This window comes from Rhinolophus hipposideros (genome assembly GCF_964194185.1).
Source record: "Rhinolophus hipposideros genome assembly, chromosome: 17".
NCBI lineage: Eukaryota > Metazoa > Chordata > Mammalia > Chiroptera > Rhinolophidae > Rhinolophus > Rhinolophus hipposideros.
Genome location: NC_138063.1, coordinates 30868007 through 31012185, shown reverse-complemented (window position 1 = coordinate 31012185; position 144179 = coordinate 30868007). Strand labels below are relative to the sequence as shown.

Genomic DNA, 144179 nt, shown 5'->3' with positions numbered 1-144179 from the left:
AGGAAATTGGAATAGTTATATTAATATCAGGCAAAATAGAATTTAGAACAAAATAGAGTTTTAGAGCAAAATAGAGTTTAGGAATAAAGAGAGGTATTACATAATGATAAGGAGGTAAATTCTCCAAGAAGATTTAACAATCCTAAATGGGTACCTAACCACAGAAGTCCATGAGACAAAAACTGACAGCGCTGAAAGGAGAAATAGTCCAATTCACAGTTGTAGTGGAGACCTCAACACTCCTATCTCAGTAATTGATAGAACAAGTCGACACAAGATGGTGAAGATAAAAAAGACCTGAACAACACAATCTACAAAATCATTTCCCCTCAGCTTCCAGTGGTAAAATCCAGTTTCATTTCTTTATTCTTTCTGTGTGACATTCCCCTGTCTGGAAGCATGTAGGATCTTCTCTCTACCTCTCATGTTCTGAGATGTCTTGATGTAATGTTCCTTGGTGTGGGTCTTTTTCATTTGTTGGTCTGGGTGTTTACATGTTATTACATATAATCTAGAAATTCTGTATTCTTTGATAATTTTTTTTTTCCATTTCCCTGTTCTGTTTTTCTGGGGTTTATATTAGAAGATGTGAGATTCTTATATTAAGCCTCCAATTTCCTCATAATATTTCTCCTACTTTTCTGATTTCCATATCTTTTCCTTTTTAATTTACCTTCTTGGAGATTTTTTCAACTTCATCTGCTATGCAGTCTATTAAAATTTTATATTACATTTATACCATATTTTAAATTTCCAAGTGCTCTTCATTGTTCCCTGATTATCCCCCTTTTTCATAGACTCCTGTTTTTATTTCAGAGTGGAATGATCTCTTGTAATTTTTTGAGGATGTCATTCTTGTTTAAGCTCCTTACTGCTTCCTTTATTGTCTTTGTTTTCTCCAGGTTCCTTTTATCTCCCTTCTATTTGTTTTGCAATCTGACTTTCTTGTTGAGGACTTCTTTAAATGTCTGATGATCTTGACTGGAAGGGATAATTTACATTTACGAGCTAACTAAAACTTCAGAGTACACGGAAAATTGGCTTTATTATTGAGTGATGGGGGTTTTTCTGTGGGTTACATTTAAAGAGTTCTAGAAATTTCTAGAAGTCGTTTCTTTGGGCCATTTAGTCTGTCCAGAAGAGGCTCCATCAATAAACATGAAGGAGGAGTTGTAGTGACAAACCCAATCGAAAACATATGTGAAAAGAATGGGGGAAATGAGACAAGAAAAAGAAATAAAAGACATCCAAATTAGAAAGGAAGAAGTAAAATTGTCATTATTTGCAGATGACATGATACAATATATAGAGAACCTGAAATATTCCACCAAAAAATATTAGATCTGATAAATAAATTCAGTAAAATAGCAGAACACAAAATTAATATTCAGAAATTGGGTGCATTTTTATACACCAATAATGAACTGTCAGAAAGAGAAATTAAAAAAACAATCCCATTTACAATTGCATCCAAAAAATAATAAAATACCTAGGAATAAATTTAACCATGGAGGTAAAAGACCTGTATTCAGAAAACGATAAGACACTGAAGAAAGAAATTAAAGAAGATACAAATAAATGGAAGCATACACTATGATCATGGATAGAAAGAATTAACAGCGTCAAAATGTCCCTACAGCCCAAAGCAATCTATAGATTCGATGCAATCCCTATCAAAATACCAATGGAATTTTTCACAAAACTAGAACAAATAATCTTAAAATTTATATGAAACCATAAACATCCCTGAATAGCCAAGCAATCTTGAGAAACAACAAAGTTGGAGGTGTCATGCTACCTGATATCGACAATACTACAAGACCATAGTAATCAAAACAGCATGGTATTAGCATAAAAACAGACACATAGATCAATGGAACAGAATAGAGAACCCAGAAATAAATCCACACCTATTTGGTCATTTAATTATGACAAAGGACGCAAGAATATACAGTGGGGTAAAGATAGTCTATTCAATAAATGGTTCTGGGAAAACTGGATAGATAAATTTTAAAAAATGAAACTGGACCACCTTCTTCTTACACCATATACTAGAATAAACTCAAAATGTATTAAAGACTTAAATATAAGACCCCAAACCATAAAACTCCTAGAAGAAAACAAGGCAGTAAACTCTCCAACATTGCCCTTAGTAATATTTTTTCTGATATATCTCCTCAGGCAAGGGAAACCAACAATAAACACATGGGACTACATCAAACTAAAAAGTTTTTGCACAGCAAAGGAAACCATAAACAAAACAAAACAAAAAAGGTATCCTACTGAGTGGGAGAAGATATTTGTCAATGACACATCCAATAAAGGCTTAATATCCAGAATTTGTAAAGAACTCGTATCACTAAACACACACACACTCACGCACACACACACACACACACACACTCCAGTTAAAAAATGGGCAGGAGGAGGTCGGTTTGCTAGTTGGTTAGAACACAGTGCTCATAACACTAAGGTCGCTGGTTCGATTCCCACGACCGTGAGCTGCGCCTTCCACAACTATATTGAAGGAAAAAAAGCACAGTAACTTGACTTGGAGCTGAGCTGCACCTTCCACAACTAGATTGAAAACAACTAGATTGACTTGGAGCTGATGGGTCCTGGAAAAACACACTGTTCTCCATTAAAACAAAACAAAACAAAACACACAAACAAATGGGCAGAAGTCTTGAATAGACATTTCTCCAAAGAGGATATACAGATGGTCAGTAGACATGAAAAGATGCTCAACGTCAACAGTCATCAGAGAATTGCAAATAAAAACCACAATGAGACATTACCTCATACCTGTCAGAATGGCTATCATCAATAAATCAAACAACAAGTGTTGGTGAGGATGTGGAGAAAAGGGAAGCCTTGTGCACTGTTGGTGGGACTGCAAGTTGGTGTAGCCACTATGGAAAACATTATAGAGGTTGATCAAAAAATTAAGAGTAAAACTACCTTATGACCGAGCAATTCCACTTCTGGGTATTTATCTGAAAAAATCCAGAACACTAATTTGAAAAGGTACATGCACCCCTATGTTCACTGCAGCACTATTCACAATAGCCAAGATAGGGAAGCAACCCAAGTGCCCATCAATGGACGATTGGATAAACAAGTGGTACATATATACAACAGAATATTACTCAGCCATAAAAAAGAATGAGATCTTACCATTTGTGACAACATGGATGGACCTGAAGGTATTACGCTAAGTGAAATAAGTCAGGCAGAGAAAGACAAACGCCATATGATATCACTTATGTGGAATCTAAAGAATGAAATAAATGAAAAACAAAATAGAAACAAACTCACAGATACGGAGAACAAACTGATGATTGCCAGAGGGGAGAGGGGTTAGGGAGCTGGGTGAGAAAGGTGAAGGGATTAAGAAGTACAAATTGGTAGTTACAAAATAGTCATGGGGATGTAAAGCACAGCATACAGAATATGGTCAATAATGTTGCAACAACTATGTATAGTGGCATGTGGGTACTAAACTAATCGGGGGAATCACTGCATAAATTATATAAATGTCTAACGATTATGCTGTACATCTGAAACTCAGATAAAATAATATTGAATTTCAAAAGAAAAGAAAGGAAGGAAGGAAAGTAGGAAGGAAGGAAGGAAGGAAAGAAGGAAGGAAGGAAGGAAGGAAGGAAGGAAGGAAGGAAGGAAGGAAGGAAGGAAGGAAGAAAAGAAAGGGGAGAAATGGGCATAAAGAGATTATTGGAATCAAAGAACGTAGTGAAGTAAATGGTGGAGGGTTGGGAATTCCTTCAACCCAAATAAGGTAATGAAAGTTGGGAAAAGTTAGTATAAAAATTGGGGTATGGGAGGTATGCAATGTGTGGTTACTTGTGCTGTAGAGACAGGGCAGGGGAAAGGGTGAAAGATCTACAGATGAGCCTTTGACATTCACTTAATTTTCTCTGTTGCCAGGCCTGCACTTCACCTCCAGCCACCACTGCACCCCACATTCCTACCAACTGCATAATTTGTGGGCCCTAGTGCAAAATGAAAATGCAGAAACCCTTGTTCAAAAATTATTAAGAATTTCATGGGGAAAATGAGGAGGTGTTGGTCAAAGGGTGCAAACTTTCTGTTACAAGATAAATATTTTGTGGGGATGTAACGTATAGCATGGTGACTACAGTTAACAGTACTGTCTTGTATCCTTGAAAGTTGCTATTAAAGTAGAGCTTTAATGTTCTCACCATAACAACAACAGTGAAATAGTTAATTATGTGAGGTAAAGGATGTGTTAACTAAAGTTATTGCGGTAAGCATTTCACAATATATTTGTGTATCAAATCATCATATTATACACCTTAAACTTATATCATGTTATATGTCAATTATATCTCAAGAAACCTGGGGGAAAAGTTCAAACCTTTTTGTCCTTTATCTTTAATCATGTGTATCCAAATTCCTACTGGCAAGAAACACAGCTACCAAAAGGACAGGCTTTAAAAATTATTTAAAATGTCTAGGCAAGGGAGAAAGACTATGTATGAACTTAACAGAGTGAGTGAACATTTTATTAAATCCTAATGAGTGAGGGGATTTACTTAACATGCAGAGGAAGAAAAAATAGAATTTCAACATGGTGACAGCACAGCATTAGCCCCATAAGTTGTGGGAATATGAAGCAGGCCCTTCTAGTATAATTTCTCAAAAGAATAATCTTCCTGTGCCCCATATTTGATGGAGGTGGTGAAGGATGGAGATATTAATATTTAAGGAAAGAATCGACCTAGGGATCCTTCTGTCCCGGAGGCAGCCCCATAACTCCCTCGCTCATTGGTTTTGAGGCCACCAGAGGCCTAGTGGAGTTCTGGGTAAGTCCTTTTTCTTCTCACCAGAGGGTCACTCTGTAGCCTCTTTCTGAGCTTTCCTGAATCAATTCTCTCTCTTTCTTCTTTCTGCTCATCTTTCTTAAAAATGTGTTCAAATTTCTTTTCCACCGCTGCCTTTAACATTCTTAGTCCCCATGTATAAACGTATTCCGTGTTTCTTTATTATAGCTTAGTGGAATTTTAGGGGGAGCGGAGTTAAGTGTGTGAAATTGGTCTGCCATTTATGACCTTGAAGTATCCAGAGGTAAGGGTTTGGAGAGAGCCTAGGAAAACAGGAAGCTTGCAACAGACTTTTGGTGAGGTGTTGAGTTTAAATCTCTCTGCTGGGCCAGCTCTGGAGCCAGAATTCAGGGGTTTCTATTCTAGTTCTACCATTTAGCAGATGCATGACCTGGGCATATTACTGCTTCTCTTTGTGCCTTAGTTTTTTAATCTATACAACAGGGGTCTAATAATAGTGCCCACTTCATAGTTATACAAAAAATGAGTTATTACCTGAGAACCCCCCATCATTGCGATGGAGAGGGGAAGGTGAGTCTCTGATGGCTGAAGCACACAGCACTTCTGTGCAGTGCTTCTCCTCAAAACAGGAACAGTGAATGGGCTTTGAATAGATGGGTAGGGGTCTGCTTAAAGCTTGAGAACTATTTCAATTTTGATTTTGGTAGCTGCTGATCATGTGGTTTACCAGGTTGACCTTGGCCCACAGTCTGGAGGAACAAGCCACTACTTTTACGTCTGAACTGTTTATTGAGCTGCCCTCTTTTCTCTCCTCCCTTCTGTTTGGGCTTGCAAGCCTAGGCTTGCAGGTCGGCAGGGTCCAAATCTGACACAGAAGTCTAGTTACTAACAAGGGCTGTCAGTGACTGGGATCCCATTGGTGTGAAAGGCACACATACTGCTCAAGGCGTTTTTGAATACTCATGACAGAAACCCAGATAATGTAAGGTTAAGCAAGAAAGTCTTGACTAAAGTAAATCATCCATGACAAGGTAGGCCGAGAGGACTCAGAGACTATAATAATGCATTCTTTCCGTTTATATCTTGGTTTCTGCCTGTATGTCGCTCTCATTATCTCGCACTAGTACACATGCCTGGGGCCATGGCCACTAGAACTTCAGGATTCAGGCCAGACAGCTACTCCATTGTCTCCTATCTAGTAGGTTATGGCTTTGTGAATTTATCTAAGATATTGTTCACACACCTAGAGGTAGATACATGCCTAAGGGTTGGTGTTTCACTTTAAAAGATAAAGGCCATCTCTGTAACACTTCTGAGAGTTCTTAACTCCTTGGACCTTGAGTGCCAATAAGCAAAAAGTGAATGACATCAGGAAGGAAAACCAGAGTGCAGCAGAATGCCATCTGCACAGACCTTTGATCTCCGTCTACCTGGGTGAGCTTGGAAATGAGCTGTGTAACTCAAAAGCATTGCCCATTTTCTGGCGCACAGGCACGGGACTGGACCGCACCTGAATAAACAAAGAATCGTGGGAGCGCTTCCTCATTTCCCCTTCATCAGAAGCCGATTCCCTTCTTAAAAGGGATGCTCACGTTTCTGAATTCATATTTTCCCTGCCAAAAGAGTGATTTAATATTATTCTGATGCCACTTGAGAAAAGAGGTAAAATTCCTAGATCCATTGGAAGAAATAATATACATTCCAGAAAGGAAAGAAACCAGGAAATGTAAGAGTCTGAGGAGGTAATTCAAAAGTCTACCATGGAGAATAAATCTTAATATTAAACAACAAATAGATAAAGGAACCTAGACACTTGTGAGAAAAATTTAAATAGTACCTGAGAGATTTTTATACAAAATCGGATGAAGAGGGAGGGAAAAAAACCAAACGTAGTATGGAAAGAAGAATAAGAGGGCAGGAGGTTCCCAATGATTCTCAGGAGGAAAGTAGTAGAGAAACAAAATGCATACAGCCTCAGTTTCCCCAATGTGTAGAGAAAGGCCAATAAGGCAAATTTAGTTTTAATTAACTGGTATGATAAAATTCAAGAGTAGAATACGATGGAAGAACTTACTTTATTCAAAAGAATCATATATTAGGTAGCATATCAAGAAAATGTGCTGCAACCTTCATGAAGTGAATATATTTATCAAGCACATGTAAATATATGATCAGCCAGGAGCTGATCTAGATGTTGGAATCTAACAAGTACTCTCAAGGAGTTTATTATCTACAATCTCAAATTGCTTTTCAAATGCAACCAGGTTTGGTTGATGGGGCGTGCTTTTTTCTGACTAAACATTATTTAACTTCAGCATACATACCCCAAAGCACAGTAATCACAATCGTATTGTTCAATTCATTTTCACAAACTGAACACACCTGTGTAACCAGCACCCAGATTAAAAAAAAACACAAAAAACAATAACAAAAAACAGAACACAGCCAGCATCTCCAAAAATCTCCTCAGGGCTATTTCTAATCCTTGCACATCCCAAACCCCACCCTTGGTCAAGGCTAATCACTTTCTTGACTTCTAACACTACATTTTAGTTTTGCCAAAAGCAGTTCACTTTCTTAAAACGACTTTGCTAAAGTATAAACCAGCACATAGTTAAGATGTAAAATTAAGCATGATCAAGTCAAGATACTGAACATTTATTTCCATCACCCCTAAAAATGTCCTATGTCCCTTTGTAATCCATCCTTCCTTCTACCCTTTCCTCTGATATATTTCTGTCACTATAATATTAGCTTGCATTTTCCAGAATTTTATACAAATAAGATCATTCAATAAATGAGGTGATATATATATTTTTTTGGTCTGGCTTCTTGTATTCAACGTAATGATTTTAAGATACATCCATGTTGTTTTGTAAATCAATGGGTTGTCCCTTTGTATTATGAAGAACATCCTATTGTATGGATGTACAATTTGTTTACCCATTCACCAGTTGACAGACAATGTGGGTTGTTTACAGGTTTATGGGTATGATAAATAAAGTTGTTATGAACATTCATGATCAAGTCTTTGTAGAAATATAAGCTTTCATTTTCCTTGGTCAAATACCTAGGAGTGGAATGGTTGGGTCATACTGTAAGTGTGTGTTTAAGATACCGCCAAACTATCTTCCAAACTGGTGTACCATTTTATGTTCTCAACAGCAGTCTGTGACGGTGCCAGTTGTGCCACATTCTCACCAATACTTGTGATTATCAGTCTTTTAAAAGTTTATTCTAATGGGTGTATACTGTGATTTCATTGTGGGTTTAATTTGTATTTTCATGTGCTTCATGGCCATTTTTATGTATTCTTTTCTGAATTGTGCAAGTGACTTTTTTTTTAATGCCAAGATCAGCGAAAGGACTTATTTCAGCAATATTACAGGCAAGGGAAGGGAGAGTAGGCAACAGATACAGTGTTGACAGATACTAAGAGCAATACAGACAGACTCTTGAACCCCTGTTTTGCTTGAGTCCTCCATTTCAAGGAAGAAAGGCAGTCCCACGTATAGGAAAAAATAGTAGTTCCATAAGACAAATTGGACAGTGAGGAAGAGACCTAATGGCCCACCAGTAACCATTTCTCTGTTTTTTTGTTTTTAAGTTTTTTCTCCAAGTTTAGCTAGATATAGGATAACCCAACCTCTCTGTTTGCCCAGAACTGGAGGGGGCGTGGTTCCCAGGATGCAGAACTTACAGTGCTAGGACTAGAAAACACCTGCGTAAACCAGGACGCGTTGGTCTCCGTAAGTAGGTCCTTTGCTATCCAAAATGAAAATGATTATTTCCCAGCCTCCCTTTCAGCTAGATGTGGCCATGTGATTAAGTTATGACCAATGAGATAAAAGCAAAAGCGATCATGGAACTTTCTGGGTTGTTCAAATTTTTAAAAAGAGCATGATCTCCCCTTCCTTTCTTTCTGCCATCCCACTGGCTCAAATGAAGAAGTGAGAGAAGGAGCAGGCATAACCATCTTAAACTGTGATATAGAAGCTGCCTGTTAAGAATGCCAGAGCAACAGGAGAAAAGTACTCGGAATCCCTGATATTATGAAGCTGTTATAACAACCAGAGGTGCTTGCCAAGCTTTTATTTGAGAGAGTAATGGACTTCATTTTGCTTATGGCCCTGTACTTTAGGTTTCCTTTTATAGCTGCCTACTTAATATAGTATGTAAGAACTTAACCAGCTATGCTAGATGCTTTTAATAGATTTAAATGTTTTATCTTCAAAAGAGAAAAGAAGGCATGGTCCATAAACCCCAAACTGGTGATTCTTGAGTCATTTTCTGGAATAGGTTAACAGAAGGATGTTGGTAAGTCTCTTAAAAAAGCAGCAGAGATTTCTAGACTATAAAACGATTGCACCAAGGGGCAGTTGCATGGCTCAGTTGGTTAGAGTGCGAGCTCTGAGCAACAGGGTTGCCAGTTTGATTCCCACATGGGCTAGTGAGCTGCACCCCCCCCCCCCCAATCCCGTGCCAAGGAACAGTCGGATGGCTCAGTTGATTAGAGCGAGTGCTCTTAACAATAAGGTTGTGGTTTGACTCCCGCTTGGGTTGGTGGGCTGCACCCCCCTGCAACTAAATTGAAAATGGCGACTGGACTTGGAGCTGAGCTGCACCCTCCACAACTAAAATTGAAGGAGAACAACTTGACATGGAGCTGATGGGTCATCGGTAAAACACACTGTTCCCCAATAAAGTCCTGGAAATACACATTTCCCCTTCCCCAATACAAAATTAAAACAGAAAAATGGTTGCACCAAGAACAAGTCTTGTTGAACTTGTCTTGGTTTCACTCTTTTGAGACAGTTGCTGTACTGATAAGTCAACAAAACATTTACTTATAATAAGACTACTGACAAGAACATACATGACATCCATGCAGACATTTTCTGGGTGTAAGTACAACAGGTGGATTAATAACAGGTTGAACAATCATACCCAAAAGGTCTTGACTAATGTATCAACATCAGCTTGGAAGGAAATCTCAAGAGGTAAACCTTGATCTAGCTTAATATTTTATCGGTGATTTGGCTGAATGGATAGTGAAGTAGTCATCAAGTTGAGAGAGGACAAGAAAATCAGTAAATACTAATGAAGACAAAATTGGGACTAAAACCTCTTGCTAGCTGAATGGCAGGATGAAATCAACAAAGTAAAATGATAAATATGTGTTCATACACTTAAATATTTTTAAGAGATTTTATTGGGGAAGGGGAACAGGACTTTATTGGGGAACAGTGTGTACTTCCAGGCCTTTTTTCCAAGTCAAGTTGTTGTCTTTTCGATCTTAGTTGTGGAGGGCGCAGCCCAGCCCCAGGTCCAGTTGCCATTGCTAGTTGCAGGGGGCAATGCTCACCATCCCCTGCGGGACTCAAGGACTTGAACCGGTAACCTTGTGATTGAGAGCGCACTGGCTCATGTAGGAATCGAATGGGCAGCCTCCGGAGTTAGCAGCACAGAGCTCCAACCACCTGAGCCAACCACCTGAGGTAATATGGGTGGTATGATTTATTACATACCTTAATAACTCTCCCAAAGAAACAACTAAAACTGCTTAATAAAAATTTTAAATATATGTATTTATAAATGTATCACTGAGTTTGCAGTTAAAAAGCCTCACAAACCAAAAATAAAATAAAAGTTGAAATCAAGATTGCAAAGGTCAGTTTTTTCCTTGAGGCCATCTGCCCAATCCTGGTGACCTTGAGTTTTCATTCGATAGCCCATCAGGACAGAAAGAACAGAAGCTGAAATCCAAGGCCTGCCCAAAGTGCAGAATCTAAAAGGATATCCAACATGAAGTTGGGAGCCACAAGGGGTATGACATCAATGTTATTATAAACTACAGATAAATTTACCCTGATGAAAAAGACAATAAGAAAATTTGCTATCTTGACTTTGGCATTGGGTGAAAGGGGGAAAAAACCTGCCCTGATAATGTGTAAACCACAACAGACCTCACATGAGTCTTGGCCTGAATTCAAACTACCTACAAGGTTTTTAAAAACCTCAGAAAAAAAAACAAACAAAAAAACCTCACCTCAGTCTAAAAAGTTGAAGTAACCTCAGGCACCAGAGAAGCAAGCCAAATCTTTTATGAAAGAATATACTGTAAAGTCAGGCCTTCAAGAATTTCCACAGATAAAGTTTAAAAGAACAGGAGCTCGTTCCCCAATAAAGTCCTGCTCCCCTTCCCCAGTAAAGTATTTTAAAAAAATAGATGATTGAAACAACATTATAAACTAATTAGAACTAATAGACACATATAGAATATTACAGCCAATAACACCAGAATATACATTCCTTTTAAGTGCACATGGAACATTCTCCAGGGTAGAACACATGCTAGGGCATAAAGCAAGCCTGAGTAAATTTATAAATCAATATTGAAATCATACAAAATATATTATCTGACCACAATGGAATAAAATTTAAAATTAATAATAGCAGAAATTTAGGATATTCACAAATTTACAGAAATTAAGCAATATACTCCTAGATAACCAAATGGTCAAAGAAGAAATCACAAAGGGAATAAGAAATTACTTTGAGATGAATCAAAATGAAACACAACATACCAAAACTTGTGGAATGCAGTGAAAGCAGCACTTAGCGAAAAATTTATACCTGCAAATGTCTATATTTAAAAATAGAAGAAGAATCCCAAATCAAGAGCCTTATCTTCTACCTTCAGAAACTAGAAAAGAAAGAACAAACTAAACCCAAAACAAGCAGAAGGAATAAAACCATAAAGACTAGAGAGGAAATAAATAAAATAGAGAGAAGAAAAAGAATAGAGAAAATCAACAAAACCAAAAATTTTATGATTTGAAAAGATTGACAAAACTTTAGATAGGCTAACAGAGAAAAAGAAAGAAGATCCAAATTGCTAAAATCAAGAATGAAAAAGGGGAATATCACTTGCATCCTTTCAGAGATAAACAGGATTATAAGGGAGTAGTATGAACAATTATATTCCAACAAATTAGATAAACTAAATGAAATGAACAAATTACTAGAAAGACACAAACTACCAAAATTGATTCAAAAAGAAAGAAAATCTGAATAGAGCTATAAGAAGTAAAAAGTTCCTACGAGAAAAACCCAGGTTCACATGGCTTCACTAGTGAATTCAACCAAACTTTTAAGGAAGATTTAACACCAATCCTTTCACAAACTTTTCCAAAAATTAGGATGGATGGTACACTTTTCAACTCATTCTATGAGGCCAGTATTACCCTTATACCAAAATTAGACAAGGACCTCACAAGAAAACTATAAACCAATATACCTTATGAATACAGATTTAAATATTCTCATCAAAATACCAGCAAACTGAATTCAGCAGCATGTAACAACAATTATACACCATGTCCAAATGGGATTTAATCACAGGAATATAAGGTTGACTTAACATATGAAAACCAACCAATGTAATATACTATGTTAATAGAATAAGGCACAAAAATTACATGATCATTTCAATAGATGTAGAAAAGAATTTGACAAAATCCAACACCACTGTTTGAAAAAAACACTCAACGAACTAGAAATAGAAGAGAAATCCCTAAATCTCATATAGACCATCTATGAAAAACACATAGCTAACAACACACTTCATGGTGAAAGACTGGATATTTTCCCTCTAAGATTAGGAGCAAGACAAAGATATCTGCTCTCTCTACTTCTATTCAACATTGGGTCTAGCCAGGGCAATTAGGCAAGAAAAAGAAATAAAAGGCATCTGGATTGGAAAGTAAAACTATCTCTATTCACAGATGACATATTCTTATATACAGAAAATCAGAAGACAGTCTCTCTCTCTCTTTCTCCCTCTCTCTCTCTTTCACACACACACACACACACATACACAAACTAATGGACACATTCATCAAGGTTGTAGATACATTAACAATATATTAAAAATCAATTATATTTCTATACATAAACAATTAATAATTTTAAATGAAATTATGAAAAATATATTTACAATAGCATCAATAACAAAACACTTAGAAATAAATTTAACAAAAGAAATTTAAGACTTGCACATTAAAAACTACAAAACACTATTGAAAGAAATTAAACAAGAACTAAATAAATGGAAAGACACGCCTTGTTCATGGATTGGAATACTTAATATTGTTAAAGTGGCAATAATCTCCAAATTGACATACAGATTCAACACAATCTCTATCAAAATATCAGCTGCTTTTCTGGGAGGAATTGACACACTGACCCGAAATTCATACAGAAATGCAAGGGACCCAGAATAGGCAAAAAATATCTTGAAAAAGAAGGACAAACTTGGAGCACATTTTCCAATTTTAAATCTTTCTACAAAGCTACAGTTATCAATGTGGGATAAGTATAGACATATATGAGTAGATCAATGGAATAGAACTGAGAGTCCAGAAATTATCCCTTACATTTATTGATTTTTGACGAAGGTCCAATCTTAGTCTGGGCTCCTATAACAAAAATATCATACATTGGGTGGCTCAAACAAACACTAATTTCTCACAGTTCTGCAGCCTGGAAGTCCAAGATCAAGGTGTGGCAGATTCAGAGTATGGTGAGGGCTCACTTCCTGGTTCACAGACATGTGTCTTCCTGTGTCCTCATACAGCACAAGGGGTGAGAGAGCTCTCTGGAGTATCTTTTACAAGGGCACTAATCCCATTTATGAAGGCTCTACTTCATGACTTAATCACCTTCCAAAGGCCCCACTTCCAACACATTGGAGATTAGGATTTCAATATATAAACTGGGGGAATGCAGGAAGGGACAAATCATTCAGTATATAACAAGTACCAAGACAATTCAATGCATGAAAGAATAATCTTTTCAGAAAATGCTTCTGGGACACCTGGATGTCCACATGTAAAAGAATGAAATTGGACTCTTATTTCATACCATATGCATAAATTAACTCACAATGGATCTAAGACCTAAATGCAAGTATAAAACTCTTAGAAGAAAACATAGGAGCTAGTCTTTGTGACCTTGGGTTAAGCAATGGTTTCCTAGATATGGCATGAAAAGCACAAGTGGAAACAGAAAAAGTAGCTAAATTGGACTTCACCAAAACTAAAAAATTTGTTCTTCAACAGGCACAATCAAGAAAGCAAAAAGAGAACCCACAGAAGGGGGAGGAAAGTCTCTGACAACTCAACAATAAAAAGACAAATAACCCAATTTATTAAATGGGCAAGGGATTTGACCAGAAATTTCTCCAAAGAAGACATGTCAATGAGTACATAAAAAGATACTCAGCATCTTTAGTCATTAGGAAATTGTTAATTAAAACCACAATGAGATACTGCCACTCCACACCCGCTAGGATGACCATATGAAAAAGATGGAAATAATAAGTGTTGGCAAGGATGTAGGAAAATTGGAACTCTCATACTTTGCTGGTGGGAATGTAAAATTATGCAGCCACTTTGGAAAACAGTCCAGTAGTTCCTAGGATGATTAAACATAGAGTTACCACATAACCCAGTAATTCTATTCCTAGGTATATAACCAAGAGAATTGAAAACATATGTCCACACAAAAACTTGTACATGAATTTTTATAGCAACATTATTCACAACAGCTAAAACGTGGAAACAGCTCAAAGGTCTGTCAACTGATGAATGGTTAACAAAAGGTGGTATGGAATATAGTACATACAATAGAATAGTATTTTGTAATAAAATGGAATGAAGTACTGAAACAACATGGATGAACCTTGAAAAAATTATGCTAAGTGAAAAAAAACCAGGCGCAAAAGGCCACATGTTGAAGGATTCCATTCATATGAAGTTTCCTAACAGGCAAATCCATAGAGACAGAAAGTAGATTAGTAGTTTCCAGGGATTGGGAGGAGAGGGGAAAGCCGAGTGACTGCTGATGGGTATGGAGTTTCTTTCTGGGGTGATGACAATGTTCTGGACATTGACAATACCGGTAGATGCACAACTCTGTAACTAGACTGAAAAATATGAAATTTGTTTATTTTTAAAAACTGAACCTTTTGTTTTGTGAAAAATAAAGTTGCTATAATAATAATACTTGATATTAAAAATTCAATAGATGGGCTAAACTACTGGGAAAAATAACTGAACTGGAATGAAAATCTGAAAATACAACCCAGAATACAACATAAAGATACAGAGAGATAGAAAATGTGCAAAGAAGTTAAGAACCATGGAGATCAAGTGAGAACATTCAACATATGTCTAGTTAGAGTTCCAGAAGGAAAGAAAAGAGGGTAATAGGAGACAGGTCATATCAGAGGAGATAATGGCTAAGCATTTTCCAGAATTGATTAATGACATCAATCTTCAGATTCAGGAAGTAGAACAAATTCCAAGAAAATTTTAAAAGAAAAAAGAAAAGAAATCAACACCAAGACACATCATAGTTAATCTGCAGAACATTAAAGACAAATCAAAGCTTTTAAAAGCAACCAGGTGAAATACTTCTTAGTAATATAAAGGAACAAACTATTAAAACACCCAACAACTTGGATGAATTTCAAGACTTATGCTGTGTGGGGGGAAAAAAAAGAAAAGAAAACATCTACAAAGGTCACCTATAGTACATTAGTCCTTAGGACTGCCATAAGAAAATATCATAGACTGGGTGGCTTAAACAACAGAAGTGTATTTCCCAACAGTTTCGTGAGCCCTCTCGGCTTGCTGTTGGCCACCTACTCAGTGAGTCCTCACATGGGAGAAAGAGAGAGAGACTGTGAGCAAGAGACAGCTCCCTGGTGTCTCTTCTTATAAAGACATTAATTCTATTAGATTAGGGCGCATCCTGATGACCTCATTTAACCTAAATGACCTCTTTAGGGCCCTATCTCTAAATACAGTCACATTGCAGGTTAGGGCTTCAACAAACGAGGGGATACAGTTTAGTCCATAGCATATAATATGATTGCATTTACATAACATTTTCAAAAATAAAAAATTATAAAGAGGGAGAACAGTTTAATGACTGCCAGATGTTATAGATGTAGGGGGTTTGGGTATAACTATAAGGGGGACATGAGGGAGATCTTAGTCATGATAGAACAGTTCTGTATCTTGAAACGGGTAGTGCTTACAAGAATCTACACATAAGATAAAATGGCATTGAACTATGCATTCACATTGAACCAATATCAGTTTCCTCATTTTAATGCTGTGCGATAGTTATGTAAGCTGCAACCATAGGGAAAAACAAGGGGAGAGTACAAAGGGCCTCTCTGAACTATTTTTGCGTGTTCCTATGTATCCATCATTCTTTCAAAAATAAAAAGTTTTTTTAAAGCAGCCAGGAACAAAAGACAGTTTACTTATTAATAAAAACAAATTTGACTTAAAGCTAATTTCTCCAATGGAAGCCAGGGAACAGTGGCATAGTGTCTTCAAAATGCTCAAACAACTATTAATCTAGGATTGTGTTTCTATTGAAACTCTGTAAAGAATCATGATGAAATAAAGATATGTTCTGACAAACAGAAAGAGTTTATACCAACGGATCCTTTTTAATGCTAATACTTAAAGTTGAATTTCAGACAGTAGTAAAAGATCTCAGAGAGAAGGGCTAAGATATAAGGAGAGTTAGCAAAGAAATCAATAAAATTATCAGTAAATCTAAATATTGTGAAACTTTCTAGAAGAAATAGAAATAGTGTATATAATCTACAAACTAGGAGAGAGTAAGAGAGTAAAAATAAAGTGAAGGGGAAGCAGAATACATTTTTTAAAAGATAAGAAAGGATAAAAGAAAAAAAACAAATGTAAGACCAATAGAAAGCATAAAATACACAGTACAAAAAAATATAATTCTAAATAGAATAAATTCAGTTTCTAAGACAAACTTTGCTGCACAGATTTTAAAAATCTAGTTATATGCTATTTTCAAGAGACATACCTGAAACATAAGGCACAGAGTTGAAAATGATAGGGGAAAAAATGATAGAAAAAAACAGAAAAATTGGTGTTGTGATCTTATTAATGTCTGACAAAAATAGATGTTAAGGTTAAACTGAAGGACACTAATTTCCTGTCAAAGTAAGGAAGACATTTCTCAGGGAGCTATAACAAAAGTGGAGTGAGTGACCTCTGTATACCTCACTGTATTCTCCATCCCTCGAGAAATTCAAATATGAGGTGATAACCAATTGGTCGGTATGTCAGGGAGGACATTAAAGCACCACAGAAAGGATAAGACTTAATGACCACACAGTTTCTCCCTGTCCTAAAGTCCTAGTATTTTATCTCATGGTCCCATTGCCTTATTGCCTTTCAGATTATTCATCCTTTCATGGCTAGACATTTTTCTGATTAGTCAGGTATCAGAAGGAAAGCTTTGACAGTCCCATCGCATTATGACCTCTCAGCCCTAAAGTAAAAAGTTCAGTGCACTTGTGTATGTATATGTAAGAGTGTATGCATGGTTTAGAGTGTATACGTATACGTACACATCCATTGTTAGGACTTCACTTTCCTTTGCTATAAGCTTTGTCGTCCAACCATTTGAGAAGGTACGTTGAGAAAATGCCCAAAGGAAAATTGTAACGTCCTATCTCATCTAACTTAGGCAACTACAGTTAGTTGTCTTCATTACTAACAGATATTCAAAGAAAGATGAACACTACAAGACCTTAAGAATATGGCAACACCTTTTTGGGGGTGGGGTGGGTGTCTACTCTTTGGTAATAGCATCCAGCTCTTCTTTTGCAATACAGATTCTCAGATTTTAAACTGAAAAATCAAGATCTGTCAAAAAATTTCCTGGAAGTTCTCTGGCACTGGGAGTGGATAGGGCCAGCTCTACCTGCTCCAAGAAACTCCAAGGGTGGGGCCCAGAGAGTCGTATTTTTAACAAACATCTCCAGAGGATTCAGAATCATACTAAAGATTCAAGAACATGAAGTTAGGGTATCTCAAGACTTTAGTATAAAAGAAGTGAGCTCAATTTCCCTGCTTTAAAATATCAATTTCTTCTAGAATATTCCTTATTTTATTTTATTGGAGATACAGAGATTATAAAGACATTTGGAGGTAGTATTCTCACTTTATTCATTTTTGAGGGGAACCATCCTGAGTCTTTATTTCCATTCATCTCTCATTTATTCTCATCTATCATACTTTGAAAGATCATGTCATTACTCACTGTGATAGCAGGAATCTGGCCTTAGTGATCCAGGTGATCAAGGAGTGTACGTACAAGAAAAAAGACAAAAATGGTCACAGTTTTATTTTCTTTGCAGATATAGATCCCTAGGTTAGGGGATGAGAGTTCTGTGATCCTAAAGGAAAGTAGAGCAATGGTCTGAAGAGGACAAACCAAGTCAACAAGTTTCATTGTAGATGTGATCAAGTTGCAGGACAAGCTAAAAAGAGGAAATGAAAATAATTTCAACTTTTACAGTCATTTACTAATTAAATGGCCTATTATAATTTGAAATGTTTATTTAAAAATTGTTTTTAAATGACAGTAATGGAGAAGGGTTGGTAGAAAAGATAACTTTAAAGAGGCAACAGAGCAAAGGAATGGCTGACTTTGTTCCCTCCTCACAGTCACAAAACTTTTAATATTTTTATAAGTAAGTGCAAAAATAAATAGCCTCTACTATATATCATCTCATCAGACACAAAACAAATGACTGAATTCAATCTGGCTTATTAAGAATTCATTATGTAAGAACCATTTAAGAATTTAGTTTTCTGCTAGACTTCAAATGTCTAACAGATTAAAGCTCTCTGAGAAATAATTGTGTTTCTTTTGTATGCACCCAATATGTCTTCAACACCACTGACCATGTAATAGGATACCAAAAATGCCTCTTGGTTAAGTAATTGACTGCTTTTTAAAAAGCATTCATTGTGAACTCACACATCCTTATGAAATTTCAGTATACTAAGTTAAAGTGAATTCTTAAAAGCTTTCTGAGAGCAAAAACAACTCATTTGCAGAGGGATGAGAATTCTCAGATTTTCCATCTTTAGGCTAGCATACAATGGAACAATGCCTTCAAGATGCTAACAGAAAGTGGCTTGGAACATAGAATTCTATACCTAGACAATCTATCAATCTGTAAGTCAGACTTAAAGAACTCAACTTTTGCCTTTTTTTCTGGAAAAAAAAAATCACTTGAGCATATGTTTCAGAAAATGAAAATAGAAATAAAAAAAAGATGAAGATATGGAATCCAAGAAATAATGGCCACTACTCAGAATAGCAATAAAAAGAATCCCTAGGATGCTGGCTGGGCAGCAGGTATAAAGGCAATTGGTTCAGAACACATGGTCAGAAGACCTGCAGATGAATGTATTTGATAAGAAAATGGATTCACTTCAACAAATAAGTATGATTTAAGGAGTTGTATGAACTTAGTGATAAAGTGAAAGAAATTGTTTCTTCTGCCAACCAGAAAAAAGTAAGGCAAACAGAAACTTCCTGAAAACTAAAAAGCTCTGCAGCCAATATAATCATGGCTGATATAAAACAAATTACATGTAGCATGATTCTGAATAGCATATGGAGTGTAATGAAGGATAAAACATTCAATCTTGGTTTTTGAAATATTCATTTTGGAGCTATACATATTTAGGAGAAGGGTTTCATTTCCTTCTCTACAAGGCCAACTACATTTCTTGATTCTGCAGAAAATAATATGGATGCAATTATGATATTTTAAGTGTCCATTATTGGATTTAGTTTTTTGAGTCAACTGATATGCAAAGCATAGAAGACTTAATTTTGGTTCCAAAACAGAAGGGAAATATTATAAACCCTCATAATGCATGAGTTATGAGATGGAAAGAGAAGAGAGGATATGAAAGTATGAGGATGTATGTATCCTCATTCTTTTGTTATGAAGTCTTGAGATATATTATTTGAAGTTGAATGATCAAGGAAGTACTTTCTCTGTACAATTTAAAGTTGTAAAGTATGCAGAAGAACTACTTATAATACAACTAACAAAACTTTGAAAAGAGGCGGAAATAGAAGTAGTGTTAATAGGCTCAATTCCTGATCTTAGATAAGTGGGAACCAATAGAAACTTATGTGTGGTAGAGTGTATCATTGTTCCCAACTATTTACTCCCTCTCTGTAATAGATTATGCATCTTTGTCATATGATTTTTTTGCCATGCCTCCTGGTAGGGCATATATAGTGTCATCCCTATCCCAGTGACACTAGGCTTGGCCAGGTGAATTATTTTGAACAATGGAATGTGGGTGGAAGTGACAGTGGCTAGTTCTGAACAGAGGCTTTCAGAAGTATCATGTGTTTCCGTTGCTTCTCTTCAGCTATGGCCCTCTGCCATAGGAAGAACACCCCGAATAATAGACACTACATTAGCCCAAGTCCCTAAATTAGATGACACATAGAGCCACATCTAGCCAAATCTAGCATAGTGACAGCCAATGACTTGTGAGCTTGCAATAAATGTTTGTTTTGCAAGCCACAATTTGGGGATTGTTTTATGGCAGCAAAAGTTGACAAATACACTGTCTAAAGTTGATAAATCAAGAACTGGAACTATATGTATGTTATTTAGAGTTAGGGGATATATCCTTCCGGAGAGGTAGGGGTGGCAACCTCCAAACAGAATTAGTTGAAGATATTTACCTTTGGTGATGCTCTTGGGAGAGAGAAATTAAGTTTTTGTTTTATATCTTCCTGTCCTATTGAATTTTTATCATATACATGTATTACTTTTATATTTAAAATATACAGAGTACAATGCATACCATCCAGAAGGCAATATAAGCCTTAAACACATAAAATATTATAGCAACAATATAATGAGGAAGCTAATTTGTGTTGTACAATAAAATACTACAGATAACAAAAATTTTAGGAATTCAGGAAATAAGGTCAACCTAACTGAAGAGGTGGTAGAAGGTAGAGAAAATTGCACTAGAACAGAAACCACAGGTGGAGGAAAGTAAGCAAAGAAGAAACAAATAGCATAACAAATGTAGAGAGTGGGGAACAGTGAAGTGGTGGTGTGGCTGCAGCAGATAATTCTTTTGGGTAAGCTGTAGGCAAGAGGTGGGAAGGGCACCAGATTGGGGAGGGTCTGGAATGCTTGACTAATATGTGTAGACAGAGTGGATTCATGAACTAGGTGTTTTAGGAAGACCAATGTAACAGGGCTATGTAGGATGTATTACACTGGGTAAAAACAGAGTCCTCAGAGCTCAAATAGAAACTGTCTCAAGGGTCATTTGGGTATGTCTTTTGGCATATGTCAAGGTATTGCTGTTAGTCAGGTAACTTCTCTTACCACATGCCTTGGGCCTAAATTTGTAAAAAAAAAAAAAAAAAGAAGCTGTGCCTCACTCCTTAGCCAGAAATATGTAGATAATTATTCAGAAAGATTGGTGCCATTGTAAGAATGGAAAAATATGACTTGGGGGAAGAAGAGGCCAAGAAAACATATTTTATAAATCTCTAAAAGCCACTCTTAGCTAGAAAAGGCATGCAGTCTTCTACCCCATGCTGTGGGATAGAAGATGATTTTTTTTCCCCATTGGGATGATTTTTGTTTTTTTCATTGAGTTTTCCTAAATGCCTTCTAATAAGAGCATTAATTCATGTGCACTCCTAGTTAAAACTTTGGTCGTCCTACTCCACAGGATCTCTTTTGAACCAAGAACCTATCGTCTGTCCATATCTCTTTATTTCAGGTTCATGCCATTTGATTTCCGTTTTTTCATTTAGAGATTGTTTTTATTTTTCTATTACAGTTGACATATGATATTATATTAGTTTCAGGTGTACACAGTGATTAGACATTTATATAATTTATGAAGTGATCACCCTGATAAATCCAGTACCCGTTTGACACCATACATAGTTATTACAATACTACTGACTACATTCCCCATGCTATATTGTATATTCCTATGACTATTTTGTAGCTACCAATTTATACCTCTGAATTGCCCCCTGCTTCATCCATCCCCCCAACCACCTCTCCCATCCAGTAACTATCAAAATGTTCTCTGTATTTATAAGCTTGTTTCTGTTTTGATTGTTCATTTCTCCTGTTCTCTAGATTCCACACATAAGTGAAAGCATGTGGCATTTGTCTTTCTCTGTCTAACTCCACTCAGCATAATACATTCTAGGTCCATCCAGGTTGTTGCAGGTAGTAAGATTTCATTCCTTTGTATGGCTGAATAACATTCCATTGTATATATGTGCCTCTTCTTCTTTATTCATTCAACCAAAGATGGACACCCAAGTTGCCTCCATATCATATGGATGAACATGTCCCTTTGAAGTAGCGTTTTGGGTTTCTTCAGCTAAATACCCAGAAGTGGGATTACTGAGTCCTTCTTTGCCTCTTGTTATAGCCTTTGTTTTAAAGTCTATTTTGTCTGGTGTAAGTATTGCTACCCCAGCTTTTTTTTTTCATTTCCATTTTCATGAAATATCTTTTTTCATCCCTTTACTTTCAGTCTGTGTGTGTCTTTTGATCTGAAGTATGTCTTTTGTAGGCAGCATATATAAAGGTCTTGTTTTCTTATCCATTCAGCTACCCTATCTTTTGATTGGAACATTTAATCTATTTACATTTAAACTAATTGTCAATAGATATGTAGTTATTGCCGTTTTATTATTCAGTTTTTTGTTTGTTTGTTTGTTTTGTTTTTTTGTCGTAAAGAAGTCCCTCTAACATTTCTTATAATACTGGTTTGATATTGATGAGTCCTTTAGTTTTTTTCTTGTCTGGGAAGCTCTTTATCTGTTCTTCAATTCAAAATGATAGCCTTGCTGGGTAGAGTGATCTTGGTTGTCTGTCCATATCTACTGCCAACTAAGACTTGCTTCCATGATCCTTGATGATTTTTGTACCTGACAGGATTTCCTTCTATTCTGACTCCTGCTTTCCTTAAATTCAAAAAAAAAAAAAAAAAAAAAAATTTACATTGATGACTTGTCTAACTCTGTTATTTTCAGTTTTTTAGGTTCATTTCTGCCTATTACCTTCTTCATTCGTTGGCCATGTGTCCAAACAGTATACCTGGAGCCTTCCAGTGGAAGGCCTAGTCCACCTGCACTGCCTCAGGCTTTGCCTTCTCACTGACTGTCTCAATTTTTTCACTTGTCCTTACTTGCTGATTCAGATTCCACTGAGTCTCTGATCTAGCAGTTTCCAGCATTTTCTCCATTTTTTTCATATGATAAGCGTAGCTTATATAAATATTCAGTGTATATGTGAAATTTCCAATAAACCAGCAATAAATCTTCCCTTTCCTCTCTGACTCAAGAAAGCCTATTGGAATACAAGAAACTGGGAGTGACATTTTTAAAGGAATAATCTGTGCTCTGCTCTGATTTGTGTTTTAAAACTTTATTCTCAGCTTCTGATTCCATACTAAGATGGAATAGTGGATGGAGTACACTTCAACTTTAAGAACAGCTAAAAGCTCTGGACCTTGTACATAAAACAAACATAAGAAGACTCTGAAAGGTGGAGAGAAGAAGGCAATTGACTAAGGACCTTGGGATTGAGGAATGACAGGGCAACAAGTTTCCCAAACTTTCTTTTTGCCTCGTTTATCGGGAACTGAGTGCTGGAGAAGCTGGCAAACTGGAAACACCACAGGAACAGGTTTCTAAGAAATCCCCAAGAAAGCCCTGCTTTCTGGAGCTAAAGGATCAGGAAAGGGGCATTCTAGAAAATGTTCAGATAGTAACTGCCCTATTTCCAGCCAAACACTGTAGGAAAAAAAAAAGTGCCCTGTCCCAGTCAGAAAAGGCTGAATAGAAAGCCTGGACTCCCACTTTTACCCTTGTTGTTACCAGGCACCTCTGGTGACTTCCCTAAGCCCTGCTGGGGTAGTGTCAGAGAACAATCAAGTGGGAACAGAGTGATTAGCACAAACAACACAAAACAAAATGACCCAACTATATGCAAGGGTATTGTGCTGAGTAAGAAAGAGCCAGTCTTAAAAGGTCACATACTATATTATTCCATTAAATAATTCCATTAACATACTATATTATTCCAGTGTGGGATGGGGGTGATTCTGAAGGGGTTAACATGAGGGAGATATGGTGATGGAATAGTTCTGTATCTTGATTCTGGTGATTGTTACTGGATCTGCACATGTGATAAAACGATACAGAACTGTACACACACATTGTACCAAGGTCAATTCCTGAGTTTGACAGTATACTATAGTTATAAGTTTATAGCTTTTAAAAATAAGTTATAAGATGTAACTGTGGGGGTACAAAAACTAATTTTCTTCCCATCTTTCTAAATTTTTCTGGCTGGGCTAATAATCAGATTAGCATGAGACAGATAAACAGAAGAAAATGTCCAAATTTATTACACATATACATATAGGGGTTCCAAAGAAGATGAGCCCAAGAACAGTTTGGACAAGCACATGCTACTCTAAAGAGAAGGGGGCAGGGATCTAGAATTTCAAAGCTAACACAGGCAATTCATAGGTAAATGAGAAAGAGCAAACATGTAGCAAACAAATTTTTGCTGGGCCACCCAGAAACAATGGGACATAGAGGGGAGTCCAATAAACAGGCGTTGTTAAATTTCTTCCTCTCTGTCACATTTAATTCATGTAGTCTAAGGTCAATAGCTAAAGTGAATAGCTCCCTTCCTTTAAGCAGGTTTTATGTTAATTCCTTTAGGGAAATAAGAGGGAAGGTCAAAGGTGCTTTCTGAGTCTTTTGTTTCTTAATAACCAGCTTTAAATCAATACCCCCAAAAGCACATTTTGGGGTAGCAAATTCTGGTCCCCTTCCTAACCATGGGGGGAAAGGAGTGAAGGATACAAAGGAGCTCTCAGTACAATTTTAACAACTTCCTATAATTATTTCAAAATGAAGAGTTATTGTCTGATTTTTATACTTCTGATAGTCCTTAATATTTTGAAGCTTTCTGCTTTCTGGGGACAATGCTGGGATTGATTGCATTTCCTGGCTTCTTTTGAAGTTAGATGCGGCACATGGTTTGATTTGACCATTGAAATGCATACATAAAAGAGACACATGGGGAGGCAGAGTTAAGAGACCATGTGCAATCTTCCTACTGTCTCTGCTAAGGGGGAACAATGTGCTACTCTGATTCTTCTTTGGCCTGGGCTGAAGCCCTCACTCACCCTCCAAGGACAGAGAGTGTGGGCCAGACAGGAACTTGTGTAGTTTTAAGCCACCAGGATTTGGGACTTTTGGATACAGCGATTCAGGATAGCACTACAAGTATTAGTGACCATTACCTGCCACCCCTCATAAATGCTCGTGAGGTACTGCTCTTATCACCAGATTCAAGGGAAGACACCCTCCCGACTGTTTATGATCCTCCTTCATCCCTCACCCCAAGCACTGCCCTCACCATGCCAACAGAACTTCACTGCCTGCCCTTACCCATGATCACCACCCAAAGGATGAGTGCCTCCAAGGTGACTGCCTCCATCCTATTTGCCCCTCTTGTTCCTGGGTGTTAGAGCTGTGCAGTTGTCATGATAGTGACATTGTGTTAGGAGCTGGAGAGCTAGGAGAGGAGGAAGGGCACCCCTATTTCTGAGGCTTCTGTCATAATGCAGGGCTGCCAGGTCTTTGGTTGGTAAAAGCAAAAATAGGAGTAAAAAAATCATAGCACAATAGCATTTATGTGTTCTGCATGATTACCAGCTGCTTCGTGTTTGAACTCCTAGGTGGGCTTGTGTTTGCTTGTCCCTCTTGCAATGTCACCCTCTTCTGGTCTTCCCTCCACATACAATTCTGTGTAACAGATCCCTTCTTTCCTCCTCCCACCCACCACATGGGTCAATTATTCTTGGGCAGTTTCCCCTACTTTAGGCAATCTTCCACATTTCCCTATTACAATGAATCCATCCAAGGAGCTATAGTTTGCTCTCTAGCTAATTGGGGACAAACAACCAGTCCTTATTCACAAGTTAAAAGAATATTAGTATTATTCAGGTAAAAATTATTTTAAAGAGGGCCTGATACTAGAAACAATGAAGGAAGTTAATCATTCACTCAAAAGAACAGCTCCCTTTGTGGTCTTCTCAGGAGCCGTGGTGAGGAAATGTCAGGGCAGGCAGACTACTTCCTGTGGGATGGTCCACTTTCAATGTGTCTCCACTAATTAATCCAGGCACTAGGTTCTTCCATGGTAAAAATCTCAGAAAGCATAAAAAAACTATAAAATCATGAAAACACACACACACCTAAATCACACCATTATTCAGCCCGAAGGTAGTGAGTGCTCTTGCTGAAGCACACATCTGCACAACTAGAGAAAGCCAGTGAGTCCAGGGCGCAGGGCCAATGGGAAACAGGAATAACATTGGGAAGGATTATGTCATTGTCTTCATTTTGGATTTCCAAACTGAGCTCTTACACCCCTTTTTGTAAGGCATCCATCCAGTTCTTTTCTGCTGTCAAACGTGCTTACAATTTCTACCCCATTTCCAATTTTTTTAGTAAACTGAAGATAGATTTTTGAATAAATAAGAGTCAGTAAATTGGGGATGTGGAAGGGTAATTGTGCTTGTTTATACAACCAGTGGCAAAAAGTGCATTTTACTATCTTGTAATATGCAAACAGCACACAATTTTCCATTTGTTTTTACATTTTTTTTCTTTTTTGCAAAGAACTTGTTGCAACTAGATAAGGTACTGTTATCCTGGGCTACTTAATGGTACACAAATTTTTTTCAAACATTTTATTGAGGTAAAATTTACATACCGTAACATTCACTCTAGTTTCAAGCGCACAATTCAATGATTTTTAGTAACTCTATAGAGTTGTATAACCATTACAATTGAATTGTAGAACATTCCCATCACTCTCGAAAGATCTCTTGTGTACCTTTGCAGTTACTCTCCATTCCCACCTTCACCCCTAGGCAATCACTAATCAACTGTCTATATAGACTTGTTTTTTCTGGATATTTCATATAAATGGAATCATACCATGTGTGCTTTTATTGCATCTGGTTTTTTTACTTAGCTTAATGGTTTGATGCTCCTCTATGTTGTATCTTCTATGAATATTTGTTTTATTGCTGAACAGCATTCCATTGTATAGATATACCACATTTTGTTTATCCACTCACCAGTTGCTGGACATTTGGATTGTTTCCACTTTTGGAATATTATGAAAAATGCTGCTATGAATATATACGTAAAGCTTGTTATATGGACATGTTTTCAATTTTCTTGGGTATATACCTAGGAGTGGAATTGTTGGATCATATGGTACTTTTATGTACAACTGTTAAAGAACCTAACAATTTTCCAAAGTGGTTGCACCATTTCACATTTCCATCAGCAATGTATCAGCGTTCTAATTTCTCTATCTCCTCACCTGCACTTGTCATTTTTGGTCTTTTATTACAGCCATTGTACCGGGTGGGAAGAGCTTTCTCATTGTGGTTCTAATTTGCATTTTTTTAGTGACTAATATGTTGAGCATCTTTTCATGCTAAGCTGACAATTTAAATATTTACTTTAGTAAAATGTCTAGCCAAATCTTTTGCCCATTTTAAATTGAATTATTAGTCTTTTGAGTTGTAAGAGTTCTTTATGTATTTTGAATGCAAGTCCTTTATCAGATATACGTTTTGCAAATCTTTCTTTCCTGGAGATCCAGTATTTTTTTGAGAGGTATTTTTAAAAGAGATGCAAACCTCAAAGTGACGTTTCCTTGTGGTACATTAAGAGGCCAATCATTCACTTTGTTTCAAAATATTATATAAGCACTTAAAAAGAGCAACTTTTAACTTTTGTTTTAAAATATCTGCAAAACACAGTAAGGACAAAACAGGATAGTAAAATTACAGAGATAATCTTCGGTAACATCTTTTTGCTTGGTCAGGCTTTTGGTCCTTTTGGTGAACATAGCATTTATTTAAAAATAAAAAATGGTATAATTTAAATGTCATTGTAAACACTACTCTCTTATCATTCCAGCTCCTGGGTGGCAAGCAAGACACATAAACCTCTGAATGATTTAAGCAGAAAATTAATTTGTTAACAGAACAGTCGGTGATGCCTGGTGAGAACGATAGAGGATCACGGTTGTGCCTTCTCTTCAAGGTAAGGCACGGCTCCAGTATTGATGGAAATTAGCGCCAAGGAGTGTTTCCCAAGGGGACACGACGGAAGGGCCCCTCTCAGAGCAGGAGGCAGTCCCCTCTCTGCAGGGCACCGGGCGTTTTAGTGCCCCGAGGACTGGCTGCTTCTTCGGGCGGGGGCTCGGCGGCCTCCGCTCTCACCGCCCACCCCGGCTCCCGGACCTCCCGCGTGCCGGCGGCCTGGCGCAGGGCTCGGCAAGGCCGGACGCAGGCGCCACCGACAGCCGTCCAGCTTCCAGTCCGCCTCGGCGGCGGCGGGCGACCCTCCCCGGGTCGGGAGCGGCCCTTCTGCTCGGCCCCGAGGTCGGCCGAGGACCTCCTCGGCGTGGTGAGGGCACCGCCATTTCCTCGCACCCCGTGATCTGGTCGACGTGAAACGGCCCGAGTTTGCTTTTTCTTGCCGAGGCAGCCTCTTTGTCCGTAGCCGGGTTCAGGTGACGACCACCCGGCCCGGACGGCCCGGCGGAAGCCGTCGCGCACCGAGCCTCCCGCCCGGGGGCCCTCACCCCGGCGCCCCCGGCGCACGGCTGCCCACGGGGCAGGGAGGAACGGCGGGAGGCGCAGAGACCCCCCCGGCACGGAGGGAAGCGCCGCGGCCCCGAGGGGGGCTCGCCGCAGGCGCGGGGGCGGCGCATCCGGGAGCGCGCGCTGCGCCCCCACCTCCCCCGCGCAGCCGCACGGGCCGCCGCCGCCGCCGCGGAGCACGCCGCGCGCTGTGAGCCCCGCGCCCGAGCGGCCTGCGGTCCCGGCCCGCCGCCCTGAGGCGGCCCCGAGCGAGCGGCAGAGACAGCGGCGACGGCGGCATGCGGGGCGGCCCGGAGTAGCGCGCGGAGCCCGCGAGGCCCGGCGCGGAGGCGGGGGCGGGCGCGGCGGAGGCGGGGCCCGCGCCGGGCCCGCCCGCCAGCTGGGGGAACCGGCGGCAGTGGCCGAGGAGGCGGCGCGGCGGACGGCGGCCCGAGAGTAGCGCCCGCGCTGCGGCCCGCGGAACCGCGCCGCGACCGCCCGGGCCGGCCCCGAGGAGCGCCCGCCGCCGCCGCCGCCGCCGCGCGGACCGAGGTGAGTGTATCCCCGCCTCCGGGCCGTCCCGGAGCTGCGGCCGCTTGCGCGGGGCTGGAGCGGGAGGCGGAGAGGCCCGTCGGCGTCCGCGTCTCCCGTCCCTTTGTGGCCCGCGCTGCCTCGGCCGGGGCGCGGGCGAGCTCCGCACAGGGTCTGGGGCAGGGACGCCGGGGCCGCTGGACACGCGGCGTCTCTGGTTGGCACCTGCGGCGAGCAGGGAGTTTCCGTCCTAGTTTGACATTGAGTTAGAACCGTTTTTCTTTAGAAGACGGAAGTTTGTTTTATTCACTAAAAACACAGCTAAATATGGCTCCTGGATTCGGCCCGGCCGTGCGGTGCTTGGAAGCCCGGTGCCGGGCTGACCCTTGCCGGGCCGGCGTGGCGGGGGGCGGGGGAGGACCCGCGGGCGGCCGGGGGCGGGGGCTTCCCGGCCCACTGCGCGCCCAGAGGACCCGGCCCTGCTTTAGGAAATGTGTCTGCGTGGGGAGCCGTGCGCTTTAGGTACTGTGGCGGTCCTTCCTGGGAGAATGAATGAATGAAATGGCATTTGCTTACCCGTAATCAATACGCTGTCCAGTTCAAAATTTGCCAGGGATTGGAATGATTTGCATGGTCATTGCCACTCTTACCTGGTCAGCCTTGCCAAGCGAGGGTTCCCCCTCCTCCAAACTTATGACCTTGGCCTGATTCTCAAAGCCACTGAGCTCGCCAGACCTTCAGCCTAACGCGCTTCGCATTTTCTGGCAAGAGTGGGCAAGGGCAAAGCAGTCTTTGTGACTGAACTGTTTCTGGAGGGCAGAGAACGTTACCTTAATCATACCCCATACTTAATACATTGATTTATACGTCCTTGTCAAGAATCCTGAGAGAGGTGTGTGTGGGAGGTCCTGTCCTCGTTTCACAGATGAAGAAGTTGGGGCTCTGAGAAGTAACTTTACAGGTCACAAGCGAAGCAGCAGAGCTGGGACTCAAACCTAGGCCTTATTAATCCAGCGGTCTTTATATCACATCTGCGTCTAGACCAGGATTGCCCACTGTGCTAGGCACGAACTACATGTGGCTATTTAGATTAATTAAAATTAAAATTTAAAAATTTCAGCTCCTGGCTTGAACAGGACACATTCCAATTGTTCAGTATCCAAATGTGGACCGATGGCTCCTATTGAACAGCACTTGTCTAGACCATACATCCGTTTATTCAGTAAAGAAATATTTATTGAGTGCCATCTGTCCATGAGGCACAGTCCTAGGTATACTCTGGTGGATAAGAGATAACATGTCCTTGCCTTTATGGGGCTTGCATTTTACGAGATAGCTTGAGGGATGTTTCCATGGTACTTCAGAGGTTTCCTAATTCACAGTGTGGATTGTGAACTAGCAGCAGCATCCCTGTCCTCTGGGAGTTTGCAAGAAATGTATAATCTTAGGTCCCAAACCACATGAACTGAATTAGTAATTGTCTGTTAAAGTGATATAACAGCTCACAAGTGATAAGCACAGATCTATCTCAGTGGGTTTGTGTTCACATTGAAAGCCTTATTCAGAACACCATTGATAGCTGGTTTAACAAATGTTCTGATGGATTGTTTCGTAGGGATTTTAGAAGCAGGCTGTAAAATTCTTGGGAGCAAACACTTGTTAAGTGCCTGGCTTCTCCCATAGAGTGCAAGCTTTATGAGAGGAGAGATTGTGTCTTCGGTTTAGAGCCATGTATCCCCAGAGACTTCAAAGTGCCTGTTAAGCAGTGGGCACTCAATAAATGCTTGGGTACAGCCACATGCCCCATAATGACGTTTTAGGCAACAGCGGACCGCACAGATGATGGTTGTCCTATAAGATTATAATGGAGCTGAAAAATCCCTATCCCCTAGTGATGTCATAGCCTTCATAAGTTGCAGCACAAAGCATTCCTCACGTGTACGCAGTGATGCTGGTGTAAGGAAACCTGTGCTGCCAGTTGTGTAAAAGTACAGCACATACAATTATGTACAGTACATAATGCTCGATAATGGTAATAAACATTTGTTACTGGCTTATGTATTCACTATACTGTACTTTCAATTGTTATTTTAAAGTGTACTCTTTCTACTTATAAAAAAAAGTTTGCTGTAGAACAGTATGCATATTACACCCGCAGCAGCCTGGTCGTACCTCTCGTCTTTACAGCATCTCTTGATTTTCCCATTTTCTCTTGTGCTTAATTTAATCTCTTTTTGTTTTGTGTAGTGCTATGGGGGCTTGTTGCCTAAGAGCAATAGGCTGTCCCTTTTAGCCCAGGTGTGTAGTATGCCTCAGCATCTAGGTTTGTGGCAGTGCACTCTGACTTTCACACAACAACAAAATTGCCTAAAGACCCACTTCTCAGAACGAAACCCTGTTCGTCATCAGTGCATGACTGTGTGTAAATGAGCATGCTTGAAAGTCAAAATGGTTGTTACTCTCAAGCAGTTGTAGGCAGGATAATTCTCGTGGCATTAGGTAAGAAAGCATGGGACCAGAGTCAAAATGAAGATAAAGTATATGTGGCTTTTTAGCTTCAATCCCCAGCTACTCTGGCCCGAGTTTCACCCCCAGCTCACTTGCATGCTTCATCTCTTTCTCTTTTTAAGAATATAAAATAATATTAATAAATTTGAATCTTAATCATGTTGGTGCCATATAAATATGTGTGTGTGTATTTTTTTTTAAACTAAATTTCACTTTATTTGGATTTTTCCATTAATGCCGTCTTTCTGTTCCAGTACCCAATCCAGCATACTACATTGCATTTAGTCAGTGTGTCTCCTTAGTCTTTGGTCTGTGACAGTTTCTCTATCTTTCCTTGTTTTTCATAACTCTGGTACCCTTCAGGAGTGATGTCCTGGCTGTCCTTGATGGACAGCTTTCCATAGACGAGATAGATCATCCAGTTATGGGAAAAAGTTCTCATATTCAGGAAAGTAAGGCAACAGGAATAACTCTTATTTCTATTCGTTCATCTATACATCTATTATGCTTATATAACAACATACAACTTTAGTACTTGTTTTCATTAACAGATTTCTTGGGGTACAATTCCTCATTGGTTGAGATTCAGAAGTGTTACAACAATGTAAATATGAACCACTGTTTTAAAATATGCTGAGTTTTTATTTTTATGATGGGTTAAGAGCTGGGGTGGAGGAGCAAGGCAAAAGGAGAGATTACCTAAAAGAGGCAGAGATCAGAGAGACCAAGGTGAATGGAATGCCCGGTGATGGAGGAAGAGGAGTGGGGCAGCTGCATGGAAGACACTAGGAGTGAATATCACTTGTTCATTTATTCAATTAATATTTATTGAGTGCTTATGGTGTGCCAGACCCAGTGCTAAATACTGAAGATAACGGGGTGGGACAGCACTAAACAAATGAATATGCAGATAAGTACATAATACTTACAACTTGACTTGTGATGAGCTCTATAAAGAAAAAGGAAAGGGTGTGGAGAGATTGTGGGTGGGAGGAGCTGCTGCTTTTGGTTGGCTGGGTTGGTGAGGAAGACTTTTCTGAGTGACATTTGAATTCCTCTCTCTGGCTTTTGGGAACCCTTCATAATTACTCCCACACTGCTTCTCTCATCTTTCTGTTGTTTCACAGCACACACATGCCTCTTTCCCCATAGGCACTGTGCTTACTGCTAGCTCTGTGTCTTTATATATGATTTCTTCCTCCCCAAATGTCCTCCTCTCCACCTCCAGTTGCTACCTCTTGTTCAAAGATTTGCTCAAATCCCATGTCCTTTATGATGTCTTTCACTGTTGATTTATGCCTGTGTTTGTCAATCTACTTGAGCGTATGGTGTTTGAGGATAGGGATAATATTTTTTATTTATATTTATGTAACCTCACTTAGTCTAGCACAAAGCCAGGATTAATGAAGGGCTGTTAAGAAGGATAGGTCCATTCTGAAGTGTTAACATTTGGGTGATGAACCTTAGAGCAATAAGTAAGGTCCAGTGTTTTTTTTTAAATTAAATTTTTGTGACATAATTGTAGATCCACATTGCAGTTATAAGAAATAATTCAGAAAAATGCCCTGTACCCTTCACCCAGTTGCTGCCAACACACGGAAATGGTACGATTTTCCTTCTTTAGTTTATTGATATGATGGGTTATACTAAATTTTGAATTGAGCCAGCCTTGCATGTCTGAAATAAACTCCACTTGGTCATGGTGTGTAATTCTTTTTATATATTGCTGAATTCTATTTACTAATACCGTGTTAGGGATTTTTTGCATTTATATTCATGGGGGCATTTAGCACTATAAATTTCCCTCCCAGCACTGTTTGAGCTCTGTCTCACAAATTTTATATGCTATATTTTTATTTTCATTCACTCCAGTGTATATTTTTATTTCCCTTGAGACTTCTTTGATCCATGTGTTATTTACAAGTATGTTGTTTAGTTCCCAAGTTTCTATTATCTTTCTGTTTTTGATTTTTATTTCGATTCCATTATTATTGAAGGACACACTGTTTGATTTCAGTTCTTTTAAATTTGTTGAGCCTTGTTTTATGGCTCAATATATACTCTATCTTGGTATATGTTCTGTGGATACTTGAATAAAATGTGTTTTCTGCTGTTTTTGAGTGGAGTGTTCTATAAACGTCAATTAGATCTTGTTGGTTGATGGTGTTGAGCTCTTCTATACCTTTGCTTATTTTCTATCAACTGTTGAAGAAGGATGTGGAAGTTTCCAACTACTTTTGTGCATTTGTCTATTTCTCCTTTTAAGCTGTATCCATTTTTAGCTTTACATATTTTACAGCTCTCTGGTGCATACACAATTACTTGGTGGATTGACCCTTTCTGTCATTGTATAATGTCTCTGTTTCTAGTAGTTTTCTTTGCTCTGAATTCTACTTTATCTGATACTAACATAGCTACTCCTTTTTCTTTTGATTGCTTTCTTTAATTGTTTGGATGATATATCATTTTCCATCCTTCTACTTTCAACCTGCCTCTGTTGTTATATTTGAAGTAGGTTTCTCGTAGACAACATATAGTTGGGTCATGTTTTTTAATCCATTCAATGAATTAAATGAAAAAAATGAAAAAAAGACACAGTCTGTGTCTTTTCATTGATGCATTTAGGCCATTTACATTTAATGTAATTATTGATCTATCAGGGCTTAAGTCTGCTATTTTATTTTTTGGTTTTTTTGTTCCCTCTCTTCTTTGTTTTTCTGGCCCTGATTTGCTATGGGTTACTTAAACATTTTTTTAGAATGCCATTTTGATATATCTATACTGTTTTTGAGTGTATTTCTTTGTGTAGTTTTTTTTTAATTAAAATTATTTTTTACTGGTTGCTCCAGATATTATTTGCTGCGTGTGTGTGTATCTTATTGTCTACTGGTGTCATCACTTTACCTGTTCATTAGAAACCTTTTTTCCCTTTACCCTTCCCCATTTTAATATACTTGTAAATATCTTCTCAATTTACATTCAGAAGCACATTAGACAGTGTTATAGTTTTTGCCTCCATGGTCAAACAAATGAGAAAACTCAAGGGGAGAAGGAAAATCTATTTACCTGTGTTTTTGCTCACTATGTTTTCTCTTGATTTCTCAAGATTCCTTCCTTTATCATTTCATTTTTGTTTTAAGAGCTTCATTATAGCCATTATTTAGGGTAGGTCTACTGGTGGCATATTCTTTTAGTTTTCCATCATTTGAGAATATTGTGATTTCCTCTTCATTCCTGAAAGATATTTTCTCTGTGTTGATCTTTTCTCAGCACTTGAAAAGTGTTGTACCACTTTCTTCTAGCCTCCATGGTTTCTGATGAGAAATCCACTGTCATTCAGAAAGATTTTCCTCTCTAGTTGAGGTTTCATTTTTTTCTCACGGGTCTCAGGATTTTCTCTTCGTCTTTAATTTTCACAATTTTAATTATAATACATCTTCATGTGGATTTCTTTGGGCTTATCCTGTTTGGAGTTTAATAAGCTTCCTGAATCTGTAGGCTTACATCTCTTGCCAAATTTGGGAAGTTTTCACCATTATTTCTTTGAGTATTTTTGCAGCCCATTTTCTCCTCTCTTTTCAAGACCTATGACTTGAATGTTAGATCTTCTGTGTGGTCCCACAGGTTCCTAAAGCTGTTGATTTTTCTTTAGTTTATTTCTCTCTGTTCTTTAGGTTGGGTAATTTCTATTGCTCTATCTTCCAGTTCCTTTTCTCTGACCTTTTCATTCTGCTGTTGAGTCCATCCACTTAGTTTTTTATCTCTGTAATTTTCAGCTCTCAAATTTCCATTTTTTGTTTATATCTTTTATTTCTTTGCTGAGGTTATTTATGATTGAAATTATTCATTGAAGCATTTCTGTCACATCGGCTTTATAATCATTGTCAGATAATGTAACATCTCTGTCATTTGGTATTGGTGTCTACTGATGTCTTTTTCATTCACTTTGAATTCATCCTGGACCTTGGTATGAGTGTTTTTTAAAATTAAAACCTGGACATTTTCATATTATGGTACAAAATTCCACATCTTATTTAAAGCCTTTGTGTTAGCTGGCTTTTTTTGTTGACACCACTCTGGAAGGGGAAGGAGTGGCATGCAGCACTGCCTTGTTATTGCCAGGAGAAATTGGAGGAACAGACTCCCCACTGGGCATCCCTTGTTACTGCCAGGTCAGGATCCCCGGGGAGACGGTGTGGGTGCCTTAGATGAATGCTGGGCTCCCTACATGGCCTTCTCAGCATCACTAGTGTGGAGGGGTGCTTTGTTACAGCCTAGTAAGTATACAGAAGTCTAGGTTACCCATACCCACATGACTTTTGTTGGCATAGGTGGGACCACCGTTTTTTCTGTGGTGTTTGTCTGGAGTAGAATGGTTTTTTCCCCAAGAGTTTGTCTTGCTAGGATGCCCCTTTTCTGGTCCTTTGGCTAGAGGCCTTTTTTTTCGGTCTGTGCCTATTGACATTTCAAGGTTGCCATTTTCTTCAGCTACAAGTCTGGGATATATGAGGTAAACGTAAAACCCAGGAACTCACCGTTGTGTTTGTTGTTCTTGGGGCCTGAGATCCCTTGCCAGTCTGCCTTCTCTTCGTACTTGAGTCCTTTTATGTTTATTTTATATGTAATATCTAGAATTTTTCGTTGTACTTTGCGGGGGTAATAGGGAAAAGTACATTTACTCCATCTACTGAAAAGCAGATGTCCCTAAAGGACTAGTTTTTAACACTTCCTCTTTGTCTTGGGCTGATTCTTTTCTAAAATATGTAAAAACTGAAATACAAGAAAAATGACATAAAAAGCCTACAATATACAACTCCCAATATTTTATTATTTGATTCAGTAGATGTAAAATTTCTGTCAAAAATTCCGAAAATTTCTGGGAATCCTAGTTTCTAAATGCTTACTCTCAGTCTCTGTACTCTCCTCATGGGGTATAAGCAGTTTGCTGTCTAGTGACTACAGTTTGACTGGCACCTAGAGTATTACTACCTGATTCTTTCTGAAACTCTGAATCATTGATTATCCTCTATGTGAAATCCTTTAAGTCCTTAAGAAAAAGGAGTGTTTAAGATTGTTTTTAGGATAGCTGCAGCAACAGTGGCAAGACTTGAGAGTACATCCTGATTTTGTGTGATTAATTTCTCCTTTAACTGTTAGAATTTGTATAAATTGTTATAAATTATAAAATAAATTCTTGTAAGTATTTATAAGAGTCCTTTAAAGTCTTTGTAATTTATGACTCCTAAGCTACACAGAGAACATACAATTGTTTTTGGTTCTGTAAAGATGTCAAAGTATAGGCTTCTGGTATGTTATCTTTTGGTTGACAACCTCAGCTATGGAACAAATACTAAGGGACACTAAGCCATGGAGCCATGAAATGATTTGAAGACAATTCCTTAGGTTTAAATGTCATGGCTTTTGCTAGATTTTTGTGTCTGGTAGTTATGACTTCCTTCCCATTAAATTTCTTTTTTTTTTAAATATCAAGTTTGGTTATAAAAAGGAGTCGAATTTGCATTGCATTCGTAGAGCCACATACTAAGTTATTGGATTGTTCTTTGGAATTTACACGTTATGTTTTATAATTTATTGTTTTTGTTAAGGTTAAAGAGTGAGTGAAAATTTCTGGAAATGTTGTAACTCATTCCATATCTAGGAATTAGCGTGTTTGTCAATAAACACTTTCCTAATATTTACAAGTCCTGGTGCATAGCAGGAACTTCTGAAAGTAAGAAGGTAGCACTGTCATTGTATGAGGCTTGACCGCTTCAGAGATCGAAGTCCATATTTTGTGTATAATAAGACTGCAGAATTAATCTTGATTATTTTTAAGTGTTTCCATGCAAAGGGAATGCTATCGGAAATAACAAGACTGTTGTAGGAAGAGTAGCTCTGAGAATTGCAGTGTTTACCCAGTTTAGGGGCATACGAGAACTAAAACAGCTTTTGTCACGTGGCATGGAAAATGGTGGTAAGATGGTCTCTAATCTGAAAGTCAGAAGGGGAAGAAGATGGTTAATTGTAGACTAAGTCTTTGAACAGGCTGGAAATCCTTTGATGATCAACCTGTGGGTCATTTCAGTGCATGAGATACAGACACTGTTGGAATGAAAGCAGCTTTGTGGCTGAGCTTTTGACAGGAAATACCCTTGAGGTGGAGGAGTGAGTGCAATACTGCCAGCTTATCCGCTGGTGTTTCCCCTGATATGGGCTCTTGTCTCAGAAGGGAAAGATTCAGGAGTATTAGTGGAACAGTGAGTTGGTTCAGATAGGCTGGGATGTAGGCTATTGATAATTGAAGATGGGGCTACAAAACTCAAAACAGAATGTGAATTGTTATAACACTATACTCTTTAGTTTCAGGTGTACAGAACAATGTAGTGATTAGAGTTATCCTCATTGTATAGATGAAAGAGCTGTAGCATGGAGAGGTTAGGTGGTGAAGATGGGATCTGTCCCTATGTCTCTGCATTTAACATGGCAGTCTGATTCCAGAGTTTGTGGTCTTATCCACCAAACTAGGTAGACTTGCTACCAGGACAGTTGGGGCAAGATTGCTAAGGGCTTTGAATAACAAGCAGCAGTATATGGATGCTATTTGGAAGGCAATAGGGAGCCACTGAAAGATTTTGATGAGAATATTGATGTCGGTATTCTCATAATTAAGAATTAAGCTGTAATGTACATGTAGGTGGGTGATTGTTATTTTAAAAGGCTAGATGTAGGAAATGAGGCTAATGTGCTAGTTCAGTTGACTATGTATATAGGAACATACAAGTGCATTTTTAGAGATGGACTCAGATTTTTCTTTCAATGGGTAAAATAGTAAAGAGGTAGGTTAGTCACTTGACCTCCAGGAAGATGCCATGATTAACAGCAATGGGGAAAAAAAAATATAGGAGGGTTTGTTTCAGGATCGTTATAAGCGTGTCCTGAGACCTGTCTAGCTGAAGGTGTCAGAGCAGCTGCCAGTGGAACTAACCTGTAGGCATCACAGCTGTGGACTTCGTCTTGGGAGGAGAGGTCACATCTGAAGGTGAGATGAGCACGGTGAGCAGTGAGGTGAGGCAGACGGAGTGGTGGAGAAGGCCGAGAAATCAACCTGAGGGGATGCTTACAGTTACGACACTGGAGGAGGAGAGAATCTTTTACATCCTCATTGAACAAATATTTATTGAGTGTCTCGTGTGTGCCAGGTACTGTGAATACAAAGTGAACAAAAGACATGGTTCCTGTTCTTGTTGATTATACAATATGATGGGGCAGACAAAAGTAGAGACAATTAAGTAAAAATGAAGGAAATGACAGTTCAGCTAATACCCACAGGTCAAAAGGATTTTTAATACAAAGTGGGGGCAAAAGGATTCCAGGTAAAAAGAATGGTATGTGCAGAGGCCATGTAGCATAAGAGAACTCGTTCTGCTTAAGGAACTGAGAGATCAGTGTGGCTGAAGGGAAAGGGGCGTGAGATGATGGGAGATAAGTGGACTTGGGACAGATGACGTTGGAGTGCATTCTCAGTGCTATTGAAAGGTGTGGCCATGGGAGAGCTCTGTTTCACGTTTCAGGCAGATCACCCTTACTGCCATTTGGAAAATAGATTTGGGTAAGAGGGTAGAATGGGTGAAAGCGAGGCATGGAGACCAGTCAGGAGACTGCAGGAGGACTGGACTCCAGTGGTGGCAGTAAATCTGCTCGAGGTTCAAGACAGCTCCAGTGTTTCTGTCAGCAAGCTGCTCTGGTCTTCCCGGGCCTTCCCCCTGAGTGCTTTTGTTCCTCTACCAGATCATGTATCATGTTGACACTATCAGTTTATCCATCTGTGTCCTTTCTAGACTGAATTCCTTTGGCAAAGGTAGGGATCTTCCCTCACTAGTCTCATAAGCACCAGTGCCTACCACTTAAGAAGTGATCAGTAAATGTTGAATCAATCAGCATAGTTACCTTCAGAGGTGCAAGACTGGTCAGGTTTTAGAATGAGTTTTTTTCCCTGGGAGAAACTCCAAGACATGAATTGGCTGGTGGCAACATTACCAGGGAGGAGTGTGCTGTTTGGGCCTATATGGCGTTCAGAGGTGTTTTCAGGTGTCTAACCTTTGGAAGGTCTGTATAATTTCCTCAGCAGGAAAATTAGAAGAGAGCAAAGTCAGGAAATCCAAGGGAGGAGGTCTTAGGAAGAATGATGGCCACTAACGTCCAACACTGCAGAGCAGGCCAGAGTGTGAAAAGATTTCTTCCTCTTTCTTGCTTGCTCTGCTCTCCAGTTTCAGCAGAGGTAACAGCAGAAATCATATTACAAAGGGGTATGAGTGAGTGCATGGAGATAAGTGGTGACAGCAAATGTAGACTATTCCTTGAAGTATGTGCAGAGGAGCAAGGAGGAGGGTGTAGCTTGCATTGGGGGCTGTTGAGGGAAATCTCCTTAGTGATGGGAAGGAGCAGAGCCTCTTGTAAGCACTAGGGTGTGACCTGTGAGAGCCAAGGAAGTAAGGTGCATGAGAGTTAGTGTGGGTCTGGCAGGGGACGAGGAGTGGGCATTGTAGTGCCCCGGAGATGGCAAATGCCCCAGGGAAAGGGGTGACCAGTTATCAGCTTCTAGGATTTTGCTCTTTGGGGACACTCACTCGCTGGTAGCAGAGGATTCTGTTTTACCAGTGAAGCCAGAAATACTGATTATTCAAGTGAACTGTCCAGATTTTTAAATGTTGGCAATTCTATTTCTAAGAATCTTTTTTTTTTTTTTTTTTTTTTTTTTGTGGGGAGGGACAAAACCCTCATCATCTCTGGGTGCTGTTGGCCCTGAAAGTTATCTTGGAAGTAGGGTTTCCAGGCGGGAATCCCCACCGGTTCTCAGGAATTTTTTTCACTTTTCCGTTACCGAATCCCGTGATATAAAATGTTTTCTGTTCTCCACGATGAATCATTTCCACAGAGTGACGGCGGATACAGCCAACCACCTGGGTTCAAGGAGACGATTTTCCTGATTTCCCGACCAACTTTCCTCGGGATTCGGGAATGGAAAAGAGAAAAAAATTCCCAAGAACAGGCGGGAATTCCTGCCGGGAAAATATACTTGGAAGAAAGGGTCGTTAGAGTCGCTTGGTGAGTGAAAGACAGGTGTATTTGTGGAACGAGGCTTCCAAGGCTATAGAAAAGGATGCAATTAAGTGTAAACGGAGAGCATTATCCTTGAAAAGGAGGAAGAACTGTGAGAGATGAACAAAGGGAACGTGAGGTGAAAGTGAGGTGGAAGGAACTTGAGTCTGAGGAAATGAGACTGGGGTCTGAGGGCAGGATTGTGTCACGTGGCCTGTGAGCGTGTGCACTTGTGCAGTCGGGGAGGGGGAGTATAGGGGAGCGTTGTAAAGAACAGGAAGGGCTCATCGGCCAGTGAGCACAGGTGTACAGGGGCCTCAGCCAGCCTGGTTTCAGACCTTCCTCGGGCATGTTAATGACCTGGAAGTTGAAGCAGACAAAGGGAAGAGCGGGACTTGTCTAGGGTTAGGGATTGAAAGGCTGAAAGGTCCAAGAGGTGAGGGGTTGTGTGTGTCCCAGAGAGCATAATTACAAAGGTGCAGCTCCTAGGTTGGAAGCTAAGCGTGTGGGACAGAAGCCTGATGAGGTAGAACAGGAGGTGATCCTGAGGCAGGTGGAGAAGAGCGGGTGTGGCAGGGCGAAAAGTGAGCACCCCCTGCTTAGGAGATCACTGCTGGCTTTACGTTTGCATTTGATTTTGACGGAAGTGTCACTGTAAGGTTTTGATTCGCAAGTTGGTGTTGGGTCCCAAGACAGAAGACAGATGACCAGGTTCTAGGCTGCTGAGGACAATGACAGGGTTAGACAGCAGCTGGAGAGTTGTAGCCAACAGAGGATTGAGGGGGGTTGGAAGTGGGGAGGAAGATGGTGAATCCAGAGCTGACATCAACTCATTGGGGAAGGTTGGCGGGTGCCTTGAAGGTCAGTCTCGGAATAGAAGAAGTCTTTTGGGGGTGGGGCCTAATTGAAGTAGCAAATTTTGACTAGTCCATAATTTGAACTTAGCTAGTATTACAGTATGCTATTCTAATATTCTGGAATACAGCCTATGTAAAATACTCATGTAACAAAAATAATAAAAATATGTATGTAAAAGGATTTGCACGGATCCATTTTGCTTAGGGCAGACAAGGTGGGGATCACTTCACTCATACCCGCCGTGATGCTCGATTATAGCCCTGACCTGTGCTGCTCTGATTTTCCAGCAACCCCCAGACTTTTGAGAAGTGGCAGTGACTAACCCAGTCATGCTGTCGCCTGGGGACCTAGATGTATGTGTATTGTCACTTCCTGAGGGGTCAGGGACTTGGGAAAGGTCTTCACATTCAACTTTCAGCAGTGGAAGAGCACTGGTTTGTGTAAACCAACCATAAACCTATGGCAACAAGCCCCTGCCTGTCCACTTGCCACCCTCCAGACAAAGCTAAACAAAAAAGATTATGAATTTAGGGATGCTCTCTTCTCCTCATCTGGTGACCACATGTTTGTGCATAAAAAGACTGCTCGGAGAGTAGGTAGAGTAAGGTAACTTTTTTTCATTATTAAATAATGGGAATTTTTTAAATAGAAAAAGTAAGATGTTGGGTAAAATATTCTGACAGTATGAAAAGATATACAGTGAAAAGTAATTCTTCCACCCCAAAATTTATTTATTTTTTAAATGTTAATGGAAGTCCCAGATGTTTCTGGGCCAGATGAGAGTTGCCTCAAAATGTGTGTGTGTGTGTGTGTGTGTGTTAGAATATTATGAAAGGATATAATAACTGTAGGGGAAAGAAACCACCAGTTGGATATGATTTGCAGGTAGGCATTTTTTTAAGTTCAGTTTGGGGTGCATTTTGAGAAACAGAAGAAGCCAGGGAATGTGTATTTTGGAGAGAGAGGGTGATGTGGAGACCAAGGAAAACAGGAGAGAGTTGAGGGAGAACTTGGGGTACTGGGCGTTAGATACAGAGGTTGGGGTAGGTTATATCATAGCAGAGAGAAGCATGAAGTCAGGTAGCAAGGGTTTATCTGAGCTCTGAACTGGAGAAACTTTTCTCTACAGACTCAAAATGCGAGCTGAAAACAGCAGTTTGTTTCAGATTGGATGAGAAGGTTCATAAAGGTAGACAAGTAAGAGTAGATTACAAGTCTAGTAATGTAGACTAAGGAAGTAAAAATAGAATTCCTGGAAAAAATTTTGAGTTTAAACCTGAACCAAGCCAGCTGGATAACTTACACTGTTCCCTCACTTCTGAATAATCTGCCCTTAAGTACTATCTGACAGTAATAGAGTTTGATTATGAACTTGAACGTTCTAAATGCTAAAGTGTGCTGAATTAGGAAGAAGGGTTTCCAGCAGAGAGGGAGAGTAAGAGGGGGAAGACCTCCCCCTTTGTATCCTTGTATAGATAGCATCAGTGAACCTGAGGTTGAGCTCTTAATATCACACAACCCTTTGAAAGAGGTCTCATAAAAAGCTTGCCCTAGGATTTCACCAGGCAGAACATGTCAGTGAGAACTAGGTAGGGTCCCTTCCTCCCATGCACCCTGCCCCTCATACCACGGCTCTCCAGATCTCTGGGGCAATCCTTCAGTCCTTACCCTGAATGGACCCTACCCCATTGCTCATCACAGCTTAGCCTCTGGCTTCTCCCTGTACTGCCTACAACATCTTTCTGACTAAGGCGGCCGTTCTCATCTTCACAGAGCCCCAGTCCATTCTTGAGTTGCAGTACGCTACATACACCAGTGACAGGTCTTAGTCGGCTTCTCACGTGGGTTCTTTGGTGGCAGGCAGCAGAATCCAACTCTGTTTAACTTGAGCAGGAGGTAATTTATTGGAAAGGTATTGGAAACTTACAGGTAAGTGCTAGGAAACCAAGCTTGAAAACAGGTGGAAACTTAAGGCAGCGTTGGGGAGCTGGAAAGCAAAATTACAGGAATGATCTAATCAGGATGTCACCACTGGCATGAATGAATGAACACCAGTTTCTTTCATCTTTGCACATTACTTGCTCATGAGTTCAGACCCCTGAAAAGCACATCGGATGGGCTGAGTGTAAGTTATAGTACGTGTACCAGTCGTGAGAGGAGGGATTTAGTTGCAGTAACCTCTAGTAACCCCTTTGGCCTCCATAGTGGGAAGGTAGACGCATGGATTTAGGGTCTCAGCCGGATTATACAGGGCAAGGGAGGAGTAATTCTCCAAAAGGAAATTAGGAAGGGGGAATAGATAGATGCTGGGCAGTTAAAAGGAATGTCTGCTTTTCAGGATCAAAAATTTCATGATTCTTCATATCATAGTAATGTACTTGTATGAGACAAATAATAATACCGTGTTTCCCCGAAAATAAGACGTAGCCGGACTATCCATCAGCTCTAATGCGTCTTTTGGGGCAAAAATTAATGTAAGACCCCGTATTATATTATATTGTATTGTATTATATTGTATTGTATTGTATTACATTATATTATAATTTATTATATTATGTTAAACTGGTCTTATAAGACCAGGTCTTATATTAATTTTTGCTCCAAAAGACGCATTAGAGCTGATGGTCCGGCTAGGTCTTATTTCGGGGAAACACTGTAACTCGAATTTGTTTAGTGCTTCACTCGGTACAATTTATACTGTGTCTGATCTCAGTCCTTTACGTGCTGTGTGCTTGTTTGTCACAACAATCTAGTGCTGTAGATAACCAGTTGGGTGAACATACTTAATAGTAGGTGTCAGAGCCAGGCACAAACCAGGTAGTTCAGTACTGTGTTGCCTTGTGCTGTTTAAAAAATTATCATGAATTAGTTAATACTTTGAAATAAATTTGGATTTTATTAATCATAGAGTATCTGCGTATTTTTAAATGGTAGTACTGTGTGTGTGTGTGTGTCTGTCTTTCTCTCGATAAATTATTAGTATATAGCAGGACCAAGACGTCAATATTGAAAAGTAGGTGCTTCTGAAGATTTTAATTTTTTTGCTACCTTTAAATCTGTAGGCATATTTAGTGTAATTTAAATACTGTCAGTTATTGCTAGTGGTAGTAAAAATAATGGCATGGGTAGTTGAAATAATCCCAAAGAATTTAGCCTGAATTATTTCCCTATTCTTCATCCAATAAGGGTTTTTAAAAATCTATGTTATAGTTTCTGCCCTGTTGCAAAATTTACTGGCTTAGATTTAAATTTCTTTATTTTTCTGTAAGTTCTCTGAGAACTCTTAAGGGGCCTTAAAAGGAAGGACCCACAGGAAGGGGAATGAAGAGAAGCAAAGGACCTTTATAACCTACTGTATCATAATAAGCCCTTTCCAACCGAGAAGGGTGCGTGTGTAAGTGTGGCCGATGCCCCACTGATCGCAGGACACACGGGAAAACAGGCAGCATGCATTTGTTACTGAAAACCTGCCTTATGTGTACACCCATCACTATAGTTTTAAAAATAGCTGCCTCTCACATAACAGAAATCAGCTCAGTGGATGAGAAACAATGAGAACTAACATTCTTCTAAATTAAGTAACGGCGGGGGGGGGGGGGTCATCTCTTACTATTTTGCTTGTGTCTGCAGTTGCCAGCTAGACGGCTGAATCTGTTTTCAGTTTTGGCTGACTTTTCCTACCAAGACACCTTCTGGTGCCGACCCTTAACTACTGACCTGGGAGCTGAGAGCCAAGATGCGGGAGGATACCTGCCACCTCTTGCACTTTAAGGGTAGAAACAAAACGGGATATTCCTGTTGGAGAATGTTGCCTTTACAAAATGGCTCTGAAATTTATAAACTGCTTTACAAATGAAATTCAGTTCAGTAATCTGATGAACGTTTATGGAGTACGTGTGGTGAATAAGGCCCAGTGCTCAACTAAGACATAATTCCCACCTTTAAGAGATTAACTGTAGAAATAATTATAATGAGAATAGGAAATGTGATTCAATGACTTAGTCATTTGTCTGGTAGATTTTAAGCACCGACTGCTTTTAACCAGGCACTGTGGTTGGCACTGTGAATTCAAACCTGCCTTCCAGGGCTCACCATCAAATGGGTGAACTTCGCATACAAAAATGCAATTGCAAAATGACATCAATGGAGGTGGTTGGTATAGAGGGGAATGTCTGAGGAGATGAGAGTTTCCTTGAATCCCAGCAATGTGTCAGCAGGCACAGCCCCATGTCCTGGGAATACAAAACCTCCGCCTTCACAGAGGTTTGGCCTGAGTCTTATATGGGTTTGGCAGATGGACAAGCCGAGGCCATTTCAGACAGAGGGAATAATACGTGGAGACATGGAAGGAAGAGACAGCATGGCGTATTGGGAACCGGAAGTGATTGGATGCCACTGAGGAGCAGGACACCAGAAGGAGGTGCAGAGGGGAAGCTGAAGTAGGTTGGGGTTATGTTGCGCCAAGTCCCACAGGCTCTGCCTGGGACGCTCTTGCACAGGGTGTCCTGTGACTGGCTCCTGGCCCTTCCCGTCGTCTCAGCGGTGCTGCCGCAGAGGAGCTTTTCCTGACCCCCCCAGTGTAAAGGAGCTGCCCAGGCCCTTGCTAACACCCCACCTCTCCTTTTGATTTACTGACAGAGTGCTCCTTACTAGCTGACACTTTATTTTTGTTTATTGTCTATATCCCAACACTTGAGGAACCCGGTCTGTCCTGTTTCTTGCTGTATCCCCAGCACCTAGAACCTAGCATAAGCCTGACGTTTAATAAATGTCTGTGGAACGAATAAGTACGGTTTTTTTTACTATGAATTTTGTTTATAGATCAGTGATCTCAATATTATTGTTCTCTGGACCCCTTTATACTTAAAAATTATTGGAGGCCTCAAGAGTTTTGTTTTGTGGGTTATATCTATTGATATTTGTCATTAAATACCTAGATATTTAAAAAACATTAATTTATTTAAGTTAATAACAAACCTATTACATGTTAATGTAAATATTTTATGAAAAATAATCGCTTTCCAAAACAACAACAAAAAATTAGTGAGAAGTGTGGCATTGTTTTTACATTTGTGCAAATCTCATGAATGTCTGGCTTTTCACAGCTGGAATCCCAAATCGTTTGTATTTAGTCTATATCACGTTATATAGCCTCTGGAAATCAGCTTATATACTCATGATGGAATGAAAGTCGGAAGGCATATGATGAGTTGATATTAGTATAAGATAGTTTGGACTTTGCAGACTTCTCAAAAGGACCCTCTGGGGTCCTCAGGATCCTTTTAAGGGGGTCCCTGTGGTACCATGATAAGACCTGCTATGGGTGGATGGTTTTCAAACTTTTTAGCAGCAGGAGTATGTTATCAAATGATGTCTTCTACCAGGCTCCAATGAATAGAACAGATAAAGGTGGAGCTGTTTGGGTAAAGTGCCATGTGTTGGCTATAGGGAGGATCGAGAGGTCCCTGGGGCCCTGCTTTTACCCTTTCTCATTACTTGGTTAAGCTGCTAAGTTGACTAAGGGATTGATACCTCTAGGATGGGAATATAGTGTGTGAGTGAAGCAGGTGAGCATATGATGGGAATTCTCCACTCTGTACCATAGTTTTAACTTTCAGTGTTTTATTTAATGGCTTTTTAATATATCAAAGCTTACTACATTTTAAGCGTTGAAATGCTAGTGTTAATATTTTATAAAGGCTATTTTCCCCTTAAGTACATGATCATTGGTTTGCTTTCATTAAAAAAAAAAGATTTTTGTTCTTTTTTGACCTAATTTTGTTTCTGAGGTTTTCCAACTTTGTATAAGTAAGAAAATTTACTGATATTTGCAGCAAACTTATAGAAATGTTTTGGTCATTAAACATTGTGTAACTCAGGTTTTTTAATAGACAGTTTACTATTTTTGCATGTCTGAGAGTATGTAAAGTAAAATTCAGACAAGGCCCAATATATAATCAGACAAAAGTGAGGGGGAATAAGTCTAATTCTGCTTGACAAATACAGGGAATTCCCAGGCTCTGTAGAGTGGAGGAGAATGGCAGCTGGCAAGAAGAGTAAGACTAGATAGAGCTTGGACAGTGCTTTTGGGCATCATTACCACTAGCTGACTTCAGTTTGTTGCTGTGTTAAAAGTTATCTGTGTGCCTCAGGAAACATTCTCAAGTAGGTTTATTTTGTTACTATGTGGAACTGTTTCTAATTTTTTTGTCTTGAAAAAAAGGATCACTAAAGCTTTCCTGTAAAGCTTCTGTTTTGCAAGTAAATCCTGTCTCTAATTTTTTTGGTCCTGTCCTTTGGGAGTTTTATCTGACAGACATCATAAATATGCTGGAACTTTAATTCATTACTATCATTATTTATTACCTGTATCATTAAAAAAAAGAGATCATCTATTTATAATTATAGTGTTTATGTAGAATATAAACTCTAGCTCTATTGTCTGTCTTAAGAGATGGAAGGAAAAATTGAAGGATACAGGAAAAGCAATGAAAATAATTATAGGACTGAAAAGTATTGTCTTGGATTTGGAATTACATATTTTAAAGTGTGGTTAGTAACTTCATACATGATTCTTACGAAAAGAGAGAAACCTGTTATAAAAAGTTATAAATAGGGCACATCTCTGTAAAAGATAGAGTGAGATATAATTGGATAAATTATCTTCTAGATTAGGTTTAACATTCAAAAGAACTGCCAAACAGTGATAACAATTAATTTCTAATTATCTTTAGAAATAGGAAAGATAATTCTCATTTAACCATTCTTTTAGTAAATAATTACCTACTTTGAGCCCATCATGACTTTATTTTATATTTTTAACATTTCATTTATTTTTTTGAATAGGTAGCATTATAGCTTTTTGAGCAGCATCTCCAATTATTAAAATGAGCTCCTACTTCTTTGAAGTGAATGGAGTTTATATTAACATGTCTGTAGGTTGCTCACCATCCTAATTCACATCAAGAAAAGAGGAAAATACTCGTACTCCTAGTTTCTTATAATGTTATGTTTAATAAAAATTGGTGGTATGTTGTGAGGAAATACTTAATGTTTTAGTAATAGCTACCTTATTTAAGATTGCAGCTCTCCCCCATTCTTGATCTTTTCACCTGACTGCTCTATTTCTTCTTTCTTTACCTTGCTTTGTTACCTTCTGTGATGTAATTCAACTTATTTATATTCATTCTTTTTTTTTTTAATTAATTTTATTGGGGTGACAATTGTTAGTAAATTTACATAGATTTCAGGTGTACAATTCTGTATTACATCGTCTATAAATCCCATTGTGTGTTCACCACCCAGAGTCAGTTCTCCTTCCATCACCATATATTTGATCCCCTTTACCCTCATCACCCACCCCCCACCCCCTTACCCTCTGGTAACCACTAAATTATTGTCTGTGTCTATGAGTTTTTGTTTCTCATTTGTTTGTCTTGTTCTTTTTGGTTATATTTATTGTTTGTTGTCCGCACCTCTTTCTCATATAGGGTCTTTGAATATGTTAATCCTGATTTAATTTTCTGATACATGCCATGTGCCTGGAACGTGTTTGGCACGTGTTAATCAAATGAATCCTTTTTCTTTTGGCCATTAGAAGTAGAGGTACATTTCTTCTCGGGAGAAATACTCAGCAGACGATTCAAAATGTTTGGAGGCTTCAGTCTCTGGCAGTGTGGTAGATTAGAGATTTAAAAAAAAAAAATCCTCCCTTATGAAACATTAAAAATACTGGATGAAATAGTCAAAGTATCTTTTAAATGCATAGTTGAGGGGACAAGCAAGTAAGGAAATTTATCAGAGGTCAAAACAAGAAATCTTGAATCCAGGGAGGTAAGCGAATGGTGATACTGGCTGCTCTGTTGGAGGTGCTGGTGTCTGTGGAAGCCAAGAGCTTTGGATTGTGCAAGGTGACCATGGGCGATGCTGGACAGAGTGCAGGGATGAGGCAGGAAGAGAAGAAAGATCCAGAGACCCTGTATGAAACTGAAACTCCCTGAAAGGAGTCAGGGAAACTAGGGAAAAAAATAAAAACCTGTTCCACATTGTGAGGGTCTGGGGGAAATGTGTTGTAAGGGTTGCTGTCTCAGCTTGTCTTTCATTGGAAAAGTAAAAGGAGAAATGGTAACTAGAAGTCCACTCTCACTGGTTTTGGCGTCCGGGCTCCTACTGCCTGAATGGTTCCGGTTCTCTCTGTCTTTCTGCCTGAATGGTATACACACACACGCACGCACACCACCACCACCAACCACCCCACAAGAATTCAGTGAAAAGCGGTCTTAGGTTGTTAGCCAGATCCTGAGAAACCAAATCCTCCTTGGGAAATACAGGAACATAGGCAAAGTTTCCTGGAACATGAACTCACAATTAAACACACACAAAAAAATCAAAAAACACTTCAAATAAGCCACAATGAGTTAATCAGCAAAACTAAGAAACCATTTGGTCATTCAGAAGTTATAGATATTCTAGTTGTCAGATACGGAATATAAAATGTTTAGTATGTTTAGAGAGTATAAAAATATGGCTATGGAGCAAGAGGCTATCAAAAATAATTAGGCAAACTGAAATTGAATGTCAACTATAATTGAAAAAAAAAAAAAAGAACCAAAAAAAGTAGAAGCAGGCAAGATGAATTCAGCACTGCATAAAGGAAATACTACATATTGAACAAGGGGTTTATTCTAGGCAGGCAAGCTTTGTTCTGCATTAGAGAATCTATTAATGTAATTATCCACATGAACAGTTTAGAACTAAAAAGGAAAACTCAGAATCACCCAAAAAGATGCAGAAAAAGTATTAAAATTCAACACTCTTAGGATACAAACTCATATCAAACTAAGGATAGGAGAGAAATTCCATAACCTGGCAACGGGTATCTACAAAAAACCTACAGCGAACATCATACTTGATAGAGAAACATTAAAAGTATTCCTTAAAAAACCAGCAACAGTATAAGGATGTCTCCTGTTAACCAATCTCTCCAGCATTGCACTGGAGCTACTAGTCATTCAATAAGTTATGAGGCTATGAAGAATAAACAAAACGGTTAGCTTTAGAGTCAGTGTGAACATTTTCATACAGAATTTAAGTCCGTAGATACATTTTTAGATTGATAATAGTTAGCAAGTTGCTGAACATAACATCAGTGTAGTAAAATCAGTTAGTTCTATTACTCTTAACCAGCAACTCACAATAAAAAAAATAATGAAAATATTTCATGACAATAAAAAAAAAAGCTACCTAGGAATACATATAAAAAGATGTGCCAATATCTTATTATATAGAAAGTTATAAAAATATATTGAAAGACATTAAATAAGACCTAAATAAATGTGGGGACATTCTGTGTTTATAAATATAAACACAGAAAGGCTCATAAATATACCAATTAACCTGTCATTAATAAATTCATTGCTATTTCAATAAATAGCAGGGTATGGTTTTATATGTTTGTTTTTGTGGAACTTGACAAGTTAATTCTAAAATTTATTTGGAAAAGCAAAGGGCCAAGAATGGCCAAGATGTTTCTGAAGACTGCTTGTCTTCCCAGATTTTAAATTAATGTAAAACTTTGATAATTGAGTCAGTATAATATTAGGGCAAACATAAACAAATAGGTAATGGAGGAAAATTGAGGCAAAAAACAGAACTGTATACTCGTATACATGGAAATCTGATGTATGACAGAACTAATGTTATAAATCAAATAAGGAAGTGGAATACTGTGTAAAGGGTGTTAGGATTATTATTTAACCAAATTGAAAAAACTGGTTTCTTATCTCACACCATATTAAAAAAAAATCCATATGGATTAAAAAATTAATTGTGAAAGGGAATATTCAAACCTTCAGAATAAAATTTTAGTATTTTATGACCTCAGGCTTTTAATACTACATGCCAAAAGCACAACTGTTGAAGGAAAAGGTTAATAAATTTGGCTATATTAAAATTAAGATCTTTTGTTTTTTGTCTACAACCAAGAGTGTAGACTAGTCACAAGTATATAAATAGGAGAAAATATTTCTAACACATGCAATTGACAAAGGATTTTTAAATCACAATAATACACACACATGTACATATGAGTATGTCAGGGCACATATATATCAGTGTGAAAAAGATAAATGGGCAATAGAAAGGAAAAGTCATCTCATAGGAGAAAATTAATAGCCACTAAATGTCTGTAACAAAGAAATGCAAATTAAAACTCTATTGACAAAATTATAAAATGTGGACAATGTCAAGTATACCACTACTTGAGTAGTCAAGATTTCTATGGCAGAAGTCAGCAAATTTTCTGTAAAAGGCCAGATAGTCAATATTTTAGGTTTCGCAGGCCATTCAGTCTGTATTGCAGTTTCTCACCTTTGCTCTTGTAGTACAGAATCACCTTAAACCACATGCAAACAAATGGAACGGGTATGGCTGTGTTCCCATAAAATTTTGTTTATAAAAACAGTAATTTGCCAACCCCTACTCAATAGCACCAAAGTTAATGAACTATTAACACATCAACATAGATGAATCTTAAAAACAATGTTGGATTAAAAAGGTAGCAAAAAAATACGTTATATGATGATTCCATTTATGTTATAATATGTTGTATTATGATTCCAGAGGTGGACTATAAATATAAAGGGTACATATTTATGGGTTTTACCATAGTTACTTGGACTTGACTAATTTTGAATTCTGGCCTTGATAAAGTCTTGTGTGCATTTGGCCAAATTACCTACTTTTTCAAAGTGTCAGTTTTCTTATCTGTAAGATGATGAGCATAATAACACCCAGCTCATTGGTTTGTCTAAAAGTGCTCAGCACTTGTTGCTGTGCTTTCCTTCTTCTCTAACTTATATCCCTGTAAAGGATATCCATTTAAAATAAATGGGCAATAGAAAGGAAACGCCATTGCATAGAAGAAAAATTAATGGCCACTAAATATTTAACAGAGAAGTGCAAATTAAAACTACATTGACAAAATTATAAAACTTGGACAATGTCACGTATACCACTGTAATTTTCTATGGCAGAGGTCAGCAAATGTTCTGTAAAGGGCCAGATAGTATTTTAGGCTTTGCAGGCCAGACTGCCTTTCTTGCCTTGGAAACTCTAGGTTTTTTAAATCTGGCTTGCACTGCATGTGGCTAATGCGGCTAGTAGCAAGACCTGAAATGTCCTCACTCTAAAGTCTTGAGTAATGTTTAATTTCTTTTACTTAGCACAGTTTGTGAGACCGTCTGAGGTTTCAGTGTCATGTAAATCACCAGACTCGTGGCTTATGAAATACTTGACAAAGATAGCTTCGAGTGTCACGTAAGCTTCGAGTGTCACGTAAGCTCCCTCTGTAACTTTTAGCATTGCGGAGAACTCCTTTGTCAGATCTCTGCCCACTTACGGGCTTACGTGCCCACGGTCTCCAGATTCTTCTCGAGCCACCCAGACCTTTCAGTTCTCTAAATGTTGAAGTTCTGCCCACCCCTAACTCACTTGAAAAGGATTGTTAGTGTAAAATTTTCTAATGCATAATCATGCAGAGAAGAACCCCATACCCATAGATGCTGATTCATTTATGCTGGAGTGGGGTCTGGATAAATTAATAATAATAATAAAAAAAAACCCACAAAGCTTTATGAGTAGTTCATCTTTCATTTGAGCAGTGGTGATGTATGAATGTGATGTCTATGTCTATGGCTCATTGCAGTCATTCATAATTTCCCCCTCAATCTTCTGTCTGTGCCTGCTGTTCTCTATACTTTTCTGTCAGACCACCTGGAATACTTTATCACAGGCGTTTACATTGACTGTTCCCTCTCTAAGGACAGTGACATTGTCTAACTTTGTTCTCCCAAGGTCTGGTGAAATGCTTGGCATATAGTAAACAGATACCTGTAAAATTGAAGTTAAGTGAATCAATGTATGCCTTGATTTTGTTGACAAAACATGGTTGTTTGTAGCATTTGTCCTGCCAAAGTAGGATGCTTAATTCATTTGTAATTCTAATTTAGCTTTTAGCTCTCTTAAACTTAAAAGTTATTTCTTTGTTTTAACTTTGTATTAAAAAAATGATAACATGTGAAAGTAAATGGTAAAATGAACCCCCTTAAACCTATATCCATCTTCCAGATTCAACAAAGGTTAAGATTTGCTACACACGCTTCACCTCTCAACCCCTCCTTCAACCCCCAAGCCAAAGGATTTTAAATCAATACGAGACATGTCATTTTTACCTCTAACATTCTTCGTTATGAGTCTTTAAAAAATGAGAACATTTTCGAATGTAGCCACAGTGCTGTATCATTCCTGATAAAACAATCAGTAATCAGATTTCTCCAACCGTCTCAAAAGTGTCTTTTCAAGTTGGTTTATAGATTCAGAAGTCAGATCTACACTTTACATTTGGTATCTATGAAAAAAACCCTTCTTATGAAGAAATAAAACAATAACTAGTTTTTTTTATTGTTTCCCTCCTTTTCCCCCCATCTTTTTTCTTTTTTTAAAATAACTCCCTCAAGATTAGGGTTCCTTATAATAAAACCATAAACGTTGCTATATCAGATAAAGATTTCATCTCTTTTAAGACTGCTTTGTTGTTCTTTTTTTGATAATCAAGCACTTAACATGTAGATCAGTTAACAGCACAGCAAAATGCAAAACTGAAAGTTACAGTAAAATTGTACTGTCCCTTCAGTACTGTTAGGACTTTTCATTAAAGCTGTCAAATTACTTTATATTCATTAAAAGGCATATGCTCTTTGAAAATATTTAAATATAGTATCTTAAATATTTTATAGTTATTCCTCTTGCATTTATGGTTACAAGGAAGCAGAATACATGCTATAACATTGTATTTGTGTTGGGAAAATTTTGTTCATAGATGAACTTAATTCTTAAATTCTCTAAAGCCAAAGCAGAGAAGTCATTTTAAAAAATTTATCTTTTAGTTATGTTTCTAGTGGTAATAGGGACAAATGTGCAACTGTTTAGTGTATGTAAGAAGGAAAGGAGGGACACTCAAGTGTTTAGAGGTTTTAGATTACAAATTTGAGAGTTAGGTGGAATTAAAAAAATAATGCAGAAGAAATGTTTTCGGTTATTTCAGGGACTTTTTCAACAATTTATTTAACTTTCTATTACATTTTTACTTCCAAATTGCAGCGGGTTTTGTTTGGTTCTGAAAGCAGGAAGTACGTGCTATAATCTGACCCCAAAGAGCTGATAAAAATCCCAAGAAAAGGCACTTGGGATATTATCTCCTAGTATGAATCTTAAATAGTACAGTGTTTCCCAGAAAATAAGACCTAGCCAGGCAATCAGCTCTAATATGTCTTTTGGAGCAAAAATTAATATAAGACCCAGTCTTATTTTACTATAAGACCGGGTATGATATGATATGATATGATATATATATGATATGGTATGATATAATATAATATACATATAATATAACATAATACGTATAATATAAAAGACTGGGTCTTATATTAATTTTTGCTCCAAAAGACGCATTAGAGCTGATTGACTGGCTGGGTCTTATTTTCAGGGACACACAGCATCAGTGCAGAAGCAATCTGAGTCTAGGGGAAGATGGAATTGGAAGAGTGAAGCCTGGAATAGCTGTTCACAGAAACAGAAGATAGGGGGCCGGAAAGCTGAGTAAGAGCAGGAGAGAATGCAGAACAACCACTAAAATTACAAGCTACGAAGTTAAGTGGCTTTAGGGTGAAACCAAATAAGAGAGAAACTAAACAAGAAAAAGAATAACCATGGAAACAAATGAAGAAAATGAAGAATGAAGAGTAGGTGTATTTTTCAGTGCATGGTACCTGTGATAAATCTATTAAGTAGAATTCATGACTAACTAGAGCACTGTCTTTCTGTAACATACTAATAACAAGGGTATTTTTTTTTTATGGTAACTAAATACTTCAGGTTATAATCTTGGGCTAAATCTACCCCCATCCCAAATTTCTGTTTTTATTTGGTCTGTCGAACAAAATTTTAAATTTGTTAGATTTCAAAATGTCACTTAAGTTAATATCCAAGTAACATCAGTGTTTATTTAAGTGAAGCAGTTCTCCAAAGAACCTTCCTGTTTGCAATTGTAAAAGAAAAGTAAATTTTATCTTAGGGTACTATTGTCCCTTGATATTTTTTTCTTATCTCTTCCCAGATGATTCAGTTGTGGAGAAGGAAATAGTGTGGCAGTGAGCTCTGGGGAATGTGAGGAGAAGATAAAATAGGGAAAAGGAATTGACAACAGAGAATTCCATTTAGTCTGCAAATTGTTTTTGGTCTTTCTCATCCGTAGCCCAGAGCCAAGGGACTGGGGTGTCTTCCAGTCTTGTTACCCAGACTGGCAGTAGCAGCGTTGGTAGCTGTAGTGTGGTAACTCCTCTCTTAGTGTGGTTGGCTGGTTTGTAGTGTGGGGGTGGAAAAATAAATTTTCCTTCCATATTTCTAAATTCTTCTGGCTGGACTAATCAAATTAACATGAGACAGGTTAACTAGAAAATGTCCAAATTTATTACATGTTATAATATGTGGTTCCATAAGAATGTGTGAAACCCAAGGGCAGATTGGGCAGTTGAGGTTAATATGCCATCTGGACAAAGGAAAAGGAGGCAGTTCTCAGGTAGGTGAGAAAGGAAACATGTGGCAAACAGACTGTTGCTGGGCGTCCCGAAACCATGGGACACAGAGGGGAGTCCAGTAAATAGGCTTTACTGGGGTTCTCCCGGTCTGCCATGTTTAAGTGATGCCCCTTTCCCGTAAGCAGGTTTTTCTATCTGAATTCCTTTAGGCAGGTAAGGGGAAGGCTCAAAGGTTCTTTCTGAGTCTTTTGTTTTTAAATTACCAGCTTAAAATCAATACCACAGAAAGCACATTTTGGGGTGGCAAACTGGTCCCCCTTACTAGTGAATTCTTTGTCCACTCTGGTCGGCCATCTCATTAAGTATACATGTTACCTTTGCATTTTGGCTTGATTTGTTGGTTAACAATTGTCTGTGAGTAACATTTGAGAATCTGTTTAAAATTTGAGACGTAAAAGGTTTTTTAATAAAGAAATTTAAACATAAAAGTACAGTAGCAGAAGATAAGAAATAATCATGAACCCATCTCTCTCCCATATCTTAACAGTTTTCTCTCTCTGCTTCTGTGTCAGCATCTAAAAGATCCCCACACTCTCACTTTTTCCCTAAAAAGTGCTTTAAAAGAGAGTTTCTTCCTCTCAGGATATGGTACCTACATGATCATCAAGGACCCTCTCCTGTTACCTTTCTGCTTTGCAGTCCTTAGCTTAGGACTGCTTACAGTCCTAGGCTTTATTCTCAAGGTCATCTCTTGGTTGCAAAGAAGGTCCTTGCATCTCCATCCTTTGCATTCACATTCCAAGCAGGAGGATAAAGGAAGTTAAGAATAAGGGCAAAGGGGCTCAGGTCCCAGCGAAGCCATTCCCCTGGCAGTACTTTTCCCGCAGCCCCACCCAGGGATTTTTGGCTTTATTTTACTGGCCACCTTAATCCGCAAGGCAGTCCGGGATATGCACATTCTGGTTTATAATAACGGCAGTGTGGTTCATAAGAAGAGGAAAGCAGATGTGAGGTGAGCGACTCAGCAGTCTGCCGCAATTTCGATCTTTTATATAAAAAAAAGTTGCAATGCATAGTTGAAGCCGTTCCTTCCCTCCTTTACCAGTCGCGATGTATATATTCGGTATATTCTCATGCATATTTTCTGTCTTTATAATATGTTTGTATCCATGAAGAATATTTCTGATTTTAATATGCTTTAAAACTGTGTGATGGAACATACTGCACATGCACTGCATACTTTTTTTCATTCGACACTGTTTATGTTCATGCACATAGTTCTAGTTTAACTATTATGTAGTATTTTGTTACACAGTTCATCTATCCATTTTTTTCTTGATGTACTTTTAAATTGTTACTCTTTTGTTTTTTGCCATTATAAACAATGCTGCTGTCTTTGTACATGTCTCCGCATACATATGTACAAGAGTTTCTCCAGGGTATATAACTAGAAGTAGAATTACCGAGTGGCAGGGTAGTGCTTTCTTCAGTTTTGCCAGATTGCTCTCCAAAGTAGCCGTGCCAGATTATATGTGTCTTATTTCTTTATTTCCTACTAGATAACATTTGTGTTTTTGCCAGTCTGATGAGATCAGATTCAGTCCCCTGAATACTACTGAGCATATTTTTATGTGTTCATTGGCTGGTTGTGATTTGGCCGTTCATGCCTTTTGGCCATTTTTCACTTGTGTGTTTTAATTTGAAGAAGTTTTTAATACACTCTGATACTAATCTTTTGTTGATTATGTCTGTTGTGGATATTTTCCCCTAGTCTTTGGCTTATCATTTAACTCTCTATAATGTCTTTGGTTGTATTAAAATTTTTAATTTTCAATTAAATTAGAAATTATTCATTTTTCTCTTTCATGGTTTGTGCTTTTTGAGTATTGAGAAATTCTCCCCTACCTACCAAGGACACTAAGATATTTGCCTATATTTTATTTAAACACTTTTGAGATTTATATCCTTAACTCTTTAATCTACCTGAAATTGGTGTTTTGTATAGTGTGAGGTAGGAATTTTATTTTATTCTTACATATGGATAAACATTTATTAAATAGCCCATCCTTTTCACACTAATTTGTAGTGTGATATGTCAAGTTTGTATATTTATATGAGTCTGACTCTGGACTGTGTTTTCATTGGTCTTTTAATCTACCTCAGCCCATTTATCATACACTGACTTAATTGCTATAGTTTGATGTATAATAGACCCAGTTCTCTCACCTTGTTGAAAATTATATTGGGTTTCTTGCCTTTGCTCTTTCATGTGATTTTTAGGATCTGCTTTAAGTTCAGTGAAAAACTGCTGAGATTTTGATTGGAACTGAATTAGGGTAGATTAATATTGAGAAAATTTACTTCTTTACTGAAATAAACCTTTCATATATAAGCATGCTCTCTCTTCCTTTTTTTAAGTTTTTCTAAGCAAACTTCTGGTTATTACTGGCAAAAGAATTCCATTGAATGTTGCACCTTGATCTTGTATCTAGGAACCTTGCGAAAGTTCTCATTAATTCTAATTGCCTTTATTTTCTTATTTCTTTTTTTGTGTTTTTCTTTTCTGTTCTTAAATTTTTTGTTTCTTTTTCATGTTTTATTGTTCTGCATAGGACTTCTAGTACATTCTTAACAGGAAGAAGTGATAAAAGGCATTTTTTCCTTTTTCCTAACTTTAAAAGGACACTTCTGTTACTGAACTGAATCGAACGAGGATCAGCCTGTCTGACGCACAGCAAAGCCAAACACTGGACATCGAGGTTTGCAATGGAGAAATTAAAGCCGTTTTATTTGTAGAGCACCAAGCAAGGATAACGGGAAGCTATCACTTAAAACTTGAACTCCCTGATGGTTTTTAATCAAGGGTTTTTAAAGGCAAAGATTAAGGATTGGGGGAATAGGCTGGTGTGTGGAAGTGCTGGTGGTCCGGTTTTTGTTTGGAGAGCTTTGGAACTTGGCTCTTTCTGGTAAGATATAGTCAGGGGCTTCAGCATCGGATCTTCCTGCACAACGGACTCTGTACTTCTGAAAGGGTCCCGGTGTTCAATTTCCAGTCATGCCTTGGTGCTTTGGTTCCATGAGGGGGGTGAAATTTTGGTTCTGGGTGCAGAATGTTCTCTGCCCTCTGCACATGCTTCGGCTGCACAATATGCGTTTTGATCTGTGGCCTCTGAAAGGCAAGTATCTTGTTAGAAACAGGAAAGGACAATTTAGGATTGTTCTGCGGTTACCTTCCTAACACATCACCAGTATATATTTTGTTTACTGTAGATTTGGAGCAGATATGTTACTCTGTTACCAGGTTAACAGAGTTCATTCCTGTTTCTGATTTGCCAGGATTTCTTTTGTTTTTGTTTTAAATATGAATGGGTGCTGAGTTATACTATTTCACATGAAATTTATGTCCTTTGCAAGTGTGTAGTTCACTTCCACTTCCATTCTTTGCTCTAATTTTGTCATGTATCACATCTTTATATTAATAAATTTTACAATACAGAAGTATAATTTTTGTTTTAATCAGTCATATATCTTTTAAGAAATCAAGAGAAAACGATAGTCTTTTATATTTATTCATATATTTACTATTATTGAAATCTTCATTTCTTTTTACAGATCTGAGTTTCCATTTGGTGTCATTTCCCTTCTGCCTGAATAACTTCCTTTAGCATTTCTTTTAGCACAGGTCTGCAAGAGATGAGTTGTTTTGGCTTTGTTTACCTGAACCTGTCTTTGTTTCATGTAAGGGGAAGTCATCTGTTTTTCTCTCTGTATGTTGGTTTTCCTCTGGCTTTTTCAGGATTTTCTCGTATCTTTAGTTTTCAGTAGTTTGAATATGATGTGCTCTAGTTGTGATTTATGTTGCGTCAGGTGCAGTGGACTTAGATTTGCAATTTTATGTTTTCCTAAATTGTGGACATTTTCAACTGTTATTTTTACATATGCTTCTCTGCATAAGTTTTTCCGTGCTCCCCTTTTGGGACACCTATTTCCCATTATGTTAAACTTTATGGGATTGTAGCATCGCTCACTGAGGCTCTCTGTTCATAAAAAATTTTTTTTTCCCTGTCAGATCTTCAGGTTGGATCATTGCTTTAGATCTGTTTTTAAGTTGTCGCTAATCTGCTGTTACATCTGCTGTCAGACTTTGTATTTCTGTGTTCTGCCTGGTCCTATATGGATCGTTCTTTTTATAGTTTTCATTGTTTGATGCGAGTTTCCTCTCTTCTTTAATAAAGTTTTTGAACATACTTTTAGTAGCTGCTTTATAGTCCTTGTCAAGTAATTACAACATCAGGGTCATTTTGTGTTCACTGTATGTTGATTGCTTTTTTTCTTGATTGTAGGTCATTTTCGTGTTTGTTTTCATGTGTAGTAATTTTTTATTGTAAACTGGATATTATGGATGATAATGTTTTTGTGATCTGCACTTCTGTTTTTCTCCTAAAGTGTGTTGATTCTTTGTTGTTCTGGCAAGCTGTTACCTGGCTAGACTTAAACTCCAAACTCTGTCTCCCCTGCATTTGGGCAACAGCTGATATTCTTTCAGCTATCTTGCTGTTGCTTTTCTTTGAGTTCTCTCCTGTGTTGTGTGATTCAGGATTCAGCTAAGAATTGCTGTGGAGTTTATAAACATATATTTTGGGGTTTCCTATTTTCTAGGATTTCCTTCCCCACTTTCTAGTTACTCTGCTAGCTCCAAACTTCATCCTTTGATGTCTCAAGCCAATATGATTATAACTTCCTTCTTGAGTTTCAGCTACTCTAAACAGTTTAGGCTGCTGTCTGCCCTCAGCAAGCAGCATATATAAAGGCAAATCTCACCTATGTAGTATATCTCTCCTCTTTCAAGGTTTGGTTTCTCTCTAATTCTGAGTTTTGGTTGCTCTCCAGTGCTTTCAAATAGTTGTTTTTATGTTTTAGTCAGAGTTTATAATTGTTATTTGTGGGAGAATTAGTCCAGTATAAACTATTCCACCTTCCTATGTGTAAGTCTTCCATACTTTACTTTTTTTAAGACTATTTTTTAGAGCAGTTTTAGGTTTACAATAAAATTGAGAAGATGCAGAGATTTCCCGTATACTCCTTGCCCCCACCCATGCATAGCCCCCCCCCCATTATCAGCAACACTCACCAGAGTGGACTTTTTTTAAAAATCAAGGATAAATCTACAATGACACATCATAATTACTCAAAGTCCAAAGTCCCTAAGGGTCACTCTTGGTGTTGTACATTCATGTATCCATCATTATAATATCATACAGAGTATTTTTCACTGCCCTAAAAAGTCCTCTGTGCTCTGCCTGTTTATCCTGATCCCCACCCCTGCTACCACTCCTCTTTTTATTGTCACCATAGTTTTGCCTTTTCTAGATTATCATATCATTGGGAATCATACAGTATGCAGCCTTCTCAACTTGGTTTCTTTCCCTTAGTAATATGCGTTTATGGTTCCTCCATTTCTTTTCACAGCTTGATAGCTGATTTCTTTTAAATGCTGAATAATATTCCATTGTCTGGATGTATCGAGTTTATACATTCATTCGCCTATTGAAGGACAGCTTGGTTTCCAAGTTTTGGCAATTATAGATAGAGTTGTTACAAACATTTACGTACAGGTTTTTATGTGGACAAAAGTTTTCAACTCTTTTGTATAAATACCAAGGAGTATGATTGCTGGATGGTATGGTAAGTATATGTTTAGATCTGTAAGAAACTGCTCAGCTGTCTTGCAAAGTGGCTGTGCCGTATTGCATTCTCACCAGCAATGGATGAGACTTCTTACTGGATGAGAGAGCAGTGCTCACCAGCGTTTGGTGCTGTCAGTGTTCCAGATTTTGGCCATTCTAAGCGGTGTGTAGTGGTATCTCGTTGTTTTGATTTGCATTTTGCTGATGACATATGATGTGAAGCATCTTTTCATATACTCATTTGCTATCTGTATATTTTCTTTGGTGGGGTTGCTTTCACTTTCAACTTTTATGCATCCTTATGTATTTAGTGTATGTCTCATAGCATATAGCTTTTTGAATCAAAAATTTTTATTTAAGAATTTTTTTCAATTATAGTTGACACTCAATATTATATTAGTTTCAGGTGTACAGCGTAGTGGTTAGACATTTATGTAATTTACAAAGTAATCCCCCCGGTTAGTCTGGTATCCACCTAGCACTTTACATAGTTATTACAATATAATTGACTATCTTTCCTATGCTGTACTTTACTTCCCCGTAACTACGTATTTTGTACCTACCAATTTGTACTTCTTAATCTCTTCACCTTTTTCACCCAGCCTCCAAAACTCTTCCAATCCGGCAACTATCAGTTTGTTTTCTGTATCTGAGTCTGTTTCTATTTTATTTGTTTGTTTATTTTGTTCTTTAGATTCCACATATAGTGAGATCATATGGTATTTCCCTTTCTCTGACTTAATTCAATTAGCGTAATACCCTCTAGGCCCATCTATCTTGTTACAAATGGTTAAGATTTCATTCTTTTTTATGGCCGTGTAATATTCCATTGTGTATATGTATCACATCTTCTAAAAATCCAATCTAACAACTTATCTTTTAATGGATACAATTAGTCTTCTTATCTTCATTTTAATTATTTATGTTTTGAGAGTTATTCCTACCGTTTCGTTTCGTGCTTTCTATATTTGCGTTTTTTTCTGATTTTCAATTTCCTTCTGGTTTTCTTTTGAATTGATCAATTTTCTTATTCCTCCTTTTTTCTAGTTTAGTTTTTAAGTTATATGATGTTTTTTACTTAGTTGTTTACCTTTTAATTTTCAATAATATTTGATCCTAAAAAGTATAAAGTCAATTAAATACGTCTACTGTATACCTAAACACAACAACCTTAAAATGCTTTAATTTCAATTACCTTTATTTCTTCCTGCATGGTATTATTTTCTGGGTTCTCATTCATTCAATAAATAATTTTGAACTCTTCTACCGTGTATCAGGTTCTATTCCAGGTGCTGTAGTAATAGTGTTAAAATGAAATAAAGTCTCTGCCTCATGAAGCTTACAAGATAATAAAATGATTAATATATATTAAGGTGTAATTAGTGTTTGGTGCTAGAACAGAAAGTAAAGCATTAGGAATGACAGAGTGACGCTGGGATGGGGATGTTATTTTGCATATGAGTTTTGGCTGTCTTCAGACATTTCATAAGATTTTTAGGACTCAAGTATGAAAAAAACATAATTCTCGTTCTGGAGGAGCTTGTAGTCTACCCAGAGAGTCCCTAGAAGAAGGTACAGATATGGGAGCCATTGTCACATGGTGGGTGAAGCTTTACATCTGGTGAGTTTCCAAGGAGTGTGTGTGTCGTGTCAAGCAGCCTAAGGACAGATCCAGGCAGAGTGGGATGAGCCAGGAAGGAAGACGGAAGCATGGTCAGAAAAGTTGGAGAATGAGAAATGATCCTGGGAACCAAGAAAAGAAGAGGTTATATTTCTCTAGACTCTGCCTATTCCAAAAATAATTTGAGAGGCTGAGATGTCAAGTAGAATGAGTCTGAGAAAGAGATTGGTCTTTTCAGTTAGGGCATTAGATTGATCAAACGGTTTCATTGAATTGAAGCCAGACTACACCATATTGAGGAATTGAGAAATCAGAGACAGAGAATAAAGACTACTGTTTTTTAATTTTTAAAAAATAATTTTGCCTGGCCGGCCCAGTGGCGGTTAGAGCTCCATGCCCCTAACTCTGAAGGCTGCTGGTTGGATTCCCATGTGGGCCAGTGGGCTCTCAACCACAAGGTTGCCTGTTCAACTCCTCGACTCCCGCAAGGGATGGTGGGCTGCGGCCCCTGCAACTAAGATTGAACACGGCACCTTGAACTGAGCTGCCGATGAGCTCCCGGATGGCTCAGTTGGTTGGAGCGCATCCTCTCAACCACAAGGTTGCCGGTTCGACACCCACAAGGGATGGTGGGCAGCGCCCCCTGCAACTAGCAATGGCAACTGGACCTGGAGCTGAGCTGCGCCCTCCACAACTAAGACTGAAAGGACAACAACTTGACTTGGAAAACAAAAATCCTGGAAATACACACTGTTCCCCAATAAAATCCTGTTCCCCTTCCCCAATTAAAAACAATAAAATAATAATAATAATAATTTTCCCATTTTTCTTTTGCAAATGTGCTACTCCTGCTGCCTTCCCTCTTTTTTTTTTTTTTTTTTTTAAGGAGGGTGCAGCTCACAATGGCCGATGCGGGTTTTGAACCGGCAACCTTGGTGTTATTAGCACCATATTCTAACCAACTGAGCTAACCGGCCACCCCAAGACTATCTGTTTAGAAGGTGGTAAAGGGAAGAAGAAAGAGTGGTAATTTGAGGAGAAGAGGGCAGCTTTAGATCTCAGGGCTAAGGTTGGTGTTCTGGCAAAGATACAGAATTAAACCTTAGAAACTTTGAGGACTCCATGACCAGAAAATAGCATGGGGTCCTGGCCTGCAGGAGGTTCCTGCCTGACCCTTTGCTTACCAGAAACTGCTCCCAGGATCCCTGGAATTTTCCATTGTTGATGGTGGCAGTGTATTTCCTAGTGTCAGAGTTTATGGTTGGGAGGAAAGATGTAAATTTTCTGAAAAACCACAGTGTTCTGCTGTAATAATTTGGCATTTGTATTCAAGAGCTAAAAGTAAACACATTGGAAGACTTGCCTTCACCGTTGCTCTTCAAACTCCTTAGCATGATAGTCAAGACTGGCCCTATTCTGAACTCACCCCCCAACCATTTCTCCCAGTTTTTGTTTGCTGTCCTCTAGACACTCCCTGTGTTTGCCTGCCTCCCTATTTTAGCTCACATTGTTTTGTCCACTTGAAATACCCCTTTGCCCTTTCCTCACTCAAGTCAGTTCCCGAGTCGTTCTCCCCTACCACTTTCTCTCCTTTGTGGACTGTAGCCTCTTACAACTTGGTACCTCTCACAAAGATATAAAAGCGTTTTGTAGGTTGTGAAGTGCCACACAAATTTACCTTATTATCTCTCCTCCTAAACTGCAAGCTTATTGAGGACAGGGACTGAGCCTTTTTCATATTTTTGTATATCAGGTTACTTAGCATCTTGCACATATTTTGATACTGACTAAAGTTTGAATGAATTAGGGATATGTGATTATGATAGATTAAATAAAGTGTCTAAGATGAGCATGTTACATACCAAGTTCTAGTTTGTAGCTCTTAAATTTTTATTGAAATTCAGCTTCTATGCAATCTCCTATAAAAGTAGACTCCTTAATTTGAATTTTCAGCTGATTCACATCTCTTGTTTTTCACAAAATAATACCTATCTAAATCAATAATTGTAGATTGCAGAGTGGTGTGTTGGGATGTTTTTGACTGTAATAGCAGAATACCTAACTAAACGATGAGGGCTTTATCAGCTCACACAACAAGAGATCCAGATATAGGAGATTTCAGGGTTGGCCTGCTCAGTGACTCCATGATAGTGCCAGGGTCCCATGTGCTTTCATGTTTGCACCATCCTTAGCATGTTGGTTTCCCTCATGACCTCAGGATGACTGCAGCCTTTCTATGTATGCTATACAAACAATATCCAAAGGCGGAAAAGTAGTTTCTCTTTCAGCATCTGTAGGAGGGAGCATAACTTTTCCTGCTGCTTCCCGGTAGACTTCCCCTCAGGTCCCATTGGTTGAAATTTGGTCACTTGCGTGGCAAGAGGAATAGAATGGCCATGGTTGGCTTGGACCAATCAAGAATAGGCAGCCTAGCAGAGAATGATCACCTGAATTCATTTGGACGTCTGATGCTGTGAAAAACATGGGGCTGTGGGCGGTATAAGGAACAAACAATAGCTGCCATAGGTACTGTGTATGTGTTTCGGGCCTGCCCATCTGGAAAGTTAATATCCTCAGATTTCTGAGAGGAGGCAAAATATTTTATAGTATTTCCATTGAGCTTGGAAATCTCAAAGTAATACTTGATTCATTGACTCATTCATTCATGTAATAGACAATAACTGAACACCTACTGTGTGCCTGGTACCACGCTCAGCATTGGGAAGGTAGACATGGTCCTTGGCCTTAGGTAGTGGCTGGCCTAGAGTCCAGTGGAATAGGGTGGCTGAGGTAAGGGGGAGAAGGTAGAGTTGTTCTGTAATAAACTGATATTAGGAAATTTATTTTTCACAGGAGATGTGGGACATTTGGATTTGGGATATGAATTCATTTGAAAAACCACTTTGGGGTAAGTTGATAGCTGGGAGTGAATGACTTCAGGGTTACACTTCTCTTTACATTGATGTTTGTTCTTGTAGCTCTGTAGGTTTCAGACTTTTGTTGATTGGACTTTTTGCCTTATATATACACAAGAAAATGGCTTGTACTAAAATCTCATTTTATTATTATTTTGTTTAATTTTTATTTTATTTTATTGTTTGTAAGATTTTATTGGGGAAAGGGAACAGGACTTTATTGGGGAACAGTGTGTACTTCCAGGACTTTTTCCAAGTCAAGTTGTTATCCTTTCAGTCTTGTGGAGGGCGCAGCTCAGCTCCAGGTGTAGTTGCCGTTGCTAGTTGCAGGGAGCGCAGCCCACCATCCCTTGCAGGAGTTGAACCGGCAACCTTGTGGTTGAGAGGACGCGCTCCAACCAACTGAGCCATCCGGGAGCTCAGTAGCAGCTCAGCTCAAGGTGCCGTGTTCAATCTTAGTTGCAGGGGGCGGAGCCCACCATTCCTTGCAGGAGTCTAGGAGACGAACCCGGAAACCTTGTGATTGAGAATCCACTGCCCCATGTGGGAATCGAACTGGCAGCCTTCGGAGTTAGGAGCACAGAGCTGCAACCGCCTGAGCCACCAGGCCGGCCCTAAAATCTCATTTTAGTAATTTGAGAAATTCAACCATCCAGCATGGCCCAGTACTAATAAATTCACTTCTCATTAGAAAGGTTAATTTGAAGACTAAATGAAGGCCAGGTTTAGAAATAAAGACACTTATTATATAGGGTTTAACCTGCTTTAGCTTACCCAATAATTCTGTCATGTGGACCGGAAAGCCAGTATTGAAAATATAGGGTTAATAAAGTTTATCTCTGAGCATCTCTTTCCAGTACTCCAAATGCTGTTTGAATTCTCATTGCATCCGTACAAATATAAAAGTTTCCTGATTTTTTTTTTGTTTCATCTAAGAAAGTGCCTCTAGAAATACTATTTCATATTTACTGAGTATGTACTCTGGTGTCTGAGTGTGTTTTGCATTACCTCATTTAATTTAGTGTAATGGGACTGTAAGGTGGGTATATTTTTCTCATTTAGAGGAATAAAAAGGTCCATGTTTATGCAAATAAAGTAATACTGCTAGGATAACACAGTTGATTAAATGCTGGAATTAAAATTTGAACCCAAATGTGAATTTCAGCATTTGGCCTAATAGACATTTATTTATGCTTTAATATGCTGAGTGTGTTAGGGGTTCCCAGGACCAACTCCAGCTTCAGGGATTGGCTAGGAGGACTCAGCAGACAGGATTCAGCATGTAGTCATAGTAATGGCTAAGATTTATTACAGCGAAAGGGTGCAAAGCAGTATTAACAAAGGGAAAAAGTGCATGGGGTGAAGTCTGGAGGAAACAGGCATAAGCTTCCAAGAGTCCTCTCCCAGTGGTCTCACTTAAGATGTGCTTTATTCTTCCAGCAATGAATTGTGACAACACATGCGAAGTGTTGTCAGCCAGGGAAACTCATTAGACTCAATGCCATTGTTTTTATTGGGGCTGGAGGCACCCTCTGCCTAGAAATGTACCAAAATTTCAGCTCCCAAAAGAAAAGCAGGGGTTTTGCATAAACCGTATTGTTTGTACAAACAGTTTAGGCTCAGTGACCACACCTGTTATTTAAGGTAAATTTTATGTGGTGTAAGAAACTGTTTATCATTCAAGTTTCCAGAGGTTAGCATCTGGTTCCAAACCTTCTAAGGACAGCAGGCTCAGGCCTGCTATGTTCAATTTCATCCTGTACACTGATTTATTCATTTAAGGAGATTGTGGTTATGATCATTGAGCCTCTGAAAAGTAATGAGAGAAGTAGGTAACGACCCACCACATTTTTTGATGGTGTTTGTTTTGTTGGTCCCATGACTGCCCACTAGTGTGATTTACTGGAAGGACTCACAACTCAACATACGCTGTACCCACGTTAAGGTTTATTACCGCAAAGGATGTAGTGCGGGAACCGCAGGAAAAGGATACGCCTGGGTGAATGCTAGAGAGATCAGGCATGGACTCCTGAGTCTTTCCACTGCGAGGATCCCATGGACACAGTTTTCTCTCTAACAGTGAATGAGAGGCACGTAGCAGATGTCTCTGGCCAGGGAAGCTCGTGAGTATTACAGTCCGGAGTTCTCAGAGCAGGCTGGTCACATAGGCACATCCCTGCCCTATGGCCAGCCCTGTTAACTGAGACTTAGGACCCAGAACACATACCAGGTACATCAGAAATCTTGATTACTTTAAACAGTGCCAACCTCCTGGTACTTTCTGACCCACTGCCTCTAACATCCTTAACCAGTGATGTGAACATTCCAGGAGTTTAATTCTCAGAGTTTGGCCTGGGGTCATTGTATGGCTCTGGGCACCCCATTAGCAAGGACTGAGTAAAACAGACCTGCTGCGTTAACTCCTTCCTCACAGTACCCTGTGTGAAATAGTGTTGCATTTCCTAAAGGCAATATGTAATGCCGATAGGAGTTTAGAATATTCGAAACTTAGAAAACAAATTGATAGTAGAAATAGTTGACAAATTTCACTTCTGAAGGGAAGTTTGTAGATTCTTTTCTTTTAGGAATTTATGTAATGGTGACTTGGATTTCCCATTTTTGTCCACAACCATTTGTATATCCAGGTGTATGTTTTGTTAAGGAACAATACAGAAATCTGAACATAAAACAGTTAAATCAAGATATTACAGAATTAACCCTCACTTTATGAAGGCCTTCCTTGTGAGAGTTTTAAACACAATGGGATCTCTTTTTATGGAATTTGCAGGTTCACAGAAATATCAATTTTGCAGAAAGAATATAGCCCATGATTTAAAAATTGCCTAATTCCAGGATTTGAAACCAGTCTTCATTACTTTATTTATTGCTATTTGAGACCTGCTCTATGTTATACAAAAAAGAAAGACAAAGTATTAGGTTGGCGTAAAAGTAATTGCAGTTTTTGCAATTGTTTTAACCTGTTAAACTGCAACTACTTTTGCACCGATCTAATAGATGGGTAAAGTTCCATGCTTGAAAAGAAGTTCTGAGTTAACAAAATTAAATAGGTTTCCTTATTGCAGAACTTCACAGAACCTTTAGTGCAATAATACATACTATGAATCTCCCAGGGCAAATAGAGTATATAATGTTCCCTAACTTATTTGACCATGGAATTTTTTTTAGTGAGGACTCTCAGATTTGGGTACTGCAGTAACAGTATTCTTTAGAATAGAACAGAAGGACAATGGGAAGCCATCAAGGGTTTTAGATAAAGGAGAGACAGAAAAAAATTAAAGAAAACCTTGTAGAAAGTTTAGTCTTACACTGCCTTCTGATAAAACCTGTTTAGAAACTTCCCTATCTGGGTGTCTTTTTCCTGCCAGGTTTCCTGAGTTGATGTTTCTCTTTTGTAACGTGAATGGCTCGTCTCTTAGACTGGTGGTTAACAGTGTGATGAGGTCTTATGTTCATGCTTGTACCATATTCAGTACCTGACAAGTATCAAGGGCATAGTTGTCCAGGACTCAGTAAATGTCCAGAGAGCATGTAATGAGTTGTGACTTGACTGAAACTTTTTTCTTTAAGGATCAACAATATAGTAGACATAAAAGTTACTTTCAAAATGATGTCATTTTAAAAAACATTTTTGGAACTTAACTTTTAAGAACTTGAATTAAATTCCTCATCACCAACTTCTTTCTTATGACCTTATGATTTTTTAAAATTAATTTTCTCAGAACAGAATTATTCCACCATAGACGTATAAACACTTTTAACTACTAGATTTCTTTTGCAGTGGGTGGAAATCATTTTAAGTAATTAAATGGTCATCATAGCTAAAGAAGGCCAGTGGATCAGGAGTAGCCAAGGTACTCCTCGAGAAGTAGTGAAAGGTGAGAAGGCTTGCTTTACCATATATCAAGAATTATTATAAAGCTAATAAGACATCAGTGTGGTGTAGGGATAGACAGGTAGACCTACGGAACAGAACATAGAACCTTGGAAACCTGGTTTATGACAAAGTTGGTATTGCACGCTGTTAGGGAAGAGAATGAACTGGGACCGTTGTCCACGTGGAAGAAAATGACATTGAATCTCTACTTAAAGCTGAAGGGTAAAACTCTAAAATATTTAGACTTACAACATTATTTTTAATCATCTCTACATAGAGAAGCATTTCTTAAGATAGAAAATGTGAACCATGAAAGACACCTCTAACTAAGAAGATAAGCTGTATAAACTGGGAAAAGATACTTGCAGTACGTGTACTGACAGAAGATTAGAATCTAGACTGTAGAGACATCTTTACAAACTAATAGGAAAAAGACAAAACAACCCACCCAGTAGAAAAGTAGACTGTACTTCAGTAGACACATTAGAGAAGAGGACATGGAATGGCCAGGAAGGTCAGAGATGGTGGGGAAATGCAAATTAAATACCAACTACACACCCACCAGATTGCCAAAAAATAAAGTTCAATATCAATAAATGTTGCCGAAGATATAATACATCCCTAGCTCTCATTTTGCTTTCTATTTTGCTTCAACCACCTGGAAAAACAAATTGGTCATATTCAGTCATGTTTAAAATATACATACCCTATAACCTAATACCCCTAAGAATATACTCTAGATCAGGGATTGGTGTGACAACTCATAGTTACGAAAGGTTTTTAACATTTTTTAAATGGTTAAAAATTTTTAAATAATATTTTGTAATTTGTAATGTGAAAATTATATGAAATTCAAATTTCAGTGTCCATAAAGTTTCATTGAAATCCTGTCACATTCACTTGTTTACATAGCATTTATGCTGCTTTTGTGGTACCACAGGTGAGTGGTTGCAGCAGAGATCTTGTGTCCGGCAGGGCCTAAAGTATTTGTCCTCTGGCTTTTTGTAGGAAAAAGTTTGCTGACCACTGCCCTAAATAAAAACTCTTGCCTCTGTGCACCAGGAGACATGCTCACGAGTGTTCATAGCAGTACTGCTTGTCATAACAGAAACCTAAAAAGAACCAAATGTCCATTACGAGGAGAATGAATAAACTGTGGTGTGCTTAGCCAATGGAGTGCTGTTCAGTGGCGAGAAACAATTAGCTACAGCCACATGCGACAGACGTGGATGGATGGATCTCAGGAACAGTGTTAGAAAATAAGCAGGTCACATTTGTCCTTTTATAAGCAGCCAGAAACGAAGGTAAACAAGGTAGTGTTAAGAGTGCCAGTGGGGTAACACTCTCGGAAAGGTAGAACGATGAGTTCAGAACAGAGGGCGCCGCTGAGGAACTCGGGAAGGAGGGGATTGGAGAGGGAGCGTTAAAGGTGAGCTGCTTATTCTTAACAAGGCTGGGGATGGGTGCTGTGTTGTGTTGTCATCCTTTATTTCTGTGATGAGTGTTATACATACTTACAGTTGATAATGTTTTTGTGATGGGGCACTAAAAAGGATCTTTGCAAATAGTGTAGCGTGCCTCGTACTGTATGATTGTTTATGACCAGTAGAGGAGAGCTCGTCTGTGGACTGGAGCCTGTCACTTTTACCTGTGAGTTCCACCCAGTCCCTCCCTGCACTCCCTCCCAGGTGTTCCGGTTGTGTCAGGAACCCAGTTCAAACTCACTTAAGCAGAAAAGGGGATTAATCAAAGGATTCCTGGGTCTTTGCAGAAGCCAAGTTAGAGTCAGGGCTTAGCCACCACCGGGACCTCTAACTACAGGCTCTGCTTGTCCTCGTTCTCTTGGACTGCGGGTGGTCTTTCTCTGTGTGGCCTGCGTGGCTGACTGTCCTGCACGCTGGCTGATTGTCCTACACGCGCAGGCTTCAGCTCTGACTCAAGAATCAAGAAGCCAAGGGCTGAGGCTGGTGCTTGATCTGGCTTGTCTTTCCACTGTCTTGTGGCCGGGGGCTGGGTTTGTTAGCAGTAGAGACCCTTAGGGGAGGGGAGGGAGAGCAAGAGTCTGAATCATGAGTCAGGAAGCCCTCTTTGTATCCATTTTAAGTCTATTCTTTAAGTGTAAGACAATATGTGGCATTTTGACATAGTTTTGTGAATATCAGGGCAATTTTGAAGTGACCTTTAAGATATTTGATGTTGCCTAAGATATGATGCTCAGTGGTTGGGGTGGGAAGAGGGGTTAGAAATGTCTGTCGGGCATATTACTTTTTTTAAAAAAATCAATATACAGCATCACCATGAAGATCTCATGCTCTTCCTTTGTAGTCACTCATCCCTTTTCCCCTGATGAGGACATTTAAGACACTAAGACGAGGCAAAATAGACATTGCAAACTTGCTTTAAAACATTTCCTATCTATTCCTATCTATTCTGAATGATTGGAAGAACACTTAACCCATTGGTGGTAGTGTTTAACTGGAATTAGGATTTATAGGTGGTTTTATTTCTTCTACTTTTCTGCGTTTGCTATGTTCTTTGCACTGAGTATTACTTTATAATTGGGAAAAAGTAGAAACTTTTAAAGGCATTGCTAGAAATTAAGTCAGTTAATTACCTTAGAAACTGACATTGCACTCAAAATACCAAACATTAAATGTTCTACGTTGAAACATTTCAGCCAGTAAATTTTATAGGAGTCTCTACCATGAATATCCCAAATGATAAGCTTGTTCCCCCCATTTCTAAACTTGGAGTATACCTGGGACGTAAACAGAGTTAGAGAATATCCATGGTTATATGGAATGTGGACATCATTTTGTGCAGGAGTTTTAGATTGGTTTCTACTAATTTTTTGTGAAACAGGTAGAATGAGAATACTCTAATAACTGAAAATGGGTTCTTTTTTGGGAGGGCTAGTGAATGAGCCTTTTTAGTACTAAATTTTAATCAATAATCACTTGACTCAAAGAGTCACAGAAATGTTGGCCTAAATACTTTATAGGAGGTGGAGCCTATAATACTGAAATCTAAGGGACTACAGCCATACTTACCTTAGCCGGTAGGTCATAGGCCATATAGCTGCTATGTTGTTTTAACAATGTTGGCTTCAGTTATTTTCTGTTCACAGATTTACTTTTGTTACTGGTATGAGGTGGGATCTGAATTTATTTTACCATGTGGAAAACCACTTGTCTCTGCACTGGCTCACTGCTCTGGTTTGTAATAGTGCCTTTCCAATTTTCCATACATCTATATGTTTGTTTCTGAGTAACACATGGTTTTAGGTACTTCTTTATAATAAATCCAGTCGCCCAAAGCTTCATTTGTGTTTTGATTAGAATTATATTAAATTATGTTACATGTCAATTTTACCTGAGTAATATTATATCAGATTTATAGATTAATTTTGGGAGGAAGCTGGGGTTTTTTTCTGATCATGGTATATCTATCCATTAGTCAGGTATTCTCTTATATTCAACAAAGCTCCACAATTTTCTCCATATCTTGCACATATTTTGTCCAGTTTATCCCCAAATACCATAGAGTTTCTATAGCTATTTTGAATGTGATTTGTTTTCTTTTATATACTTTTTAAAAAAATTTTATTAAATTTATCGGGGTGATATTTGTTAGTAAAATTATATAGGTTTCAGGTGTACATTTCTATAATACATCATCTATATTGCATTGAGTGTTCACCACCACTCTTTTACATATTCTAATTAGTTGTTACCACACAGGAGCATGGTTAATGTTATATGTCATCTTGTATGCAGCAGCCTTAATGAAATCATGAATTAGCTCTTGATTGTTTATCTCTTAATTATTTTAGAATTTCTGTGTAGAAATCATACTATCTGCTGAGAATATTCTGTCTCTTTATTTTCCAATTCTTTTTTTCTTGTCTTATTGCTTAGACCTCCAGTACAATGTCAAATTGAAGTGAGGATGCATATTTCATCTTATTAATGTATTGAAATGCATCAGAAGTTCCATCATTAAATATGTTTACTGTAGGTTAAGGAATGTCCTTTCTAGTCCTAGTTTGTTGTTGAAGTTGTCTATTGATGAGTAACGACTTACCTTTAAACTTAATGGCTTTCAACAACAAACATTTATTACCTCATATTTTCTTTGGGTCAAGAATGAAGGGACAGCTTAGCAGGGACTCACTTGGCTTGACTTGGCTACTTCCAAACTAGTTCACTTCCATCCCTGCACAATAATACTGGTTGTTGGCAGGAGGCTTCAGTTTCTTCTATGTGGACCTCTCAGTAGGGATGCTTGAATGTCCTCCTGACATGGCGCTGGCTCTCTCCAGAGTGTGTGATCTGAGAGATCTCAGAGCTAGGAGGAAGTGTTTTTAATGACCAGCCTTGAAATCACACAGTTACTTCTATCATATTCTGTTGGTTAGAAGCAAATCACTACTAAGTCCATTCCACACCCTAGGAAGGAAATTATGCTCCACAAACATGATTTTGTGTACTGAGTGTTTTTTAAGTCTGTCTGCCCCCACAAAGTTGAATGAGAGCTGGGGCTTTTGTCTGTATATCTTTACCTTAGACCTCTCGCTTTGACCTCTCCCTTTGAGGGTATCAGGGGTACCTCATGCGTAACATGTCCAAAATCAAACTTATGTTTCTTCCCATCTTGATTCTTCTCCCTTCCAAAAATTGGTTCTCTTTTACTGGGTCCACTTCTATGAATGGCACTACTCTGCATCCAGTTGTACAAGCCCGTATTTCCTCCTCTTTATCCCCATCTAATCATCCCCATCTAATCACTTCAATCCCATTGAGTTTGTCCCTTAATATCTTGAATCTGCCCACTTTTGTCCAGCTCCAGCTTCATCTCACATTACAGTTTCCTCTTTTGTCTTCGACCCACTGGCCTTTCAGTGTCAGGCTCCTTCTTGCTATAGAGCCTTTACTACTCACTCACTGCCTGAAATGCTTTCTTCCCTTCAAATCATGTCTTCCTCCGGGAAGCCTTTTTGACAGATCCCTCTATTACAGATCTTTATAGTGCTCTGTACCTCCCTTCCAAGCAGTTTCACAATTGAAATACCACATTTACGTGATTTTGACTAATATCTGTTTTCCTGGAGTCAACTCGAAACTGTAAGGGCAGGAAGTGTGTGTATTTTGTTCACTTGTATTCTCTGCATTTGACACATTCCCTACATTTACTGAGTTTGTGTTTGTTGTATGAATAAGTGAATGAATACATTTGATTATAGTTCTGATTGATAAATGGAGCAAATGGAATATATAATTAGTAAATAAAATAATCTAGGCTATCCTTACAGTGTTAGAGGATAACTATCATCTTTTTGAATCGTAGGTTTTCTGGCAGAGTCTGGCTACAAATTAAATGAATCGTTTTATTGAAGCGTCTCAGGTCTCATACCTCTGCCTGGTCAGTATGATGCCAAGTTAGTGATCTTAGATCTGGGGGCGTGAGAGTACTGTGTTTTTAGGAGAGGGGAGATAAGATCCGCAGTCTATCCCAAATGTAGCTTCCATTTTCTCCTGAAGGTTCCATTGAGCTGAGACTCTTCAGCATAGGCTTGAAATTTCTGGAGAGCCTTGGTTAGAAGTATGAAGGATAGGAGAAAATAATTATTTAGCCCTGGAAAATGCTGATCAGTCTTTGGGAAATCTTGGCTTATGACATGTAGGTAGGATCAGAAGTTTACTGATACAGTTGATCTCAATACTTTGACATTAATTCCAATTTTATAACAATTAAATTAATCATTAAATGCATTTCAAATGGAAGATTTTAATCATTGTGGTTGGGACAAAACACGGAGCTTTTAGTGACTTCCAGGATATACTCATATCGTGGTATGTGTCATTTGAGGAAACATAACAACAATTGTTTCTTTGAAGTACCATCCCCTGCTCCATATTTATCTTTTTTTAAGTATATTGAGGCTGAATTTATTTACAACAAAATTCACCCTTTTGGACGTAGTTTTTTAAGTTTGGACAAAAGGACATAGTCATATGACTACCACCACAAGCAAGATAAGGAATGTCTTCATTATCACAAATTCCTTCATGTGCCTTAGAGGGCAATCCCCTACTCCCTCCCCAGCCCCTAGTAACCGCTGATCTGATTTTTGTTCCCATAGTTTTGCCTTTGCCCAAATGTCATATAAATGGAATGGTATGCAGCCTTTTGTGACTGACTGCTTTCACTTAGCATAGTGCTTTTGAATTCCTCCATTATTGCATGCGTATCAAGAGTTTGATCTTTTTTATTGCTAGATTGCTGGGTAGTATTTCACTGTACAGATCTACCACAATTTGTTTATCCATTCTTTAGGTGATGGACATATAAATTATTCCACATATTAATGATGATGATTAAGCTACTACAAAGATTTGTGTAGAGGTCTTTGTGTGGACATGTTTTCCTTTTTCTTCAGTAAATAGCTAGGAATGGGATTGCTGATTTGTGTGGGGAGAAACTGCCCAACTGTTTTCTCGATAGGCTGTACCATTTTGCATTCCCACTGCCAATGTGTTAGAGAGTTCCAGTTGCACCAATTCCTTGCCAGCAGTTGGTATTTTTCTTTTAAACATTCATATCAGTGCATAGTGGTGTTTCATTATGGTTTTAATTTGCAGTTCCCTAATAGTTAACGATGTTGAACATCTTTTCATGTGTTGATTTGCCATCTGCATTGCTTTTTTTGGTGAATTGACCGTTCAAACCTATTGTCCATTTTATTGCAATTTTTTTTTACATTTTGAAAGTTCTTTATACATTCTGGAGACAGGTAATTTATTAGATATGTAATTTGTAGATGTTTTCTTTTAATCTGTGACTCGTTCTTTATATTCATTACAGTGCCTTTTGAAGAGCAGAAAGTTTTAATTACAAATTCCAGTTTATCAATCTTTTATAATTTGTATTGTGTAGTTTCTTTTCCCTATCTAGGAGCCATAGCCTAATCCAAGTTCGCAAAGATTTTTGCTTCTCTTTTAACTACCTTTCCCCCTGTACCGCCTGCTTGCTCCATACCCCTCTCCTTTCACACACCCCCTCCCCCGACGGCATTTCACCTTCAATTTTAGAATCTAATTGTGCCACCTTGGAAAAATTAAACAAGAGTGGCTACAAAGTTGTAAGATTTATATTTAAGTATTCTGGGCTGTCTGCATTAAAGAAAAAGTACATAGCATATTTTAGAGGACATAAAGCCACCTTTGAATCCCAGATATTGTACTAGCAGTCAGTCTGCTTTGCCAGTGATCAAAAGAGAAAGGCTTTCATGTGAAGTAGCTCAGAATATAAGTTTACATGTATATCTCAAGCTTCTCTGGAGAGAACTGTTGTTTCGTGACACAGTGCACTCCAGTCCTTTTTCATTTCCCCTCACCCAGTTACCGTAGTTACCAGTAGTTGCTCATTTGCGTGTGACACAGTATCAGATACGAGTAAGTGTGATTTCGAGGCAAGAATATGACAGCATCCCTGTTCTCACTGTGCAGTCAGGAAGTCAGGAAGTGTTGGTTCGATAAAAGGAATATAGCCAAGAGATCAAGTCCCCAGAAAGTTGAGCAGAAGTAATACTTTAGATTTATAAATATCACTTAGTATTTTTTGGAGGTGCTTGTCGGTTGCTGTCTAGCAACCTTGTGATGTAGGCGAGACTATTTTATCTTTTTCATAGATAACCTCTCTGGCCTGTCGTCATTTGTTCAGGGAAATACATTTGTGCTGCCTACCATGGAACATGCATATAAAGTTGCCCTTGTCAGAAGCTGCTGCATTGCCCATCAGCTGGGTCCTTCAAGAGCACGTGATTCTGTGGCTTTCAGTGTGGGGCATATGTGCAAAGTGTGTGTTTCTTACATCGACCTCATCTGAAGGCACTTGGCTTGTCTCTCTCCTTATCAGCGTCACACAGGCTTTGTTTGAGACTTGGTGTCAGCTGTTCAGCAGGTCATTCCATAGCTCAGGTCTCAGGCTGCTCCAGACCTCCCCACGATGAACTCCTTATGCCAGATATGTTTCTAGTCAAATTACCCCAAATGACTTTCCAAATTTGGTGATAGTCCCTCAAGTTATTTTCTGATATTTTAACAGATGGGGGTTAGGGGTGCCTCTTGGAAATAGAAACTAAAGATCAGGGAAGTCTATAAAAATTACTGTCAGAGCCAAGACTAGGTCTCAGATAGTGTGATACTCCCTTTTCTTTTCCATTAGCCTATCCATGAGCCTGTTTCTCAGTGGCTGGAGACTGAGGCATTTTTAGAACTGCATTCAGTGGGGCAGAGGGACGAGAATTAGCCCAGTAAACTGCTATAGTACAGGCTACTAGGAGAACTCCTATTACTCTTCAACTGAATGTTGAAATGGCCTGGGGAATCATTGTGACACACTCTGTGTCTCAGCTTTGCCTTTGCATTGAGGATAGCAATGAATAGAAGGCAGGTAAGCCCTGTGTGTTTGGATATGAGCTAGTAAGTAATTCACTGTTGTTTTAATGTGCATTTTCCTAATTATAGTGAGTTGAACACTTTTCTACATGTTTATTGGCTATTCAGGTTTCCTTTCTGCAAAATGCCTTTACTTATTTTCCTGTTGGGTGGTTGTATATGGATTTGTAGGAGTTACTTGTATGGTCTCGATGCTATTAATTTTTATGCATTTCACAAATATTTTTCTAAATCTGATTTAGAAACTTATTCTTCATAGTAAAATTTCATATGTATATTAAATAATCTTACAATTTTCTAGATTCTGAATTTTTAAATTAATCTTTTTTTTTCTCTTTAGGTTATGAATGCGATTTCTGATGAAACTGGATTGGAAAAATTTTCATGATCTTTGTATATTTATATATATATATTTTAAAATTTTGCATTTGACTTAAAGTGCCATGAGAATATTTGCATATTGCAAGGTGGTCCTAGCCACCTCCTTGATTTGGGTACTCTTGGATATGTTCCTGCTGCTTTACTTCAGTGAATGCAACAAATGTGATGAAAAAAAGGAGCGAGGACTTCCTGCTGGGGATGGTGAGTGACATTTTGTTATAATACACTTATTTTGATAAATGTGTTACAGGGTTTTTGTTAACTAATTTGGATACTATAAAATTTTATCATTTTTAAGATTAATAGTAATCCCTGGTTTCCTATATATGGTGATCGTATCCAATGATTCTCTAGTAGGTTCTTCCAGCAGTTAAAAGTATTAAAGTATCATGTATAGAATTGCTAAATTCAATTTTTGTGTTTAGTGTTAAATGCCGTTAGTTTTCTGGGAGTTATATTATGTTACCAGATAATACAGGGACTCTCATAGTTGGAACTATCAAAATTGTATAGATTAGTGTAATGCCATAATGCTAGTAGAGTATTAAAATTGTATTATCAGGTATCAAAAAAATATTTCTCCTACCTTCTCATTTTAGTACTAAGGGAAGAAGTCATTCTACATAGATGTGATCTAGAGAATTCTTTTTGTCAATGCTATAGGTACCTCCAGTTAGCACTTCTACGGTAGGGAGGGCTTTCGAAAAGATCAGGCTATAGAATAGGGGCTACAGTGAGAACACGGCAATATCTGGTGTGGAAAGGAAAGGAAACACAAATATGAACGATCTAGGTAAGAAGTACTGACATTTTTGGCAGAGGACACCTTAAAAATTTAGTTTTAAACTCCTTGTGTTCAGCAAACAAATGCTTTAAAAAAATATACAAAAACAAAAACATAATGAAAATGACTTTGCATTTTGAGTCAATAATTCAACTGTTCTGGGCTCTGAACTCTCTGTGATTAGTTGTAGAATATCTGACTCTACAGTAATTCCATTTGAAGGATTTACATGTAAATGATTACTGTTTTAACATAAGTTTTATTTGAGTATGTAGCGACATTTAAATATTTTGCACTTTATAATGAGGGCACTTGGTCCCCTAAACTTTATAATCTGAAATTGCTTATTTGTATTGGTAACTGTGCCTATTTACTGTAATTTTTATAGAGGAGATTATATAATCAGTTCTGTTTATTTCTCACTGGCAAGTTTGCCTAAAATTAGACTCAGTTGCCAGCACTGAACTCTAGTAATATCAAGCTAAGCCCTAACTTTTAAAATTTCACTTTCCCCGTAAGTTTTTAAACAATATTTTTTTATTGAAAGTGAGCCTATTTGCTGACTTTCCTAGTCTAGTTTATGGCCCTGCTGTTTAAACGCTTTATTGGGTGACAAAATGCTACCTCCTTAACTGTTGTCAGAATTGTAATTCTCTGTGTACATTTAAATCAAAGGGCAGGTATTACCTTTCATCAGTAAGAAACTAGGATATTCTTTCCCCAAGGAGAACAGGTTAACTTTCCCCTCACCCCACCATAATTCATTGCCATTTGTAGTGGAAGCTCGTGGTATTCTGTCTTACACACACAAACATGGAAGTAAGAAAGTATAGGACCTGTAGTGTGTAAAGGTCCACTTGGCAAATGTTTTTTAAACACTGATGTGTGCTGGACAGTGTAATAGGTGCTAGTGACATGCAGTTCAACAACAACAAAAGGACAAATAGGAGAGAAAGAATAAAATGCTATAATAAATACCACATAGAGATGTGCATAAGAGCAGAAAGGAAGGAACGCCTTGGGGCACATGCCAAGGTACAGTATGGAAATAATGCTCGAGTTGAGTAGTGTCCGGCTCCACAGATGTTTGTTAGGTTTGATGGGTGAGGGGAACACCTTCCAAGCAAAGGAAAGAAGCATGTGCAAGGTAAGCAAGTGAGAGAACAGAGTTGACAGACAGGAGAATGTGAGGAAGGAGCTTGGATGGAGCTTGGGAGCTTCAGAATTTCACAGAGGCCCCGTCGCAGGAGGCCTTTTATGGCTCGTGGAATGTTTTGGACTTCTTAGCTTTTATTTACAACATCGTCTTATACTAAAAGAGGGCACAGATAACCAAAGGATATTTATAATCAGGGGCCACTAGATGTCTGTCATCCACTCTTTATGTTATCTATGCCACATACAGAAGATAATTGTCACCTCCAGAGCTCTGCTTTCTACTGACCCCTGAACACCCCTGTTCCCAAATCTGTTGATTGCTCTTTATTTTCAGTCAGGTAAGAAAGTACAATTGATTATAAGAATTTTATAATTTATGATTTAAAAAGTTTTAAAAGCTTATGGGCATTATACTGCTTTTATTATAGTTTTTATTACACTTGTTGAGTATAGAAAAAAGAAAATTTGTCAGCCCTTATATTTAAAGAGCTTACTTTCAGGACAAATATTAGGCAGGATTTGTTGTTGAAAACAGCATTACAAAAGTTTTGTACAATTTTTAAAGTTATTTCCTAATATTTTCACGTCCCTCCTAAAACCATAGTTTCTTCTGAGAATGGGGAAAGTTATTATGTACCATATTTTTCTTGATGGTTCTCTAAAATAGACTTTTATATTTGAGACAAAATTGTTAAAGACACAATGAATAATTTTATATGCTGCAGCTCTCACATTGGTAGGTTGCTTTGTACCACCATCTGAGACAATCATCCTATAGGTCAGCTTTACCATCTAGTGCTATTCTTGGGCACATGAAGCCTGGCTGAAGACAGATGGTTTTCCACTGCCTTGATGTCTCCATTTTTGTACAGAGACTTTTTGAGAATGCCTAAAGATTATACTGCAGGAGAATAAAACTTTCAGCTTAAAAAAAAACAAGTAATGTCCCAAACTGACATTTTTATTCCATTATTAGCCTCACCTCATTCTGTATCCATCCCTTTTAAATGGGAAGTTTAATACACTTTAATCCAAATTTAATACATCCTAGGACCTGTTTTTCTTGCAACGTTTTTAACATCTCAAAAACATAACAAAGAAAAAGATTTGGGAATTGCTGATCTGAAATATATATGTACGTATGTATGTATTTGTATATTAAGATACAACATTTCTGATTAGAATTATCTTTCATGGTGCTCCACCTTGCATGATGCTTATTATAATGTCTACTATTCTCAATTCTAGGGTTTTTTTTGACTTATAAATAGCACTTCTACTCGTATGTTAGATCAGCATATAGTTATAAAACTCCTATGAGAGACTATGCGAAACTCTGCAGAAGGTACATGAATGAATCAAAAAAACCCAGCTAAAAAGAGATCATAGCCTAGTGGGTGATAAGACAGGTTTAACAATCATTCTGATAAGAGATAGCAATTGACTAGAGACATAAGAGCCTTAGGTGAAATGATGTGGTAGTCAAGAGTGGTAAATGGAGAGATTCAGAAAAGCTATAGTCAAGAAAGGCCATTTCTGCTGGGCCTTGAAAGACAAATCAGTGTTTGATATTGCAGAGTGAGGAGTGGGAAGGAGTTGCCAAGGCAGGGGACCTGTGTGAGCAAGGGCACCAAAGCAGAAAAACATGAGGTTCATTTGGGGGACAGTAGTGAGTTGCTATTTGAGGACTGGGAAGAGGGTGTGGAGAGCCTATAGCTGATAAGTTTGGCAAGTTAGGTTAAATTCCACATGAAAGAGATTGGACTTTGGAGACCATGGGAATAACACAATGCAAGCTATGCTTTAGGGAGGGTAATGTGGGAGCAGTATTTGGGGTGGGGGTGCCAAAGCTGTGCAGTCATTCAGGTGAGTGGCGCAAGGTGAGGAGGTTTTGAGTCAGGACCCTGGTGTGGAATTGGAAGACAGGGAAACCCCTAGGAGAGGATGGGCTCAGAAATGGTTCTGATTGTTGAGGGCACAGTTTAAATTCAAATGTTATTCACAGAAACATGACTTGATTGCTATGAAATTGTTAGTTAAGGTTCCTCCTTATTCTTAGTTCTAGAGCCAGTACAAAAGCCTCATGAAGGTCCTGGAGAAATGGGGAAACCAGTCGTCATTCCTAAAGAGGATCAAGAAAAGATGAAAGAGATGTTTAAAATCAATCAGTTCAATTTAATGGCGAGTGAGATGATTGCACTCAACAGATCTTTACCAGATGTTAGATTAGAAGGGTAAGTACTTAGTGTTGTCCTGATAGTAGTGAATTTGAATGAAAAGTATGTTCTGGATTCCCAATATATTGCACTTCAGTGTTGACTGTTCTTGAAATGAATGTCACATCACTAATTTATTACTTACCCCACTTAAAAATAAATGCTAATAAAAGAACACCTTAAGTTATTGATCATTAGAATTATGTATTTCATGCTTTGGGAAATAATTGTTTTTCTTAATAGATTAAGATAGTAGAGGTTTTTAACTACATTATTACCAAAACATTCATACAGGTAGTTGTAAGTACACAGATTACTGAATTTTTACATATCTGTATACCTTTCTAACCATCATTTAATTAAGATATAGAACATTTCTATCACCCCTGAAAGTTCTTGTATGTTCCTTTCCAATTAGTGTTCGCATCTGAAGAGGCAGCCTTTGTTTTGACCGAAACATAGATGAGTTTCGTGCTTTTCTTGAACTTTTTGTAAATGGATCCATATTGATTTGTGTCTTTGAAATCAGTGTTGTGTATATCAGAAGTTTATTCTTTTCCATTGCAGTGCAATGGTTTAATGTCAATATATCATAGATTATTTACAGGAAATTGGGTTGCTTCCACTTTTTGACTATTATGAATTAAGCTATTGTGATATTCTTGTGCATGTCTTTTGGAGGAATTAAACTCTCATTTCTGTTTGGTATGTATTAGGGGAAAGGAATAGAGTATACATTTACATGGGTTTAGCATGCGGTGCCAAACATTTGTCAAAGCTGGTTGTACCAATTTACACTCCTGTTAGCAATATAAGAGACCCATTTGCTCCATATGAAGAAGTATCTGGACTAGAGGACAACAGGCCCAGTTAAAAGCAAGAGAACTGTACCAAAAATGGGGGGGTTAAGTGAATATGTACGTTGCTGAGACCCCCTAGCCACCTTGTCTTCTGTGGCTGCCATCAATCTCCAGGCAAGAGACTGGAGGATCTTTCTCAACAGAATTGGACTAGCCCTAGAGAAAAAAAAACCTACAGACACTGACATCAAAGATTCTCCAATTTATGGCACAACCTAATCACCCCGGTGGAAACTCATAGTTAGTAAGCCTCACTTGTGTAATCAGAGCTTATATTCAGCTTTTTGATCTTCCATTTTATAACAAACAGATAACCAAGTAATACTAGATATCAGAGGAAACCCTCAAACACGAAATGTATAGTCTAAAGCAAACAAACAGCAATGTGGAGGAAGCAAAGACTATTCAGGGAGAAGATTATTTAAAGGAAATAATTAATAATCCCAATGAAATAGGAAAACATTACAACCATAAAACAAGAATAGGATACCATTATAAAGATACACTAAGAAAAACCACACACAAAAAAACTTTTAGAAATAAAAAGAAAAACCAAAACTATAGCAGGTTGGGAGGAAGTCCTCCATGGAAATGGACCAAAGAGACAAAGAGATGGGCAATAGTCAAAGTAATATGACATTGATGTGACAATCAGGGAGGGCCAATACTTGGTTAATAGAAGTCAAAGAGAACAACACACTTCCCCCTCCCCCCGAAAAAAAGGGAGAGAAAATTTATCCATAGAATATTCTAGAGCTGGACTATACAGGTTTTCAGATTGAAAGAGTCCACTATGTTTTCAGGACAATAGATGAAAGTAGACCTCACCCAAGGCATTGTGAAGTTTAGAATACTGGGCCTTCTCCTTCCCAAAAGGCCTGTAACTTCGGTTTTTAAAAGGAAGCAGGTCATAATCAAAGGATTAATCAGAATGTCTTCAAACTTAGCAGCAACTCTGGAAACAGGAGCAAAATTCTAAAGGAAAACAGTTTCCAACCTAGAACTTTATACCCATCCAAACTCATAATCAAATGCACAGGTTAAATAAGGGCTTTTTTGGAAATATAAGGTCTCAAAACATTGAACTACCATACACTCTTTCTCAGGAAGTTACTGGAGAGTGTGCTCTACCAAATGAGGACTTAAACCTAGGAAAAGAAGGGCATAGGATGTGGAAGACAGGAGATCCAGCATGTGCGAGAGATGGCAGGAATCCCTGGAGGATGGAGAAGGGAGAGCCCTGGGTGAGAGTTAGGCAGGCAGAGAGGCAACCAGCAGGTTAGAAAACACTCCAGTAGAGACTTCAACATGTTGTTGAAGTCATATCTGCTACAGCTGAATGTGTCTAGAAGAGATTTCAACAATTGATGGAGAGTTTGGGGTTGAATTGTTATTAATAATAAGGACATAGAAAACCATAGCAAGGGGAAAAAACAATCATTAACTCCAGGGAAAACTTTTAAAAGTTCTTCAGAGAAAGCAAAATTAATCATCGTTCACTACCTGGCAGAGCTGTGATTGAATCATAATAAGACGACTGTTGAATATTGCGCCTGTAAAAATTAAACTGAAGGGATGGACAGTATCTGTTCACCCAGTGAATTGGTTAAGTGGACATCAGTCAAGGGAATCTTCATTGCAATCTTAGATTTTCACAAGTTATGTATACTTTCCCGAACAATTTCAGAATTACTGAAGAAAGCTAGACGCTTCAGGGAAGTCTATAGTTAAAATTTTAATAATGCCAATATTAAAAACAGCCTCAAGTATTATTGTTTCTAGAGTTAATTTTGTAATTTTAATAATTCCCCTGAGCATATAACCACTCTCAACACATTTTATTAAGCATTTTTTTGTTTTTAATCTTTTACGTGGTTCTGAAGATAGTTTTATTAATGAGTAGCTTGTAAGTGTATTATAAATCACCAGTTTTTGGACAGTAAACAACTTCATGATGTTAAGAACAGTGTTTAAATAGTGTCATACGTATACTTATGCCCTGAATTATGGGTTTGATGAGGACTCCTCATACTTGAAAAAATTTAATGCAAACCACTAATACACGGTCCTGGCCAACCATTGGGTATTTATGGGACTGGGTCGCTTGGGGAGATGGGTCACAAAGTCACTACCACTGAATAGCCTTTTTATACCTTCTTGCTCCATCTCTGTGATGGTATCCTTTTTTATTATTTTAAATTTTTTATTATGGAAAATTTCAAATGTATACAAAAATAGAGATAATAGTATAACGAACCCTCATGTATTCATCACCTTGCTTCAACAATTCCTATCAGTATTGTTAGATACTGATAGTGATAGATACTGATCCTGTTAGATACTGATAGATATCCCCCAACAGTCTCCATCTCCTGGTATTGACACCTCTTTGTAGTCTCCACTACAAAGTACAGTCTCCACCTGTGTTGTACTAGGGTTGATCTGCATGACCAGTAGAACACAGTACAATTAATTGAGTGTCACTTTCAGAAGTAGGTTATAAAATACACCGTGGTTTACAGTTTGGTCTTACTCTCACTGGAATCTTTGGTTCTGAGGTAAGCTAGCCAACATGACAGGAGTAACCCTATGGTTTGTGGCCTTTTGCGATACAAGGTACATGAGACTAGAAGATTCCCCAGGCCCAGGCAAAGACATACAATTCATAAATATTACAGTATGTATCTCTGAAAGATAAGGACTCATAAAAAAAAGAAAAATCATGGTACCATTTATATACCTCAAAGTTATTAACAGTGATTCCTTAATAACATGATGTACTCAGTATTCAAGTTTCCCTAGTCAATGTCATATATTTTTCTTTTTTTTTTTTTTTGTAGTGTTTGTATCAGGATCCAAATAAGGTCCACACATTGTAACTGCTGGATATGTCTGTAGGTTTAGTCTGTAGGTTCCTTCTCCATCTTTTTTTCCTTACATAGTTTATTATTTGAAGACCACATAGAGTTTCTTGTATCTTTCTTCAGCTTGCATTTTGCTGACTGGATCACTGTGGTGTCAGCAGTTGTGTTCCTCTGTTTCCTCTCTTTCCTATGGTTGGTAGATAAAAGACATTTTGTACTGATATCCTTGAAGTCAATAAATTGTGTATTTGTAAATATTTGTGAGATGTTTATATAACAATAGCATTTTAATCTTTGTAGTTTTTAGAGTAATTTTAACTTCTGTCAGTCCCATGAGGCAGGTAGCTTTTAAAAAGTGCCTCAGAGAGATTGCTGTGGCCCCGGTAATCGAATCAGGTAGGAATTCAGGTCCTCTGTTTTCATTCCCTTCTTTCTCTACCTAATTGCTGAAGGTTACTTTTTCTCATTTTTAAAACTATTCCTTTTAATGAGCGAAAGATTAAATTCTGGAAACAGATTAAAAGCATATATTTAGTAGAATTCTATTTTCTCATACTAGATAAGCTTTTCTAGATGATTTTGATGAACTTGTGGAAGTTGCTCTGCTTATAATTTTTAAGCTGAATGGTTTTGTCTTTTTTCAGGTGCTTTTAGTAACTTTGATATTACTCTGTAAAAGAATAATTAGTAGTTCTATATTCTGTAGAGAGTATTTGGTAATTCTAAGACTAATATGTATTTTGTTTCAGTTAAATTTGTAAACAAAATATTCTCACATATATCTTTTTTTTTTGTACTTGTATTTCTCTTCTTATAGTTTAGTTTCTACCTGCCTCATGAATTGTACATTTTTCTGTTATATGTTTTAAAAGTACTTCATATATATATAAAATATGTAATATAGTTTCATATTTTTAACTTAAATAATAGTACAGCATATGCATGTGTCTTCTGTAACTTGAAGGTTTTTTTTGTTCACGCACTGATTTTGAGATTACCCATGTCAATATATATGTCATTCTGGGTCATTCATTTTAACTGCTTTGTAGAAGTCCATTGTGCGAATAGACCAATATATTGGCCCTTTAGTCATTACTTGGTCAATTTAGAGAGTACTTGTTTGCATTTTAATTAGTGAAATAGAAGATACCAGAATATGTCTTATGTAGTAAAAGTATTTCTTCCATTAATAATTGTTTCAGTAGGTATATGCTAGAGTAACATAAAATGTATCTGTTATGGGTTATGTTCAAAACCATGTGACTATAGATGTGAAATTATGGTGCTAATATGTATGTGCTTATTTATTTCATTATTTTTTTAATTGCTCCCACAGTGTACCAGTGTACACTTTTCAGCTGCAGGGGACGAGAAACTACATTTCTCTTCATCTTCATACAGAGTAAATAGTGGCATGAGTGAGACATAATAGTGGTGTGGACTAGGCTGGCACAGGTGCAGAAGTTTCCAAATTCTGATTACATTTTTAAGATGTAATCTATCAGTGCTGATGGGTTGGATGTGGAGTAAAAGAGAAAAGGAGGAGTTAAGAATTCAGGCCTGAGCAGCTATCTGAATTAAAGTAATACTCGCCAAGATGGAAATAAGAGGAAAGTAGAAATATGAGTGTAGAAATCAAGAGTTCTTAGCACGTATTTATAAGTTATAAAATCCTGTAGTTCAGGGGAGAGGTTGAAGCTGTGGTCGTGAAGGGATAGAGAATTTAAAGACATGGGACTGATTAAGATAGCCTCGGGAGTGGATGAGATTACAAAGAGGTTAGGTGACTGACATTTCAGACTTTGAAGATAGAGAAGAAGAGGAACCGTGTTCTACCGTGTTTCCCTGAAAGTAAGACGTAACCGGAAAATAAGCCCTAGCATGATTTTTCAGGATGGCATCCCCTGAACATGAGCCCTAATGTGTCTTTTGGAGCAAAAATTAATGTAAGACCCGGTCTTCTTTTCTGGGAAACACGGTAGCAAGAGGCTGAGAAAATGTGAGATAAAAGGGAAAAAATATATACGGTAACACCCAAGAAGCCAAGCAGTGTTTCAAAGAGGAAGTGGTGAACTATTTTAACTGCTGCTGAAAACTAAAATAAGTTGAGGTCTCTAAGCTGACCAGTGAATTTCAGTGAGTGGAGGTTGTTGGACTTTAGACAAAATTGTTTCTGTGGAGTGATTGGAATGAAACCTTGAATAAAAGAATAGGGAAGACTTCTACTTTCTATAATGGTGGCCTTGGTGATCTGGACCAACTCTCCAGTTGAGGACACCTAGAAAGTTAGGAAAAAATATAAAAAATTATCTGCTTGAAAACATCTAGAAGTTAGAAGGCAGAGCTTAGAAGGCAGTGAAGAATTACAGAGCCAAAATATGGGAGAAGATGGAAACCCAGGGAAAATAACCCTAGAATTTGGAGGCTCCTTTTTGCCTAGAGGCATTTGCTAAATCCAGATTGTTAAATAGCGCTTTTAACAGCCTTTTTGGTGCTAGGGCATAAAAACTGAAGTCCACAGCCTATCGTGTGTGTGTGTGTGTGTGTGTGTGTGTGTGTGTGTGTGTGTACACACACGTACAGGGGGAGTCTGATAGCCCCTTCCTGCATCTTTAGTTTTAAGCTCCTAGGAGAATGATGAAATTGAAGTAAGTCAGCTCTTGCAGGGACTGAAGCCCAACTTTAAACCATCTCTATCCATGAAACTGAATTAAGGTTGTTAGGGTTTACTAGGGCCTCTAGCTCCCCTAGAAGCAGTTGCAATCAAAAAGGAGCAGACACATAAGGAAATAAGACAACATGAAAGAAAAGAAACAATAGGCAATTGAAATAGATCAAAAGAGGACTCCAGATAATGGAATTATCAGACACACACTTTGAAATGATTGTATGTAATATTAATGTGTTCAAGGAGATTAAAAACAAGACTGAGAATTTAAGCAGAAAACTGGTACCTATTAGGAATTAACCAAATGGAAATTTTAGAACTGAGAAAGTACAATAATAAAAATTAAAAACAAAATGGATTACACAGATTACACATAACTGATTACACAGATTACACATAACTGAAGATAATAAGTGAACTGAAATATAGACTAGACGTAAATATCCAGAATGAAGCATGGAGAGTTAGAAGAATGGAAAATAAAGTACCGATATAAGAGATAAAATGAGAGGTCTAAAATTATCAACAAATTGTAATCACAAAGCAAGAAAGAGAATAGAACAGTAGCAATATTTGAAAATATAATGGCCGAGAATTTTCCAAAACTGATAAAAGACATTAAGGCACAGAATCAGTAAGTCCGATGGACCTTGAGCAGGATATCTGCCACATCGTATCTGGACACATCATAGTAAAACCATTGCAAACAGAGCTAGAGAAAAGAATTGTAATAAAAAGTGGGGGCAGGGGAACCCCATGGAGTGGGGAAGATAAAGATTACCTTCAAAGATGCAATAGTAAGTCTAACAGCTGAGTTTTCAAGAGAGAAGGGGAAACAAAATGGAAGCCAAAAAGATTATGGCATGATATCTTTTAAAGGCTGGTAAATAACTACAAGACTATAAAGTTCTACACCCAGCAAAAGTATCCTTCAAAAAAAAATTAAGATAAGCAGGTGAGAGTATTCATTATCTGCAATAAAAAATACTAACTGGTATTCCCTAGGCAGAAAGAAAATGATCCCATTGGAATAATCAGATAATAGAAATGAAGAAAAAGCAATAGAAATGATAACTATGTAGATAAATTAATGTTAATAGTGTAAAATAATATCATGAGATACAAAATATCTGTAAAATTAAAATCTAGAACAAAGCATTTTCTTTGGTTGGAGGATGGAGTTAAACATTTGTACGTTTTTTTTCTGTTGTTAAGAAGTGGGTAAAAGTATCAATTACTATTAGACTTTAATAAATCAAGGATAGGTGTTGCAATCTTTAAGGTAATCACCAGAAGAAAGCAAATGTTAATAGAGTGAAGAAAGTGGAAATTAAAAAAAGAAAAAAATCCAAAATAAGGAAAGAAAGAAGAGGACAAATGTTTCTATTTGTATAAGGTAGTAGATTTAAACTAAAATATATCAGTAATTACATTAAATGGGTTAAACATTTTGCTTAAAAGACCGAGACTGTTAGACAGGATTTTAAAAATGACAAATATATACTGTTATAGAGGCAAACATCAAAAAAAATAAAGAGGGCCGGCCCAGAGGCTCAGGCGGTTAGAGCTCCATGCTCCTGACTCCTAAGGCTGCCGGTTTGATTCCCACATGGGCCAGTGGGCTCTCAACCACAAGGTTGCCAGTGCAACTCCTCGAGTTGCTCACTGGCCCATGTGGGAATCGAACCAGCAACCTGTTGTTCAGAGCTTGCGCTCTAACCCACTGAGCCATCTGGCCACCCCCCTAAAACTTATTATTTGCTCTTGGCATGAAAGTATATAATGAAATCCAAAACAATCATAGATAAAGGATCGGACTCAAGTATTTAGCACGGGTGATGATTTTAAGGCAAACATTTATAAGAAAAATCAATTGTATTTTTATGTGTCAGTTTTCTAACAAGTTAGAAAATTAAAAATTTTTAAATACCACTTGAAATGCAACCAGAAAATATCAAATGAAGGAAACTCTTTAAAGAAAATTCTAAAACATTGAGAGAAATTAAAGACGTAAGTAAATGGAGAAATATCTCATGTTCATGAGTGGATGGCTCAATATTATAAAATGTTGGTTCTCTATAAATTAATTTATAGATTCGGTGTATTCCCAGTCAACCACATTTATTTGTGTATCATATATATAATTTGATAAATTGATTCACAAATATAACTGGAAATGCAAAGACTTAGAAGAACCAGACATTCTTACAGAAGAATAAGACTGGAGGATATGCAGTAACAGTTACCAAGATTTCTTAGAAAATTATAGTAATTAATAAGTGTTGCAAGGATAGGCAAACATCAGTGAAACAAAATAGGGAGTTCATAACCAGTCCCATACAATTGGAACACTTGGTTTAGAACAAAGGTAGCACTGTATAGCAATAGAAGGATGAACTTTTAAAGAAAAAAGTAAACGGCTGGTCAGCCTGTTATAATTAAGGACAAAACTGAAACTGTACCTTTACCTCACAACATATAGAAAAATCAGTTTCATGTGTGTATCACACCTGTAAATATGAATGCAAAGCAGTAAAGCGCCTCGAAGATCACAGGAAAATATTTTTATGATCTTGGGGTAGGGAAAAATTTCTTGAACAGAACACAAAAATCACTCAAAAATGAAGGACAAGTTTGATATAATGGGACTACATTAAAGACTGTTCATTAAAAAAAAGTGAAAAGATAATATATTGAATGTCAACTATAGTTAAATATATATAAAGTCATAGGATGTAAAGTACAGCATAAGGAATATAGTCGGTATTGTAACAGCTATCTACAACGTCAGGGGTAGTAGTAGACTGGAGGACGTTATCACTTTGTGAGGGGCATAAATGTCTAATTATTGTTTTGTAAACCTGAAACTAATATAATTTAAAAAATAACATGTCATTGTTTACTAAAAGCAATATTAACATACTTCATGACCCAGCAGGTCCAATCCTGAGTATCGCTAACAGAAATGCACGCACATATGCATCAGGAGACAAGAACAAATATGGCATTACTATGTAGTTGTATTGGCTCCAGACTGAAAGAGTCTCAGTATCTATCAACAGTAAGATGTGGTATATTTATACAGTGGAATACTTTATAGCAATGAAAATGAACAAAAGCTACATGCCACAACATGGATGAATCTTACCGTTACACTGAGCAAAAAATTACACAAGATATATGTGTGTGTGTGTGTGTGTGTGTGTGTACCGTGTTTCCCTGCAAATAACACCTACTCCGAAAATAAGCCCCAGTTAAGATCATCAGCCAGACGGACGCATTTAGTACGTTGTGACGATGTTCCAGAAGAAGATGACATGACTGTATTTGAATAAATGTAGATTGTTATACATAAAAAATAGACATCCCCTGAAAATACGCCCTAATGTGTCTTTCGGAGCAAAAATTAATGTAAGACCTGGTCTTATTTTTGGGGAAATACTTGTATAAGTATTTGACTTGGTCTTATTTTCTGGGAAACACTATGTATGTGTATATGTAATAATAATGATGTTTCTGGGAAGGGCAATACAAAATTTTGATGTTAAATGGTAGAATAGTGATTAGTTACCTTTGGAGAAGAAAGAAAAGGTAATGAGAATGGGGCACTTGGAGGTGCTGGCAGTGTTCTTGAATAGTGGTTACACGGGCGTTGGCTGTGTGACAACTCATTCAGCTCTCTGTTTATGTTCTGTGCACTCTGTTATACTTCAAATAAAATTAACTTGAGAAAAGGGGGAGAAACAAGAGGGAAGGGAAGCAGTGGAGACAGCAAGTGTAGCAGTGCTTCTGCGGTGTAGTTGGAAAAAGGAAATAAATGGGGGTGTTAACTGGGGAGATCGTGCAATCAAAGGAGACATTTTCTGGGGCAGCTGGATGTCTCAGTTGGTTACAGTGCGAGCTCTGCACAACAGATTTGCCTGTTCGATTCCTACATGGGATGGTGGACTGTACCCCCTGCAGCTAAGATTGAAAATGGCAACTGGACTTGGAGCTGAGCTGCGCCCCCCACAACTAGATTGAAGGGCAACAACTTGGAGCTGATGGGCCTTGGAGAAACACACTGTTCCCCAATATTCCCCAATAAAAATAAAAATAAAAAAGGAGACATTTTCTCTTTTTTAGATGGTGTATGTTTATATGTTAATGGGAATGATCCCCTTGAGGGAAAATTTGAGAGGGGAGCATTACAGCAAGAGCATTGATCTTGAATAGGTGGGAAGAATGAGTTGGCTTCAGACTTGGAACAGGGATAACTCAAGATTGATTGTGTAGCCTGTTACTTCTGTTGTTTCTGTTTTAGTGTGTGTGCTCTATTAAATTAGATTAAGTTGCATTAAAAAAACTATGATTGTGGATTTGACAGTTTCTCTAACTCCTTCTGTTAGTTTATTTTTCAAGGCTGCATCGGATCATTAAAACAAATCATGGTGTTTTTAGTTTTTTTTTAAACCCAGTGATTTTGATAATTGCTACACCACTTTTAGTCTGTTTAACATTTTTCCCATGTATTATTTTTTCTATTTCTTTACTTTCAGGCATCTGTATGATTTTGTTTTAGGTGTTATCTCTACTGGATTTAGGTGTATCTCTACTGGTAATGAGTGGGTTTTATACTTTTTTTTAAATGTTTTAATTTTTTTTAAATTGGGAATATTGGGGAACAGTGTGTTTCTCCAGGCCCATCAGCTCCAAGTCATTATCCTTCAAATTTTATACTTTTAATTCACTCCAATAATCTTTGTTTTTAAGGTGAGTTTGACGCATCTACATTTATTATGACTTAATATATTTGTACTTCTTTTAGGTTGAACCATAAGAAATTGAATTCAACTATTTTTGATCTACGAAAATGGCAATTGCATAAAATTTAACCTAATAAATCTTCTATTTACCACCTTTTTCATTTTTCCCTCATTTTCTGCTTTACTGATTGGTAACAGTTTCAGTTGATAACATTCTTAGTATTCTTGTTTTCCTCTGTCTTGGTTTGGAACCTGTACATTTTATTTCTTTTCCTTTAGTAGTAAGACCTGTAATTGTAAAGGTGGACATTTATTTTCATCTGTATATGCTCAGTGCACATAGTGTACTTTGGATCTGAGCATTCATATCATCTTCAATTCTAGGACATTTCTAGCTCTAATCTCAGATATTGCTGCATCACCATTTGTTCCAATCTATTCATCTGGAACTACTCATGCACGTATTAGAGCTTCTCAATCTATACCCTTGTTTTCTCTCCCTTTTTGAATTGTATCTAGATGAATTTCTCATTAATACCTTGATAGTGGCAAAGTCCAGGTCTGGCTCTGCCATTTACTGGCTGTGTGGCTTTGGACAAGTTACTTGACCTTTCTGTATCTCAGGATACTTGTCTATACAATAAGGACAATAACAAGGGTTGTTGTGAGGATCTGTGGGGTTTTGAATACTCCCTCGCACCTAGTATATAGAGAAAGCCTCCGTGCAGGGACGGAGTTCTAGGTCCCAGTGTGACTCCAAGCGTGCTTTTCCGTCCCCGCTCCTATTTACCAGTCACTGCCTGGCTTCTGAAGTATATTCGCAATGAAATGTTAAATTAGAAATATCAGATTAATATTTATTCCTACACTAAGCTGGCCAGCAGCTGCTTTTCAGACCGTTTCCCAGAGGTGGAAGGGTAAGTAATGTGGGACAACCCCTAGAAGGTAGCTTTTTCACCCCCTTTTCTGAATCCAAAAGAGCCTTGCTTATTCTCAGTCATGGGCTCAGCTGGTGGTTCCCTGGCAGTGGCCAGATTATCCTGTGCCTGCCGAGAACCTTTACTGCCTTGTAGGGTCTCCAAAGGGCACATTTCCTGGATGAAGAAATAACATTGTTCCAGTGTCAAGAAGAGCTAAATAGAAGTAACAAAGAATAACTTTGTAATGTGGGGGTCTTAGAGAAGCAGGGTTAAGACAAATTCCAAGTCACCTGCTATGGCGATTGCATTCTATATAATTAGTCTTAGATGCTTAAAAAGTACTAATAATACCATTTACTGAGTGTTCAATTTATACCATCTACTGTACACATTATCATATTTAAGCAGTTGAGCAAAATAGTAGTATTCTCAGATTACAGGTGGGAAAACTCAGACTTTGGGAGATTAAATGATTTTGCCAAGGATGGTTAATATGTGACCAAAGTCAAATTTGCCAGTGACAAAATGTAATCTTAATCAGTATGCTCTGCCATCACTTTTATGGTTAGATCTTCACTGATCTTGTCTGAATGAGAGTACACAGAGGAGAAATTATGTTAGCATTGAAACTGCCAGGCAGGTAGCCAGACATCAAGAAATACAGACTTGTCATTGGTAAAGAAATGGTAGTGAGAGGTTAAATTTAGTGGGTGACAAAGAATGCTTTGAAAATGATAGCTCAGAGGGACATGACAAGAGGATTGGATTATATGTGCATATGCACCTTGATTTGGAAGTAAGCATCTTCACTTCTAAGCCTCAGTTTTCTCATCTGTAAAATTGGGATAATAATATCTCTGTCTTAGTGTTGTAAGGATAAAGTGGGATAATGCATATAAAAGTCTTAATGCTGTTTCAGGCCATAAGAGGGTTAGGATAAGTAAAGAGGGACTTTAACAGTTGAAAAATAATAGAAATACTAATTAACAAGGGACTTCTGTTATTGTGCATTCCTGAATTGTTAGGTATTTGTATGGATTGATTATCTGGTAAGCCGAGTCTTATTGAGATGAACACTATCCTAAGCAAATTTAATAAATCTCTTTATTTTCTGAAATACCTCTGACTCACTCAGGCAGGCACTCAAGCTAAGTCTCATACCATGTAGTGAATTTCATGCATTAGAGTTTATTCATCCTTGTAGTCACATATAAACATCTTTTAATTAGTGCTGTACATAGGGACATAAATGAATCCACTTGAGTTTTCACTCATTGTTTAAAAACCCGGGATTTTGAATAAGCTCCAGCTCCATTCCAGTATACAAGTATAATTCACTATGGTAGTGATGGTGTAGTTTGAAAAACCTGCCCATCTCTCCTCATCCTTTCTCAGTCTGTGCTCTCAGCCAAAACAGAGCAGTAAACTAAGGAGGAGGAAAAGGATCGCCAATGTGCAAGACAGAACAGAATACCCAGGGTGATGGTGAAGGGAAAGCTCCGGATGATAGTGGTGCAGATATGGAGGCAAGCAGCCCAGAAAATTCCAGGACAGATATCTTTTAAGATCTCATTGGTATTGGGCCAGCCCGGTGGCTCAGGCGGTTAGAACTCCGTGCTCCTAACGCCGAAGGCTGCCTGTTCAATTCCCACATGGGCCAGTGCCAGATGGCTCAGTTGGTTGGAGCGCGGGCTCTCAACCACAAGGTTGCCGGTTTGACTCCCACAACGGATGGTGGGCTGCGCCCTCCACAACCAAGATTGAAAGGACAGCAACTTGACTTGGAAAAAAATCCTGGAAGTACACACTGTTCCCCAATAAAAGTCCCTCCAAAAAAAGAATTCATTGGTATTACAGCGGGTGCTTCTGAACATCTTAAGAGAGTATTTTAGACAATTTGTAGAGTCTGGATTTGAATTAGTGACAAATACATAGAAAACTAAGAAAATGAGGGGAAAATAAACCAGAGTAAAGTGGAGGGGAATGTTGTGCAGCAAAGGAAAAGTATTCATAATATGCAAATCAGCTATGAATGGCATTTTACATAGTCCTAATATAAACATCAAGTAATGATGTGACCAAACATAACTACATTGGGAGGCTGAGGAACCATAAGTGTATGTGTTGGGATGCGGATAGGAGTGAAATAAACCCTTGTGTTTTGTAGTAAGAAGTCAATATGTAACATCTAGAACTAGAAAAAAAATCGGCAAGTAAACAAGCAGATATAGTATTTAGAATTACGGAAGCAAATACCAAGAGAAATAGGTAAAAGAATTGAAGGTGATTTGCTTTATGGGAAGGGCAAAATGGTAGCGGTGAAGGAACATTTTTTTTAATCTTTGGACAGTTGTTTATTTTTTAAATGATGTACATGTCCTTTGATCAAATAAAAACTAAATAAGTTGCTTAGGTAATCTCATCTCTAAAGATACCCCATCTCCTAGGAGACTCAACCACTCCAATCTAGTGCTTCTCAAACTCAGACTTAGGGTAGGAAAAGAGGGAGACGTGGGGGCTTATCTCTACTCTCTGACCTTTAGGACACTTTTCTAGCTCCTCAGACCAGAAAGACAGTTTCTCTTGGGGCTCTCCTTTTGTGCATTCAGTGCACACAGTTAGTTTTGGGGGTGCCTTTGAGCACAGGCTGATTAATGCCAGAGGGGGAAAAAATGGGAAATTCACCACTGGTTCAGTGAATTCTGGTCTCCTTCCCCAATTGACCTACTCCCATTTACATTTCCGAGTCCCTTCAAATAGCTGCTCCATGCATTCTGTCCAGGATTTATAGTTCCACCCACTGGGAGAGGCAGAGTGGAGTGCAGTTACTCCATCTTTCCTGGAACCAGAAAATACACTCATTTAAAGTGTATAATTCAATGTTTTTCAATAAATTTGCAGTTATGCAACCATCACCACATTTAGAAAATTTCCATCCCCTTACAGAAATCTCTGGTATACATTTGTAGTCATTCTTCATTCCTACGCCAGGAGTAAGTTATCACAAATGTATTCTCTCTGCATAGATTTGCCTTTTCTGGACATTTCATATAAATGGAATCATAAATATGTAGTAAATATTTTTTGTGTTTGGGCTCTTTCTTTGAGGATCTCTGGGATTCATCCATATCCCTGTCCATTTTCTATTGCCCAATGTTAATCATATGGAAATGCCACCTTTATTTCTCCTGTCACCAGTTGATGAGCATTGGGGTTGTTTCCATTTTCTGCCTATTATGAATAATGTCACTAAGAACACTTGTGTACAAAAGTTTGTGTGTGTAAATGTTTTCATTTTTCTTGGGTGGATACCTAAGTGCTAGGTCATATGATAACCATGTTTAACTATAAGAAATTGGCAAATTTCTTTCCAAAGTGACTTCACCTTCACATTTCCACCAGCAATGTAGGAAGGTTCCTCACCACCACTTTTTTTTTTTACTGTCTTTTTTATTATAGCCATTCTGGGTGTAAAGTGGTATCTCATTGTGATTTAAATTTGCGTTTCCCTAATGACTAAATGATATGTACTTACTATATTCTTACATCTTTGATGAAATGTCTCTTTAAATCTTTTTGCCCGTTTTAAATTGGATAATTTGTCTTCCTGTTAAGGAGTTGTAACAGTTCTCTATGTATTCTAGATACAAACCTTTTTTCAGATACATGATTTCCAAATATTTTCTCCTAGTTTGTGGCTTGTCTCTTTATTTCATTAATAATGGTACCTTTTGAAGCACAAAATTTTTAAATTTTGATGAAGTCAAATTTATCAGTTGTCTCTTTTATGAATTGTGTTTTTAGTGGCATATCAGACTTAATGGTACAAGACTGAAAGCTTTCCCCCTAAGATGAGAAACAAGGGAAGGATGTCTGCTCTCCACTTCTATTCCACATTGTTCTTGAAGGCAATTCAAAACCCAGAAGTACACACTGAGTACAGAAAGAAAGTCCCCAAAGAAGCCCTCTCTTTCTGGTCTGAGGAACAAGAAAGGGATCTCTTAATGGTTAGAGAATAGAGAAAAAACCCTATTTTTTTCCTCTTTTCTCCCTCAATCCTGCCCCCCTTCTCTATTTTTCCAGCCCCTAGACAATATTGCTAAGACAGCACAGCCATGGGAACAGAAGCCAAGCAAGCAACTAAAATTCTGAAGGAGGGGGCATCTTCTCTCTGACCAGGGGGTCTCTGCTCTCTAGAACATGGGTACAATTCCCGTTGCTTTTCTTTTTCTGTCTGCTCTGTTTGGCCAAGAACACAGACACGGTCACAGGAAGTATGCAGCAGAATAAGGAATCCAATACCTCAGCTTTTTAGCTATGTTGGAACACTCAACATAAAAGATGTCAGTTCTCTACATACATAAATATGCCTGGGTTGCCAAAAAAAGTGTATACACATTTTAAGAGTTGTTATCTATGCTCAAGCAGTTCACCATAATCAGAAGTGTCTGGACATGGATGGTAACCACTTTGAGCACCTGTTGTAATTGCAGAAGTCAAATATGATTTGTATTCATCTTTTGTTACCAGTATTTATTATTACAATTAATACAGTTTTTTCCTTTCTTAAAATGTGTATGCATTTTTTTGCACCCTCTGTATGTATAGATTTAATGCAATTCCATTCAAAATCCCAGGAAGGGATTTAACATTTTATATGTAAAGGCAAAGGAAATAGCTAAAATAATTAGCTATTATTTAGCTATAAAGGATAGCTAAAATAATTTTGAAAAAGAAGAATACAGTTGGAGGAAATACAGCACCCAGTTTAAAGACTTACTATAAAGTTACAATAATCAACAGCATGTGTTGTTGGCAAAGACATATATACATATATGTATGTGTATATATATACACATGCATGTATATATGTGTATACATATACATATATGTGTGTATATATACATATATATACACATATACATATATATATATCTCAAGTACAAAGTTGAATAGGAATGGAGAGCAGACATCCTTTCCTTGTTTCTCATCTTAGGGGGAAAGCTTTCAGTCTTGTACCATTAAGTCTGATATGCCACTAAAAACACCATTCATAAAAGAGACAACTGATTTATATATATTTCTATTCTGTCACATATACATACATATATATATATTATATATGGGGCACAATGGAAAGTTTAGAAAACAGACCCACACAAATATGACTGTTGGATTTTTGACAAAAAGATATTCAGTAGAGAAAAGATTATCTTTTAAACAAATGGTGTTGGAACAATTAGACATCCATATGCACAAACATTAATCTAGACCTAAATCTTATGTGTTATATGAAAATTAAACTGGATTATAGATCTAAATCTAAAACCTAAAAGTTCATTCAGCTATATACATACGATTTTTCAGCTTTTTATGTATGTATATTATATTTCAGTAAAAAGTTGACTTCTTTTCCCTCTCTTCCTAATCCTAAAACCTGTATATAACTTTTTTTTTTTTTAAATACTACAGTCTTGCACTGGCTAGTTTTCATTCCGGAGGATGAAAGTCTCAGTTGGGATGGGGAGGGGAAGAAAACTGCTTCATAACACTTCCTGTGGTCTTCCTGCTCTCCCTAGCTCTGTGTCCCCCACCCCCAGAAGGATCCCCCACTCTCACCTCTACAAGGACAGGTGGTCCTTCCATGGGAAAAGTATATTAGCAAGGATGCTGAAAGGATCTTTGGTTCTTCTCAAGTGCTTTGTGGCTTTCCCAGGTAGAAAAGGATGTTTGTATTTATCCATTCTGAGATCAGTTATGATGATTTTTCCATATTTTCTATTTGCTTTGAGAGAGTATTTGTGAGTTTGTTGTATTCTCTGAATGATTAGATGTAACTGTTGGATTTAGGAAATGTTTCTTTTTGCTTTGATTTCTGCTTCTTCCATCCTGTTGTGAATGATTTCCATTTTAGTCTTCTTCCAGTGTTCTTATAGTCTTACTTCCTTTCCATATGATTTCAGAATTTAATTCTTTAACATAGCATACAAGAAATAAATATGGCTTCTCATTTCTCTTCTGTAGAACTGCTGTCTCAGGTTTTTCTGTTTTCTTCCTGTCTGCTTCCTAGTCATGCACATGGCTAACGATACTGTTTGTACTCTGCATTTTGCCTCATCATCATCTATGTCTCACTCAGTTTTGTTCTTTTTGCTATTTTGGTAAGCTCGCAGCTTTGTAGTCATCTTGGCTGTTTTCAAAATGCTACTCAATTCTCCTATAATAATAAATGGGATTAATTTGGAGAAAGAGATCAAAAATGACTTAATATAATTCGGTTAAATAATATTAAAAACTTTTCCTGAACCCCCTTTCACCATACCCAGACCACTCCTGACTTAAAAGTCTTGTTCAAGTAGTCTGTGAGTCAGGCATTGGGGATGTATCTGCCCATATAAAAAAACATGAGTGTCTTGGCTTGCTCACCTATGATGTAACTGAAGCATAGTACTAATGACTATTTATATAGACATAATTTAGCCACCATTTATGACATACAGTTTTGATGGGAAACTTTTCCAAAGTATTATATGGTGTGCTAAGGCCACATTATTCCTAGCCCATGCAACCAATCTTTGAGGCTTCACCTCTGTAGCCCAGACTTAGAGGCAGGGAGGTGTAGACTGGGTGGCAGGCTGTGTGGTGGCCTTCTAGTGGATCTTGGAGTGAATGTAGGGGGAGAGGGAAGTGGGCCGTGATGTGGAAATGAGGCAGTGGGTCTCTTGGATCAGTGGGTAGATAGTGAGGTTATTGGCAGTAGAAGATGGAGACCACACCATGAAAAGGGGGTCTTGGAAATAGTACAGAGGGTGGAGGGGCTGAAATGGGGCTTAATGAAGAGGATGGTGGAAGCCATTTGTTTCTCCTTTTCTCCTTGGAGAAAAGACGGACCAGTGCTAATGGGGCCCCTGTCGTGAACTCTCATTCCCATTTCTCCTTCATTCAGACGAGATCAAGGGTGCTATGGCCGTAGCCATTTCTCCTTCATTCAATCCCTTGTCATCTTTTTTCGCTTTCATTTTCCTTCTCTTCCAGCTGCCAACCAGCAGCCCTAGGGTGGCACTTTCAGTAAATAGGGTGGTTGTGGCAGCTTCTGAACAGGGATTTTGTCGATATTCTCATTTCTTCCTCCCCTTCTTCACTTCCACTGACAGGTGATGAGATTGGAGAGACCACAAGGTTTGAGGAGCTTGCTAGAGAGCAGGAAAAAAGGTGGAAAGAGAAGGCTGGAGCAGTATTTACAATTTGGGGATACCTAACAACAAGTTGTATATGCACTCTTTAAAAGTGCTTATATTCTAAACACCCCTTTATATCTGGGTTACTTAATACTGTTCCTGTTCTCTAATAGTTTCTGGTAGTTTCATCTAGCTAATAAGATTGAAAAAAGAGATCATGGTGCCTAACAAAGTGCTAGAAACATACAGTTAATACACTGATTTTGTGTGCATATGTTTTGGGGTGTGTTTGTTCTTTCGGGTGATTGCATTTCTAGACATTGTCTTTACTAAACAAGATGCATGTTGATATTTCAGTATGAAAGAGGCAGCATCAAGAGCTTGTTCAGCAGAGCACAGACTGTGGAGTCCTCAGTCAGGCCCTGGCTGTGTCTGTCCTCAGCTACGGTCTGTGAAATGTGGCTCCAAGGACCTCACAGAATTACTAGGAAGCCTAAGTGCCTAGCATGCAGTAGCTACTCAGTATGTAACTGTTAGGTTGGTGCAAAAGTAATTACGGTTTAAGAGGTTAAAAACAATTGCAAAAACCACAATTACTTTTGCACCAACCTTATAGTTTTCTTCCTTTGTGGAAGGTACATGTTTGTTTAGATTATGCAATTGTGTAGATTCCAGTGGTTCTGATATTTTTGTGCAATTGGATTCTTGAGGTAAATTCAATTTGGGATTGATGGTACTGCCTTAGTCCATTCTCCATTACAATGAATCGACAGAAAACATTCATCAGGAAAATGTGCCTAATTTTAAGAATACAATTGACATCTTTAAAATAATTTTAATCTAAACATATAAGTTTAAATAGGTACTATTTATTAAACATGCAACATTAACCAAAACTTAAATAAACAAAAGTTACCAAGAGTCCAACCACTAAAGCAGTTTTTATTGTTCTATTATTACCTCTTCTAGTCCGGATTCATTCATTATGCTGTCTTACCAGTCACTTTTTGTAAAGGCATTTGCTTTGTCTCTAGGTGTAAAACAAAGGTGTATCCAGATAATCTTCCTACAACAAGTGTGGTGATTGTTTTCCACAATGAGGCTTGGAGCACACTTCTGCGAACTGTCCATAGTGTCATTAATCGCTCACCAAGACACATGCTAGAAGAAATTGTTCTAGTAGATGATGCCAGTGAAAGAGGTAAATTTTAAATTTTAATGCCAATAATATGCTACACTTTTTGTCATTAATGGTTAAAAAAACTAGTTGCTATTAGTTTTAACCCAATTTTATACAAACTTCTAATTTATCCTAAAAACATTTGTGGCATATGGACTCAATCACATATGAAAAAATGATACACTGTGAAACTTAGAATATTATTTTAATTAGCATTTAATTTGTGTCACATCTTAATCTTGTTTTAAAAATAAATATAATGTTACATAATATAAACATTTATGGAGAATAGTGGAAAAATCCACATAATTTTATTAGGATTTTCTCTGTGGGAAGCTGCAGCCCTGAGTCAATGGAGAAAGAGATGGATCTTACTTAGAGCCATGAATGGAGAAATTTAGTTCCGTGTACAGTGGGAAGTATCTCTCACTGCAAAATGAAGCCCTAGCTGGGCAGGCTTTAGTTCTCCAGATTCTTCCTAGGTTTCCCATTTTACTCCATTTGTAAGTTCAGGAATGATCTATAGCTAGGTGCATAAAAGGATGAGGAAGAAAATTATTAAAAAGTGGTATATAATGTGACTCTGATCTCATAATAAATCTCTATAGTGGCTCTTGGCCAGATATTCTTCTAAGAATCTCAGAATTTTTCACAAGCTTAGAATCTCTCAAACTGTTTCATAAAGTACTCTTTTTGGAAAGGTATATTAATTAAAAGTACCTTGGCCCAACGTTATTTATTCTGAATCCTTCTTGGAGGTTTCACACCACAAAGTAATGTACAAAAGGCTCTGCTTAGACCATCAATAAATAAACCTGTCAAACTCAGAGACACCCAGCATTTCTCAGGCTTTTATTCCCCATAGCACATCTATTTAGGATCATTGGTGCCATGTGTTCCCCCAATATTCTTACGCTCACGTGAGAAGAATTTGAAGGGAACTACAGAAAATGGCTCTTCCTTCTCTCTTGATCAGCCTTAAACTTCATGACCCATCATTTCAACCTCTTTTGCTAGTATCTTCAACTTCGTTGCCTAATTGCTCATTGCATTTGCTAATTCAGTCAAGTATTGTACCTTCTCCTTCTTGTGCCCCCACTAAATGTGTACATTTAACCATGATTAAATGTAATAACTTCATATCTTAATTATTGGGAGTAATCTGCACATTAATAACCATTTAAATCTTACTTTGCCAGATTATAGAGGTACAAATGAAGAATAAGTTACAATCCTATCTTCTCCAGTTCCTTATAGCTTACCTCCTTAATCTAATTAAGGAGACTATAATCACACGAAACATTTAAGTAATAATATAATATATAATGTAATTAATGTCAAAATTAATGAGAGCTCTTATAAATTAAGAATACTACACTTAAAACAAATAATTACCATTGACAATAGAAGTATAAACCTCATGTAGATAATTGTTTGCCAGGAGTTGATTAATCCTTCTTTAAGAAAATTAACTGAAGTCCATTTAAGCAGGGATCTATAAAAACATCTATACAGCAAGTGACTTGTGTTTGGTTTACTCATATGTTTATACTTGCTAAATTAAATATTCCTCAAGGAGAGATATTTTTCTTCAGATGAAATGAATTATTTTTGCATTTCCTCCTTTGGTTTCTCTATTATTCTGTTGAGTTGTTGAGAAGGCTGTGTGGAAAGTAAGTTTATGTAGGATGTGGCCTAATCAGAAAGACACATGTGCCCATAACTCTATAAAGTGCTAAAGTCACATATACCTTATCTTTTCCCCTTCGTCATGTAGGCCTTCCAAATCACACCAACCTGTATAAGTCTGTAGGAGAAAACATGCAGGCAGACATCTCCTTCACTGCTCCACTTGGGGCAGTCGCTAAGCAGTGCCTCTGAGTGTTATCCCAGGGCCTCTCCTTTGTCTTCTGCCTAGAAAGAAAGCCTAGGTCCCCATTCCTGATCGTTGGGGACTCCTAGGCATTCTGTTTTTGTGGTTATAATTGTAGTCTTGTATCCAGACTGAGAATTGTCTAATATAATTTTCTTTGGCTCTTGTTTAGGTGGTAACTATTGGGCCCAGGAACCAGAGCAAGTAAAATAAAGTAACCAGAGTTAATTCTCTGAGTCTGCTTTTAAGTAATTCTCCAAGTCTGCTTTTTCTTATTCGTGAGACACATCCAAGGCGCCATGATTTCTCACCTAGACTGGTGAAACAGACTAACTAGTCTCCCTACATGCACTCTCACCCTCGCCCATCTGTTCATCACACTGCATGCAGAGTGAGCTTTTAAATATGCAAATCTGATCACATCACTTCTCTGATTAAAACCTTTCCTCTAAGGCCTGCATGACCTGGCTTCTGCCTGTATCTCCAGTGACATCTTGAGCGATTCCCTGCCAACCTGATCCCCACAGCTCAGCTCAGATGTTTACTCAGAGTCAAGTTATATTTAGAGAGCCCTTCCTTGACCTCCCAAGACCAGGTCATGTCCCTCTGAATACCTCTGGGAACACTCTATCCTCCACCGCTCTCACCGGAGGTTGAACTGTTTACTTGTCTGTTTAATGACTGTCTCCTGCCATGCAGTTAGACTCTACACTCCATCAGGGCTATTTGCTCACCATTATCTTCTCAGTGCTCACAGGGCCTGTCACTTAGTAAACAGTTCAAACTTTATTTAATGAAGTAATGAAAGAATAACCTACCAGTCAGTTAACTCTTGCTTTTACTTCTTGCCTGTGCAGGCTTCCTAATTAGATTTGTAGCATGCAGTCTGCTCGTAGCCTCAGCATACTTGATTTTACAGTTAACCTGCTGAGTTATCAGGATCTCCATTTATTAAAAAAGTATGAAGAGGTGCTATAATTATCTTCATTTTATTGATGAGGAAAATGAAGCTTAGCATAACCCAAGGGCTTGACCTCTTAACTGCTATCTATGTACATCATGTCTGTCGTAAGTTGACTGTTACAGGGTCTATAATGAAGATAAAGTCTGGATGAATCCCTAGTTCGTGTCATAAGTTATGTAATCATCATCTCAGAAGGTTATCTTAAGACTTAGAACTGATAGAATGTTCCTAATCTGAGATTACTGTTTTTCTCATTTTACACAAAAGGAATGGAGGTTCTTAATTTAGTAGGGATTAAGAGTGACATTTATTAGACTCTAAATTCCTTGCTCTTTCTACTGCTCTTTAGAGTTTTGGCTAAGATTTCTCAGATGTTGCTGTGAGCAGTGAAATTTTCCCTGACATTCACTCATGCACTCTTAACAATCTCACACTCCCTGATGGAGAGATGCCTAAGGATCCATTTCTAGGCTAATAGCTGTAAAGATATTCTGATAAACAAGATTCTCAATTTTAGATGATATAGTAGCTTCTAATCATAATCGCTTAACCACACACCCCCACTGCCTCAGTTTTGTAAAATGAGTTTTGAATAAATAGTTACTAATTCCCCACCCAGCCGTGAGTCCATAATTCTATATCAACTGTTAAGAAGATACTTATTTCTTATTGCATGAAAGCCACAAAGATATCAAACTAAGATGTCAAGAAAATTTGTGGAATAGTAACTTTTTTGAGCTACCAGGCCAGCGTCATGCATTTTTCACTTTATATATAGACATGATAGAGTAGTATAGCTCTCAGAGATGTGAGATTTAGGAATTAGATTGCTTTGATTCTTAAGAAGCACTTTAAGCTATCTAATATTTTGGGGAAAACTTATTGGGAGACATATTGTTTAGGACACACACCACTTTGACTGGTCTAGGTACTAGAATGTATTTCACACCCTACCACATGCGAGTCTCTCAAACGCTGGACTTAAAGTAATTTAATTGTGTGTCAGATCAGGTGATTCTATAGTCCTGAATTGTTCTCTCTATAGTTCCCTTCTAGGATTTCTTGCTGTAGATGAAAAGATGGCCTTTGAAGTCAGGCAGACCTGGATTTGAATCTTGCATTCACCCCTTAACAAGCTGTGTCACCTTGATCAGTTCATTTAATATTCTGAGCCTTAGATTTTCATGTCTAAAATGTGTGTCATAACAATCTCATAGTGTTGTTGTATTACATGAGATGAAATATGTTAAGAGCCTGTCATTGTGCTAAACACACACAAAATGGTAGCTGTTACTGCAAAATGTTGCTTTTCTCTGGCCTTGCACTACCTTCACCTTTTTTCAGAATCAAATTACATCTTTCTGAACCTAAGATTTGGTTCATAAAATCACAGTGGTGATCAGGTAGGAATTCTCCAGATATTTTTCAGATCCTCTTTTTAGCCCAAATATACTAGGAAATACATTAACAGCAGAGGAAATGATGGGTATCCTGGTACAGTGGGACATATAGGCCTTTCTCGTTCACAATTTTCATACCCCTGATTATATCAATAGTGAGTCATTCTAGCCACTTATATAGAGGAGAACCATTTCACTCCTGTTTGTCTTTCCCTCTCCACCCCCCAGGAAGCCCTTTGGATCCCCACTTGATTAGGTTAGTGCACAAGTAATTGCGGTTCTTGCAATTATTTTTAACTTTTTAAACTGCAATTACTTTTGCACAAACTTAATAGTACTTAAAGAGCCCATCAATATGCACACATTTCCATGTGACCGTCCCATTATTAGTCCTATGGGGCAAAGCTAGTCATAGGAATTCCAGTAGTTCCATCTCAAGTTTTTCCTCCCTTAGAGGTCTTATCCTCATACCTATTGGATGGGGACTAATTAGAAAGACATTTGGCCATAACAAATAGCTTCTGTGGCATAAATACCATGAAATAACCTGACGAAATATTCTTTCTCTTTGCTTTGAGGAAGCCGAGCCTTTTCTGCTTTTTAAAGTCAATTATGTCCTATGGAGGCAAGACACCCTCGGCTTAGGAGCATAACCTCTGTCAGCACGGCTCCAGGATAGCTATTGGTTTTATAAACCCATCTCCTCTCCCTTTCCCCTTGCCCCTTTTTGTCTTCAATTGCCCTTTCCTTAAAACCATTTTTACTTAGACCTACTTGTCTGTTAAGGAGTTCTGTTAGGTCTTAAAATTACAGTCCATCATTTCTCTTCTGAGCTTGACCTCACTTCATACCTCTTGATAAAATAACTGCATAGTCAAAGACTGTAGTATAATTATTAAGACAATTAGTTTCTTTCTACCTTTGAAGAAATCCCATAAATTTGTGAACTCTCACAGCTATTGCTGTTCCTATGTTATTTTCCTTTTCTCTATTGTATTCTGGATATAATGCTCTTGAACTACATTCTTTCTGTTCCTGATCCTTAGGCATGGTTAGAAAAAGAAGAATTGAGCCTGACAAACAGTTGCTCAGAGAAATGTATTAGTGGTAACATGGCTATCTTTGATGGAACCTGAACCTAAAGCCTCTCCTCATTCTTTGTGTTATAAGGTAGAGGCAGCCCTAGTACTTTCTCTCAGGAAATAAAAAGACTTCCTGTAGCAAAACGGGTTTATGAGTCAGGGAGCCTTACTAAAAGTGCTCAGTAAATATGTGTTGAATGAATATTATTGCACATGAAAATTGTTTTACATCTGGATAATGCCACGTCACAGTGTTTTCATGTTATTTTTGTTGTGTTAATTTTTCAGACTTTTTGAAAAGACCTCTAGAGAGTTATGTGAAAAAATTAAAAGTGCCAGTTCATGTAATTCGAATGGAACAACGTTCTGGATTGATCAGAGCCAGATTAAAAGGAGCCGCTGTGTCCAAAGGCCAAGTGATCACGTTCTTAGATGCTCACTGTGAGTGCACAGTTGGGTGGCTGGAGCCGCTCTTGGCCAGGATCAAACACGACAGGTAATTTTCTGGAGTCTACACATTTGTTTTCAGTGTTTGTCCTAAATGATATGGTAGGTTGCAAAATTCTCTTTTTAAATAAATACAAATACAATTTCCTCTAAAGTTTCCTTTAAAATACCCATAAGAAGCACTCTAAACTAAATAAGAAGAACATGTTCTAAAATCTGGGAGGAATGTCTGCCAACTGTCTTGTTAATTAGGATGGATTAGGAATCACGTTGTTAAGGTGTATTCTGTATCTACTCTGTCAACGGTAGCAGAACAGATGAACAGGGACCTCGGGAGGTAGGATCAAACCCTTTACTTGTTCCCACTCTCTGAGGCTAACACTGGGGCAGGAAGGTCAGCTCACCTTTGTGTACATCCTTACTGGTCCTGTAGAGCAGCAAGATGTAGAAGGGGTGGGGAGATAGGTGTTACATCCTGAAATGCTTAATTGTATACTGAAAAGCACTGTAATTTTAGAGAATACAGAAAGAACACTGGGGGCCATGGTGCCCACGGTTGCAGTCTTTTATGATGCACATTTTTCAAATAATTATCTACTGCTGGGCTCTGGCTTAGTTCTTGTGTATCAAGAGAGAACCTAACATTAGTCTGCTAGACCTGTATTAGTTGGAATCTCTGCTTGTCATCACAGTTTGAGCTAGTGGCTATCTCTGTCAACATTGCGGTTCACGTTTAGCAGGTTAAACTTTTACTAGTCAAGTGGAGCACAGCCCAAGTCAAAGCTACTACACCTGTTTTGTTTGTTAGTGTCTGCTGTACTTATATCTCTCCATTCAAAGATGGATAAATAGGAAAAACCAGCATTGGGGCTATGAGAAGATAACCACAGCTTTAGAAAGGAGAATGTTGCCTGAAGAAGGAACAGAGTATCTCCGTGAATTGTTTTCTATAAGTAATAGATGACTGACTTAGGAAATACTTGCTTGCATAAAGTCAGCTCATAACCTTTACGAAGCAGGAGTCTGGACCCATGGAGAGAAGCAGTGTGAGGTGATAACGGAAATATGAAAGGGGAATTGGCTGAAATCACCACCACCACAACTTCCAGTTTGGGCTGTATGGTACATTAGGGACCCTGAATAACTTTTCCAGTTGGGAAGCTAAAATGCTGTATAAAATACAAAACACAGTTCAGTTTTAAATGCGTCACTGAGTTGGCACCAAAGTAAGAAATTTTGCAAGATCTCAAAACAAAGAACAAGTGAGCAGTTCAAATACTAAAGCCAGCTTTCACTTGTAGGGTTTCTGCTGAATTTGGGGGATTCTGAGATTTTGCCTTGACAGACAGATAGATGGAGAGATAAGAGACAAGGCCTAGACATGATAAATAACAAACAGCTGTATAAAGCTAGGATCCTGACATCTGTATCTTAGTGTTAAGTGAGAATGAGAAATAAATTCCACCACACCAAAGAAAACTTGCCTATTTCAGCCTTGACAGGAAGTGGAGGAGGGAAAACAAATCTCCCCTAAGAATTTGTAAACAAATAAAAACAGAGGGACCCAACTCAATTATTTTTGTGAGGTTATGTATAACCTTTTTAGGAAAACCAGAAAAGTAGGTGGAAAATTACTCAAACCCACCCCCCACCCATAAATGCTAATACAAAAAAAAAAATCACAATACCAGCAAACTGAGTCCAACGGGGAGGGGGGGGGAATTAAATATATATATATTATATATGTGCACATATACCGTGTTTCCCCGAAAATAAGACCTAGCCAGACAATCAGCTCTAATGCGTCTTTTAGAGCAAAAATTAATATAAGACCCTGTCTGATTTTACTATAAGACCCAGTGTAATATAACATAACATATAATATAACATAATTAATATAATGTAATTAATATACTGGGTCTTATGTTAGTTTTTGCTCCAAAAGACTCAATAGAGCTGATTGTCTGCATAGGTCTTATTTTCGGGGAAACGTGGTATATTAATATGTAATATATATACACATATACATAATATCTCATGACTAATTGGTTCAATTTAATATCAAAAAATTAATTCACATCATACATCCCATTAACGTGTTTCTGAAACTATGATTACCATTAAAACCCTGGTTACTTCAGTGGTTACTTCAATAGATACAGAAAAAAGTTGTCCATTTATTATTTAAAATAGTGAATTGTTACAGAATGGAAATTCACTAAACTGAGAAAGGACAGCCTAAAAAAAAACAACAGTAAAACCTTAGCAACCAAGCATATTAATGGAGAAATATTGAAAGTATTTTTTAAAAGATAGCAAGATAAGGGCGCCCTGAATTACTATTACTGAGGATTATTAGAAGCCTTAGGTTTTGTAATAACACAAGAAATAAATACAGGGTATAAGAATTTGGAAGGAAAAATACAAGTGCTGTCAATTGCAGATGATGGGTTTTGTTTTATGAAGAAAAATATACGCAAAATAGAAATAATAAGAATTTAGCAATGCTGCCAAACATAGGATCACTATAGAAAAGTCAGTTGCCTTCTCCACACAGCAAGAATAGTTAGAAAATATATGTAAAGAAAAAAAAAGAAATGATACCATTTAAAGTAGCGTGGAAATCATGGGCTGTAATTTAGGAATATATTTAACAAAAAACGCATGAAGTAGAAAAACTATTGAAATTCACTAGGAAATTAAGTGGAGAGAAGAATAATATCATGGATAGAAAAGTCTATAAAAAGATTAATTCTCCCAACATTGATCTATAAATTCAAGGCACTTCCAGTTGATCTCAACAGAATTTTCTCAGAGAAACTAGCTTATTCTAACATTTGTATGGAAATGCATATAAAAAAATTGCTGAGATACTCTTGAAGAGAAGAGCCAGGTACAATAGGGTTTGTCTTAGCAGATATCAACACTTACTTTAAAGCTATATTATGGCAGTGATGTATGATAACAGGAATTCACAAATAGACTAGAGAAAGTAGTGTTTAGAAACACCCCATGTTTTTGTGGAAACTTGATTTATGACTGAGCAGGCACTGATAATTACAGCAGAATTTAAAAGGACCATTATGTAAATAGTGCTGGAACAATTGGTTATCCATAAGGAAAATAAAGTTGGATACTTACTGCATATCATACCCCAAATCAACTAAGACGAAAAGCAGAAATATTCTTTTCAAAGACAATATAGGAGAATACCTTTATAATTTTGGAATAGGGGAAGATTTCCTAAATAAGTCTCCAATTGGATGGGGAGGATTATCACATACTCTAACATGTGGCTGCCAAGGGCTCTTAGTAGGGCACCTTTCCTTAGAAGGGGCTATGGTCCTATGTGAGTTTTTTCAGGTTTATAAAAAATGTCAATACCAACAGAAAATAATTTATTTTTATTTAGAAAATAATTTAAATGTGTATGATCAGATAGTTCGTATGAAGAAATAACAAACCTGTGGGGAGAATATCCTTTTTCAATAATTACAAAATAAAATTTGAAAATCCTGAGGTACTATTTAACATTATATTAGCAAAAGTGTAAGAAAATAGCATCCAAAGTTGACAGCGTTTTAGGGAAGCTGTAGGGAGAAATATGTATGTATACATGTAACACTTTGGGAAAGCAGTATAGTGCCACAAAAAAGTTCTTTACTTTAAAAAAAAAAGTTCTTACTTTAATTAGGTAATCTCACTCCTGGAAGTTTACTATTAAAGCAAAAGTGAAATATTATATATATGAACAAGTTCACTTAGATTAATATCAAAAAACTGTAAGGAACACAGATGTGCAAGAATTGTTTATTAAGAAAATTATTAGCTTAAAATGATTAAATATGTAGTCAGTAAATAAATGTGTTATTTTTGAAAACTGTAGAAATACTTGAAGTATTTTTACATGTGCCAAACGGTTCTAGGTACTTTAGCCATAATGCCTTTATCGCGGCATTTTTTTTTTTTTTTTTATACCGTGGCATTTTTGTCGCAAGCATTTTTGCAGCGAGCATTTCGATGTAACTAATTTACGGCAAGGCAATTTTGCCATAAAAAAAAAATAAAATAACTGGTTGACAGTTTTGGTTTGTTTGGTTGGTTTCATTTCTCAATTGACAGGTCAACTGCCAGCAGACTTAATGCATTTAAGCTAGTTGTTGGTTTGGTTTCATTTTTCCATTAATGAAGTTCTTGTGGTTACACATATTTTTATGTTACATATAAATCTTAGCTATCCCTCATAATGGTCTACACAGCGATGAGTGGTAGTGACCTTAAAATACTTAACATTTCTTTCAGCTGATGATTTTCCCCAAGAGTTGGTTTCTTATTTTGAAACACACTGTATTGGGAGGAGAAAGAGAGGCTGAGAGAGTTCTCTTTGAGGGTGCAGAGTTGAACCAACATTTCTCATAGATCGAAGACAAGTGCTTACATACAGTCCACAAAATAAAAAGTTATTTGGTCAGCATTGCCATGAATCTACATGCATTTTAAGTAAAGTTTTTAAAATTTTGTTATTCATATTTTCAGGTTTCATTATGTCTTTTAATGTCTCCCTTTTATTTGTTGTGATTTTATCCTTTTTACAGCCAATTACTTAGGCAGTAGCAATGCTTACAGCGAAATTACCAGATTTGGTGGCAGTTTGGTGACAGTTTGGTGACAGATACGTAAAAGTATGAATGATAAAGGGATGGAAAGTTATCAACAAGTTACAAATAAATATAAATACAGTGCCAGCTTGGTAGGATATATCAGGAAATCTTTTCACCATTGTCTCTAACATTATATAGAATGTATTTCAAAAAACACTTAGTATACAATTGTTATATAGTTATAGTAGGCCTTAAAAAGGAAAGTTTTAAAAGATCTTTATAGAACTCACTTTATAAGTTATATAAATGTCTAACCACTATGCTGTATACCTGAAACTAAAATAATTGAAAACTTGCTTTGATAATTTTAGGAAAACAGTGGTATGTCCTATCATTGATGTGATCAGCGACGATACTTTTGAGTACATGGCAGGTTCTGATATGACATACGGTGGATTCAATTGGAAACTCAATTTTCGCTGGTATCCTGTTCCCCAGAGAGAAATGGACAGAAGGAAAGGTGATCGGACTCTCCCTGTTAGGTAATTAATTTGTCAAACATTTTCCCTTGACTGTTATTGGCAGGGGATTGTGAAGCTTTGGGAATCATATTATAAGGATTACAAATGTATTTTGAGGGACATGAAGTATTTGTGCACCATATATGTGGTTAAGAGCTCTTTCACATACATCATTTTTCCCTCTGATCAATTAATAAAATTAGAATGTTTCATATATATATAAATCTAGTGCACGTGGTAAATGATAATGACATACACATGTTCTTTCATTCCTATTTGAACAACATTTTGCAAATCTGTAAGTCAGATTTGTGCTTTAATTCAGTTGTTAAGGATAATAACATTTCATTTGAATCAAACTGCCCCTTAAGTGATTGTGTTAGTATGTGAAAGTATTACCGAAAACCAAGTCCTTGCACCAAAATGTAAGATTTTAAATTCAGATTTGTACCATCTTGACCATAGTTACTGACTGATAAGGTTTCAAAGCTTTTTTTAAATTTTAAAAAATGTAGAATTGACCAAAATATAAAAAAGGATTTTCATTAATGCATTTGTTTTTTCTTTGTTTTACATTTAGTCATATATAGATTTTTTTTCAAAACGGGATTAAAATCTTCTTCCAGTTCAGAACCTTTAAATTGAGAAACTTGAGCTTTCTGATGCATCCTAGAATTTATTCCAGTTACATCAGCCTGCTGCTTCTGTAGTAATTGGGAGTTCCTTTAGAACCAGGGTTTTTAAGTTTTTCCTGTCCTGGACTTCTCAGATCTGCCTTCTCTTGAATTCAAGTTCAGTTCTGGCAAAGTTGAAGAGTTCACTAATCCTAATCTCTTTTCCCTGGCCAGCCTGAGTTCTTTCTTAGTAAAGGGACTTTCCCACTCTTGCTGACAGTTCAAATCACCATGTAAACCAAAAGTTCCTAAACATTTCATAAATTGACTTCTTTGAAAAATCTGATAAAAGCTACAAGTCTTCTCTAAGAGGAGGTGGGGGAGGCACAGCATGTAATTCTAGGAAATTTGTTGATATCCCAAAACCCAGGTCAAGAAATTCCTGTATTAAATGATAACTCTAGGTGTGAGCCTATTTCCTTTGACTCTTAAGGTACTAGACTTTCTCATTCTTTTTCTCTTCTAAAATCAAAATAAGTCCTAACTTTTTTATAGAAACAGTTATTTCTACTGGAAAAGCAAATGCGCCACTCTCACTAGGGCATGGAATGAGTACATTTTAGGGTTACAGATGTGGCCAATTCATCCTAAACTATGATCTCTGTAGTGTCTTCTTCCCTGGAACTTAATTATGTTCTCCTAGTCAGTTATCCATACTCATCCTTCAAGGAAATCAAATGTTTGACTTGTATTCATTCATTTAAACCTCCTTCAGTATTATTTCTCTGCTTAATTCCACCTGTTCTGCATACCTGGACCATGTTTGGGTAAATTGGGCTCCTCTTTTGCAAACGATATACCATACTTGGTCAGGATGATGATCTTCTTAGGAGGAGTATATTGATTTCAGTCTGTATTTGATTTTATTCTGTACTTAAAAGTTCCTATTAGGTATAGGGAAAGGGCCACGTTGTTTTCATCCTGTTTAATCTTATCTCTGTGCAATATTTGAACCTTTAGAACCTGGCCTGTTAGAGTTGCTAACATGAGTCTAGTTGGTGAATATAGTCAGTTGGATTTATAGTTGCTAGGAACTATGGAGCAGGTACACACAGATGGAGAGGATTACGAGAAATATCTCCAGTTTAAAGAGTTTCAGGATCGAAACTCCTGAGGACGAAGAAAGATTACTAAAGATATGAGGAACCCTGGGGACTGGGCAGAGAAGCTGTGACAGCATGACCAGGGAGCAGGCCATGTCTAAAGACAAAATAACGTAGCATAAAAGCAAAGAAAGCCCCTGAGGGCCTGTGAAAGTTTCTGAAGAATGTGAGAGTAAGCATTTTTTCCGTAGTTATAGAGTTATAAAACCACTTTTACAAACAAAAACTGATTTGTACATTTTAAATTATTTCAATTAACGGTACAATTTTATGATTGAATTTCAGAACACCTACAATGGCAGGAGGCCTTTTTTCAATAGACAGAGATTACTTTCAGGAAATTGGAACATATGATGCTGGAATGGACATTTGGGGAGGAGAAAACCTAGAAATTTCCTTTAGGGTAAGTTCCCTTTGAAAAAAAAAATCTTCCATTTAACCTTAAATACGGATATGCTTTATTCATGTTATCTCTAAATAAAAAATAAAGAGTGAATCTAGTATGAGTTTAATGAGACTTCAGAGCCACCATAAAATGTTTGGTGATACTATTAAGGGTACATTATAAACTATTTTAAGCAAATAATTCAGTTATCTTAATAGTGTACCTGTAAAACTTATACAAGATTCCCTATCTGTTTTTCCTTTTTGTTATTTTCAAGGAAGTGATTGAAGCTCTAAAAGTAAAAAATAACTTGTAGTTTGTATATACTACTTTGGTGCTTAACCATCAAAAACATAATTTCACTTTCCGTAATAGGCTTTGTCCTCTTGGTGTGAAATTGTTCTCTTATATAAAACCTGGTCACTTTATCAGCTTTATATTTTTCAATGAAGAGAAAAGGCAAATGAATTCTGAAATTACTCTAAATCAATTTACCCAGTGGACCTTAAGTCGTATGCATTTCACGTTCACTAAAATCAACATTATTTCAATGACATTGTATATTTCTGAAAATAATAAATTTTTAGACTTACAGCTTACAGTAGAAACCACACCGAACTGCACAGTAATCTAAACTGGCTAGCTCATTTTGTTCCTATGGGGTCTCTTTGCCCACTTATGAAAGGAAAGGTTTGGACTCGAGATCATCTTGAACATCCTGTCCAGGTTTATCACTTTATGATCCTGGGAAAACAAAGTAGACGCAATAAACATTTAACAAAGTCAAAACTTTTCAAAATATGTTATAATTGTAAGCAGTTGGTGGATTTTAACTTATGGAATGATATATTTTGAAAGGAGCAGAGGATAAATGCATTAAATTAAGGATGTCAAACCATACTTGATCTTTCTTTTATCCCTTTCTGTTTTTATGCTCCCAGGGACAACAAATCGTGCTGTCACTATCTCACTGAATTACTCCTGAGAGATCCAGTTTAGCGGTTTAGATTCCTAGGTTCTGTTAATGTACAGGCTATGACACAGGTTTGGAGAAGAAGGGACAGATAAGCCTCTGGCTGAATACTCCATGGTCACAGTTTTTTTGACCATGAACCACTAATAAGTACATTATGCATTATACACATACAACACACACACACACACACACACACACACGCAAAAAAAAAAAACGTTTCACGAAACAGTATGTCCTTGTTAGCAAGTACTGCTTGCAATTCATCAAATGTGAATTTATGATCGTTTTATGAATCATGGCCTGCAGTTAGAAAAATATTGCTCTAGACCCCATGTCTTTTCTGTATTTAGCCTTTAACCTATCTTTTCTGAATGTAACTTTCAATGTCTGGTTTAATCAGAACCAGAAATTAGAGAAAAGTTTGCTCCTGAGGAAGCATTGGCTTTGTGGCCATATAACAGGAGTTCCACTGTGAAAGGAGTTGATCCTGTGAAATTCCAAGTATGAAACTCAATAGATGTTAACAGATTTTTTTAAACTATCAGTCTTTAAATCTAGTCTTTTTTGGTGTTGTTTTCAGATTTGGCAGTGTGGAGGAACTTTGGAGATTGTTACTTGCTCACATGTTGGACATGTGTTTCGGAAAGCTACACCTTACACATTTCCAGGAGGCACAGGGCAAATTATCAATAAAAATAATAGACGACTTGCAGAAGTGTGGATGGATGAATTCAAGAATTTCTTCTATATAATTTCTCCAGGTTAGCATTAGTTTGTGTTAGAAATACAAGGCTAACTTTCTTGTCCCTTATCTTAATGCATTCTGAGAGGTAAGAAGGGGTGGAAAGAAACTTTGAGCAGAAGCAAAATGCCTACGTCGTAAGTTATTGTAAGGAATAAATGAAATCATACACAGCATAAAAAGCACTTAGAAAAATGCCTAGTATAAAATAGTCACAACAATAATAAACTGTCCAGTCAGTATTGTAGAAATTACTGTTAGTCCAGGTGTTATCCATGTATGTGGGGTTTGGGTTTTTTGTTGTTTTTGTTGTTGTTGTTTTTTAACATAACTGCAATCTTTAACGTTAATATAAAAGTGTTGAGTACCTCAAGGTCAGTGCAGAGCCCTGTACCATCTGTATTTCAAGGGACTTCTCTCTAGGAACTTTGCTCTGCTCTGCAGAGTATTATGGGAATAGCTGTACCATCAGCTATAAATCTGCCTGATATTGTTACCATTCCATCCTCATTTTTAAATTACCACAAGATTGTCAAGTTGTGGCCTGCACAATTCAGTGAGTTGTGAGAGAAACCTGACTGGGAACAATTGTTCTGTTTAATATTTAAGCAAAATAAATCTGGATTTTTGTTTTTGCCTTAACATGTTAAAGTTTTCTGGTCCCATATAACTTATATTTATAATATTACTGACATGTATATCATTCTCACATAATTTTTTTTTGAAAAGCACATATTAATATATTTCCTTGTTTTATACGTGGGGAGGTAGATTTATAGTATATCACTTGTATAGTCACACGTCACCAAAACGGTACCACTTTTCTGATTCATCTGGCTTATTAGATGTAATATATAAATAGAAATGTGTTACCCAATAGAACATGAATAATTCTGTTACTTATTTCTTTTGACAGGTGTTACGAAGGTAGATTATGGAGATATAGCATCAAGACTTGGTCTCAGACACAAACTCCAATGCAAACCTTTCTCTTGGTACCTAGAGAATATTTATCCTGATTCTCAGATTCCACGTCACTATTTCTCTTTGGGAGAGGTAAAAAAAAAGGAAAAAAAAAGTATTGTATGTGGTTATTATGTTCTCAATTATCAAAATCAATAGAGGTTAAATTTCCAATAAGGGAGTACTTTCATATTAAAACTACATAACCTCAAGTGGAAAAGTTCTTGTTAGATTACACAGTCTACCTCATAACTTGAAACATTGTTTGTTTTTTATCATTATATTTTATTAAGATAAGAATGTTACACTCCTAGCCTTTTACAGTTGGACTTTTGTTACAATATCGTAGTATATTCAAAAGACTTCTTATTTTAACAAACTAACCTATTTAGTTGAAACCATATACTCCTAAAGCTAATGTCCTCATGTTAATTGGTCAGAATCAAAGCTTGAGGAACTTCAAGGTAAAGATAAATTGTAAAGAACAAACAAGGAAACTTGAAAAACCGTTTATAGTTACTTGTATTTTTGAGATTCATTTTTCCCCCAAATCTCAGTTTTGGGCAGAGGGGGTTGGAAAGAATGTTGGTAAAATGTTTGTTTCTGATTATGCCTTTAGTTATTGCTTTTAGAATTCGGTGGATTTTCTTGAAACCTGATATAATGTGCTTATTAATACTTACAATTTTAACACAATTAGTTGTGCTTTGGAGTTTGGCCATTGTATATTTGTGTGTGCCCATAGTGTAGGGTCTGATGTGAAAGAGACTTATCTTACCTTCTGGTATAATTACCAGGACGATCACTGTAAGCTGTTTCTTGTGTCCTATTCCACAATATTCCTAAAATGTTGATAGCCATCGATTCTATCTTCCAGCCAAAAATATACTCTGTGTATGGGAAATCCATGTAGTCTAGGGGTCTGATCATGTCAAGGATTCTATTAGTTTCCTGAGGCTGACATAATGAAGTACCACAAACTGAGTGGCTTAAACAATAGAAATGTGTTATCTCACAGTTTTGAAGACTAGAAATCGCAGACCATGACATAGGCAGGTTAAGCTTCTCCTTAGGCCCGTGAGGGAGCGCTGTGCTCTGCCTCTCCCCAGCTTCTGGTGGCTTGCTGACATCTTTGGGTTCCTGGGTGTATAAAAGCGTCACCCCATCTCTGCTTTCATTTTCATATGGTGTTCTGTGTGCATGTCCGTCTCCAAATTTCCCCTTTTTATAAGGACACTAGTCATATTGGATTAGGGCCTACCCAAATGACCTCAATTTGATTCCCTCTGTAAAGACCTTGTCTCCAAATAACATCACATTTTGAGGTACCAGGGGTTAGGATGTCAGCGTATGAAATTCGGGGGACACAGTTCAACCTATAACAGTATTGAGCTAGGTGGCGCCGGGTTAGAAATTTAGAAAGCCTCTGTTCATTTCTGAACTGCCTCCTGTTTGTTTCTTAGGTCTGGTCCTCCAGTACTTTTGAATAATCACATGGCAGGGTCTCTGTCTCCTCAACCCTGGAAGGTTTGCCTTTCTGAGGTTTTGAGAATAGTATTTAGCCTCCCACCTTATTCACTGGGGACACTATTATTTTTTGTAGGTCTCTGTCTAGGAAGAATTTCTCTAAGCACCAGGAGATTGTGGATGACTTTATTCATTCTGCTTTTCCAGCCCCGCTTCCTGCCCATCTAGAGCTCAGCAAATGTTCCATCAGGAAAATGGCCTTGCCTTTGGGGCTCCTCTAATTTTTAATTTGTCTTACCAGCCTCACATAAGTAAACACCACTGTGCTCTTTTCCCTGGGAAAAGGCACTTTTTTGGGCATATCCTGTCCTCAGCCTTTATTATCAGCAAATGCCCTCACAGAGGAAGACAACTGGTGATTGTCAACTCTCACCCAGCGAGGGCTCTTCCCTCACTGGAATTGCAGTTCACCCCATCCTAATTGCTTCCATAGCTCTCCAACAGCCCCAGAAACAGGATTTTATAATTTAACTGTTTTCCTCCTAGAGCAGAAGTATTGGGCTACTATGTCCTACTGGGAAGCAGTGTTTCTCCTTCTCTTCTTTACTAGACTATAGTATTCCAAATCAGGGGCCATGAAGATTCTAGGTCTCCTTTCATAATAATCCTCTAACTCCCCAAGGTTCCTCTTTTTATTAGGACAAGAAAGTGATTTTCAATTTTCTGGTCACAACACAGTGGTAGCTTATAAATCACTTTAGCTGCTTATAGCCATCAGTTTTTAATAGTCTGGAAAGGAATATATGAAAGTGCTTTGCTTATAGTAAAGGAATTTCATTTTTACTGGGTCAATCTTCAATTCATTGTTTAAGTCTTTTATTTTTTAAATTGACTTTTATAAAGCATATGAAGAAAGCCAAATAGGAAGAAAAATAACATTCAGCCTTCTGTGACAAAAACTGATTGTAAGTCATAGCACCAAATGATGACATATGTGTGGACAGGGCCACAACCAGTCGCCATCCCAGGAATGACTATTCCTAAAACTCAGGAAAAGTCACCCCTCAGTCCACAGGGGGTTGTCACCTCTTGGTTCCTTTCATGTATTCAACAAGTATTTGAGTACTTACTACGTGATAGGTGCTATTTTAAATACTGGGAATATAGCAGTGGAAGAAATAAAGCCTCTGCTCTTATGGGTTTTATGGTCTTTGGAGTAAGACAGATTTGTTTTAAAAATGCACAATATGTCAGGTGGTAAGGACAAAGGGGATAGAGAATGACTGGTGGGCGTGAGAGTGGTACTGTTTTATGTAGGGTAATTGAAAAAGTTCTCTCACATAAAATGATTTTTGAGCAGAATGCTGAAGGAAGTACATGAGCAAGCCATATGCATTTCTGGAGAAAGTATTCTGGGCACAGGGAAAAACAAGTACAGAAGCCCTGAGACGAGTGTACTTTGTTACGTTCCAGAAACAGTAGAGGCCAGTTGTTTGGAATGGAATGAACAGGGGAAGATAGTAGAAGATAAGGTCAAGAAGAAGTGCGGGTCAAAGCATAAAGAGCTTGTAGGCCATAATAAGGACCTTGGGTTTTATTCTGAGTAAGATGAGACGCCATAGAGAGATAAGCAAATTTTCATTGGAAAAGGTTCAGATTGTCTGCTGTGTGAAGCAAAACCATATGGGAACTAGAGTAGAATTAGTGTATGGATGAAAGGAAAAGAATAGTCAAGGATTATGTTAAGACTCAGCTTGAGAAGCTGGAGTGGTGACGCTGGCATTACTGAAATGGGAAGCCTGTAGAGCACATACAGAGGGCATTCAACAGTGCCACGGGGGGCATGTTAAATTTGATCCAGGTAGATACTGGGTAGGTAGTTGCATTTAAAAATCTGTGGCTTGGGTGAGGCAGGGGATGGAAGTTGTCAGTATAAAAGTAGTTTTTTAAACCACAGAACTTCATGAGATCACTGTGGGAGGAATGAATGGAGATGGAGAAGGGGGAGGGCTGAGGACCAGGCCACAGGAAACGCCAATGTAGAAATTATGAAAAAGAGAAGGAATCAGCCAAAAAAAAGAATGAAAGGGACCATTGAAATAGAAGGAGAACCAAGAGAGTGATGTCCCAGAGACAAAGTGAAGGACTTGTTTCAAGAAAGGGAAGGTGAGCAGCTGTGGAATGCTGCAGAGAAGTCAAGGAAGATGAGTGCTGAGAGTCAGTCCTTGGATTGTCAAAGAAGCAGGTGAGGGTTCCCGTGGAGATGAGTAGGGACAAAATAAAATTCCTGGTGGTCGCAAGGGAGATATGGGGAAAAGAAAGTGGAGATCATCAGTGTGGACAAGTCTTGCAAGTAATTTTGTTGTAAAGAAGAGCAGAGAAATGGGTGGTAGCTGGAGGGCAATGTGGGGTTAAAGAAGGGTGGTTTTTGTTGTTTATTTTTGCTACATTAAAACTGCTGATGCAAATGACCCAAAAGAGAAAAAAATGTGAAGCTGCTAAAAATGAGCCACTGATTGCAGGAGTCATGTGGGAGTCGGATGGGAGGTGATGCGCTCCAGGGCACAAGTGAAGTAGAGGTGGGGGCAGGAGGAGAAGGCGCTTCGTCCATTGCAACAGGAAGGAAGGTGGAGAGAATGGGGTCTATTGCAGGTCTGTTGTCGAGTGGGGGTAGAAGCTCATAGTTTGTGGTGGAAGTGTGAGGAAGTTCTCTGACGACTTCTGTGTTGTCAGATGAACACAAGATCATTGGAGGAGAGTGAAGAGAGGATGTTGTATTGGTGACAGGGGTTGGGGAAAGAGGAAGAGAGGCAATGTGGAAACGTAAGATACGAAGAGCAAATAGACCACAGAGGGGCTGGAGGGTGGTGAGTTAGTGAGACCGGTCGACCTGCTTGCGTCTTCTCCCATTCCAGAACCACTATGTTTGTCCTTAGTAGTTACTGAGGCTACTTCAGGATTGAAAGCTCCCAACCTCGGAACTCTGTATTGCTTTAAGGAATTTACCGTCAAATAAGTGAGGGGTACGTAGTTTCTTGCCTCCTCAATGAGCATCTGCTCCCTGTGCTATAGCCTCGTTCCAGTCAAGAAAGGCCTGGGAGGGCGGTATGTCATGGGAAGATTTCTAGCAGTTGCTCCTATAACTTGCCTTTAGAATAGAGAATGAAGTTGTCTTTTGTCCTTTAACTGACCCAATTCTGGACAACACCTAGGCATTGTTAGCTGGGCCAGAATACAGGTGTATTACAAAGAGCCACTTGTCTAACGCATAGTAGGTGATTGCCAAGGCAAACTTGCATTTTGCCTGCCTCCTGCCAGCTGGCTTTCTGTATAAGGAACAAATTTAACCCTCTGTGCCCTGCTTGTTATTGCCTTGTTAACTAAACAGCTGGTCTTAAGCTTGTATGCCTTTAACAGCAGGCCGCACTATCCAGATGAAAGCTCTGGTTTCGGGGCGGGTCATTCTCAAGGACCCCCCGCAGTGCAGCCAGTGATCCTGTGCTTGTGATCATAGCTCCACCCGTGTGAGCCTTCCTTCACCAGAGACTGGAATCGAGCCTCTCAAGGATCTTTTGTCATACTTCAAGGGCCTGGGAAACCTGAAATCATGGGATTTTAGAGTAGAAAAGCAAATTAGAAGGTAGAACTTTAGTCTCTGGCATCACTGAGTCCAACTGTCATAAGCTCCTGTAGGCCTTGGAACTGAATGTTTCATTGTGATATCTAACAGTTGTTAATCCAGAAGATGAAAATTCTGAACCACCCCAAAAAGCAAATAATCCCTTGGATGGTTTAGCCAGTTTTACAGATTGACCAATTGCTTCTCCAGGCAGATCTGGGAATCCTGAGATTTAGTGAGCGTAAACTCCATGTCAAGCACCAATCTGATGATTCACAAATATTAACTCGTTCTATCCTCCTCACATCAACACTGTAAGATGTAAGTGCTATTATCCCCATTTCACAAAAGTAAATTGAAGCATAGTGAATGGTTTAAACAGCATTTCTCAGGTCACAGCCGCAAAAGGACGAGATAGGATTTGAACACAGGCAGTCTGGCTGGAGAGCTTCTGTGCTCTTAACCACTAACACCCATATTCTTTCTCATATTTAACCAGTTTTTCCCTTATGGCAAAGAGGACAATAGTGACTCCAGATTCCATTATACTAGATTCCAAAAATCCTTTAACCTCTTACACTGTCCACCCTAATGGAGGTACCAAGATTCTGGAGGAGACTGGAACAGAAATTAAGGAACTCAGCCTCTAATTTCTTGCTGATTTCCCAAGAATGAGTGCATTCACAATTATTTTCAACTCCTAAGGTAAACCATAATATTTTAGTGCTAGCTGTGTACACCCAAGCTGCCGCTTCATAAGGAGTTGAAGACGTGCTGGACCTATGGAGAAGGAAGGGAAACAGTTACTGTGGGCCCACGATGTGTCAGTTTCTGCTAAGCCTCCATGTGCTGTTACCTGACTGAGATCTCAGCAAACCTGAGAGGGTGAGAGAGAGGCCGTTACCAGATGAGAAAATGAGGTTCCTATAGCAGTATTTACTGTGTAAAGAATGCGGATGTCTGCTGTCCTTTAAGGTGCTCAATTAGAAAGGCAAGTGATGGGGAGGGAGGAATGGATTTTGTAGCCAAAACTATTTGGGAAACGCTGCTTTCTATATCCTGTACCATCAGTCCCTACCCCTACCAAGAATCACAGCATGCAAAAGGCTTTTAGAAGTCCTTCAGTAAAGAAACCTATTGAAATTTGTTTAATCTGATATTTCCCAAACATATTTGATGACAAAAAGCCTTTTTTAGTGGCACATGTGTCCATACCTGGCCAGATACTGTTATTCAGAACATGGTTTGGGAATCACTGTCTTAGAGTACTGACCTGCCAAGGTCTCAGGGCTAGAATGGTCGAGTTGGGAGTGAGGCCCAGGTGTGCATGTTCCCAAACCTGCTCATTCCTGTCCATCTGCCTCCAGACACCTAGAAAGTGCAGTATTTCTCCCAAACCATCCTGTCAGTATTTCTCCCAATCACCATAGTTCCGATATTGCTGTGATTCAAATAGAAAGCTTCCTGCTTCTAATAACTCCTCACCATCTAGCATTTCAGTGGTACATGGTACTTGTGACTTTTCTGGTTTGGCTTATGGGCAAGTCTGGCTCTGTAACGAAAGATGTGTTCTTCAGTCATGGACAAATCCTATAAAAGACCGATAGCCTGCTAAACTTACCTCTTAATGTCATTTAGATCCCCTAGAACTTCTAATTCCAGAAAGTATAACTTGGGCACTTCCACATCCTCTGAACAGAATGTGTGACAATGAGTTCATTACCGTGTTTGTGCGCTGTCATCACTGGACAAGCAGCCCTCACAAAAAGTGGAGGACTTTTTCCTATGTGTCCACATCTAGTCCTACGCATCCAGTGTGACAGCCCCATATTTAAATTAATCAAAATTACATAAAATTAAAATTCAGTTCCCCAGTCACACTAGCCACACATAGTAGTGCTCAATATAAGAAGTAAAAGGGGGGGAAATGATAAAGTGCCCAGGAGCTACACGTGGCCTGTGGCTGCCGTATTGGACAGCACAAACATAAAACGTTTCCATCATCATAGAAAGTTCTGCTGGACAATGCTGGAAACACAAATAGCCAACACAGGAGGTTATCCACCTGACTTGCCATCATTACACAAATCTCTCCCTGCTGAGGCCCTAAGTTGCAATGTCATATTTGCTTATCAAACCCAGTGTTTTAAAAACTCAGAACTACTGTATACCCTCTATGATTATCTTTACTCTCAAATAATTTAGAATAGGTACATCCTGAAACAACTTTCATAGGGATCTACTATATCAGATTCCCAAACCATTCTGTCAGTTGTTATTTTCCTGCTATGTTAAGGACAACGTCCCAACCACATTTGTCCTCCAATGAGGAAAAACTCCCTTGTTTTGCCACAGCAAATCAATCTTACTTTAAGGGTTCTTGATAATTTAGAATCACAGTTGCCATTAGACATCCTCATGATCACCAAATACTATGTCAGCAAACAAGGGGACTGCTCTCATTTCTCTCTGCAAGTGAGTCATCAAGGTGTAATTCAGAATGCAAGTAAACTAGAAAGAGTTGATAGTGTGACAAGACCGCTGAGGATTCTTTGTCAATCTACACTGTATGTCTGGGGAAAGATGGGACAGAGTTGTCCTCTAAATAGTGGGAGGACCCAGAAGCTAGCCCATCTTTTTCTTAGATGGAACATCAGAATACTCCCTAACTTGTCAGAGGTTCCCACTTTTTTGGGGGGCCGGGGAGGTTAGTCCTATTTTTAGAAATCCAACAAAGAAGACATTTGACTAGAACATCCTTACATTACCCAGTCTCAAATTGTTTCATGTATTTTCTTTTCCTTCTCCCCGATAACGTGCCTACATTTTATGTCATTCTATATTTTCTAAGTGCTATTTTTTTTCCAGTCACTTCTTTAAGTATCAGATTTTGGATAATCAACTCTAGTACCTATTTGCACCCCAGTAGAAACATTGGAGCAACTTATATGTCACCAGCTTTTCTACCTTCCACACCTTACTAAAAAGCTGGCAATTGGTTACATAGCCTTAAAGCTATGTGGAATTACAATTTTGAACAATCTGATTCAACATCCCTAGAAAATGTTTGTTCCTGATATTTTTCCTTCTCCAAACACTTTTCAAAGTTAACTGCCACCAAATGAACACATTAACTGTCACTCTAAAGGGCAGAATTGTTCCCAAAACTCACCCCTAGTCATCCTGGTTTTTCATGTCCTTGAGAAGTCATCTCACAAACCCCGTAGTGAGGTAGTCCACATGTATTCCTACCAGGGGAAGAAGGGAAGAAGGATATTCTCTGAAAACTGTCTTCTCTAGCCATCCAGTGTGTAGAACCAGCTTGGAGAGCAGATGTCCCCTTCAGCTACAAAGGTACCACATATTTGTTGAGCCGACTCCTCTGCCTTCTAATGTTCAAGACACCCAGGGACCAAAACATCAACAGCCACCCTCCAGTGTGCAGGGCACCGCTCCAGTACTCCCCTGCATTTTAGAGGAGTGCTCTCAGGTCCCCCGGACGCCCACACCCAGGTCCCTGCCCACCCACGTCAGCAGGGCTCACTGATCACATCGTGCTGATCAAGGTTTATTGGCACTCTTAGCAGTTGGTAGGAAGCAGTTGTTTCTGATCCTTAAAGAAGTTCTACTTTTAACACATATGGTCAGTTGTGACCCCAAGGGATAGAGATTTAAATCTCTTGTGCCAGAAAACAACCCCAAATTATTCATAGGAATGTTGTAAGCATGCTATAAGCTGTTAATATCCAAAACTCATAGAATAATGCCTCGCTCGGAGTAAGTGTAATTTATTTGCTATAATTAGCAATATCAATTATGGAAACAATAACCGACATTGATTTATTATGGGATAGTTATAGAGTGATAGGAAACCCTGTTACGTTTGGGGAGAATTGTATTAAATTTGATTAATTTTGAATTTGGTAAAAGATAAACAATTAACCAAAAGCCCATTCCATATGAAAGAGTAGGAAGCTGAGGATAGCTTTGGGTCGTCTCTAATTTTCCCTATGGCATTTATTACCTTTCTTCAGCAACCTTTACATCTGTATTTGAAAGAGATAAAATGAGAAAAAGAACTGGAGAGTTTTTAATCTTTTTCAAAAGTACAAGGAAATAATTTTTTATATGAATATTGTGAGATAGACTAATCTTGTCACAATCTGAACTAAATTCTTTTTCAAGTAAGATAGCCATGATCAAGTATTGCAGAAAAATGTTTCATGCATAGTTGTACCTAACTATAAAACCTTTTATAAAATCTATGAGGTGATAAGTTTATGAATTAAAATAATATAAAAAAAATGTGAATTACATAGTAAAAGAATTTTACTGGATACTGATATGATGTTGGACGGACCCAGAGAAAAAAAGGACCCTGAAATTTCCATCTTGAATAATTGGACAGTTTTTGGGATTATTAACAAAAATAGGATATCAGGAGAAAAGGGGAATATTCAGAAGAATGATAATGAGGTTTGTTTTAGATAGCAATTCTCAGAATCATGAGTGGAATGGCAGGGGCATATTAAAATATCAGGATGAGGAAGTATTCACGTTAAGAGATTGGACAGCCCTATTTTGCATGAACTGAATTTCAGCTTGATGGAATAGCCAGAACGTGACTAGCAATAAGGTAGCAATGGAGACTGTGACTATTTCTGAGCCTACTGTGTGCTAGACTCTGAAGTAAGTACATGGATGTATCCTCTTACCTAAACTCAACAAAGAGCCGACATTACCTCCCAATTACTGGTAGGAAATTGATTTCAAAGGGTTTGGGTCATTTGGATTTAAACCCAAGTTTCACGCCAAAACCCCAGTTCCTATTCCTGACTGCCTGTGAATAAGTTTTTCACATCTATGTCCTTGTACCTTTATAAGAAAAAATGGCATCTGGGCTTGTTAGTGCCTTATTAAAATGTTGGAATAAAATGTAAACGGTACCTTTGCTTATAAAAGTAAATGGCTTACATGTGGTTTCAACTTTATCACACAAAATTATTTACATTTTTTCTGTCTACATGACATGACAGATGTAGTTTGTCACACATTTCCCTTCTGGCTTACAACAGGACTAGCCATGGGAATAGATTTCAGACTTTCAAATGTCTATTAGGTTACATGATTTTAAACTGCAGTGATTCAGAGGAAACAAAAATATCAAGGGCAGTGCTTAAAAGAGTCTTCCTAATTTTGATGAGGGATTTAAATTCCTTTTATGTAACTGGCAAATATCTCACAAAAGAGTGCTGTTTGCACCACACCATGCTTAGGCTCCCAGTTAAGGTCCAGACTCTAATTAGAAAGTACCCACCATAAGTCTCCTAAGAAGTCATCAGAGTAATTGTCGAAAGTAATGCCCCTTAACTTGGTGGTTGACAGTGTCCACAGGAAGTTGTTAAATTGCTTTAAGCTGTTAGGCAGAGTAGAGCTTATTGAACTAAATACAAACCCTAGAAGAACATCTTCAAAAAATGAAATAAGAATTTAAAGGATTTCTCCCTGAAACACAAAAAATTATATGCAGTAAGACCTTTCTAGACCACAGAATATAAAATCTCCCCCCCGCCATAGCCTGTACCTCAAGAATCTGAAACTGTTTTATAGTAGTGGGAAGTTTAGAATGATTTTCCTGTGTGTGTGTGTGTGTGTGTGTGTCTGTGTGTCTGTGTGTGTGTGTCTGTCTGTCTAGTTAACCTCTTTAATTCCTGATGTTTTCATTATTCATTGTCCTACAGATACGAAATGTGGAAACAAATCAGTGTCTAGATAACATGGCTAGAAAAGAGAATGAAAAAGTTGGAATTTTTAACTGTCACGGTATGGGAGGTAATCAGGTGAGTATTTTAGTAAATCTTTAAAAGGGACAATTTCAGATTTGTTTTCATCTTCTGTCCTTTTTATCTCATGATGTCATTCAGGAAATATTTTCCTACTTTTAAAGAGAAAATAATAAAGACCTTTAGGAGAAGGGAGCTTTCAATCTAAAAATAATCTAGTGATTACTTTTAAATGAAACATTGTAAAAGGCCCCTTGTGAGAACTGTTTTAACATTGATGTGCATGAGATTTATTTTGCCATTTTTAGTCAAACAGATGACAACTCAGTGTATATATAGAACTCAAGGTAATTTTTTCTTTCTGTGTAAAATTAGTATTAGAGTCATTTATCTCTATTACAGTAATAAAGTTCAAAAATTGTGTATATTGAAATTCTTGTTTTTTCCAATTATTGGGCATATACAATGCTAATGTTACTGTTACAGCTTATATGTGTACATTTTTGTTTTTCAGGTTTTCTCTTATACTGCCAACAAAGAGATTAGAACAGATGACCTTTGCTTGGATGTCTCCAAACTGAATGGCCCAGTCACAATGCTCAAATGCCACCACCTAAAAGGCAACCAACTTTGGGAGTATGATCCCATGGTAAGTTCTCTATTTGCATATAAGATAAAATTATGCGTGTCATGGGGTGTATTTATATCGTTTATAGCTTAAAGAATGAATTCTTGGGGAGTTTGAATATAGATCAAATTGTTCTTATACTCTAAAATTTGACAAATGGGAAAAACAATATAAATAAGATGCTTTCATCTCCCTGATAATTAAATTAGGCTTGCCTCCAGTCCCTGAGCCCTTATTGTCACTTAAGAGTGCTTAAGAAGCACTCTTGCCTCTGTATGTCCTGAAGCTCTGCAGTCTAGTGTGGGAGAAATGGAGCAGAAAGTAGGCTTTTAAAATTACCAAATTGAACATTTATGTAAAAGGTGAGCTTCAGTTAATGAAATTCTCTGACTCATCATGATTTTTCGGTGACACATATAACAAAACTTTCTGTATTTATCTTTAGTTTCCTCTGGAGTTTCTCCCTCTCCCCAAGCGCTGTATGTGGTACTCACATCGGGGTACTTCAGAGACAATGGTCAATCAGAGCCTCCAATAAGCCTCTGGCCCTCCGCTCATATCTGGCCAACCGTGTGCTTTTGCTCTACGGTTCTGGAACCAGCACCTGCATCTGCAGGATGTCTTTCTCTGGTTCTTTTTTTCTGCTTACAAGCACTCATGTTCTTCTTCATGTGAGGAAAGACGTTTGTTCCTGTTTTGCTTTCTACGTACCATCCTACTTTTCTCCTGCATTGTATGATGGTGAATGAAGGACCTGCACTCGAGCCTCTGGTTCTCCAACCCAGGCTCCAGCCTCGGCCGGACACTGTGGAACCGGCTCCTGGGTGCAAAGCCGGCAGCAGTCTCATCTCGTCTCTTACAGCATTTACTATCGCTGAGCTGATGAGATTTTAAAATCATCTGATCCATTGGCTTTAGATGCACTACTATTTAGTTTCTTCTCTTAGCTTTCTCTCTGTTCTTCTCATCTGCTTCGCTCACTCTGCTTCTTCATTCTACCCCTTAATGGAGATGTCCAAGGTTATGTCTTTTCCCCCTATACTGTCATATACAAACCATGGTCTGCGTTACCTGTTCTTGAACATACCCTGTACTTTCCCACTTTACATTTACAATCATACAGTTCCCTCTGCCTAACAAATCCTAGCCATTCTTGAGGGCCCAGCTTTGACATCACTTCCATGAATCCCAGCCCAGAAATTAGTTCTCTGTCCTAATTTAATTAGAATTTTTTCTGACCCTTGTAATGCTGTGCCTTGTAGCTGGTTTATCTACCACCATTAGATTGTTAGATCCTAGAGGACAAAGACTGTGTTTTATAAATTCTGGGTCTCCCTTCAAAATGTCAAACTATAGTAAAAATAATATTAACTATAGCAATAGCACAGTTAATACGCCCATTGGAAATGGCCTGAATATTCTGTTCCAGGGTGTTCCACGGTGCTTCATTTTGGGTGTAGCTGCCCCATGTACTGCAGGATACATCGAGTCTGACTAGACAGTAAGTGCCAGGGGCATCCCACAGTCGTTGTGACAACCAAAGTATTTTAAATATTAAAAACTCCCAATTATATGTTCACTGAAAAAATGACAGTATATCAATCAGATAACATAAAAGCTATTATAGTAGCATAAATAAATAGGGGTTTATTCTTCTTAGGTCTGGAGGTAAATGGCGTCTGGTGTGGATTCAATGGCACAGTGATGTCAGCGATAGCGCTGCTGTAATAGTCTAGGCTTTTCCTTGTGGCCCTTTGGATCAACACTTGTGAAAAGGAACGGGCACAGACAGAATTAGGCAGAGGGCGGAGTCAAGCTGGGATGCAGGCCCCACAGCCTGAGCCAGCTGCATAGGAAGCTTCCGAACGGGCTGTCCGTGTTGTCCTGCCTCCATCAATCGGAAACAGCAGTCTGGAGTAATAGTATTTATGTCAGTGATCTAGAATCTAAACTTAAAATCATGAAATTGTAGATTTCAAAGGAACCTTAGAAATAAAGTCCAGGATCTTGTTTTATACCTGTGGACACCCAAGGCCCAGAATGGAAATTAATCGCCCCAGGTTACAGAGCGTGTAAATGGTGGAAGCGGATCTCAGGCAGACCTGGGAGTCTCGATTCACGATTCTTTGCACAATATAATACTATGTTTGATTAAATGTGTATGTATTTATATCTTTTTAAGTTTTGTTTATATTACAATTTTGCATAGAGTGTATGACACCAGGCTCTTTTGCTTTGACTACTTGTAGCTGTTCTTTCTGGAATAAAATGTAGATTTTGACCCAGTTACATCTGGAGAGTAGGGACAGGAGGTGACAAATTATATTTTCTAGGTTGCAGGTGGACTTTATGCAATGATAATTATAACTTTCATCCTGCTCTTCTTATAATTACAATCTGTGACTTGTTTGTCCACTTTCCTTAATCAAGCTTTTTCTATGTGGAGAGTAGTCAGTGCTGACCAGGTACAATTACGACAGTTCCCAGTTTCACAAGCCACAGGACTCTGCACCTGCTGTCAGCAGCCAGAACTTTGTCTGGAGCGGGATTCTTCTCCGGAGGCCAGGTCTGCAGGGAGGTTAGCGTCCTGAGATTGTGGGGGTTCTCTCTGAATTTTAAACAAATACCCAGCATGGGGTGATAACCTGTGTGTTTGTTACAAGTTTATTTTAATGAATCCAAATAAGTGAAATATACAATTTTAGATGGGATGAGAAAGGACCAATTCCCCAACTCAGTTTTTTATTGTGTTTAGTTTTTGATGTTTTTATTAATACTTATAGTGGTCCTGAGGCAGGTTGACACTCAGAGACGCTTTGAGGGGCCTTCTGGAATGTTTGAGGAGCGCTGGAACTAAAGGCTGTGGCCGCAGACTATTCATGGCCGCTAGGGATAGTGCTAGGTGAGTTCGTTTTCCAGTAGGGAGTACATTTATTGAGAACTTACTCTGAGCTGGGCAGCACTTTCCGTACATTATCTTAGTCTTTCCTCATAACAACTCAAGTATTTTTGTCCCCACTTTATAGATGAGGAACCTGAGGCTCAGAGAGGTTTTTCTTTTTGCTCAGGGGATATACAGTCAGGGGCTGCATAACGTTTCCGTCAACAGACCACATATCAGTGGTGGTCCCATAAGATTATAATGGAGCTGAAAAATTGCTATTGCCTTAGCGACACAGCCGTGCAGCAACATTCATGTGTTTGTGGTGATGCTGGTGTAAACAAACCTCCGCTGCCAGTGGTATAAAAGTACAGCACATACAATTATGTACAGTACATAAAACTTGATAAGGATAACTTACTGGTTTATGTATTTAAAGTATAGTAGAGTGTACTTGTTCTGTGTACAAAGTTTGCTATAACAGTATGTGTGTTACATGGGCAGCAGCCTTATACATCTTGTGTTTACTGCATCTCTTAATTGCATCATTTTCTCTTGTGCCTGATTTAATCGCATTCTGTGCAGTAACATACAGCGCAGGCTCGTCGCCTAGGAGTCATAGGCTGTACCGCATAGCCTAGCTGTGCAGTGGGCTATTCCATCTAGCTTTGGTTGCACTCTGTGATGTTCACACATGACAAAATCACCTCAATGACAAATTTCTCATAACGTAGTCCTGTTGTTAAACGGTGCATGTAGCTGAAATGTGACAAATCTGGAATTTACTCCAGAAATGTCTGACTTGTAAAGACCATTCTCTCAAACAAGTAAACTATACAACATCTGTATAAAAAACAACAACAAACCATGCTGACTGTCTTCCAGGTTCTATTCTTATGCATTTATAAGAATTAAAGTATATAATACTGAACCTAAAATCAATGTTGATATAAACTATGACATCTACAAATGTATATTGCCTTTTGCCAGTTTCTACTTTGACCACAACACAGAATAAATGACTGAAAGCTAAAATATCATGAGATTTTGTTTTAAGTTCAGATAGGTACAAAAGAGGCCTTACGAAAATGAAATGTTCCAGATAAAAGAATTAACATTAAAATAGAGCCATAAATTAAAAAGTGAGATAAATGTGTGTCGATAAACATAGTTCACGTTTCCTTACAGATGTATCCACTTATGAGATAATGCAAATCCCTCCAGTTGCTTTGGAGTCCTTAACCTGACCAGGGCGCTAGATCACGTTCATTAGTGTGGGTCAGTGTGTATCTGTTAATCTCTACTGTCCTGTCCTTTTAAAATTATCCTAAAAATCAACCTGACAGCGTCAAATCTAGAATGTGAACAAGTAGACAGGAAGATCTACAACTGTATCTATCAATCATTTATTAAGGATGCTTTATAAATCTTGATTGCTTATGATTTTGAGTCTTCAGAAGGTCTTGGGTTTTAAGGACTTGAGGTTTAGAATCACAGAATTAATTTGAACAGCCTTATCATAGAGAAATGAAGCAATTTTGAAATAGCTTTTTGAAAATAGGTTGAGGATCCTAAATTTGGTAGCACTAATTTGATCGTATTTTTAGGAAACTGAAGCACAAAAACGTAAAATTTTTCACGGTGTTGCAGAGCTTATGGCAGAAATGGACTTAGAATGTAGGTCATCTTACTGCTAGCCCAGTATAACTTATCCCTCAGTGCCTTTCTCCTTCCCACATAGCTCTTAATGCTGTCTTTACATAGATGCCTTTTCTCCACTGTTGTTGTAGAGGAATTTAATAATCACCAAAAATGATGGTTGAGAGGTTTTGGTTTGATTTTGTTCTCCACTTTCACATTAAGACTTTTTTTTTTTGGTCTCTTTCAGAAATTAACCCTGCAGCATGTGAACAGTAATCAGTGCCTGGATAAAGCCACAGAAGAGGATAGCCAGGTGCCCAGCATTAAAGACTGCAATGGAAGCCGGTCCCAGCAGTGGCTGCTTCGAAACGTCACCCTTCCAGAAATATTCTGAGACCAAATTCACACAAAAAGAAAAAAAATAAGGATTGACTGGGCTACCTCAGCATACATTTCTGCCACATTAAGTAGCAAAAAAGGAAAAGTGCTTCCCTCCTGCAGGATGTGAGGTTTCTCAGCCATTAACACTTCGTCTCCGCTTCTCACTAGCTGTGAACCAGCCTTCCTGTCCAAGGACGTGCAACTACAATGTAGCGAGACTGCACACTGATGTTTACAAGATTGAAAGAGGCTTTCTGTCAGGAACCAGTGTAAAGAATATTCCAACAATGAAACAACAAACCGTGCTTTCCGGAAAGCTGCACCTCGTAGGGTTGCTTTGCACGTCAGTAATTTCTGCTGAACGTGCTGTTGTAACAAAGAGATTTCCAAGATTTCTTTTCTGATTAGAACTGGTAGCCAGTATATTAAATATTGATATAAAGATATATGAAAAGAACTGGAACCAGATTCAGAATCATGAAAACATTTTTACAGCAATTTAAAAAAGCTATATTAAACAGGGTTTAAAGGAAATTAAAACAGAACTATGAGAAGTACAATTTGTTATAGTATAGTATCAAATTTCTATATAGATTTTATACCTCAGTGGGGAAAAAGAACTGATTCCAATGACACTCATTTTGTTTTCATCTGTGATAGTCATGGATGCTTTTTTTATTTCTCCTTGGGGTGCTGAAATTGAGCTGGAAAAAAAATGGCTCTTTGAACGTAGTTTTAATTGCTTTCTACAATTTTTAAAATTTGGTTTGTGGGCTATTGGAATTGTAATTTTTAATTGCCTTCCAAAAATGGAGATTTAAAATAATGTCTGGTCTCACTGACCAAGTTAGATAATCTCAGTTGTTCTTGGGTCAACTGGCTTATAGACTTTCACACACACAAATTTCTTATTAGATTTTCAACTTCTTAACTTGATTGAACTGATTATGCTTAATACCCAAGATTCATACTACTGTACTACAGATTTGTTTTCACAGCAATAAATCTTCAGTTTTTTTGTTTATGATTCCACTCAACGAAAGGCCTACAGAAGTGATTTATTATTTGGGTATTTGGAGATAATACATTTGATGGTTTTTTTGAAAACTGTTTTCACTCCATACTCAGATGTGCTTCATTGTCAAGTGCATATTTAGATTAGGTTCTTGAATTGTAATGTTGATCTGCTGCTTTTTTAAAAAAATAAAATTTCACTGAAAATGTTTAATTGGCATTTTTTTAATGAGTTAGCCAAAGAAGTGCAGCTATTATTCCATATTATCAATCCTGCATTTCTTCCCTAAATTTAATTTAGGTTAGATTCATTTTCTTTTTCTCTAATTTCTAATACTGGAAAACAACCTGAGTATTGATTAAAAGTTGAATATCAATTAAATTAAGTTTTAATCTCATAGAAAGAAAATCTTATATTTTCCCTGATGTGTAAAGCAGTCCATTGGCAAAAGTGCATATATTTTCCTTCCTATTTGTAAGATTATATTTAAATAATATTATTTTCTTTGATTATCAAGGACTCTCACTGCAGGCAGTGCTGTTTCTTGTGCCTAAGAATGTTCTGAAAGTTGCGTCACTAACGATACTTACAAAAGCTCTCATAGCCTATTCAAGTCAATCAATATCAAGCACACGTGAATGCTTTTGGGCGAGGCTATAGTACAAAATGCAGAAATTTTGTCCCTAGGAAATCTGATATGAAGCAGGTGCTGAATGGAATTTTCTTTTCCTGTTCCATGAGCTATGTTAATTCTATCTTCAGTAGGCCTCATGCGTGAATAAACCAGGTGTCTAACCAATAAATTATTTTCATGCTCAGAATTTCAAGTTTTTGTACTGTAGCGTAGCTTGGTCTTATTCCTTACTGTAAGAACACTTAATAGCAATGTGATCTAAGGTTTTGTTTTGTTTTTTGTTTTTTTAAGAGGGGGATGTGAGTGATTTAATTCATGGGTACTTTTAGAACCTGATAGATAACCCCATTGCCTTTATTTTTCTAATTAAAGAATTCCTAAATACTTTGAAAATATAAAATATTCCTTAATAGTTGTGCTTTACATTGGTGTTATTTGAGGTTAAAATGGGTCCCTGTTCATTATAGCCATTTGTAGATTAGGCAGTATGTTAATCACTGTTGTAAATCAAACTGGGGAAGAAAAGAATGAATGAAAAAGAAAGCAAATGATGAAAAGATGAGACTATTATTTGAATTCATACCGGCAGTGAGGGTTTAAACCAACACTTTAAGCCTTCTTCCCTCTGTCTGCTCCGAGTTCTCTGTCGTGAGCAGTGGGTTCAGCCGTGTTAATATGCTGATCCCTCAGGCGGGACTGTGGCCATAAGCGGAGCCCTAATAGTCTTGAGTTCTTCTCTCCCCAGCTGCCATATCTCCGGAATGCAGGGATCTCCTGCACCGCCCATGTCTCTGCACTTCCCCCTTCTCTCCTCCCCCGCTTGCCCAATTTGCCCACCTTTAGATGATTTTTTTTAAATTTTGTGTTTACTGGGGTGACTATTGTTAGTAAAGTTGCATAGATTTCAGGTGTACAATTCTGTATTACATCATCTGTATCTCACATTGTGTGTTCACCACCCAGAGTCAGTTCTCCTTCCATCACCATATATTTAACCCCGTTTATCCTCTTCTACCACCCTCCTCCCCCCTTACCCTCTGGTAACCACTGAACTGTTGTCTATGTCTATAAGTTTTTGTTTCTTCATTTGTTTGCCTTATTCCTTTATTGTTTCAGTTTTATATACCACATATCAGTGAAATCATATGGTTCTCTACTTTTTCTGTCTGACTTATTTCACTTAGCATTATACTCTTAAGATCCATCCATGTTGTCACGAATGGTACTATTTCATCTTTTCTTACCACCAAATAGTATTCCATTGTGTATATATGCCACAACTTCTTTATCCATTCATCTATGGAAGGACATTTTGGTTGTTTCCATGTCTTGGCCACTGTAAATAAAGCTGCAAAGAACATTGGAGCACATATGTCTTTATGGATAAATGTTTTCAGATTTTTTGGGTAGATACCCAGGAGAGGGATTGCTGGGTCATATGGTAATTCTATTCGTAATTTTTTGAGGAACCTCCACACTGCCTTCCATAGCGGCTGCACCAGTCTGCATTCCCACCAACAGTGTATGAAGGTTCCTTTTTCTCCACAGCCTCTCCAACACTTGTTACCATTTGTATTGTTGATGATAGCCATTCTGACTGGGGAGAGGTGATATCTCATAGTGGTTTTTATTTGCATTTCTCTGATGATTAGTGATGATGAGCATTTTTTGATATGTCTATTTGCCATTTGTATGTCCTCTTTGGAGAAATGTCTCTTCAGGTCCTCTGCCCCCTTTACGTTATTTCAGTTGCGCGTCTCTTAGTCTTGCCTGTCTGCTGCACAGGGAGTCCTTTGTGGAAGTATAGCAGTTCAATTTGTTGTAAATTCCAGGGGAGATTTCAAAAAAAAAAATTCATACAGTATTTCCCCAAAAATAAGACCTAGCTGGACAATCAGCTCTAATGCGTCTATTGGAGCAAAAATTAACATAAGACCCAGTCTTATTTTACTATAATATAAAACCTGGTATGTAATATGATATAATAATACCAGATTACATTAATTTTTGCTCCAAAACATGCATTAGAGCTGATTGTCCAACTAGGTCTTATTTTTGGGGAAACAGGATAAATGTGACAGTTAAGGATAATTTGAATCCCACAAATCTATCCACCCTACTCCAATCCCAATCCATTTTAGGATGTCTTGCTGTTCTAATTGGCATTCTTGAAAAATAGTACTTTGTTCACCTCTGCAAATAAAGCGGTATATAGGCCATGTCCTCATTTCCCTATTCTACATTCAGCTGAAAAACAGAGTTTCCCTTGTAAACATTTGGTGCTCTTTGCATCTCCCAAGAAGTACACCAAGAGCAAATTTAACTCCAGAATTACACGTTCTTCCAAGAAGAAAGAAAATCAGATGGTGGTGTTTCTGAGGTGATAACTGTGAGAGGAGGTATACAAAGAGTGAATCACTTTTTACTCTAGAATATTAGATGTATTTCCAATTACATGACACTGCTCCCATTCTCTGATTTCTTGAAGATTACCAAGTGTTTGCTTGATAAATCTACCAGAACTAATAATTTTGCAGGATGTGAGGCAAAACTCAAATTGTCTATACACTAGCAAAAACAAAAATTAAATTTTAAAATATATCATTTATAATAGCATCAAATAAGTCAAATACCTTGAAAGTTAACAAAAGATGTGCAAGACTTCTACCCTGAAAACTACAAAGTGTTGCTGAGAGAAACTATATAGAACACTGCAGTAAATATATTACGTTCATGGATTGAAAGACTGCATAATGTTAAGATCTCAGGTTTGCACAAATTAATTGATAGATTCAATGAAATCAAAATCCTATGAGGCTGCCATGTAGAAATTTGCAAATATGTATGGAAATGCAACAGACCCAGAATAGTCAAGATAATCTTGAAGAAGGGGGGAGAAAGTTGGAAGACTTACACTACTCAATTTCATGACTTGCTTTAAAGCTATAGTAATAAAGAGAGTGGTACCGTCGTTCCCCAAAAATAAGACCTAGCCGGACAAGCAGCTCCAATGCGTCTTTCGGAGCAAAAATTAATATAAGACCCAGTCTTATTTTACTGTAAGACCCATTCTTTTATAAGACCGGGTCTTTATTAATTTTTGCTCCAAAAGATGCATTGGAGCTGATGGTCCTGCTAGGTCTTATTTTCAGGGAAACACAGTACTAAAGTTAGGACAAATAAATAGATCAATGAGTAGAGCAGAGTCCAGAAAAAAGATCCACACATACACAGAGGGTGCCAAAAAAAATATATACGTTTTAAGAAAGGAAAAAATCAAAAAACTTAACTATCAATATACTCGTATATCAATAACAAAAGGAATACAAGTCATGTTTTCCCCTCTGCAATTAGAAGAGGTGTTCAAAGTGGTTACCATCAGCATCCAGACACTTCGAACTACTGCTTGAGCATAGATAATGTGTCAAAATGCGTATATGTTTTTTTGGCACCCCCAGTGTATTATCATTGGATTTTCAACAAAAATACTAAGCAACTCAATAGGAAAAGGAATTTTTCAGTTGGAGCTGGAGTAACTGGATATCTATGAGAAATAAAACTGAACATTGATGGCTGTCACACAATGTACAATTTATTCAAAATAGATCACAGACCTAAATGTGGAGGGCAAAACAATAAATCTAGAAGAAAACAATTCATGACTCTTGTGATAGGCAAAGATACCTTCAGGGGAAAAAAGACAACCATAAAATTAAAAAATACATTTCACAATAATTAAACCTTTTTCATCAAAAAGATACTGCTAAAGTGAAAAGGTAACACAGCTGAGGACAAAATATTTGCAACACATGTAACTGACAAAGGACTCGTGCAAAAAAAAACAAAAAAACCATTGCAAAAGCAACACAATATAAAAACTTGAATACACACTTTACAGAAGTTTTCCAAATGTACGATTGGCATAGGAAAAGGTGTCAACAACAATCATTAAGAAATGCAAAATGAAACCACAAGGAAATTACTGCATACCTACTGAATGATGACCTGAGAATTTGGAGCAACTCGTAGATGTGTATGTACATTGGTATAATCCCCTTGGGAAACAGCTTGTCAGTTTCTTATAAAGGTAAATATATGCCTTCCCTGTGCCTCAGTGATTCTACTTCTAGAGATACAACCAAGACAAATGAGTGCATGTGCCCACAAAAAGATTTGTCCAAGAATATTCATCGCAAGCAGCTTTATAATACCCCCAATGTAGAAACTACTAAAATATCCACCAAGCAACGGATAATCAAATAATGGTATATTATACATTGGAATACTAGTCTACAATTCTGAAAAATGAATTGCTCATAATACAAGAAGGATAAGTCTAAAAAACTGTTGAAATGAAAGCTAGACATTTACATCAAGCTCAAAAGCAGGCAAAACAAATCTAGGGCAATTACCTCTGGATGAGTAGACTGGAAAGGGGTATGAGAGAACATTCTGGAGTGACAAAAATACTCTATAAATTACTTTAGATAATGGAAACATGCATATATATTTTAAAATTTATTGAGCTGTATACTTAGTATATATGCTTCTTATTGTATGTAAATTACACCTCAGTAAAATGCTGGGGGGAAATGAAGATAGTTACCCTTTTGGCATCAAGGTTTTCTAAAAAGTCCTCCACTGCTACAAAACACCCAAAAGCTGAATAAGTTGCAACAAGCATACTTCTAAGTGGGATGCTGAGATAAAAAAAAAAATACGGAAAATCTCTAAAGTCTAGGAAAAAATGGGGGGAAAAGGATATATAAACTTAAGCCACAAAAGTATTAAATATGAAAGGCCTTCCTCTCCTACAAATAAAATATAATCAGTTTGGGGAATGTGAGCTTAGGCCTTGAGCTTGGGGACTCGAAGACCCTTGCATAAATTTGGGGATATTTAGAGTTACACCTACAAGGAAAAGGGTAGGTCAGAAAGTCTGCACCTATTAAAGGAAACAAAAGGTATCTGACCAACTCTGCCCCTTTTCCAGGTAGTAAATGGTAATGAGGATCATGCTACTCTGTAACCATAAGGCCTGATTTCACCATAAATCAAGGGTTTCAAACCACAGTTATGAAGTCTGCAGGACTTCATCAAGGAAAAGGAAGTCTAGATTTATGGCCTTACCTGGAAATCATTAGAATACATGTCCTTGTGAGAGAAAAAAAAAAAGTCTCTATACTCCCACATATGAAATTACAAAATCATTATCAAAAAACAGGAAATTAGCCCCCAATATAAATGTTAACAAAAAAAGTCTGGCAAAGTGAGAATAACTTGTGTCAGACTAAACCTCCTGCCAATTAGTTAATAACCTTTGGAAACAATTTCTTTTTTAAATATTTGAGGGCCTGGAGCGTGAACAAAAGTCAGAAAATAATGTAGTGGATTTGACCCTTGTTAAAAAGGGCTGTCACTGGGTAAGGTGACATATACAGCTTTTCCCCAGAGAGCATCCCCAGTGCACACAGCACACTAGAGGCAGTGTTCATACAGATACTGACTGTTGTCTCAGGTGGAGGAGTCAGAGATCTTATTAAGGAGCAGAGTGGTTGGAAACTGAGGAAGGAAGTCTCAAACAGGAGGGAATCATAGAGGAGACTCCAAATCTGCATACAAAACTTTCTTCAAATCCTTGGCTGATTTGCCTGTGCAGAGGATAAGACTCCGAGAAGCCCAGGGGGAAACAAGGGGAAGGCAGAAAGATCCGAGCAGAGATCTTAGCGGTTGCCTGTTACTAAGAATACAGAGTTTTGAGTTTACATTCTTCAGATCTGAGGGGGCTTGATAAACATTTTAGACTCTCTGTTGAAACTCAAGAAGGGACATGTATAAGAATAAAGACCATTCTTAAGGATTTAGGACTATTCCTAGGGACAAGGACAAAATGAGAGATAACCAGATTTAAAAGAGTAAAACCAAGCCTCTATAACATCAAGTTGATCTGCCAATAATTTAACTGCCTTCTTGAATAAAACTCTACAGTCTTCTGAGGAAGAAAACAGAATACAGAATCTCTTCAGTGCATCCATCACAATTTCCAGTACAATGAAAAAGTAACAAACACGAAAGTGACTTTTATTTTTTAAAAGGCAATAAAAGCAAACCCACTGACAACTTAGATAATGGAATTAGCAGACAAATTACTTGGAATTCCTTTTATAAAATAGATACCGAAAAGTTTTGATATAATAAAAATGTGGGAAATTTCAGAAGAGATTTAGAAACTACAAAAGAAAACCCTAAAACTAAAAAATACTGAAAGTTGTACAGAATGGGATTAACAGCAAATTGGACACAACAGAAAAAAGGATCATTGAAACTGAACATAAGTAAAAAAGTTTCCAAACTGAACCACAAAGAAAAAGATTGAGGGAAAAACAGATTGAGTATCAAACACATACATTTGAGACCCAGAAGGGGTCTGAGTAGACATGAATTTGGGGAAAACACTATTCAAACCAGGACAACTACTAAACATTTAAAGAAGAATTAACACCAACTTTACAAACTCTTCCGTAAATGGAGGTTCTGAGGGGAATTTATTTCATGCCTTTCTCCTCACTTGCATGGTTGCTGGCAATCCTTAGTTTGTGGATATATCACTCCAACTTCTGCCTTAGTGTACATGTGGCATACTCTCTGTGTGCCTGTGTCTCTCCTCGTAATAAGAATGTTAGTTATAGTGGATTTAGGGCACGTTCCAATCCTGTATGACCTCCTCTTCAACTAATTACATCTGCAAAGAAATTGTTATGGATTGCATTGTGTCCACCCAAGAAAGACATGTTAAAGTCCTAATTCTCAGTACCTCGG

At 37.9% G+C, this 144179-nt stretch overlaps 1 protein-coding gene across 3 annotated transcripts; it reads left to right on the top strand.

The window, feature by feature from the left end:
• The first annotated feature begins 27857 nt into the window (after positions 1–27857).
• Positions 27858–138744, top strand: GALNT1 (polypeptide N-acetylgalactosaminyltransferase 1). 3 transcript variants are annotated; one of them, XM_081078704.1, is made up of 13 exons: positions 28877–29011; positions 66211–66265; positions 78967–79208; positions 83009–83183; positions 103435–103601; positions 109188–109395; positions 114319–114489; positions 116531–116648; positions 118187–118367; positions 119265–119404; positions 130139–130237; positions 130695–130829; positions 135578–138744. In XM_081078704.1, exons 3-13 carry the CDS (start codon positions 79070–79072, stop codon positions 135722–135724), a joined length of 1680 nt encoding a protein of 559 aa, XP_080934830.1. In that variant the 5' UTR covers positions 28877–29011; positions 66211–66265; positions 78967–79069; the 3' UTR covers positions 135725–138744. The 3 variants fall into 3 exon arrangements, with proteins under 3 accessions (XP_080934831.1, XP_080934829.1, XP_080934830.1); XM_081078705.1 differs by lacking the exons at positions 28877–29011; positions 66211–66265 and adding an exon at positions 27858–27917; XM_081078703.1 differs by lacking the exon at positions 66211–66265 and having other exon boundaries at positions 28862–29011.
• Positions 138745–144179: the final 5435 nt, after the last annotated feature.

Excerpts from the sequence above, each read along its gene's own strand:
- GALNT1 (XM_081078705.1), top strand. The coding sequence starts at position 79,070 with ATGAGAATATTTGCATATTGCAAGGTGGTCCTAGCCACCTCCTTGATT. Across the intron at positions 83,184-103,434 it reads CCAGATGTTAGATTAGAAGG|GTGTAAAACAAAGGTGTATC; the intron begins GTAAGTACTTAG and ends CTTTGTCTCTAG. Across the intron at positions 130,238-130,694 it reads ACGGTATGGGAGGTAATCAG|GTTTTCTCTTATACTGCCAA; the intron begins GTGAGTATTTTA and ends TTTGTTTTTCAG.